We start from the raw sequence: 126,896 nt of genomic DNA on the forward strand, positions 1-126,896 counted from the left end.
TTCCACACACACGCAAACGTGTGCAGACACTTGGTGGAAGTGTCCACTGGCTTCTATCTGCAGGACACACACACAAACATATATCCACACAGAGTTGGTTGAGTACACCCCCTAACACAACACGCAGACACACACGGGCGTAGCAGCAGGGGCCTGGGCAGCCTCCCACGCCCCCAGGCATGCCTAACAGGGCGCACCCTAGAAGCGATCAGGGATTCTGCAGAGACCTCCCCCTCCCCCACATACACAGGGATACACAGCCACACTCCTAGGAGTGTGGGTCCAGGCTGCTCACACACTAGCAGGGCATGCACATCAGCTGTCCAAGGTCATTGCTGGCACAGTCTGTTCACACTTCCTTTCAGGCCACATACAAACATTCTGTAAACTCAACTTAGTCCCTCGCTTAGCCAGTGAGTAGTTGAAGGGAGGGACCCATGTGGACCGGGTTGGAGAGAACCTTGATCACAAGCTGTGTGGTCAGGAGGGGGCTGAGGGCAGGCAGGGCCCCCGCAGAGGAGCCCTTTCCAGGGAGTGATGGATCAGGCCGAGGTGGAGAGGCAGGGTGTGGTCTGCCCATCGGCTCTGGCCTCATATGGTCAGATAACTAAACAAATCCCAGACAGCCCAGCTCTGGCTGCTGTCCTGCTTTCCGGGAACAGAGCTCTGCTGCGAATGGCTGCTGCTTTTACAGGTGTGTCCCCGGAAAGCCCTGGGCAGGGCCGGGATCCTGTTTACTCGCTGGTTTCTACTGACAGATCAGAAACGCTTATCTTCTTGTCTGAATCTGAACGAGGGGCCGCGAGCCTGTGTTCTTCCCTCCACCATAACCCCTGTGGAGGGGTGGAGAGCTGAGAGAAAGGAGAGGAGGCCTTGTCTTCATCACTTCCAGCTGCAGCATTCTGGCAGATCGTTTGATCTCTGAACCTCAGTTTCCTCATCTGTGAAAATGGGCCTAATTCAAACCTCGCAGCCTTATGGTGAGGCCCCATCTATCACAGGGTGTGACAGATAAGAGGTGCTCAACAGGGTTGCTCTCTCTTCTCCCTTCCCTTGGGAGATGAGACTCACTGGTGAGAAATTATGAAGAGCCATGTTGTTTCATGGTACGTTCTGCGCCGGGTAGTGACTGTCACTATCCATGGTTGGAAACTATGGTATACAGTGTCAAGAATGTTTGAAGATGTCATCTCATTGATTCCTTATACTACCCCATGATGTAGGCAGAGGTTACTGTTCCCATTTTGCACTGAGGAAATTAAAGCCTAGACACAGTAACTTGCGCAGGGTGACTGCTGGCAGGTGGCAGAGTTGGCATTAGAATCCAGGTGTCCTGGCTTTTTGAAGCTTCCCCTCCCCCTCCCTGGCTTCTCCCTCCTCACCCCTACAGAGCTCCAGGGATCAGAGCACAGCTGGAAACACAGGTAAAACCTTGTTCCCAAGCCTTCTCCTGAGGCTTCTTGGATGGAGACAGCCCAAACTGAGGAGGAAGAAAGGGGGACGTGAGAGGGGGCCAAGAGCACTCAGGGGTTACAGTGGGACTGAACCAGCCTGAGGGCTCCTGAGGGACAATCTGGGATCCTGATGGGAGGAAAAGTCAGTCTTCCAGGAGTCAAAGGCCAAGGGAAGGGCAGGAGAGCCTGGAACTGGAAGCCAAACACAATAGGTTTCTCATTTCCAGGAATGGGGATTAGTCCTTTAATAGACACAGAATGACTTCTTGCCAGAGGTGGCTGCGGCACTAAGCAATTATGTAATGACGCGGAATTAAGATATAGATACTGAGCCACCATTTCATAAGTCTTTCACTTGGGGAATAAGAATGTTGCTGTCATCTTACAGACGGAGAAACTGAGGCTTTAGAAGGCGAAATGAGTCCCTCCGGGCGTGGCTCAGCGGTTGAACATGGACCTAGGATCCAGGAGATCGTGGTTCAATTCCTGGTCAGGGCACATGCCCGGGTTGTGGGCTCCATCCCCAGTAGGGGGCGTGCAGGAGGCAGCCGATCAATGACTCATCATTGATGTTTCCATCTCTCTCCGTCCCTCTCCTTCCTCTCTCTGAAATCAATAAAGATATATATATATTTTTAAAAAAGGTGAAGTGACTGGGAATGAGAGCATAGATATTCTGGCCTCTGGCCCTGTGTTCTGACATCAAAGCTATACCCATGTTCACTGGGGGTGGGGACAGAAGGGGGCTGACAGCTCCATCCTAGCCTCTTGTGAGTGTGGCTTTTTGGAGGATCAGTTCATGGCTCTTGGCTCTGCAGGTGCTGGCTCTGGGGAGGGAATAGAAGAAGTGAGGTAGAGGCCTGAGACTCCAAAGCACAGAACCGGGGGACCCTAGGAGGCCGACTGGAGAAACATGGGGCCCTATGTGGGGCCAGCCTCTGGTAGGTGGTGGAGTTGAGAGCCACCCTGAGGTCTGAGTTCATCTAGCTCTGAGCCCAGCTGAGATGGGGTAGGACCTCTGCAGGGGTAGAACTGGTGTTAGCTGGGCAGGTGTGCAGTTTCTAGAAAGAGTGTGGGCTGTGGAGTCAGGCAGACTTGGATTCAAAAGCCAGTGTCGCCATCCTGCTGTGTCTGACTTGGGCAAGTCGCTTAACTTAGGCCCTCAGTGTCACCTCACGAGAACTGGAGATGGGGATGGGTAGAAAGTGCATTGCGCAGTGCCTGGCATACAACAGGTGGTCAGTGAATTGCAATTCTCTTGCCTCTGTCTTCCCGATGCAAACCACCATCATATGCCTGCCTCAGTTTCTCTACCAGTGAAGTACAGTTGGCTGCCCTCTCTCTGTCTGCTGCAAGGACCAGGTGAGGACGCAGGGGGAAAGTGCATTGAGAAGCGAATGTACTTGCCAAGGTTGGGGCACCAGCTGGCATGTGTGGGGATCTTTAAGCAGCTGGACGTGTCCAGACCCCATCAATCATGCACCTCTAGTCCCCATGCTGGGTGGGCAGCTCCGTGTTTTGGACTGGCCCTTGGCAAAGTTAAATGAGTAGAGTCTGCCCTTGGTCTGAGCCCTCAGGAACGCTGTGCCCTTGTTTCCCCCCCACTTGTTTCTCTCACAGGCTTGCTAAGCTCCCACCCCCACCAACACACAAAGCCTCCTGTCAAATGAGCTAGAAGTGGGTTCTGGAAGGATGGCCCTGGCATCTGTGCCAATGGGACACCTATTCATCATGCAGATCCCAGGCCACTACCTCACATCCACTGACGCAGATATGTTGTGAACATGGGGGCATCTTATCAAGCACACCTGGATTATTTTTATGCACAATTATTTTTATGAGAATCGCTGGGCCAGAAGGTGCTAATGGTTTAATACAGTGATTCTCACCTGTTTTGCCGCCTCCACACTGTTCAACGTGTAACACCTGGGGGTATGTGTGTCAGAATCTCTAGAGCGTTTTGACAAAGTCCCAATGGGGAGTCTGTCACATCCTGCTTTGGGCATTATGACCAGTTTCCTGGCTAAGAACCACCAGTTAAAGCTCTTCCTTCCAGTAGGTGACAGGCATTTTAGAGGAAATGACCTTTGCCCTGCACTTGGCTGGATGCCCTTGGTTGGCACCTCTGGCTGGTGTCTGTGTGCTCTGGGAGGAAGGGCCCTTTCTGGCCCTGGCCTAATGTGTACCCCCGGTGTCCACCCTTCCCTGATTACTGGCGGACCTCTCGGCATGCTGTGCTGATATGATAGACCCTTCTCCATCTTAACAGCAATTTCTACCCCAAAGGCGGGGCCAATGGAGAAATTCCAAGCACTTGCTGGTTGATGGAGTGGGGCCCTTGTCCACTCATTTCTTTTTAAAAAATATGTTTTTACTGATTTTAGACAAAGAGAAAGGGAGAGAGAGAGAGAAACATCAATGTGAGAAACACCGATCAGCTGCATCCTGCACGCCCCCTACTGGGGGTCAAGCCTGAAACCTGGGTAGGTGCCCTGATTGGGAATAGAATGGGCAACCCTTTGGTGCATGGGACGGCGCTCAACCAACTGAGCCGCACTGGCCAGGGCTATCCACTGATTTCTTTATGACTCCACATTTAAACACATATTTATTGAGCGCCTCCCTGTGCCAGGCCCCGTGCTGCATTCTGCAGGGGGCCTGGTGATGAATGAAGCCCCACTTTCCTTTACATTTTGACAGCAAAGGACAAATTGGGAAGGAAAGTGGGAGCTCTCCACTCTGGCTGATCGCTGCCTCTTCCTTGGCCCAGGCTGTGGCCTTGGCGCCAGAAGCGTGGTGGAGTGCCAACGTTAGCAAGTCAGTGTAAAAGTCTGCAATATAGCCTACTGCAGCTGAGAGGCAAACTTGATGTATTAAGCGATATTACAAATGCAACTCTTTCTGATAATTTATGATGCACATTTTCATAAACACATTACACTCGTCACAGTACATTTACTAGCACTAGTCCTACCAGTGGGGAAAGGTTAACACTTACCTAATGATGCTGTTTTGCAAAGGCAAATGCTCTTGGAGTAGCTGTGATGAGCTAAATGGCTCCAAGAGATGCTTGTCCCCGCCCCACCCCCTATACCTGTCCAATGGTTTGCAGACTTACCCCTCTGGCTTGCCATGTGGGGAAACTGAGGCCTCTTGAGATGCAGGACCTGGCCCAAGGTCACATGAGGCAGACCTGGAACTCACACTCAGGGGCTGAGTACGAGGACCGCTGCTCTCCCACCACACAGGCCATGGTCTGGGCTGCTGGATTGAAAAGAGGCCAAGGTGAGAGGCTCATCTGCCAGGAGGGGCTTAGCCCAGGATCAGGCTGCCTTTGACTGGAGATCAGAGGTCAGGGAGGTTTAATGCTGAATCCTTAGGGGAAGCTCCAGAAATAACCTGGTGGAACATAAGGGGTGTAGCCTGAGGCTTAGGTGGCAGCATGGATGAGGCAGTGCCTCCCACCCCCACCCTGTAAGAGGCCTGGGGACCGCTGGAGCCCAGGGTCTTGTTCAAGCGTCTTTGGAACTGGGGCGAATATCTCAGCATTATGAACGGGTTGGGATGGGCAGGAGCTCTAACTGGCAATTTGGAAACCCAGGGCCAACAGCCACAGATGTTCCCGCAAACAGCTTTGAATTGCTGATGCAATTCAGAAGGTATTAACAATGCAAATGGTGGCTTCTAATTTTAACTCATTTTACTTTTTAAATTTATGAAACACTTCAGTCAGACAAAAAAGGCCTAGGGTATGCTGTAGACTACCCATATCCACCAGCCAGCTTAAAAGAAAATTACATGTTCCCCTAAAAGCTAAACCTAGAATTACCATGTTATCCAGCAATTCCATTCCTAAATATATACCCAAAAGAATTGAAAGCAGAGACTCAGATACTTGTACACCCATGTCCATTGCAGCATCGTTCATAATGGCCCAAAGGGAAACAAACCAAGTTCTCCAAGTGGAGAAACAAATGGGGTATATCAACATGGTGGAATATTATTCAGCCCTGAAAAGGAACGAAAGTTCTGATATGTACTACAATCTAGATGAACCTTGAAGACATGTTAAGTGAAATAAGACAGATACAAAAGCAAAAAATATTGTATTCTATGACATACCTAGAACAGGCAAATTTATAGAGATGGAAAGAGCAGATAGAGGTTGGCAGGGGCTGGGGTAGGGGGAGGAGAGAATGGGGAGTTCCTGCTTAATGGCTACAGTGTTTCTGTTTGGGGTGACGAAGAAAAAGTTTTGGAAAGAAATGGTGGTGATAGCTGCACAACATTATGTATGTAAATAATGCCACTGAATTGTATACTTAAAAATGATTAAAACAGCACATTTGTGTTATATTTCACAATTAAAACAAAGCATCACAAATGTATCTGAAATCCCCCAATATTCCTCCTCCGCCCATTGCTTTCCCCAGAGGCAATCACCATCTTGAATTTGATAATGATCACTCCAAGCATTCATTTTTGCATTTACTCCATATGCACACATCTATAAACAATATATGGTATTGTTTTGCATGTTTCAAAACTTTATATAAATGGTAGCATACTGTACACATACTCATTCGACTGATTTTTTTCACTTACCACTGTTTGTGAGATTTATTCCTGCTGATGCATGTGGCTGTAGTTTATTTCTGTTCATCACTGTATAATATTCCACTCTGAATACATCACGATTTATCTCTCCTCTCTCCTGCTGTTGCACATCGAGGTTGATTCCCACATGTTGCTATTATAAACCTGATGCAATGGATATTCCCTCCTCCTGGCCCACGTGTGGGAGTGTTTACAGCTTCGGGACAGGGACCTGCTGGGTTGAAGGACATGTGTATCTTTAGCTTGACCAGACGGTGTCAAATTGCTCTCCAAAGTGTTGTGACCATTTCCATCCCCACCAGCCATGTATGAGAGTTCTGGTTCCTCAACACTTGGTATCTATCGCAGGCTTTGAATTTTTGCTGGACTGATAGGTGTGAAAGGGCATCTCATTGTGTTTAATTTGTTCTAAAATCAATAAGCATATCCTCAGGTGAAGATTAAAAAAAAAAAAAAAGCAAGAGGCATAAGACAGTGTGTTCCCTTTGTGTATAAATAAAAGGATATACACACCCATGCATCTTTTTATATGCATAAGGTACCTCTGAAAGGATAAATAGGGAGCTGATAAAAATAGTTCATCTGGGAAAGGAACTGGGAAACAGGGAAACTTTCCTGTTCTCTGCATTCTTACCACAAACATGTGTTACCCATTTAAAAAATAAGCCCGGGATAGGCAAATTCATAGGGACAATAGGTAGAACAGAGGTACCAGGCGCTTGGGGGTGGGCGTGGGTACAGAGCATCCCTTTGGGGAGACGAAAAAGTTCTGGAGATGGATGGTGGGGACGGTTACACATTATGAACATACTTAACCCACTGAATTGTGCATTTAAAAACGGTTAAAATGGTAAATTTTATGCTACATATATTTACCACAATAATAAAGTAGGAAAGCCCTGGCAGGCGTGGCTCGGTTGGCTGGGCATTGTCCTGTGCACGGAAAGGTCACAGGTTCGATTCCCGGCCCCGGCACATGCCCGGATTTCAGGCTCGGGCCCAGGGAGCGGGCCCGCAGCAGGCAGCTGATCGATGTTTCCCCCTCTCCCTCCCTCTCCCTCTCCCTCTCCCTCTCCTCTCCCTCTCCCTCTCCTCTCCCTCTCCCTCTCCCTCTCCCTCTCCCTCTCCCTCTCCCTCTCCCTCTCCCTCTCCCTCTCCCTCTCCCTCTCCCTCTCCCTCTCCCTCTCCCTCTCCCTCCCTCTCCCTCTCCCTCTCCCTCTCCCTCTCCCTCTCCCTCTCCCTCTCCCTCTCCCTCTCCCTCTCCCTCTCCCTCTCCCTCTCCCTCTCCCTCTCCCTCCCTCTCCCTCTCCCTCTCCCTCTCCCTCTCCCTCTCCCTCTCCCTCTCCCTCTCCCTCTCCCTCTCCCTCTCCCTCTCCCTCTCCCTCTCCCTCAAAAATCAATTAAAAAAATTAAAAGTAGGAAAAAATACGCCCACAATTAAAATAAAATTTTAATTGCACCATTAAAAATACTAACTCAAAAAAAAATTACTAATTCAAAGAGATTAGATCTTAAAAGTTCTCATTGTAAGAAAAAATTTTTTGTAACTATGTACGATGACAGATGCTAGCTAGACTTATTGTGGTGATCATCACATAATATATACTAATATCAAACCATTATGTTGTACACCTGAAACTCATATATGTCAATTATACTTCAATAAAAAATTATACTCATTGAAGTCACTGTCTGAATCTCTGGCCCCCGAGACAGGTCCTAATCCTGGCTTCACGGTGAGGCTGGTGGAAGCTGGGAGCCAGGACCTGCGTCCACCGGGCAGGACTCCCCTCGGGAGGGGCGCTGTGACTTCCACAAGGCAGACATGCCAGCTCCTGAGTCCTTAAACTGGCTGAGCACTGCCTAGCTTCCCACCAGGACTTTCGTCCCCATCAATCTGGTGGCCTGGGTGCCCCACCCAGTTCTGAGCCTGCCCCCATGCTTCCTTCCACTGCCGCCCTGCTCCCAGCCCTGGCCCCGTGCCTCAGAGACGCCCTATTCTCTGTCAACAGGACCCCAGGTGACCTGGGCCTGTGCCAGCACTTTGCCCAGCCTGGCCTCCTTCCGCGCCTTGGCCGTGGAGTCCTCCCCAAGCCCTGTGGGGCTCCTGCCCACACGCTGCGCTCCAGCCCCCACAGACCCGTCCCTGTTATCCTGGTGGCTCCTCACTCCTTTGCCAGCCAACATAATGGCCCAGGCCTGGGCCTGTGGGCCACCAACCACCTTCCCGATGGCTTCATTTCAGCCACCGTCTCCCATGGCCACCCCTTGGGCCCTGCCAGGCCCTGTGGCCACACTGCTTCCTAAATCACAGCTGCAGCTCAGGCAGGTGAGGGATCAGACAGCAGAGAGCGGGCACCTTGTCCATGGGTCAGAATGTCACTCACCTTCTCCTGCTGCAGCTGACCACTCCTCACCCAGCAGGCGGGCATCTCCACCGGCCCCACACCTGCTGGGAGTCCCAGGGTCTGAGGGGCAGTTTGAATACCTTTGGCCCCCAGCAAAGGGCCCAAAGCACAGCCAAGCAGGCCCCCAAAGTGGCATTCCCTAAGCTCTGTCGCTCGTGAACCAGCTGCTCAGCAGAGACCTGCATAATTTACTTAATGTTTCTCCTTAAAAATCACATCACTTAAAAATGCTTTAATATTCAGGTTAGCTTTGTCCTAACAATAATATCTATCCTGGGAATTGATGTGCTGGATATATTTCTCTACTGCATGTTGAAACAAACATAATTATTACAACAAAATATTTTGTATTGAGTAAGTGAGGTTAAGTCACTTGCCCAAGCTCTCACAACTAGAAAGAGGCAGGTCGGCATTGGTGCGGAGGCAATCTGGCTCCAGAATCCATGCCCTTGACCATCACCAGTCCTGATGGTCTGTCACCCTGGGCTATGACACTGTTCTCCCAAGTGCTATCGGCAGGATAAGTGTGCCACACATTTATGCTGACGATGGCAGACCACAGCTCTTGGCAGGTATGTGAGGGGGGTTGAGCCTGGCTGAGGTTTGCCTAACATGCTCCATGGCATCTACCAGCTCTGGGCTAATCCTCCCCCATCACAGGACAGTGGCCCGGGACCCACACTCCTGTAGGGCCAGGCCTTCCGGCTCAGCCCCAGCCCTCCTCAGATAGCCCAGGGTCTGAGTCTGGTTAGCAGCAGCAGCCTCCCCTCCCCTGCCCCATTGCTGGGTCCCTGAGCCCCCAGCTCTAGGTCCTTAGTGGCCAGGCCAGAGCCAAGACCTCAGCCTCAGTCCTGAAACCTAGAGTGGAGTGGGAAGGTCTGGTGCCCCGGTTGAGCATCACACCCCCTCTGGGTGCTGCAGGCCCATGGGCTCCCCCTGCCTCTGGGTCAGCGTGTGGAGCTTTACTGTGTCTGTATTTAGAGCCAGAGACCCCAGGATAACGAAGCCCTCCTCCCACTGTGCAGCCCGGGGCCCAAACACACCCACAGACCTGGCCCCAGTAACCAAATAATGCAGGTCTCTGCCCGCTGCCCTCACCAGCCTGACCAACTGGCAAACTCCTGCTGCCCTGGGACCCTGCTCAGGCGTTTTCCCCCAATGGCCCCTCATGACCGTGTCTGTGCCACATCACAGGGCTTATCACACTTCTCCTGAATGTCTCCCTGCTTCATCTCTGTGGCCCTGGAGCTGTGAGGTCAACCTTGATGTGTTTCCCAAGCCCCTGGGAGATTCCCAGGATCCTCCCGGGAAGCCCAGGCTGCAAGCCCAGAGTGGGGCCCGGAATCAACCATGTTCCCAGGGCTCTGAAGCTGGGGGCAGGCAGGCCTTCCACAAGCACAGCCCGTCTTTGTTAAGATGAAAACCTAGGCCCAGAGGTGACCTGACCTGTCCAAGGTCACACAGTAACTCTGAGGAAGGGCCAGGGCTCTGGGCCCTGCGCTTCCCCCTGTCTGGGGGGCAGGGAAGGTGGTTCCACCCTTTCCTGCCATCTAGAAGTCTTAGAGCATAGCCTCTGGCTCAGGGCTTGAAGCATACCTCAGTTATGCCAGCAGGGTTTTCTTGGGGTCGCTCAGTGGGCCTTGCCTGGGTCCTGGCGGCCCTGGTGGTGACTGTACCTTGACCCCTCCCATGGGGCCTCGGCAGAGGAGACTTAGTCCTGAAGAGGAGACTGCTTCCTTCCCTTCGTGCTCCTCTCCCCTGCCCAGGCCCACTGACAGAAGCCTGGGTCTCCTCAGGGCCTTTGCACTAGCCAGCAACACCTCCAAAATATTCTTGCACCAAATCATCTTATGGGGGCTCATTCTCACCTTGTAGTGCTCAGCTCAAGGCCACCTCCTGGAGAGGCCCCACAACCCTACCAAAGCAGCTGTGTTCAGAACCTGGCCATCGTTTATGTCCTTGGGGGCAGGGCAGGGACCTAGCACAGTGCCTGGCCCACGGCTGGTGGCCCTCAATTCCCTGGGAGGAATCTGAACACAGAGGCAGCCTGGCCCAGCTGCAGCTGCAGCTGTGGGGGTGACCTCAGGGTTCCAGGTAGGGCGGCTGGGGGAAGGAGGGAGGGGAGGTCAGCAGAGGCCCCGGCAGCCACTCTTCCCTGCCTTCGCAGGCTCCTACTCCAGGCAGGCGGGTGCCCTTGGAGACAGCAGCCTTTAGAGGGAGGAGGGGAGGAGAGTGGAGGGTCATCCATCAGCCAGAGACGTGGAGAGCCTGGGAAATCAGGGACGCTGTCTGAGGCCCCTTCTCCAAGTGTCTGCCTGGTGCACTAGGCGGCTGGGAGGCTGGGAGGCAGGCTGAGGGGCTGTTTCAGCTCAGCAGCCCCCATGGGGGCTGGAGACGCCAGGGCAACCCCAGGGCTACCCTGGTGGAAGAGGGGGGACCAAGGCAGCTTCCATGCCCACAGCCTCCCTTTCCTTCAGGCACTTGGGTGTGTTATCCCAGAGATGGCCAATTACCTTATATAATCCTCACCCCATCTTGCAAGGCAGGTCATCATTTTAATTATTTTGAATTTCAATACACAACAGTATAGAGATGAACATAAAAACCCTAAAACAGACCCACCAAAATGAACATTTTCATCTTTTTTTAGAGAGGTGTTTTAGCTTTAGAAATGTGACTTATAGCATAGGAATTTGCATAAAACACAGATGCACAGTGTAATGAAGAGTTATAAAGCAAACACCAGCATAACTGCCACCATATCCTCAGAGCTCATGGAGTAGGAAGCCGCCTGCGACGCGTCTGTCCCTTTCACTCACTTCCCCTGGCCCTGCGTATCCTCATTTTCATGACACCACTGCCTAGGTTTCCCGGTCTTTTAAAAATATAAACACACACAAAAATTACAGATAAAAATTTCCCTTCCTGAGGGCTATCCCCACCCCAGGGGGAAGCGTAATTAATTTAACTAAAGTGTATCATTCCAGGCTCTGTTTGACATTTTTACTGTGCATATTTGTATTACAGAGGAATTGTTTTATATGATATAAAACTTTTCACAAATGGCATCAACACTGCACGTAGTATCCTGCAACTTGCCTTTTCACTTAACTCTAAATGCTTTATAAAAACAGCTTTATTGAGGTATAATTTATACACCATAAAACTCAACCATTGAAAGTGCATGATTTAATGATTTTTAGTCAATTTACAGAGTCGCGCAACCATCAGCACAATCCAATTTTGGAACATTTCCATCTCTCCTAAGACGTCTAAATGCTTTTTTATTTTCTCTCTTTTTCTCTAAATGCTTTTTGATACACATTTTAATAACTGCCCCTTAAAAAGTTACTACTTTGTGCCAAACACTGTTCTAAGAGCATTGCATACATCGCTCATTTAACCCACCTCTGTAAAGTGAGTATCCTTAGAGGCAATGACGGTGATGGGGGGCACAGCAGGGGTGGGGGAGCTTAGAGAGCTTGAGAAACCTCCCAAGGTCACGGTGCTAGAGACCAACAGAATAGGCTGGGACCCAGCCACCTGACCCCAGAGCCTGGAACCGAATAGTCTCACTATAGAGCTGCTCTGAGTCTGCGCACTGTTCCTGCTCTATGGTATGTCAGGCAAACCCTTCGATCCCTGAGGAGAAACCGAGGCTCAGAGAGGCCAAGTGACTTTCTCAGTGTCCCTGGGATGGGAAGTAGCAGAGCTGGGATTTGAATCCAGATCTAAGTGACTCCCAGGCCCCTGGCCCTTTCTAGTCCCCTGTGTTGCTTTCCTTTTTCATGACAGAAAAGGGAAAAAGGGAGAGACAGAAGGAGGATGGGTGGAAAGGGAGCGACGTCACAACCAACTTCTAAATCCTTTTATGTTCATCATACGAGCACGAGCACGCTGATCCCCTGCACATGCACATTCCCTGGTGCACGTCCCCGTGTAGGTGCACACGCCCGCTCAGGCGCACACGCTCACACTCATATGCATGGTGTATGTACACACAGCTATCCGCACATGCTACTGACCAGAGTGGGGGTCAGAGGTCCTTTGTTGCTCAGAGTGAAGAGACAGTCAGTGTGTGTGTGGGGGGGAGGGGGCGTTCAACCTGGTGGGATCCCCTGGTGGCCCCTCTGTTAGGGTCCAGGCCTGGGAAATGCCCTGTCATGGGCAGGACCCCTCCCTGCTGGCACAGCCCCTCGTCTGCCCAGCCACTGAGGGCCTTTGCTAAAGAAAGTTTCAGCCCCAGGGAAACAGCGGGGCCTGATCTCCCAGGACCAGCCCAATCCTGTGTTGCTGGGAGTTGAATCCACGCGTCTCTGCTCACTGGCCTGGATGCTTCCTGTCCCCAAAGATCATTCCTGTACCTGGAGTTGTTTGAACGTACACAGGCCTGTGAGGGGCAGTGGGAGCCTCATAAAAAAAGTAATAGCAGGTAAGGAGTGAGCACACACTGTGTGCCAGACACGCGCCCTCACCGCAGGTCCACAAGGTGTGCATGGTGACCACCGCTATTTTAAAGATGGGGAAACTGAGGCACAGGGGCCTTCTGCAGGATCCTACAGCTAACAAGAGGTGGACTCCAGGTTCAAACCCAGGCTGTGTGTCTGGCCACCTGGTGGGAGAAATACTCAGCCCCAGCCTGGGTATACCAGTGGCCACCTCGAACTCAGAACTCAGGAGTCTGGCATCCAGCCCTAAGCCTTGGTGGTTTGCAGAAGCCGGTAAATGGACAGGCTGGTGACGAAGCTTTTACCCAGCCATGGCAAAATGGGAAAGCAGAGGATAATGCTGTCCGTTTTTCACAAAGTTAAATTCCCTTAATTTAAAAAAGATGGCCTTTTTCTCAATTCTTTTTCTTTTTTTTCTGAAGTGAAGGTGATACTATACCATGGTCAGGATTCCATATTCCTGGCAAGATAAAAATGTGAGCATGCCAGCCCCCAAATCTGGGGGAGGTTTTCTGGTTTATGGATCCCCTAACGTTTGGGCCTCTTTGAGGTGCCCGCCACTCAGCCCAGCTCAGCCTGGAATTGGAACTTTTTTTGTATCTGTCCTCTCCAGCCTCATATGTGTATTTTCCAAAACAATGCAGTTGAGGAAAACCTAGCCAGGACTGAAAGATTAAAGTATGCCAGCAGGCTAAATACCCATCTCAGACGATGGATAAAGAAAAATTGTATTTAAGGAAAGGGGACGGGGAATGGGGATATCCAAAGGGAAGGGCTACACAGCACTGAGCCAAAGGGTATTGGGTCCCTGATGGCAGCAAAAATATACTTAGGACAGTGAAACAAGGAAGGGCATAGAAATAACAGGAGAGCCTAGGCTGGGCTGCTTTGGCTCACTGAGGAGTCAGAGAGAGAAGGGGGCCTCGGAGACAGGTTCAGGGGGTAAGCCCTGGACGAGGTGCTGCTGCCCATTGCTCCCCAGGTTGCAAGTCTCGTGGGGCCCCCTCAGAGGGAAGACGGGGAAGGAGATGGTGCTGCTGTGCTCCCCTGATGGGAAGTCCGAGCTGGGTCCTTTGTCCTGAGGGTATTTCTCTCTTTCTTGCAGGTGGAAATCTTAGGAGAGGCCTCAGGGGAGGGTCTCAATAATAGAATATTCATCAGCTTTCCAGATGTGCTCTTCAGGGTGCTGGTGTCCACTGATTGGTTGGTGCCAGGGCTGGGTGGGGTTAGGGTGGGGTGGTGGTGGTCATTAGTCAATGCAGTTGGTCCTGAGGCAGTCACTGCGTCACTTGTCTGGTTTTGTGGCTTTTCTGGGCCTGGAGCTGAAATACAACTGAGGCCTTTCTGGAGGAAACGCTCAGGGGGGTCTAAATCACATGATAAGTTACCCTAGGGAATCTACCCCAGTTTTGCCCCCTGCTAGGCATCCGGGGCTTTCTGCCCTGGTGAGTTTCTTCACCTGTTTTCTGTACCTGGCCCTGTCTAACACGGATGTTTGAAATCTTGATGCTACCAGCTCAAACTTTGGAGCGTTAACAAGGACGTAGAGGAAAACTCTTTCTTCTCAGCAGTCAAACTTCAAGGCAACTTCAACCCAGGAATTCAGCCAGTTCCCGGGAAGTGAAGGAATCAAAGGCCTTTGAACAGTAAAAAATGTCTTTAGAACCGAGCTTCGGCCTTGCCGCAAATTCAGAACAGTGACTGGGTAAAGTTTATCTCCTCCCGCCAGCCAGCGCGGTCCCGGGGCCATGGGCGCCAGAGCGAAAGGAGGCTGGGAGGGCTGGTCTGTTCACAAGAGCATTTGGGGGGAGGCAGCAGCCCCAACACTTTGGGGCTGTTTAGTGTGAACGCAAAGAGGGCTCTCACTCCTGCAGCACCCCGACTAGTGCAACCAAGTTTACAAGGCGCCTACGGGCCGATCTGAGAAAGATGGGCACTCCTACCACATTTCAGACAGATTCTCATGAAACCAAAACTAAATCCAGGCAGGCCAGGGGAAGGATACTCGTCACTCTCTGGATGCTACAGGGAGCGTGGAGAGCAGCACCGGCAGTGCCCTGGCTGGGGGGGAGGTGGGGTTCAGCCTGGGCCCCTCAGGATTGGCCCTGATGTGCACAGGCAGGAGCTTGCCTCTGGGAGCTGCCCCTTGGGATGGACCTGGCAACCCAGATGGTCCCAGGGTCACGCGTTCAGTGGCAGCTCCCATGGTCCCCTGCTGCAGCTTGCACCCAGCGCCTGGTAGCTATTCTGTGGCCCCTCTGATCATGGGGAGTGGGCACAGCTAGAGAGGGTGAGTGAGTCTGAGGATTTACTGCCCTCGTCATGAACGAGGCACCACTCGGAGCTTGTGCCATCCGTGATTTCATGTAATCCTCATGACTGTTATCTCCAGGAGTCTCAGAGAGATTAAGTTACTTGTCTAAGGTCACACAGCCAGCTGGTGCCAGAACAGGGAAGAAAACACAGCTTTGTCTGGCTCCAGGGCCTGGGCTTTCTGCCCTTGATTCCTCAGCGGCTTTAGCCAGCTGGTGGTGGGTCCTGTTGCCTGGGCCTTCCCGGGAGGACAGGTCTGCCTGGGGCCAGCTGTGTCCTGGCCTGGGATTGACCTCACAATCTCTCTCACCCCCCCCCCCCCCCCCCCGGGGCTGCACTGACAGCCGCAAGCAGAATGCTTTCATTTTTCTTTCCCCAGATACCAGCTCTGACACCTCCAATTTCTACTGCTATCACAGTGTTTTCTGAGTCAAGCAAGGTATAAGGAAAATTGCTCTTTCCCTGGAATAATTTATCATCTTGTTATTTCCATTAGCTGACGCTGTTTGAGTCTATTCCGTGCTGAGCTGTTTGAATTCCCAGCCTGGAAATCCCTGGGCTGGGCAGGAAACGCTGCTTTTGCCCTAGGAGCTAGGAGGGAGGTGCTTCCAGCCCAGGGGGGGGGCTGGGGTCAGGGGCCACAGCACGGAACCCAGTGGGGAGGGGCTGAGGTTAGAAACAAGGGCAGGAAGAGGCGACATTTTTATTCCTTTCAGACTCCAGAGATGTGTGTGTGTGGAGTTCACAGGCTCTGCTGGGCTGATGGGTGAGGGTGGCAGAGGCCCGCTGGGACCTACAGCCAGTGGTCTCAGGCCCTGGCCGGGGGTCCAGAGTGAAGCTGCTTGAGGATGCAGATTTCCATTTTCCACAAGCTGAGCCTCCTCAGGAGACCATGTGGACGAGCACACAGTTTAAGAGAAGGGGCCTCAAGTTCCAATCCTCGTTCTGCCACTTGCTAGTTGTATTATCTTGTGCAAGTTGCTTAACTTCTCCCAGCCTCAGTTTTCTCATCTGGGAAGTGGGGAGAAGGCTAACTGAGGAGAAGGGTGTGAAGAGCTTAGTCCAGCATCCAGCCGTGGCACTCATGACCCAGGTGTCAGCTGTTTGGGGTAATCAGTTCGTCCCAGTTTGCCTGGGAACTTTCCTGGTGTTGGCACTGGAAGACCTACTTCCTGGAAAACCCCTTAGTTGTGGGGAGACTGGGATGGTGGGTCCCCCTGGCTGCTATCTCCATGCTCCTCAGATCTAGGAGAGGAGCCTTCAAAGTCCACCTTGGTGTCCTGGGAGAGGCCAAAGTTTTTGCTGTGTTTCTGCAAAAGCCTAGAGCGTTTGAGTCACCTCTGGCTCTGAAGTCTGGCTTTGGTTGAGTTAACTCTAAGTTGGGGGGGTAGATCTAAGTTTCCAGATATGAGATTCTGAACTACAGAGATTCAAATGTGTAATTCGGCCCCTTTCCCCCCAAATCCACCTCCACAAGGCATCGGTGTGCAGGAGACACTGTGGATGGTCAGGGTGGGGTGAGGAGCAGCTTGTATCATTGCAGTGCGAACAGCATCACATGGAATGTGACACGCCGGTCCTTCAGGGGCTGTGGCCATTTGGGGGCTGTGGGTGCTTCACTCAGGGACCCCTTGCCTCACCGCATCTCTCTGGCTTCCCCCTCTGACTTCTCTTCCTTCCTCTAAATTCCTGTTCATTTCTAACATCTCTTGTTGACTTGGCGCCGGTTGAACTGTGTTCTCAGGATCATGCACAATCAGCCTTAAAAAGTTTTTATAAACAAAGACAGTTCCCTTCCCAAGAGGATTGTGGGGCCAACTGTTCAGATAATAGCAGGTGCGTTTCCCATGGAACTATGTTGAACAATCTGTTTAGATGTGGAAGGCCCTAAGGGTTGGTAAAGGCCACATTTGGGATGTGTCCCAGGCTGGGCAGACCACCCACCCGGGTGGCTCTGGGCTCCCGATAATTTCCCTCCTGGTGCTCCAGCCCCCAGCTGGGCTCAGCGCTCAGGTGCCGAAGCTGGAGCTGCTGGGATTGAGTGCTGGCCTCCCTCCCAGCTCACTCCTTCCAGAGGCCGGGTCTCACCCCATAGCCTAGGGCAGAGATGCTACAAAGGCACAGACCTTCAGGGCCAGGAGACCCCCGGGGTGCAGCTGGTTCAACCTTTTATTGAACAGGAGAACTGAGGCTCATGCTGGCAGGGCAGCCTGTCCACGCTCACGCACTCTGGAGGCAGCAGAGTCGAGGGGAGGCAGGAGAGAGGTGCCACAGTGCATTTCAGCGATTTATTTAAAAATACTCTGTGTGAATTAATTTAAATTCTGATCTGCATACATATTTAGGGTTGGCTAATTAACATGTGAAGTAAACCAGTTAATCCCCATCTGCAAAACCTCTCTGGGCTGCTTTATTAGCAGGAATGTTGCTGTGGTTTTGATGGGAGGATTCTGTGAGCTTTAAGGTGGGGGGCAGGGGACATTGTGTAAGCTCTGGTGGGGGGCTGCTGAAGCAGGTTGGGGCGCACTCGGAGCTGGGATCCAGCATGGGCCCTCACACCTTCCATGGCCCTCGGCAGTGGCCTGGTCCGGAGGGTGAGCCAGGCTGGATGGGCTCCGGCCCAGGTAGTGTGTGGCCAGCCCATCGGGAGGCCAGACGGGCTACTCCCTCCCCCAGGCAGCGGCTGCTTTGGAGCCTGGAGGCCTGGCCTGGTGCCCAGTCAGGGTACCAACTGAGGCCCAAAAGACTGGGTCCTCCGAAGCCAGGGCTTCCCTGTGGCCTATCAGCGGCTTTCAATGGACTGAGCCCTGGGCAGGGGACCCCACAGCTTGTGGGAAGTGTGGGCTCCAGATACGCTGCCCTTTCCCCAGGATGGAGAGCAGATGGGCCCTGGAACTAGGACTGTTTCCATCCATCCGTCCACACCCCACCCTCCCTTAGGACAGCAGTCCATCCTTCTGTCCATCCTCTCAGATGTCTTTCAATGTGCTCGTCCACACGTAACATCCATGCACCTCTCTCTACATCCATCTGCTCAACACGCTCTCAGTCCATCCATCCTTCCATCCCACCGTCTCTCCCTTCCTCCCTCCAACCCTCTATCCATCCGTTCCCCGCCCCCGTCCCCCCCATCCACCTACCCGTCTATCAATCCAGCAATATTTCTGGACAATTAACCAGGGATTCAAAGGTAAGTAAGACACAGCTCCTGCCCATAAGGAGCCAGGAGGGAAGATGGACTCTAGGGAACCCAGCTCTGCCACACCCCACCTAGAGGCAGAGCCAGGCAGCAGGTGCAGGGGACGGACCTGAGCAGGCTCCTGCCTTGGGGACAGGGATGATGCCCCCCAGCTTTAGGCTCCCATTTCCCCATTAAAGAGCCTGGTAGAAAAGTGGCATAGATGGCAGTGGGGAAGGAGGGAGGGAGGGTGGGAGAGGCTTCACTTGTCAGCAGCTCAGCAGGTACAGTCAGACTTAAAATGTCCCCAAAGAGCATCTGCTGAGAGGCAGGGGGTGAGCACGCTGAATTATTTCTCCGGTAATTGGCACTGAAGAAGCTGCAGACATCCTGGGGTCCGCATCAAAGAGCTCAGAGCTGCCGTCTGTCTCCGTGAGGACTCAGGGGCAGCTTGTCTGGGCTCCTGGCTCTTCCAGCTCTCCCCTCCCCACTGCCCGCCTTCCTCCCCCCTTCACCGCTTCCTGGCACGGATGGGGCCACGGCGCTTGCCTCGGCTTCCTGCACGAGGCAGCCTGGGGGTGGGGCTGGGCGAGTGCAGGTCAGAGCCCTGGCTGTCTGCAGGGTCCTGTGCCAGCTGCTGGGGAAGGGAGAGGCAACTGGAGCGTCAAGGCCCTTCTCTGCAGGGGCGGCCTTGGCAGGAGTTCTGCCGCTGCTCTGAGTATGGCCTAGTGGGGTCCTTCTCTGGGGGCGGTCTGGGGAAGGCCAGTGCCAGGTTTTCCTTTGGTCTCCTCCCTCCCCTGTGCCGAAGAGCCTTTTCTGGCACTTGGATGAGCAATTTGAACCGACTGATCACACACATTTTGTAAACAGTTGACTCTGTGTCTGTGTGCACTAGGGTGTGGGGTGGGGTGTGTGTGTGTGTGTGTGTGTGTGTGCGCGAGTCCATCCCCCTTCCAGTGCATTTCTGGCTAATATGGGGGCACCTCTCCCACAGCTGGGCCCACCGCCTGGTTACCTTATGTCGGAGGCTTCTTCTCCCGCCCCAGAGGCAGAGTGTAGGGGCAGGGCCTGGGGTGAAGGATCCAGACAGGCAGCATTTCCATCTGGTCTTGGCCTCCTTCCTGCTGTGGATCCCAGTAGAGAGAATGGGTCAAAGGGGAGCCCCCATGTTGGCCTTGGGAATGGGGATGGGTCCCAAACTGCCCCCCTGGGACTTCCCATCTTCCTACCCCCGCCCATAGGAGCTCTGGGGAACAGAATCAGAAAACTCTCTAGTTAGCCCAGTTCTTCCATCTTTAGATGAGGAGTGACAAACGCAGAGAGCTGGCCGCAGGGCCAGGAAGGGGGCCTGTGTCTCAGGTGCCCAGCCCAGGCTGCCGGTCAGCAGAGAGCTGGAGGACTCTGCCTGTCAGGCCTTGACTGTGGATCTGGCCACACTCACAGAACGAACAGCCAGGCCAGGCAGGACAGCTACCTAATTTGCGGGGCCCCGTGCGAAATGAAAATGCGGAGCTCTTGTTCAAAATGATTAAGAATTTCAAGAGAGTGACAGCAGAGCATTACGCTGAGCTTTTGCCCGTGGCCTTGCATGTGCCCATGAGGCCAGCACCTAGGCCAGCGTGATTCCAGCCATCGAGGGAGCAGCTGACGTTCTCATGTCATGAGCCACAGGGGGCAAAGAGACACAGAAGGACAGCCTCCTGCTGTAGAAGGAAGGCAGGCAGACCCTCATGCTCTGCTGGCAGGAAGGAAAAATGCTGCCACTGTGGGAACAGAACGAAACAGAACTGCTGTTTCTTAGAAAGTTAATCGTTGAACTGCCACATAACCCAGCAACCCCACTTCCAGCAGAATGGGGCTGCCAGGGGCTGGGGAGGGGGAAGTGGGGAGTTACGTTCAATGGGGACAGAGTTCAGTTTGGGGAGATGAAACAGTTCTGGAGATGGATGGTGGCGATGGTTGTACAAAAATGTGAATGTACTTAATGCCACTAAAATGTACACTTAAAATAGGTAAAGTTGTAGATTTACATATATTTTGACAATAGAAAAATTAAAAGGTAGGGTGTGTGGGGTGCGATGTACCGGGGGCTATGGAATTGCAGCTCCTCCTCCTGGAATCCAGGTACAGCTCCCACAGTCCTGGGAGGAGATTCGGGGTCAGGCCAGAGCCAGGCCCTGGCTGCAAAGGCCCTGAGAGGCTACTGGAATGATGGAAGCTCCTGGAAACTCTCTAAGCCAAATCCACTCCTGCACCTGCCTACATGTGGCCGGAAAAAGACAGTCGCTCGGCTGAACCCACTCGGAGTCCTGATGAGGAAAGATTCATAACACATGGTGTTCAGACACACTGGGCCGGGGTGCCAGACAGTAGCCAAAATGGGGTACAATCTCTGCAGCGACTGAGCTTTATTCTCATGTTACATTAGCAGTGGGAACATGCCCCAGTGGGACAGGACTGACTACCCTATTCATGCAGAAGTTTCCATCTGTGCTGCCAACACAGCCCACCTGCCCTTCTGTCTGTCTGCTCCTCGCTCCCTCCACCCTCGGGATCCTCACTTGTTCTCACCAGCAAACCCCCATCCTCCGCTGAGCACAGTCTTTGGCATCCAACTGCCTTGCATTCAAATACAGGCTCTCTTGATCTCTCCAGGCCTCAGTTTCCTCTTCCATAAAATGGGAACAATAGGAGTATCTGTCTCATAGGTGGGTGAGAACCCCTCAAGCTTGCAGCAGGTGCCTGACTCAACAAATGGTGGCCGTGATGGTTATTATGCAGCAAAAGGCTGGGTGCTGCATCTCTCGCTGGCCTGGCTCCGTGGCGTTAAGGGCGCTGTTTGTTAGCACACAAAGTGGTGTGAGGAGGCGGGGCGGCCAGGCGGCCAGGGAGGGCGCTGCCTGGAGGCTTGGTGGGCCTCCCTCCAGGCGGCAGCTTCCCTCTCCACCGCCCGCTGCCCCTCGCACTCCCGGAGAGGCAGGAACAGCAGAACCAGAGACTGCAGGCTTCCGGGGACCTTGAGAAGCAACGCCCGAGAGTGGGCGTTTTTTCCACTGGGAAAGATGCCAGCCCCCACCTTTGTGGGGGGAAGTGGCTCTCGCCTGCTGGGCCTGTGGATGCTCTTTGTTCCAGGGCTGGGGAACAGCTGGGGCAACACATCTGTCCAGGGGTAAGACACAGCAGCAGGGCTCTGTCAGAGGTCAGTTCCCTCAGCCTGTGGGGGCTGCGTTTTCTCTGCCAGCCGGGCTGCTCCCCTGCCTGGGTCGGTTTAGGGAGGACAGTCCAAGGAAATGCAGGTAGACGCTTCCAGTAGATCAGAGGCTCTCATGTGGTCTCCCCAACAGGAACATCAGCATCCCCTGGGAACTCAGAAATGCACAACCTACGCCCCACCCTGATCTCTGAGCCAGAAGCACTTGGGTGGGGTGACCTGTGCCTTAACACCTGGTGAGGGCAGGGGCCACGTCTTGTCCACTTCTGAACCTCGGCCTCTGAGACTGCACTTGGCACCTGGGAGCTGCCCATTACATACTGAATGGATTGAGCACCGTCATCCCCAAGGGGAGGAGAGAACACTTGCTGTGCCCCAGGCTCCACGCAGCCATCGCACGCCCGTGCCCACATCATCTAACAACTCCAGAGACGAGACCGCTCTGAATCCCACGGGAACAGTAATAGTAGCGGGAGGAGTTCCATGTGCACTTTCAGGGTTTTGATTTCCACACTAATCCTGTGAAGGAATGTTATCCCCATTTTATAGATGAGGAAACCGAGGCACAGAGAAGTACTCATAAATCAGGCACTACTTAGTGGAGCTGGGATCTGAAACCAGCTGCCCCAAGTTCGTGAGCTTTCCACCTGCTGCCTCTTTCAGGGACTACTTATTCGGCTTATCTGGTACTTGGGACAGATGAATTCATTTCTGTACTCCCTGATTTTTACAGATGACACAGAACACCCCCACCCCCACGAAAGGCTGAGTTCCAAAAGTTAATTGGTAACTTGGTTGCTTGAGAGCCAGCATTCTTGTGAAGAAAGGATTTCTTGGTTCCCAGCCCAGCCCACAAAGAGCTCTTGACTCCTGGCAGCTCCCAGACCCCTGTGGGGGAATATGCATTCCCTCTGTCCCCCTAAAGCCCAGGGCTTCCTGGACTAGCTCTCAGTGAAACTACTTCAGAGGCCATCAGCCCTCAGACACATCCCTAGGAAAGGCATTTGGGTTCTGGTGGGAGCTGAATGCGGGGGCTTGTGCTGCAGCGGGTCTGAGAGGTCTAAGGGGCTTTGGTCCCAGCACAGAGGTAGCTTTGAGCTGAGAGGCAGGGGCACCAGCTCCTTACAGGCCACATATTTGGATATAGGGACCTCCGGGGCTATATTTTCTCTGCCAGGCAGGTCCTCATAGCCTCCCTACCTCACTCACCTGCTATAGACTCGGCTCTCACCTCCACCCCAGGGGTTTATCTCCGGAGGTTGATATGTATTTTCCATGAAAAAAATCTCATTGTTAGAAATGTAATGTAGTATATAGTTTTAAAGGGGCAAATGTCCTACAAAGTTTATAATAACATAGGGTGGCAATCCCCTGTCCCCCCTCAAGTCCCTCTCTAGGCACCCTTGGAACTCTCAGCCACTTCTGCTGGTGTTTACCTTCATAGCGAAACCTCATGCCGATTCTATTTCTTCCTTTTTCAGTTTTATATATTATATACCATGATATATGATAAAAGATCATGGTATCACATACAATCTCCCCAACGCACACGTTTCTTAGCCTTTTGGATATCTTGTATATCAACTCTGTTCTCCTGCTCCAATCTGGGCTGGCTGGCCTTGGCCTGTAGCCCAGCAACACAGCCACTGCCATCCTCCTGGGGACTCTCTGTGCCCCCCTCTGTGTCAGATCTCCAGTATCCCATGTCCCTGGCATTCTCTTTCTTGGGTTTCTCCCTTGTTTGGTTGGAGCATATCCTCTAGTACCTGCCTGAGAAGAATGTATGGGAGGTAAATTAAAAAACAACACACATGAAATATCTTTATTCTATTGTCATTGAGATTGGGCTGGATATAAATCTAGGTTAGAAATCATTCCCTGTCAGAATTCAGAAGATGCTGCTTCCCTGTGTTCTAGCTTCAAAATCTGCTTCGAGAATTTCAATGCCATTTTAATCTCTGATCCTTGGTATGTGACCTGTTTTTTCCTCTTTGGAAGGTTTGTGGACTTTTTTTTTCTTTAGGATTTTTATCCTGGTGTCCTGAAATTTTATGTTAAGAAGTCTTGCTGTAATGCTTAAATTTTTTATTTTGAAAGATTTCATACATATAAAAATAATACAAATATAATAAATACAGGAGTTGACAAAAGTAGGTTGACAGTTGTGAGTACGTGAAACAGAGTTTATTCTTTTTAAAAAATTCATTTTGAGGGGGGAGAGAGAAGCATCGATTTGTTGTTTCACTTATTTATGCATTCATTGGTTGATTCCTGTATGCACCCTGGCCTGGGATTGAACCTGCAACCTTGGCGTACCAGGGTGACGCTCTAACCAACTGAGCTACCCGGCCAGGGCCAAACAGAGTTTATTCTTATATTATTATTATTGTTTCATTTTCCATACAAACAACTGTAAACTTGCTTTTGCCCAGCCCTGTATAATATATAAAATATAATATATACATTACAAGCCTATCTATCTGTCACTGAGATTACTAAAACATTACTAATAAAGTTGAAACCCCTCCTTAATCGCATGTCTTCTACTCAAGATGTATCTTGAAATCTGTTGTTTATCCTTCCTATGTATTTCTTTATTCTTTCACTGCATAAAATATATGTTAATTTACAACGCTGTGTGTTTAAAAACCTCTACATAGATGGCATCATTATTTATTTTTCTGCCGTCTGTTTCTTTGCTCAGTGTTGTGAGTCATCTGTGCTGAGTGTGGCCCCTCATTTTCATCACTGCACGACAGTCCATTGCTTGGCTATATCACAATTATGAGTCTATTCTTCTGTCCATAGTATTTAGGTTGTTTCCAATTTGTTGCTAAAAAGTTATTGCTCCAAACATTCTAGGCACGTCTGGAGCCCATGCAGCAGAGCTTCTATAGGGAGATGGTTCTGGTTCTGCCAGCCCACTGGAGTCACCTGGGGAGCTTTAAAAATCTTGATGTCAAGGCTGTGCCTCAAATTGATTAAACCAGAATCTCTGCGGATGAGTCGGGCAGGAGGCTTGTATAGCTCCCCAGGTGACTCCAATGAGCAGCCAGTGGTGACAACCGCTGCCCCAGACCAGCGCTACTGGAAGGGTGGCCCTCCAGCCAGCAGCATGGGCATCCCTGGGAGTTTGTGAGACGTGCACTCTCAGGCCCAGGCCTTGGGAGTGAGTGAGAATCTGTTTCGGCAGGACCTTGGGTGATGGATTATCTGTGGCTGCAGGCCACGTGCATCTTCATCGACAGGGACTGCCACAGGGCTGCTCACGGTGGCATCCACGTGGCTGTGGTTTTATGTTACTGTGCCGGGCGCTTGGCGAGTTCCTTCTCTAGGGAGCGTGTTTCCTTCAGTCCTAGGGAATATTCTTGAATCATTTCTTTGACAATTTTTTCTCCTGTATTTTTTTTTCTTGGTTTGAAATTTCTATTAGTTGGACATTAGACTTCTGCATTGCATGGCTCTTATCTTTTGATTCTCCAATTCTCTTGACTTTTTTCCTCCTACTTTTACATCTTTGTTTTTGTGTTTCACATTCTGGGAGATTTTGTCTCACCTTCCATTCTTTCTAATGCTTTTTGAAATTTCTGCTATTATATTTTAATATGTTGAAGAGCTTTAACACTTCCTTTTAAAAAATAACATTGTTTTTCCTGTTTCATGGGTGAATATCTTTAGAGGGTTGTGCTCTGACCCCTTCCTTCTGTGTAGTGGTCTCTGCATTTTGGTTGTTGGTCTTGGTCAACTGTTGGTGCCCTTGGCTGTTCCCACTGTGAGTGCAACTCAGCAGACAATCGGAAGCTCTGTATCCATGGGCAGGGCTGGGGAGCTGGGGGCCTCACAGTGGTGACTGGGCAGACTGGGGACTCACCAAGGTCAGGCTCTGTTCATCTCTTCTCTTTGGTCAGTTTCCCAGAGAGACATTCAGTAATGTCCTGCCTTGGGGAAGAATGGATGTGGAACAGGCCCAGCTGTTAGCAGGGGAAGGGCGCTGAGAGTCTTCCCATAACCATTGCCTTACCTCAGCCTTTGGCTGACTTAGGGTCCCAATCCAGAATCTTTCTAGTTCAACCTTGGCCAGCAGTAAACCAATCTTCTACCAGGGTTAGGGAAGGGCAGGGCAGTCACAGGCCATGAGTGCTGGGAGAAGGGACTTGGGGGGGTGTTTAACCACTTCTTCTACGCAATACTATTTTCATACCCATCCTGAACTTCCACCTTAGGGATACCTGGCCCCTCCAAACTCTAGGCATTTGGGGGCTTCTGCAGAGCAAATGGGCTTGTTCACAGCTGGCTTTCTCTCTTATAGACATTTTGGGGAGTAGTGAAAGCTGGCCCTAAAGCTATACTCTCTGTCTCCCGAAATTTTCAGAGCTTTCTTATTTGCTGCCATCTCCTTGCCTATCTTTTGTCTTTGTGGTCGATGCCATTTTCATTCCTTTGTGCCATTTTAGCGGGGGTTTGGGGGGGGGGGGGCAGGGGAAATATGGTTCAGCCCACTATATTTAACCAGAAGGCCTCTTTCATTCGATAAACATTTTTACATATGTACACGTAAGTCTGTATAACTCATTCTGTGTCCCAGCAATCAATCATCTCAGAAGCACAGCAACTGTGGTCTTTTGATCAACACACTGGCTCAATGCAAATCCTAATCTTTATTTTTATTCTGAAGCATAACTCGTACAGGGAAGCAATGAGTTTTTTACCATCTGCCAGCTGCAGTGGCAAAAAAGCTAATGGTGGGGGCCTGAGAGCCTGGAGAGGAGGCCCTTCGAGGATGGGGTGTGGGGGAGGGAGGCCCTGGGGGTAGGGGGAAGATGGGAGGGTACATACAACAATGCACACACACAAACGCACACTCTCTCTCTCTTCAGGGAAGGATTTTCCAGAAGCATCTGCCTGTGCTTTGAATTAAGTATTTTTCATGCCAAACTGAACCTACTGAAGAGAAGTGAATTAATGGCTTAGGGGAGCCTTAGGCCCCAGCTGGGGACACGGCTGAAGGCTGCTCTTTAGTGAGTGAATTCTCAGCCTTCACCAGAACCCTTCTCAGCTCCACAGCTGGGGAGAGGCCAAGAGAACCCAGGGAGGCCAACGGAGGGTTCCAGGAAGCCAGAGAGAGCCAGGTGCCAGCAGCAGCTCCTGGGCCCCCCGAGCAAGGGGAGGGTGCTGCTCCCACCTCCCGGAGCTACAGCAGAGGGGAAGGGTGGGCGAGCCTGCTCTGGGCCAAGCTCAGCTCTGAAGGGCAATGCTCAGGCTGCACCTCTCCCATTAATACAAACACGAGAAACCCTCCGGGTGCCCTCGGAAACTGCAGTGCATGTGGGGGGCCCCCACAAGGTGGGTCTGAAGGCTCTTCAGCCCAACCCAAGATGAGAGCCAACTTGAAATAAACATGGGGTAGAACGAGAGGGGTCAGGGGTGGACAATAAATAAAGGTCGGGGCTGGGTGGAATGGCTGGGGGCGGGTGTGAGAGGGGGGCCCCCAGAAGAGAAGGGGTGCAGAAAGGCACTGAGTCGGGGGAAGCAGACTCCGCCCCCCCCAAACACTGGTTTGCTGAGTCAGCAGTCACATCCGGCAGGGTGGGATGTGAGGCCTCCAGGGCTGGTCAAGAAGGAGCCAGGAAGGAGCCAGGGAGGGTCTGGCCCATCGTGGGTGCGCATGCGCTCTCTCAGTCTCTTCCAACTGGAAAGCCTGCTCCATGCACCAGAGAGGCCGCTGCCTAGGGCAGGCAGAGGGGCTCATCGGGGCCACATCAACAGCGGGGACTCGCCCAGGTGTGCCTTTTGCCTTTGGGGGAGAGAAAAAAAGGCCACTATAGGGTGAGCAGAGGCGGGGCACCTTCCTGGTGACAGCTTGACCTTTGGGAATGAAATGGAGGTGACAGCAGGGAAGGAGAGCTCCTTGCCAGAATACTAACGGGGTGGGGGGTTGGGGGGTGCAGGGGAGGACTGAGTGGGAGAGGAGGAGGGCCCTGGGGGAGGGGGAGCTGAAGAGGAAGAGGTGGTGGTGGGGTTAGAGGAAGTGGCTGGGTACTCACTGAGGCCCTTTGGGTCCGGCAAGGGTGGGGTGCCCCTCTGTGGGTCTGCAGAGCCTGTCCCGGTCTCACTGGCCAGGCTGCTCTGGCTCCCCGACAGGTGGCTGGGTGGGTGGGCGAGCTCCATCTTGGGGGACTCCATGATGCCACCTGCAAGAGACCATATGTGAGCTCAGATAGTTCTGGGCCCTTTGGACCTTAAACTGAGACACAGGGATGATTTCAGCCTGACAACGAGCTGATGGAGAGCCTTCTAATTCAGATCTGTGATGGGCGGCTATGGGACTGCCTGCTCAGAGCCCCTTACCCTGGGAACCACCCCCTGCCCCCACATGGCTGCCATGGTCTAGTGTGACCCCACCCTCTGGCACTGCTGATTGGTCCACGATATATAAAGGCCATCAAATGGGCCCTTGGATCGATGCACTAAGGAACAAATAAAGTCACCAACATGACAATTGACAGCAAGCCCAGCCGGGCATGGCTCAGCGGTTGAGCATCGACCTAGGATCCAGGCGATCAGGGTTCGATTCCCGGTCAGGGCACATGCCCGGGTTGCGGGCTCGATCCCCAGTCGGGGGCGTGCAGGAGGCAGCCGATCAATGACTCTCTCATCATTGATGTTTCTCTCTCTCCCTCTCTCCCTCTTCTTTCCTCTCTCTGAAATCAATAAAGATATATTTAAAAAAAAGAAAAAAAGAGAAAATTGACAGCAAGGAGGAATTTTTCCTGCCTTCAAAGAATGAGGGTGCGGGTGGGGGAAGGGTTTATATTTCAGGGAACTCAATGCGTATTCATTGCTGCCTTTACTAACTCAAGGACCCTCACTCAGATATGTGTGTTGGTCCTTGCCCGGCCAAGAGAGCAGAACTGGGGCCTGTGATACTGAAATCCGTCTTTTCCTACCCACGAGACCCACTTGGTCATAGCTGAGAGCTGGTGGGAAGGGAGGGGACAAGAGCTCCGGTGGGAGAGGCGAGGGGAGCGTAGAACTTGCTCTGGAAACCAAGGCTGGTGTAAGTTTCCTTTACACTTTCCTAAGATAGGACCTTTGGCCCGAGAGGCCTAGGAGATCACCTAGTCCAGGGACAGTTTCATCTCTTGCATCATTTCGTATTGATACTGACCACTTGGAAAACTGCGCCGAGAAGGATTCTGAGGCCACATCAGGCTCTGCGGGAAAGTGCATCACGATCAACTAGTGATGCCTGCCACGGCACAGGAGTGGAAGTACAAGCACGTGTGCCAGGCACTTGCCATCTCTGATCTAGCCCAAACTGTCATCCCCAGCAGGACTCTTTCCAATCAGCTCTGGCTGATCATCCAGCCTTCTCCCGGAACAGCATCCTGAGAAATTTTGTTCCAGTTTGGAGCAGTTACCAAGCTTTCTCATGTATTGAAATCAGCCTCCTGAACAGACTTTCAGATATCCTAGTTCTAACCTCTGGAATAGCCCTAAATGAAGCTGGTCCTTTTCTGAGGAAGGACCTTTGGGTATTTAAAAGAGAGGAAAACGTATCCCGCAGGCCTTGTCTGCACCAGCCTCAAGGCCCCAGTTAATTGTCTTTCAAATGGCAGGGTCACAGAGGAGAGCTCAGAGATGGTAAATTCAGAAGGAGCTTTGGAGATCACCTGCTCCATCCCTTTTGTGCTACCAGAAAACAGAGGCCCAAGAGGTCATAGTACTTATTGGGGTCCCACTGCAGTCTTATGGCAGAGCTGAGCTGGTCCAGAGAATTCTGTACCTGACTTCCACAGTCTCATCGTTCACAGGGCAGAATCTCATTTGGGATGGTCACAGGGAGCGGGGCGAGGAAGCCCAGGTGCGCAGGCCGAGGGCCAGGGAGGCCCCTGAGCCTGCCCCCCGACCCCACTGAATATACCCCTGAGCCTCCTTTCCGCCCTGCTCTTCGGTGGTGCTAAGACTTTAACTCCTAGTCGTCCCAGCCCCAGGCCCACTTCTCCTTCCTGATCCAGGGCAACCCCGCAGACACCTGGGGAGCAGAGGCCCAAGGAGGCAGCAAAGCCACCTGCACCTGGAGCTTCAGAAGCCAGCAGTGTGCTTACCCGATTCCCCGCAGGATTTGTCGCCTTTCAGGTCTCTGACTCTAGTGGGCGGGAATCTGTCCTCCAGGCTGGAGGAGCTGAGATCCGAGTCGCTGTCACTGTCACTGGAAACCACTGAAAGGACAGACACCAGCACAGAAGGTCACCCCTACTGGTCACCACCAGCAGGCATGTTGGACAGAGGGGGCCAGGCTTCCCTTCTGCCAGACAAGGTGGCACAGAACCTCAGCTGGCCCATGTGTTTGGGGCATGGAAACAATGGCCTGGGGATGGGGACAGAAGGCTACTCCTTTCTGACAAAGAAGTGAGTCCTGGTGTGAGGGGGCTGGCACTCAGGCCCAGTGTGACCAGTACCAGCAGGGAGGGCTCACCCCCTGGCCAGCCATCTCCACAAGTCACCGGTTCCCTGTGTTAGGAGCCGATTATGCCCCCTGGTGAAGGCACCACTGCTCTGAGCCTGCACCTGGCCATGCCGAAAGCCACAATGCTCTGTAGTCACAGCAATTCCAGTCCTCCCTGACCCTTATGGAATGCTCCAGGCACTTTATATTATATGTGCTAACTCACTGAAATTTAGGAACGGCCCTGTCAGGTGGGAAACAGCATTATCCCCATTTTACAGGTGAGGAAACTGAGGCACTTGCACAAGGTAGTAAGTGGAGGAGCCAGGATTTTAACCCTGGCAGTCTGGCTCCACAGCCTGTGTTCCTAACCACTCTGATTCCACGGGAAGAACTGACCTGGGAGCCAGCCGGCCTGGGCTCTCATCCCAGTTCATCCAGTGATTCCCAGTGGGGTCTGTGAATGCAGAAGGGAGCCGGGCGGATGGGTCTGGAATCCCAGGAGAGAGGAGAGGAGGAAAGCCCTCACAGTGAACACCCACCGAGGTAGAAAGCCTCTTTTCTGGACTAAATGGGACCATATTTGGCTGGTTTGTCACCGGTGGGAGCATAATACAGAATATATTTACGTTAAATATTCTGTTTTAATTTTAAGCATAAAAATGTACATCCATTCACCAATCCTTTGATGTAGAGTTTGGGTGCTTCTTCGGAATTGGGTCCACATGGTCTTTTCAAAAATATGTTTTTATTGATTTTTTTAGAGAGAAAGAGAGAGGAGAGATAGAAATATAGATATGAGAGGAGCATCAACCGGCTGCCTCCTGCATGCCCCCTACTGGGGACCAAGCTCACAACCCAGGCACGTGCCCTGAGAATTGGACCGGTGACCTGCTGGTGCACAGGTCGGCGCTCAATCCACTGAGCCACACCGCTGGGCCACATGGTCTTTCCTATCTCAACTGCATGCGTGTTTGGCTGTGATTCCCATATTGGAGCTTAAAGACGGGCGAAGCAAGATGAGGGCAGAATCTTCTACTTTTCTGTTTCTTTCTCCTGTCTGTTACAGTTGTCCTGCCCACATCTAATTCAATAGCTATTTTAAGCAAGTGGCTTCTATCAAAACTTCCCAAAGTCCTGGTTTTAATGAGACAACTTTTTCTCTTTTCTGACTCTTTTCATCAATTTACATGACATTTAATTAAATGATGTAGTTATAACAAGTACAACTGTACAGAAAGATCTGGGATTACAAGGAGGCGGCTCCCACGGGGAAGCAGCCCTCATAGGTGACTAACTTAGCGGATGGGGTAAGAGCCAGTGTGTTCGATGCCGGGAATGCAACGTGTTAATTCTGGACGGAGGTTAGGAGGGGCTGAGCTCTTTCTACCAGGCACTGTGCTAGGTACCTAGTGACCACTGTCTTAGTCAATCTGCCAAACAACCCTGAGCCACAGGGACCCATTTGGTGGGAAGTGAGAGTAGAAACAAAATTGATCTACACCAAGGGTGGCTAAGAGGTTTCATGTGAGCGGCGTGCAGAGAAGCCCGAGGCTGCATTAACACCCAGCAGGAAGAAGAGCCCGGTCAGTTAGGGAAGAAAGGCACTGCTATGGGCACTGGGGGGGGGGGGGGGGGGGGCAATGGCAGGACCTCTGCCACGTAGCTTCCACTTGGATCTAGAGAGCCTTCTGAAAAGCCTTCATGACTTCAGCCTGTGTCACCTGCCAGCTAAAGGCAGTCACAGGTCACAGACCAAGCAACCAGAGGATTGGAGCTGACCAACCATTTCAGCTCTAAGGGATTCTCAATCTTGTGCTTCCATTGCACAGTGGCTGGCACATAGTAGGTGCTTTGTGAAGCTCTCATGACTAATTGGTTCTTCTCTCTCAGACAGTTTCACCTCCTAAACGGTCCTTGAATCAGTGCTGAGCTCAAAGCCTCACTGTCTCCAGCCTGGATTCCTGTGATAACCTCCCACCTGGCCCCACCTGTAGGCATCTCTCCCCTTCCCCCCTGCACAGCCCGGGATGCTCCAGCTAAGACACGAGTCCTAGTTACCCCTCTTCAAAGGCCCCTCATAATCTCCAGGGTCAAGCCCAAGCTCCTGACCCTTCCTTGTCTACTTGTTCAACCCCATCCCACACAACTTGCTCTCCTACCCCAGGGTCCTAAAGCCCCAGTGGCTTGGAGCTCCTGCCAAACTGCCAGTTAGCATCTCCGGCAGTGGCTCACTCCCCTCTGCCCAGAATGCCCTACCCATTGCTTTTCTCCTGGTTCAGGCAGATACCACCTCCTCCAGGAAGCCCTACCCATCACCCGTGCAAGGCTGGCGGAATGCCCTGTGCATTCTGCTACAACTGCACCAACCACTTTCTGCTGTACATGTTTGTGTGTGTGTTTCCCCCTGCAGAACCGAGGGGCCCTCGTGGGCAGGAGCCAAACTGCACCCCGAATCAGGCTGGTGTGAGTCTCCTTTCACAGAGCCTGATCCACGTGGGTGGCGCAAGAGCGACGCTAACCTGATTGTCGCCAGCTATTCTTTTGTCTGCTCAAGGATTTGGCCTTTTCTGCCCCTGCCCTCAAGGAAGGCTTCTTGGACTTTTGTGATATAGAATCAAGGGGAGACAGGGACTGGGAGGGGTGGTGGTCCCTATGCTCCCTTTCACAGTATTTGAGAAATGCAAGGAAAGGCCTGACTTACTTTGCAATTGCTTGTCTTTGATCATGATTCCACTGAGACAGGACTTAATTGGTGTCGGTTCTATAAGCATTTACGTATTTTTGACTCACTGACTGACTAAACACCAACCCCACGGGTCTGCAGAGAGAGGGAGTGGGAGGTGGGCAGGAGGCAGGCGCGCAGGCTTCAGGGAGGATTCTGCCCGCTGCCTCCCGCAGCAGCAGGGGTGGGGGCCAGCAGCCTGCTAAGCAGCGGGAGTCCCTTGGGAGAGCACGGTGACTGTGACTGATCTCACACTAGTCTCCCCATCGCTCTGGCAGAGATGCTTAAGGATAATCTAGTCACCCCTTCTGACCTGCAGTATTCCGTCTCTTCCCTGCTTGATATGCGGGATCTTCACAAACCTGGGGCAGGGGGGACATGGGGCTCCATGGTGTTAAAATAATGCCAGGATCCTTTGGTGCTAATGGGCAGATGCCCCAAAGCACAAAATACCCACAACTCAAAGGAGACCTGGGGAAGGATGTCCCAGGACCGGGGTTACAGTGGCAAGCTCATTCATCACATTTCTTCCCCTTCCTCCCCTTCTGTCATCTGCCCTCCCTGGTCACAGTGTATGACTGGGAGCGGGCACGGGTTTGAATTACTGGGAGCGTCGTTTTTGTTGTGAGGGGTATGCCTTGTCCAAAGCATCCACCCTGGAGGTGGGTTCGGCTGCCCCGTTGCCTAGATCCCATGTGGCGCCTATGTGCACAAGGTTTCAAAAAAAATAAGACCTTCTCAAGTGACAGTCCCTCGGCTCGTTCTCTGTCTCCTTTTATAGACCCCAAAGGGCTGCAGGCACGGAAGGGGCAGATGACCCCAGATGACAATGAGCTCACTAAGGCATCACAGAGCAGAGAAGCAGCCAGTTGACAAGACTCATTTCCTTCGGAGGCACCCCCTTGGCTTGAGCATCCGTGCCCATTGTCTGGGATTTCGAGCCAGGGGGCCAGGCCTCTGCTGGGAGGGCTTTGTGAAACCCAAACCTTGGCTAATTTGCCATTCGGTTGCTGTCGCCACCTTTCTCCCTGCACAGCAGCTGCTATCGTAAATCTTCCAGGTCTATTAACAAAGCGTTTAGGCTCATAAATCTTCTGGCCCTTGCTCTTCCATCCTCAACGAAACACTGTGTGTCTGAAGGCTGATTTTTTTCCCCCTCTAATTCCCCAAAGGTTGAGTCTAGGATGGCTCGGGGGTGAATGCTTGTATTTCTGTCCACGTCTGACTTTTCAAATTGGAGATGGGAAAACACCAGGAGGGAGACTGTCCCGAGAGCTTCCCCCAGGAGGCATCACCAAATGGATCCAGCTGGGCTTTGCCAGGAGGCGGGGAAGACGGAGGGCCTTCCCCTCCAGTGGCGTGAGCCCCTGGACCACTTGGTTGGGGACCTGGCATTCTCATCATGCCCCAGAAGAGCTGTCCGCTGCAGAGAATGAAAACCAGCACCAGCCATGCCCACTTCTCTGGGGAGAGGCCAGCTTTCCCCCCCACCCCGGCTCACTCTTGGATGGATCTGCAATTTGACTGTCACCATGGAAACTCAGAGTTTTGGCACATGAAGGTGGGGGGAAGCCTTCCCTTTTGGAAAGTCTTTCCAGACTGCCTGAAAGGACAGGGGTGGCAGCTGCAGTCCTGTGGAGACACCTTGCCTGGGACAGTCCAGAGGACAGGCAGGATACTGGCTACTGGACCTTATAGCCCTGCACTGGGATTTGGGGGACCTGCTTCCTGGCTCTGCTCTGCCTACACCTCTCTTTGTGAACCTGGGCACCTCTCAGGGTTTCATCACACACAAAAGGAGGCCAACCCAGGATTCTAGGATTCATCTCAGGTCAGCTTTGTTCCACCACTGGAGAGACCCCAAAGCCCATGTAGTTGTGAGGTGGGGAGATGTGACTTTTGGGCCACACAACATCCACCTGCCTGGCACAGGGACAATCGGCAGCCTGTGAGCTCGGGAAGCACTTGGGAGCTGCTGCTGCTCTGCTTGGAGGCTCCCAAAGCCCCCAGAAATTATGAGAATTAGAGAGGAAGAGAGATATTTTCAGCAAACATTCTGCCATGGCAAAGCAGATGGTGGAAAATTTTGCATACTAAAAACAACAAAATTTTTTTTAATGTATAGGAAAGATAATAAGGCAGGGAATGCATAGACATCCCCAATTAGCCTTACCCAGCCCACCAGGCTGGCATGGCTCTGGAGAAGGGCCCCAGAGTTGTCTCCACTGAGACTGGTGAGGGCTGGGCCTGCAGCCTGAAATCCTACTGCCTGGTGGCAAGTCTGGACTCTATTTGGTGGCAGCAAAAGGGAAGTGTAGGGTGGTGAAGAGGCACCAGTTCTGAGTCAGACAGACCCAAGTCATGTCCTGGCTCTGCTACTTCCCAGCTGTGTGATTTGGGGCCAGTTTCTCCACCTCTCTGTGTTCAGCAGGTCCACCCATGAAATGGGGGGTGACGGGTCCCTTTCTGTGCTGTGAGCATTAAAAGAGGTAACACAGGCAGTGCCTGGCACATGATAGATGCCTGATAAACGGGATCTGTTTTACTTGAGGGGGCATCCTGAGCTCATGGTCCGCACCCCTTGGCACAGGGCTTGCCTCTGGGGTCACGGTGTTCGGTGCCCAGGCCAACCTCATAGGGGTGGACTCACTTTCTCCGAGGGAGCTTATTTTCCCAACTTGTGCCTCCGAGGATGCTGAGGGCACCAGATGCCTTCCAAGGCTGTTTGGAGGCCGATCTGGGATCTGAACCCAGGCCTGTCTCTCACTGGAATCCCTGCTCTTTCCTCCTCAGCTGGTATGCAGGGCACCCACCGCCCAGCCTCACCTTAGTGGCTCCGCTCCCGCCCAAGTCCTCCCCTCCAGGCAGACTGGTTTACTCTGTTTCCCCTAAACGCCCTTTCTGGGTTTCTCTCTGGGCCCCTTTCCCATCGGAGCAGGGGCCTCAATGCAGGAGAGAAAGACTTCTGTTCACTCCCAACATCTAGGGTTGAGTTCTGGCCCTGTCCTGAATGCTCCTGGGCAAATACTTTCATCTCTCTGAACCTCAATCTTCTCATCTGAAAAATGGACAATAGTAACTACCAATAAAGTAAGCTCAAGGAGGACAGAGGGCACTGCAAGTTTAAAAAGCTATACAAGCCTATAAAGGTATATATATTTTAATCCTCACCTGAGCATGTTTTTATTGGTTTTAGAGAGAGAGGAAGGGAGAGAGAAAGAGAGACAGAAACATCTATGTGAGAGAGACATCAATTGGTTGCCTCCTGTACTCACCCTGACCAGGGTTCGAACTTGCAACCTGAGCATGTGCCCTGACCGGGAACTAAACCCACAGCCTTTTTGGTGCATGGACGATGCTCCAACCAGCTGAGCCACCCGGCCAGGGCAAGCCTATAAATATTTTTAAAAATCTGACTCCGATTCATCTTCCAGGGACCCCCTCGAATTGTGCCTCTACTGAAAAGTCTCTCCAGCCTGGGGAGGAAGGCGGGCGACAGGCCCTCACTCGCTCTCCCCATTACTGCTGGGCAGCTCTTCTGGCCCCTCTCAGGCCGCATCTGGCACTGAATCTCTTCCTACAAATGCCTGCCTTGACGTCCCCAACTGGTCCTGGAACCACTCAAGGTTGGGGCCGCATCCTAATGCGCATCTGGCTCCTTCCCTCAGCCCCCGAGGCCGGGCCTTGGGCCAGGCGGGCACTCAGGACCCGCGCCAGGAAAGGGCAGGGCCCTGTGCAGAGACAGGAGGACTGGACGGTGGCGAGCCAGCTCTGTCTCCAGAAGGGCTGGCCTTTCCACCAGGCAGGCGCCTCCTCCAGCCTCCCTCTGAAGGACACTCCAATGGGCCGAGCCAGGCAGCTGGTGGCCTCAGCCTGAGCCAGCGACAGGCTGCTGGGGGGAGGGGCGGTCTGAGGCCAGTTGCCATGGACACAGGCTGAGTGGGCCCTGGGGCAGCAGGGAGAGCACTGTTCACGCAGAGCCTGCTCTTCTTCCAAACCCGAGCTGAGGCCCAGCCAGAGGAACAGGTCCTTCCTTTGTTTTGGAAACACTCTTCCAGGCTCTGGAGAGTCAGGGTCTGCACAAAGAAAGGTGGCCCCAAAGCCAGGGAAACTGTCCTCAAAGGGATGGCCAGGTGGCAGCCAGAGAGGCTTACAGCCTCCCTCTCTGCCTGACCACCCTGAGTCTCATTTCTTTATCTTTGAGGTGGGAGGGTCACTTCCTTGGTCCCCCTTTCAGGCTGCCAAAGGGGACATTGGCAGGGACAGCCCAGACCAGGCTGGGAATGAAGAGCTGGAGAATGGAGGGTTTTCTGTGCTCATTTATTCATTCACCATTGATTTTAATTAACTCCCTCCTTCAGGCTCACAGACAGGAGGCACCGGATAATGAAGACAGATCCTCAAATCAATAGTGATGTGGTCTCCAGCACCAAACCCTGTGGTCCTGTCCTTGCTCGAGGTGCTCCAGATAGAACAGGAGATGGATGGATGGAAGATAAGAATAGTTCCCCTCAGAGAGAACACGATGCTCTGGAGAGCCAGCGAGTGTTCAGGAAGAGGGGAAGTCAGGGAAGCCTTCCTGGAAGGGATGGAATTTAAAGATGGGCTTGATTTACAGGTAGAAATGCTGGGGCCGGTGTGGGCCCCGGCATCCCTGACAGAGCATAGGAAAGTCAAAGGCCAGAGGTGGGCTGCTCTGGGGTCAGGACAGCCCTGCTGGCTCAAAAGAGAGGCTCTGGGCTCAGGGACTTAAGGGATAGGGGCCAGTTTGGTTTAGGTGTGCTCTGCACAGTTTCTCTCTGGCAGGTTATTGCTTCTGACTTAACGGGGGAAATGAAACCAAGCAAGGGCACACCTCCTGCCTACTCCTTTGCTGGGATGCAAACTGTGCCTCCGTTAGTTAGTTCCTTCTCTCTCCTTTCTGTTTCTGTGCCTTTGTTTCTTCCTTTGTTGCTTCGTGTTTCTCTTGCCGATGGTTTTTAAAAAAAAAATTCTCTGCCTTTGCGTGTCTGTCTTACTTTCCCTCTCTCGTGTGTCTCTGTGTCTCTGTGTTCTGAGTCTTCTTGGGTTTGTCTCTTGGTTCCTCTTTCTCTGTTTTTGTCAGTTTCTCACTCTCCAGTCTCATCTCTCTGCATCTCTGTCTCTCTTCCCCCAGGCCTCTCTGTCACATGACTTTAGGGTCTGGCTTTCTGGGCCTCTGGGTTTGTCCCTCAGGTTCCCTCATCTGGGGTGGAATAGCAGCCCCTGCTCAGGCCTGTGGGGTCTGTGCTCAGAGCTGGGGTGTGGGGATGGGCTGTGGGGTTTGACTGGACCCAGGGCAACCGAGGCAGGGGAGGCGCAGCCCCTCCTGGCTATGTGGAGATCGGTGGACACAGAGCCTCCCAGCCTCTGCGCTGCCCTGGACCAGCAGTGGGAAGCCAGCCTGGCCCCATCTGTGCGGCGCCTTCGCCCTGTGATTGACAGGAGCCCCAGGAGGGAGTCGCTGAGTGGAGTGGAGCTAGCACTGCTATCTCCTAAGGCTTTATTGGAGTCAGACAGACAGGGCAGGCGGGTCCAGGTTTATTCACTTCACCCAGGTCCCCAAAGGCTGAAAAGCCTACAGTGGGCAGAATTAAGTTGTAGGCTTACCTGGTGAGACAGGTGAGTGGCTGGGGAGGGTAAAGGCAGAGCCTAGCACAAGCCTGGCACACGTGAGCTGAACCGAAGCCAGAGGCTGACTGCGGGGAGGGGGGCTGGGCCCTGCTTTCCTATTTCAGCTCAGATCTGGGGCATGGAGCCCCCAGACCTCATTTTGCAGTTGGAATCGACCAATCAACTGAGGCTGTCATTAGGTTTAGACAAATTCAAAGCGACAGCCATGCCCCTGACCTCGGTGGTGTAGCTAACCAGGGCCTTCTGCTGCTCTTGGGAAATGAATTCCCAAGCAGCCAAGATAGGCAGGGGGCTGCTGGGGGCGGGGGCGGGGGCAGGGGCAGGAGGCTGCTGGGGGCGGGGGCGGGGGCAGGGGCAGGGGCAGGAGGCTGCTGGGGGCGGGGACAGGGGCAGGGGCAGGAGGCTGCTGGGGGCGGGGGCGGGGGCAGGGGCAGGACAAAGGCAGTTTCTTGAAGCCAGGGCTTCTGGCCTGGGGGAGGCCCCTCCATTCCCACCCACCGGCACTGGGTTGGTGTGTAGCTTCACCAAGGGCTCCGAAGGTCAAGACAAAATAGTATGATGGGTTTCTCCTTCAAAACACAGCCACACAGGATGTGGCCAGGCCGCCATTTCCCTGGGACTTAGAGGGGAAGGACTTCAAAAAATGAAAGTTTTCATCCTAGCCGGTTTGGCTCAGTGGTTAGAACATTGGCCCATGGACTGAAGGGTCTGGGGTTCGATTTTGGCCAAGGGCTTGTACCTTGGTTGCAGGCTCCATCCCTGGCCCAGGTCAGGGCACATGCAGGAGGCAACCAGTTGATGTGTCTCTCTCACATCGCTGTTTCTCTCTCTCTTCCTCTCCCTTCCATGCTCTCTGAAAAGCAATGAAAAAAATATCCTAAGGTGAGGATTAAAAAAAAAGAAAGTTTTCCTGCCTCCCCTGTAAAACACATCAGCTCTGCAAATCCTAACTTCTTAAGCTCTTATTGGAGAGGCCCTGGGGGTGATGGCTCAGAAGGAGCAAAGTCACTAAGGGCAGGGTTTGTGGGGTTAGGGTCAGGAGTAGGGACACGGATGTGACATGGTCAGCTCCTGCCTTCCACTGGTCAGGTGGGAAGGCCAGTGAGTGAAGTGGGCTGGCTAGGAGAATCCTTCACTTCCACAGGGAAGTGTGCCTACTTTTCTTGCAACAGGTGTCCCTGTTGGTCTAACTTCCATTCTCTCTCTTTTCATGGGGATATGGAAATGAGAACTATTTTGCTTTCTTTTTAATAACCCCAGATGATGAGCAAAGAGTGTCAGAAACAATAGGGAGGGGTGGGGACTATGGCAAACCAGAGACGGCAAGCCCTGTGTGAAACAGGGAAGCTGCTACTTAGCCCGTCCCTTTTTTCCAGGGAGAGGCAGTATTGGCAGACCTTCTGACTTCAAAAAAGAAGCCAGAATGACTCCATATTCTTTTAAATGAGAATCCTCCACATTTTAAAAAGTTGTCAATGGATTTAAAGCAGCAAGCCAGATCGAATCACTGCGGCGCCAGTTTGCAACCTAGAACAGTGGCAAAGATCCAATCAACCCACCTCCCAACACGGAAGGCCTCCTGCTCTGCTCTGCCTCCCTCCCCAAGCCTCAGCCAGCCTGGCCCCCGGCACATGACGCACCCACCCAGCAGCTCCTAAGGCTGCAGGAAGTGCACGTACCACGTCCAGGCTGATGTGACAGAAATGGAAAGTCCAGGGCCTGCTGGGGAAACACTGGGGCTGAATGGAGGTGGGTGGGAGAGGGCTGCCGAGTGCTCAGAGGAACTTCGGAAATGCTAATTTCTCAGAAACGGAGAAAGAAGGAAAGTGGCATAGCAACAGCTGTCTCTGGGCAGTGAGCAATCCTGTCTGAAAATAAAACATTTTACAATCCACAACTGTGGCTCATTAAGAATGAATGGATCTACTGGTATAAATAGCATGCTGCGTTAAGAAGTCAGGAAACGGCATATGCGTTTGATGGAAAAACGGCTGCCACGGAACTGCTTATTAGCTCCGTCGGCTGCAGTTCTGTGCTAAATAGACAGAGGCCTTGGGGTCAAAGCTTTTGTGGGCCACGTGGCCTCCTCCATCTTGGATGATAGAAGGTATCCCCATCCCCCAAGCCCTGGTTACAACATGGAGGCATAACTCTGGATACACACTAACAGGCCCATAGTGCGTTTCTCAACCCAGTATATGTAGCCTCTGCTTGAATGCTCCCAGTGACAGGGAGCTCACTACTCTGTCAGATACGAAGCACCCAATTCTGTGGTTCAGTGGCTATTGAGCAAGAGACGCAAATTTTCCCCTGCTCTGTCCCAGCTCTGCTTTTGGGGAAAGCAGCCCTAACTGGCCATGCCACCTGATATGTCTGACGGAATACAGGCTGGATGCAAAAAAGGGCAGCATAAGCAGAAGTGAGTCAGGCCAATCTGCTCCCCCCTCAGTGGGGTCCTGGGAGTGGGGCAGATGCTGAGATGGAAGGGCATGCGGACTTGCTGAGTACAAGCTGCTGAGCAGGCAGAGGCTGGGAATGGAGCTGATCCAAGAGTTCCTTGAGAAGCAAAAGAAACTGCTGCCACCCTCCTATCCCCACAGGCCTCGCAAGCCTTTGTCTCTGTCCCTGCTTCTGGGAGACCTTTCAGCAGCCTGGCAGCAACCCCCTTACTTGAGCTGGCCTCGGTGGCTCTGTTCCTGGCAACCAAAAATCCTCCCACCAAGTCCGAAAGAAGGAAGGCAGCAATGTGTAGCGGTGTGGGCAATAAATAGCTTTACTCTAACTACACTCAGAGGGGAGGAGTGTGGGCCAGGATGCAGAAGCCTGGTGCCAGGCCCTCTTGGCCGCAGCCTACGTGACCTTGGGCAGGCTTCCCCCTCCTCATTCATCACTAAGAGGCAGTCTTGCCATCATAGCTGCCCCTAGGGCTGTTCTGAGCGTCAGATGAGATAATGACCGTGAGTCATGGAGCTCTGGCTGAGGCCAGCGCAGCACCCAGTGACTCGGCTTCTCCAGGGGGCAGGAGACGGTGGCATCTGAGTGGGAAGGTTAGCCCAGGGGTCATTCAGGAAGGGCGACCCCAGGTACACATTTGTAGGTGGAGCGGAGCAAGACTGCTCCATCTGAACAGCCCTGAAGCTCGCTTTCACTGGTCTGCAAGCAGAACCACGGTTTAGAATTTTAAAAGAATTGTTTAAAATCTATCAGACAAATGAAGTGATGACAAAACTCCTATTTTTCTTAAAACTACTCAACTGGAACAGATCTGAGACTTAAGGACTTTTCCAGAACAGATCTTGAAGTGAAGCAGCGTGTAATTCTGTCCGATCCGTCCAGGAAGCCTGTGCTCTGCTCGGGCGGGTGGCTGGGGCTGGGGCCGGAGGATTCCTGCAGAGGGTCCTGGGGAGGGACGGCGCGGCCCGGGCCTCAGGGGAGATGGGAGAGCGGATTTGCCTCATGGTTACGGGGAGCTCAGGGCACTTGCTGCTGCTCAGCCGGGGGCTTTCGGGGTCTAGGGTAGAGGGCAGAGTGGAAAGGACTTCCCAATCCGCCAGGCACGGGGCAGTGATGAAGGCTGTAGATGTGGGCCCCGGCCTCAGGCTCCCTGGGAGGGGTGGACACAGCAAAGCCTCACTAACCCACGGTCAGTGTCCTAGGAACCCCAGCTCTGCTCCCATCAGAGAAGAGGACACATGTCCTAAAAGCACTCTGAGCACTGTATGGACCTAGACTTGGGGCTTCAGTCCCAGTCCCCTGCCCATTCAGATGCTCAGCCACAGCTGGGAAAGGTGGGGCAGACCAGCCACAGGGCACACCCAGGCAGTGTTGCCTCCTGTCACAGCACTGGGGCTGAAGAAAATAAGAAGCCCCATCATATTAAGCATCCCTGGCACTGGAGGCAGAGGAGCACAAAGTCCTATCTGAGACTAATGTCCACATGCAATGACTTCAGTTGGATAAATTCAACTCTCCAGCTCTCACAGGCAATCAGGCTCCTCCAGTACTAGTACCAGCCCCCCCTGCCCCCCCCCCCCGCCCCCTGCCTGCTTCTATTATAATGAAAGGCTGCAGAAACTAAAGGCTTGATTTGCCAGCCTCCCCTTTAATCTTTCTTCCTTTCTTTATGGTGATGGCTGGAACTGCAGCAACCATCATGGGACCATGAGGGAAAGGGCAAGACTTGTAAAGACACCTGTCCTGATGTCACTGAGCTACTGAACCAACGCTGCAGTTGCCTTCCTCTAAGCTTTCTAGTATATGAGAAAAAATGTAATCTCTTATTACCCACATAGACAAGACTAAGATGGTATCCCCCACCCCTACTCCTAACAAATATCTATATACAGCTCAAGGGTGGGAATCTAGATCAAAGGAAAGCAGCCTGCAGAAGAGGTGGGCCCAGCTCTAAAGGGACTAAGACCCACCAGCCTAAAGTACTGGTTCCACCATTTCTACCCTCTATTTCACAGGGGAACAAAGATACCTGTGAGTGTTCGAGAGCCGACTTTATTTTCTGTGGCCATAAACCTGGAGCAATGATCTGCCAGGAAAAAGTAGCACAGAGCACACACCCCATGGGACTGATTGGGTGGGAGGCTGCAGGCCTCTCTCCAGAGCCCAGGTCCAGTCACCAGGAGAAACTCAGGTCACACTGTTCCCTACCTGATCCTGAAGAAAGAATGAATGTCCTGCTATGCGAAAACTTGTATCGGGCTCACCAAAGGGGCCTGCAGGCAAATCCTTGGCCAAAATCAACACCCAGTGTCCAAAGGAGGGAGGAGCAAATTCAGGTGGTCAGCCCACCTGTCCTACAGGTGCCAGAGTGTCACCAGCTGTCTGAGATAACACAGAGGGAAAAACCACAGCTAATCTTTCTCTAATATGTTCATGGTGTTATTTCTAACCTTTAGAAATTTGATCTTTCTGCAATGTGTTTCTGGATGCACATGGAATGGGATGGGAATCTAATTATGCCAGCTCCAGTTGTTAAATAAAACCTGTTCTTTTCCCCATTGAATTGAAAATCTACCAATGTTCTGAGGTCTGTTATTTCACTATTTAGTTCCACTTATCTATTTATTTATTCGATTTATCCTGGTGTCCATACTCTACTGTTTCTATTGATTAAAGTAACTTTATAGTAAGCTTTAACATTTGGCCAGGCAACTCCTCCCATTACCCTTGCTATTCTTTTGAAAAAAGATTTTGTTAAACTATTCTTTAACTTCCTTATGAAATTTTTTAAAATTAAAATGTAATTCATGTACCATAAAATTCACCACTTGAAAGTACACAATTCAGTGGTTTTTAATATATTCATAAGGTTGTGTAGTCACCACCGCTGTATAATTTCAGAACATTTCTATCGCTTTTAAAAGAGAAACCCTGCACCCATTAGCAGCTCCTCCCCATTTCCCCACATCCTCCCCAGCCCCAGGCAATCACTAGTTTCCTTTCTGTCTCCACGGATTTGCCTGTTCTGGACATTTCATATAAATGGAATTATACACTCCATGGCCTTTTGTCACTGGCTTCTTCATTTAGCATAATGTCTGCAAGGTTCATCCATGTTCTAGCATGCGTCAGTACTTCATTCTTTTTATTTTAAATTTTTATTGATTTGAGAGGGGGAGAGAGGGAGAGAAAGAGAGGGAGAGGGGGAGAGGGAGGGAGATTCGTTGTTCCACCTGTTTATGCATCATTGGCTGATTCCTGCATGCTCCCTGACTGGAGACTGAACCTGCAACCCTGGGGTATCAGGATGACTCTCTAACCAACTGAGCTACTTCCCAGGACTTAGTACTTCATTCTTTTTAAGGCTGAATATATTCCATTGTATGTCACTTTTTGTTTATCCAATGGATAATGAAAGCATTTGAATTCACTCCTCTCTATAAAAACTCCACTGGGAATCAGATAGTTGTTACACTTACTAATTTGGAGGGATCAAGATTTTTATCTGCCTCTCTGTTCCTGCCCTGTGATAAGAGTCTATAATTTTCTTCATGTTGGACTTATAATGAATTCTCTTTAAAAATTTGTTTCTAGGCATTTTATAATTTTTGTTGCAATTATGAATGGATTTTCCCATTTCTACTTCTAATTAGTATAGAGTAAAACTAGTGATTGTTTTTTTGTGTGTAAAGTATTGATTTACTTTGTGTCCCATCACTTCTCAAATTCTCTTGTTAATCCTAGTGGGTTGTTTTAGTGGACTCTCTTGGGCTTTCTTGGTATACCATCACATCATCTGCAAATAAGAGAATTTTTTCTCTTTTCCAAATAGTAAGAGATTATTTTATTTTCTTGCCTTATTACATTAGTTAATACTATACAATACTATGAATGATGGTGATGATGGGGTATTATTCTTGGTTTGCATTTGGACAGAAGATGGCTTCAGTACTTTATCAGTTAATATGATAGTTGGTGTTAGATTTTTCTCTTTTTGGTAATTTTTTCATTTTAAGATAATTGCCTTTTATTCTTATATTACTTAAACTTTTTATTTAGCAGATATTTTTAACCTTGGAGAGGAAGACATTTCAAAGCAAAATAGGAAACCTAAAAACCACAAGGCAAAAAGAAAGACATGCTTGACTTCACAAAAATTAAGAAAAAAATTGTTTCTGAATGGCAAAACCGATTTTTGAGTGGCAAAATACTATACAAAATGTAAAGTCAAGGAGAAAAATATTTGCAACCCATTTAGTGTCCCTATCATATCAATAATAAAAAATAATAAAAAATGACTGATGGATTTGAACAGGTAATTTTTAAAAGAGAAGATCTAAATAATAAATAACCAAGATATGAAGAGATACTCAAATATGCAAATTAAAACAATAAAATATCATTTTCCATCTAGTGTACTTGCCAAGATAATAAATACCAGCACTGTTCATGGCAGGCAAGGATGCAGAAATAAATAAGTATAAAAGACTGCAGCATTTTTGGAATATAGTTTGGCAATGCCTACTGAAATTTAAAACACACAACCTCATTTTTGGAAATTTACTCCATGGAAATAAAAGCATCACATCTATAGAAGGGTGTCTCAGTATTGCTTGCATTATGAAAAGCCAGGAACAATTGGAATGTCCATCAGTAGGTGAATAATTAAATAACAATACAGGATATAATGAGAATTTATTCAGCCATTAAAAACAATAAAGTAAAATCTATATATATTGATCTGGAGGAATAGTCTTTAAGTGAAAAAAGCAACATGCGGAGTTATGGGGAAGAGCCTATTTTTGTTACTAAAACAAAACAAAGCAAAACAAAAACTAACCCAATGTCAAGTATATGTTTGCAGGAACAGAGAGAAAGAGAAAGGGGTTTGCTTGGAGATGACAGCGAGCGAGAGAAAAGATTTAAATTTTTCATATACTTCCGAATTAACTTGTTAAAATATATTATGCATGCCTGTGGAATTAAATATTAACAAAGAAAATTTAAAGAAGGAAGAAAAGGAATCTGCCTTAGAAACATCAATACATTTCATTTGATGTTTTGTGAACTGAAAAGTTCATGGCTTGTATCTATTGATTACCTTTCCTCCTTCTAAAGGGCAGGAGAAAGAAGGTAGGGTGGGCTGGAGCGGGGGAAGCTGGGAGCCACAGGTGTGTACCCCAAGGGCTGGGAGAGGGAGGGGGAGAGGTAGGGGGAGGGAGAGGGAGAGGGAGAAGGGAGGACCAGGGGGTGGGTGGGGGAAGAGAGCCAGAGAGAATGTGCTGGTAGCAGGAGCAGCTTCTACGCTGGGGAGCAGGGACTTGGAGGCAGAAGAGAGATGCTGGTCCTGGGTCCCCACAGGCAGAGGCTTGGGATGAGACACTCCTCATGAGAGTGGGGTGATTTTAACATCCTCCGAGTGTTTCCTGGGGCTGTCCAACAGACCCGTGACCCGGAGGAGCCTGCAGGCCCTAGTGAAACCCCTCCATAAATATGCTGGAGCAGGTGGGGTGCATTCATTCACTAATAAGCATCTATGCTGGGCCTCTCCCACCCTACATGCTGAGAAGCTGGCCTGTTCGGGGTAGCCATGGCCCTGCTCACACGCGGCTTTCAGTGTGGTGGGGGAGACCACGCCCCAGTGCCAGGCACTGTTTCCACCTGGCCTCAAGTTCAGTTTTGACTAAATGGGGTGCTGCGAGGACTGGGCTTGCCTGGCAGGCTTGGACCTGGGTCACACATTGTAGCTCTGACCCCAGCCAGCTGCCTGACCCCTGGGCACTGCTGATGGAGGGCCAGGGATGGAGAGAGAAACCCCTTTCAAAGGTAGAAAAATATCAGCTGGTTTCCCAGTTGGCAGCCGTCTGGAAAGGCCTGGTGATGTCCCTGCACCACACTCCCAAGGTTGCTCCCTGGGCGCTGTCTGCTGCCAGGGGCCCGACAGCTCAGGGAAACCAGCCTGAGGGGGAATCCAGACAGAAGCAGCAGCCCTGGCAGCTTGGGGGGCTTCCTAGAGGCAGGCATGGCCAAGTCTTCCCAGGGGCTGTCATAGACTTGACCTTGAAGCCACATGAACCAGGAAGCCGCAGAAGGGCTAGCATGGGGCTGACCTCCTAGAGGGTTTCCCCCTCCCCCCAGACTCAGAACCAGCTATAAAGGTGCTTCCAGCTGGCGCAGGCCTATGGCCTCCCATAAGTATCTGGGAGCCACCCTCAAGCCTCTGTGAGCGCACGGCCAGGTCTGGGATGGCCAGGGGACCCAAACTCAATCAGAAAGCGCAGATCCTGGCTCTGCACAGGCCCATCACAGAGGGCAGGCACAGCCTCCCAGCGTGGGGCTTAGAAGCTGGCCAGGAACAGTTGGCCTGCTGCTGGCTCTCTGGCGCCCTTCCTTGCAAACCCCTGACATGTTGGCTTCGATGGCGCTGAACCGCTCTGCTGTCCTCCTTTGCCTTTTCCACCAGCTCCTATTCCTCCCTCTCCCCGACTCTGGGTTTCCCCAAGTTCAGCCCTGCCCACCGCATGCACCCCACACATTTCTGGTGCACCCCTCTCTTGGGGGGTGCAGATAGCTCCTGGGCCTCTATGACCTGCCCAGGGCCATCAGCCCTCACAGTCCTGCTGCCCCTGGGTGAGACACTAGGTCACCTGTCGAGCAGAAGGGTGACTTCCTTCCGCTCAGCACTAAAAGGATTATCACAGGGCTGCGATGTGCCCTGCACGGGGCCTGGCCTGCGGAAGCGCCGCCTTGTGCTCTGGGGGGCCGGGGGGGCTTCCAGCCTGGCCTGCAGAGGGAGACCAAGTTCACAGAGGGGCGTCCACATGGCCTGGCCTCACTCTGAGTATATGGGTCGCTGGCTTCCTCACCCACGTAATTAAAAGGCCATCTGCGTCTGTGTGGCTGAGGAGTGTGAGTGTGTGTGTGAGTGTGTGTGAGTGTGTGTGTGTACCACGCTGATGCTGGAGCACACACGGCAGTGAGGGCCTCTCTGGATGGGGGCCTCAGGGCCTCCCCTCAACCCACTGGAAGCAACATTCTAAAGCCAGTGGTGTCCATCAGCCCTGTTTCCACGGCTGCGTCTCTACCCTCAGCCTGAGGGACACTGACACCCTGACAGGGCTGGAGCTGGAGAAAGCCCCAGTTCTGAGGGTGGAGACTGGAAAAGAAGGGAAGAGGGAGCTATTTCTCCAACAAATTCCCCCAGGCTCCCTTCAAGGCTGGACAGCTACAGCGCCCCCCTCAGGCCAGTCCCAGTAGGGGCTGGCTCTCCTCACTCCACCTGCCATCTCCACCTGCAAGGGGCCCCTGCGAGGGGCTTGTCTGTGGCAGTGATGGCAGGGACAGTGACCTCATGGGAATGAGAAGTGAAACAGAGTCCAGCAGAATGTGTAAGGAAGGCCTGCTGCAGAGAGCAAGTGATGGTGAGGAAAAGACGTCTAGAGAACAGATGCCAAGCTCTTAATTGCCGGTTCTGTTTGGAAGGGGCGACCTATGGGAAATTTTTACCTGCTAGATTATATCTTTTGATAACCTTTACAATTTTATAATAAACACATCGTACTTTTGTAACAAGAAAAAAAAACCCCAAATGGTATAAAGATAGCTGCCAGGTCATAACCCGAAGACAGATGCTCGAGGGCCCCTCAGAAGCAGCTGTGTGTCTATTTTATTGGGTCTAGAAACCCAAGTAAACCCTGGGCATCAGATGAGCCCCTCATCTCTCTAGCCTTATCTCATTTAGGACCCTCAGTGCCTGAGTCTTGGGCCGAAACTCAGGCACTTCGGGGCAGAAGGAGCCAGACCCTACAGGGCAGCACCCTGCCTTTGGGTCCCAGCTCTGCCACACATCATCATTAAGTCCTTCCTTTCCTCTGGGCCTCAGGCTACTCATCTCTAAAATGGGGCTACTGCCCTGTCCCCTGTTGGAGCCTGTTGCGAGACCAGGAACTTTGAAGATAAAATCATGACATTAAAGCATCTTGCAAGCTGTGTAGACATCTGCCATGCCAGGTACTGTTCTAATTACCAGCCTCTGATGGTGGCCACCTAGAAGGCACCCACATCAGTGAGGCCACTGCAAATACCAAGGGGCCCTGGGCATGAGGTCACTTTCCCCATTAGGACCAGAGAAGCCAAGAGCCCCTTCTTGTTGAGACACAACACAAGAGCTGAGAAGAGATGGTACAGGCCTGCCTTGGAAAGAAAACCTCAACTGACATTACATTTCTGCAAAGACCCACAGTGCTCTTCTTGGCATCCCCACCCCTAAATTAGCGCTTGTTTGTGAAATGGCCCCCTCAGGCCGCAAGCAATCACTGTACCGAGGTCCAGCCACCCATGTGGGTGCAGGCAGGGAGTCCAGGGCACAGAGAGGGATTAAACACCACTGTGAGCTGCATGAAGTGTGGCGGGCATTGGCCTGGTGCCATGGCACTGGCTGGCTGGTGGCCCACACATCTGTTGCTATCCCAGGACAGGGGGCAAAGGGGACTTACCTCTCCCACGAGCCCATGTGTAGACTCGACTGGTCTCAGTGCTTCGGGGCTCTTGCTCAGCCGGCTCCACAGGCAAAGGTCGCAAGTGGGGGTCATCAGCACGGCCGGGGGTCTTCAGGGGCAGGATGTATTTGGGGAGCCCTTTGTAGAACCAGGCCCCAGACCTCTTCCAGACCTGAGGGAGAGGAGACGCCTGCTTAGAGCACAGGATGCAGAGTAGCCCCCCTGTACCAGGCTCTCACACGAGCCAACCCCCGCTCCTGGTGCAAAGCTGGAAAGTGCTCAGTAGATGCCCCCTGCACTTCTCCTGCCTGACCCTTCCCCTGGCGACTCTGGAGGCTGAAGGAAGAGGCGGGCTGGGCCATGGATGGTAATGTACGGAGAGCTGTGTGGAGAGCGATTCGGGATGAGACAATCCATGGCAGGCAGAGAGAGGGCCCGAATCTCCGAGAGAGCCACAGAGTAGAATTCAGAGCAGCAACTGAGATAGGCCCCTGAACTCAATGCCTACTTCAAACAACACCCAGTGCTTCCTAATTTCTTTTCTTAAAAATGTTTTTATTGATTTAGAGAGAGAGGAAGGGAGAAGGAGAGAGACAGAGAAATATTGATGTGAGAGAGAAACGTCGATCAGCTGCCTCCTGCATTCGCCCTGACCAGGGCTTGAGCCCACGTGGGCATGTGCCCTGACTGGGATTCAAACCGGCGACACTTCAGTGCATGGGACAACACCCAACCAACTGAGCCACACCAACCAGGGCCTAATCTCTTTTCTGATGAAGGAAATACACTTGTGTGGGTGTTTTTTCAGTAGGAGTGAGAGTGTGTGAAGGAACGCTGTGACCTTTTCAAGCAAGAGGAAGCCTTGGCAGTTTGAATCCTGGATCTGTCCCTAAGCAGCTGTGAGATTTGGACACATCCTGACCCTCAGTTCCATCACCTGGAGGCAGATGTTGGAACAGTGCCCATCTCACAGGGTGGCCATGAGGATCAGTCTCGCAAATGAATGTAGGCCCACGGCCCAGTGCCGGGCACAGAGCAGGCACTCGACAGATGGGATGCTCATGACTGTCACTGTCCCCCTCCTCCTATCATCTGACAAACGTGGGTATCTTTACAACCAGTGGACCAAGTCCCCTAACCAAAAGAGAGAATTTAAAGTCAGAAGGCCAGAGCCTCCCCAAACTTCCTCTGCACCACATTAATTCTGTGGGCTATTAACAGGGGTTACTCAAAAATAAAACAAAAAAGAAATAAAGGGGTTCCTGATGATGTACACAGGGAAGCACTACATTAAACCAAGGTCTGCTACTGCAGGAATCCTCAGAGCCTTTAATATGCCCGTGTGCACAGGGTTCTCCAACAGGGAGAAAACACACAGCGCTTCCCACTTGGAACCGACCCAGCAATTTTCCTAGAGAAACTCAACCCTAGTCACGGGTCTGCGTAAACTCAGCATTTAGCTGTACAGCACTGACTGTTCACTTGTTGAGTGATGGCATCTATTTCTCCAAGTGGCCAGCAGACACCTCTTTATGTTCCAGAGTACTGGGCACAGGACCAGAGTTGAAACCTTGCCCCTGGCATGAATCACTTATCCCGCCTTCGCTGCTACCCTCTGCAGAAGGGCCTGCTTTTGTGGGGCTCTTGGGTAACAGAACCCGCCTGGTGGGATGAATGTTTCAGGGAGCCCCTTTCGGAACACCCTTTCTGTTCCTCTCGCAGCCCTCATACAACACATAACTATGTATTTGAGTTGGTAACACATGCACACGATCTAAAATTCACAGGGTGCACCATTAAAAAATCTCCTCCCCATTCCCAGAGGCATCTGGTGATAAGCCTTTGAGGAAGCTCTATGGCTATCCCCACCTTCCAGATGGAAAAACTGAGGTTCTGATAAGTTAAGCAACTTGCCCAAGGCCAACCTACCACTCTAGTGGCCTCTACACCACACTGGAGGCCATAGAGTCTCATCCCAAAGGTTTACAGACACAAAGCAGATGCTCACTGAGTTGTGGCTGAGTGTCCTGCAGACTGGATGCCTGGGGGGGAGGGAAGTACCACACAGGGAGAGAAAGCTAACATAAGTAGCAGCTGCCAAGGCCACCCTGTCCCCGAGGAGCTGCTGGTGAGTGACTCACTCGGCCTCCCTCTGCTAAGCCAAGGCCTGCCCATCCATCAGCGCTGGCTTTGCCAGCCTCCTGCCCTGCAACATGAGCTGGGCCTCCTGGGGTACCAATTAAAAGCAGCCTTGAGAGCCATGTGTGACCTGTGGGTACTGGTTGGCTTACAACCCACACCACACTGCCTCCCCATCCCTGCCATGGAAACTTTGTCTCCCCGCCCCTGGGAAGAGAAATACATACACAGATTACAAAATTAGGACAATAACAAAAGAGTAAACTGAATAAACTTCAGGTCACTCATAACATTGCCACACGGAGGGAGCCCTGTTTAACACTGTGCTCTGAATTCCTTAAACCCTTTTCTGGGCATATACACATTTTTTGTTTTGTTTTAAAAGAACATCATCATGTAGTTTGTTTTTGCCCCCAGTTAACTATATGTCATAGCAACTATTCTGTGTTAATAAGTAATGGTCTTGCCCTGGCCCGTGTGTCTCAGTGGTTAGAGCATCGGCCTGCTCACTAAAGGGTCACAGGTTCAATTCCTGTCAAGGGCATGCACTTGGGTCCCAGGTTCAGAGAGTGTGCGGGAGGCAACCAATCAATCTCTCTCACATCGATGTTTCTCTCTCTCTCTCCCCCTCCCTTCCTCCCCTCTACTTTCTCCAAAAATCAGTGGACAAAATATCCTCAGATGAGGATTGGAAAAAAACGGAATGGTCTCCACCCTCATGTTTTAATGGCTCCACAGTTTGGACCTGTTAAACTTAAACTAGCCCCCCACTGATGGACAGTTAAACTGTTGCCAATTTCCCACTCTCATGAGCAGTGCTGCTGCAACCATCACCGGGCACACGTGCCTTGGGGACATTCCGAGGAGCGGAACTGCCAGGTCAAGGAGTGTGTGTACATTTAGATGATGACACATGTTTTTTCCTCCAGGAAGCAAAGTCGAGTCCCCACTGGGGCCCTCAGCGTCTCCCACACTACACTTCCAGGTGGGATCGTGATCTGGTCTGGGACCCTGCTCAGGAGCAGTGCCCATGGGGTGATGAGTGTGGGAAAGGCCTTGTCAGATCCTGAGGTCACCAGAGTTAGGTGCTGCAGGGGGACGGACGATGAGGACCCTGCTGCCACCCCTGGGACACACCATCCCGGGGGGAGGGCACACTCCCCTTGTGCCTGGCCAGCCAAGATCCTGTTTGAAGGGGGGGTGGCTGGGACAACCTTGAGGGTGACTCAGAGATGTGGCTCACTCCTCATTCCTGTGTGACTTTCATCAGGAGAGACCAAGAAAGGCCACAAAGCAGTGTGTGGGGACGCCACGGGACCAGGCGCATCATTAACACAGCGAGCCTCACCGCCTCATGCCTTTCCTGCAGGGCTGGGGCTGTCGGGCCAGCTCATGGGTGTGCATGCTTCTTTCTTTCTTTTTTAATTAAAAAATGTCCCACTGTGTTAAAACACAGATAGCATGAAATTTATCATCTTAACCATTTCTAAGCATACAGTTCAATAGTGTTAAATACATTCACATTGTTGGGGAGCCAATCTGTAGGAGTCTTTTTATCTTATAAAACTTAAATTTCTACCCATTAAACAACTTCCCATTCCCCTCTCTGCGCACCCCCTGGTCACCACTGTTCTACTTTCTGTCTCTATGAATTTGACTACTCTAGGTACCTCATATAAGTAAAATCATATAGTATTTGTCTTCTTGACATATACAGAATATGTATATATGTCCTCAAAGTTCATTCATGTTGCAGCATGTGTCAGAATTCCCTTCCTTTTTCAGGCTGAATAATATTCCATTGTATGGACATACCACATTTGGTTTATCCATTCATCCATCATTGGACGCCTGAGTTGCTTCCACTTTCTGTCTGGTCCTTTCAATTTTATCTGTCTCTCTCGCTAGGATCTACCATCCAGGAGGGAGAGCCAGGGTGCTTTTGCTCACCACGGTATCTTCAAGCTCCTAGCACACTCCTGACATAGCAGGTGCTCTATAAACACGGCTGAATGGCTGAACTGGCAGTGTGGGTTGTTTCCATAAAGTCTGCCGCCTTCCTGGGGAAGTGGCCTGAGGGTTTCATCCAAGTTCTTGTAATGAATCAAATGGATTTACTGTTTCAGATGAAGAGAGGGACAGGGAAGAAGTGCCTGGCAGGGTATGCGGGTGCAGAACAAGCTCCAGTGAGCCTCCCTGACCATGAACTCGAGCACAGGGCAGCCGCATGCTCCCAGTCCCTCCTCCAGCACCAGTGAGACCCACGGCCCCGGCTGCCCCTGCCCAACCCGGTATATCACAGTCAGGGGCGCCACGCCATCCACCTCACCTCCTGTTGCAATAATCTATGTCCATCCCTACCCCTCAACTTAAAAAACACCGACCAGCCAAGTGCTTTTGGAAAGCAGGATCAAAAGCACAGTATTTAAACTATTAGGCTGAACTGCATGAAACTGCTGACAGTCAACCTTTTTAATGGCATTCAACCACTTTTGACCTATAAACCAAGTGTCAATTTCATACAATTCACCCCGATATTTATGCTCAGCAGAGGCAGTGACCCCACAGATCTGCCAGGCCTGTCAGTGCCTCCCCAGGGCCCAGGGGGCAGGTCAGTTATTCCGAGTCCACTGCAGCAGGGCCTGGTCTGACTGCTTCCCTCGTGCTAGCACTGTAGTCTAGGTGAAGGCCTGATGCCATCACGGAGGACAGAGACCTGACCACACCAGACTGGCCGGTGGTCCTGGACCAGCTCAGGGAGCCGTGCTTTTTGAGTTCTTTCGGCAGAGGCCACAGGTGCAACGTCCAGTACACCTGGAGGGCACACCTGGGTGGAGGTGCGTGAGCACACTGGTGGTATTTTAGGAAATGCCTTCCACATGGGAGAGCAGGACTGGAGAGGCGAGGCGTGAGGGATCCCAGCTGGCTGAGTTCTGAGCAGCCACCCACGCCCACGCTCTATTGCAAATCCATGCATATCCTCAGGCCTTCTCTTGCCTTGATGCCCACCCTCACCCTGCAAAACGCAGTAGCTTTTAATCACGTGGATTCTGCTCCCTGTATCCAGGCCCATCCCTCGCTGCCTGGCATTATGCCTGGTCCCCTCCCCCAGCACAGTGGCAGGAAAAGCCTTCTGTGGGAATTAACCCCCAGCCCACCCAGTCTAGGGCCACAGATCAAAAAAGGTTCACTATCGGAAGAAGCTGTGCGATTCTGCAAAGCCCCACTCTGCTCCCCACGCGTGGTTTGCTGTGATAAGGCCAGAGGAGCAGCCAGCTTTGGAAATGCTACTTAATGAGCAAAGACCCCCATGGCCGCCATGGCACTTGCCTAGGGTGGCCGATGGCATTAAATCTTTCCTGTAGCACCGCTTTGTGCTCTGCTTCCAGGTTTTGATTCCAATTTCAGCTCACTGCCAATCTGACTGAAGAAACGGATTGATATTAGCCAAGCTGTTCCCAGGGAATTTTAATTACTACGATAACAATCACTAATCACTGGCATTTCCTAAATGGCTGTGGCTGGAGAAGGTGGTAATTGCCAGGCCCCACTGGAAAGAAGGGGAGGCCTAGGGGACCAGTCATTGGGGAGGACTGGGAGGGGGCAGTGGACCTCTGTCCCTGTCCAATGCCCCGCCCCTTACGTGTGTTACCATCTCTCCCCACCTCCCATGCAGTTAGGACTGCACCTGAATGAGCTCAGGCGGGGTCCAGGCTCTCCACCCCTCACCCCACAGGCTGGAGCAGGGGGACAGTCTGTGGCCTTTGCACATGCTGTTCCTTCCACCTGGAGTGCCCTCCATTCTCGTCTCCATCAAGCAGTGACACTTCCCCTAGGAAGCCTTCCGTGCCACCTGGTGCAGAATCAGAGCGCCTTGTGCTCCCGGAGGCCACGCGGTACTGCTGGTATGGCGCGTCACCCAGCCAGGGAGCTGCGAGCTCTTCAAGGACAGGGCGGCGCCTGAGCCATCCCCGTATTCCCAGGACCCGGCAAGGAGCCTGTATGTGGCAGGAATGTTACTGACTGACTGAATGAACAAATGAAGGAGGCAACGCAAAGGAACTGTACCCAGGGGACAGAACGTGACACTCTGTCTTCAGGGAGACCAAGTTCTCTCTGCCTAACAAGCTCTGGACTGGCCCAGTCTTGAAATGCCAGGGGAAATGGCCTGTTATAAGGGGGTCTTCTCGCTTAGACTCTGGTCACTTTAAAAAAGAGTCTCTTAACGGGTCAACCCACCTTGGCAGAGGGCAGCATGGCCCTCCCCGCCCCACCGTTACCTGTGCGCGCACACACGCACACATATGTAAAGAGAGATGGACAGAGAGAATGAATGTGTGCTGGCTTCCCAGGGACTCCAACAGCAAGCTAAACTCTGAAGCATGGCCCAAAAGACCCCAGAACTCCACCAGGCCCCGCCTCCCTCCCCAGCCTCGCCTCTCCCCTCCTCCCGCCCCCACACTCTCATTCCCTGACCGTGCTAAGCTTTCTCTTTCCTCCAGGACTTTGTACGTGCTGTTCTTTCTCTCTTCCCTGGGCTGAGATAGGGAAATCCAGCCTTAAGGAAATTACCTTAATCCAGAAGCTTCCACTGCAACTCACACACTCTTATGATTGCCTGCTGGCATGTCTGTGTCCTGCACCTTATCAAAAGCTCCACGATGGCAGCTCCCAGGGCGCCCAGCACATGCCAGCATGTGCTGGATGCCCGACAAACATCTGTCAGCTCAGACGGCTGAACACACGTCCAAATTTCAAGGCTTTAAGTAACTCAGGTTACCTAAGAGTAGCACTGGCTCTTAGAGGGGGCTATGCATGAAATTGTGCCCCACCCCAAATTCATATGTTGATGTCCTAACTCCTAGGGTGATGGTGTTTGGAAACGAAGCCTTTGGGAGGTAATCAGGTTCAGATGAGGTCATGAGGGTGGGGCTCCATGATGGGATTAATGTTCTTAGAAGAAGAGACACCAGAGAGCTTGCTTCTCTCTCCTGGATGAGTACACAAGAAGAGAGTGGCCGCAAGGCAGGAAGAGAGCTCTCGCCAGGAACCAAATCTGCTGGTTCCTTGACCTTGAACTTCCAGACTCCAGAACTATGAGAAATAAACTCCTGTTGTTTAAGTCCCCTCCCTCCAGGGGTATTTTGTTATGGCAGCCCGAGGTGCCTAAGACAATGGGAAAAGCTACCTGGGAAGTTATGGTAGATTAAACATGGCCCCAAATTATTTTCCTCTCCTCCCTTCAAGAGGTGGAATCTATTGAATCTGGTCTAGGCTTGTGACTTGCTTTGGCTAACAGAATGTGGCAGACTTAACATGTGACTTCTGACCAGGCCTCAGGAGGTCGGGTGGTTTCCTTTCTCACTACTTGGAAAATTGCTGCCATCATGTGAGAGCCCAGTTCGGTGTCCTGGAGGACGAGATGACACATGGAAGAAAATGAAGACACCAGAGCCAACAGCCAGCACCGACTGCAGGGGAGTGAGCCTTCCTGGGCCTCCACCCCAGTCGAACTGTCAGATGACTGCAGCCCATGAAGTGACCCCAGGAGAGACCAGGGAAACAACCGTCCTCTGGAGTCCAGCCCACACTGCAGAATTGTGAGCACATAAAGGATTGGTGTTTAAAGTCATTTAAGCCTCCACACGTCTGGCAGGGCATCTGCCCTCCGTTTAGACACTTCTAGAAAAAGAAACAATCAGATTTGCTGCTAACTTAGTAAAGTAGGCAAGTTAAATCCAGGGACTTAAAATATATAGCTTCATTCCTCAAGTAAGAACATGCTAAGAAAAAGGAACAATTGGAGAACAGCAAAAGGCTCCTAGAAATTAAATATAAAAATATGAATTAAGGCTGGAAGATAAAAATGAGGAAATGTGGAATGTAGAACATACAGATGAAGAAATGGTAAAATGTGAATGAAATGATAAGACACACAAATACTCAACCTGAGGGGTCAAATTCCTAATAATAGACATCTCAGAAAGAGAGAACAGCAGAACAAAAAATTCCTATAGCTGAAGGACATGAATCTTCAGATTAAAAGGTTTTTATTGAATATAAGGCAGGAAAAATGAAAAGTAAAAAAACAATAGATATATATTTATAAAATTAGTTAAAAATATAAATAGAAGCACCCAGAAAGAAAAAATAGGTCTCGTATAAGGAGATCAGAATCAGAATGGCATCAGACTTATCGTCCGCAACATTGGATACTAAAAAACTCTGCGTCTGGAATCTACCAGTCAAACTATCAATCACGCGCGAGGGCAGAATAGAGGCATTCTTAGACTTGCAAGGACTCCTGGTTTCCCTTACACATTCCCTTTTTAAGAAGTTACTTAAGGGTGGGCTCCAGCAAAACCAAGGTGAAAAATAAGAAAGAGGATCTTTCTCCAGCTCAGCAGGTGAGCCAAACGGAAATCCCATGAAGACAGCTTTTAGGAATTAATTAGGCTAGAGCTGGAAAAGGGTCTGACAGAAAAAGAGAAGGCTCCGTGCAACAGAAGGCAGAATTAAGAAGCTGCATACGATGACATCAGGTTTCACTGTTCTCTTGTCAATGAGAAAAAAAAGGACAGCTGGGCAGGTGTGGCTCAGCAGAAGGCATGCAGGAGGCAGCCAATCAACGACTCTCTCATCATTGATGTTTTTCTCTCCCTCTCCCTTCCTCTCTCTGAAATCAATAAAAATATACTTAAAAAAGAAAAAAGGACAATAAAATACTCCAGGGAAAACTAAAAAATCACACTAGAAAGTCATGGTCCAAATATAGGGTAAATTAAAATGTGACACGGTTTTAAGAAATGAAGAGTTAAAAAGGAATCCATTTGCCCTGGCCAGTTTGGCTCAATGGTTAGAGCATTGGCCCTCAGACTGAAGGCTCTCGGGTTCGATTCCCTGTCAAGGGCATGTACCTCGGTTGTAGGCTTGATCCCAGTCCTGGTTGGGGCGTGTGTGGGAAGCAACCAATTGACGTGTCTCTCTCACATCGATCTTTCTCTGTCTCTCTCCCTCTCTCCCTTCCCTTTCATTCTCTAGAAAGCAATGGAAAAATATCCTTGGTTGAGAATTCAAAAAAGAAAATAAAGGAAAAAAAGGAAAAGGAATCTGATCATGATACTGGGGCATTTTCCTTTGTGTGGTCCAGGGGTCAAGGAGGTTATCAAAATGTGATCCTCACATACCAGATGACCTGGAAGTGTTTAAGGTTTACAAAATAATAAAACATTTAATCCCTAAAAATATTGACCACTTTGTATACATCAAGCACTATTTCAAAAATTTTATATATAATAACTTATTTAACTCTCACAAAAATCCTTCGAGGTATGTACTATTATTGGCTCAGGAATGAGGAAACTGGATAGAGAAAACAAATGACACACTCAGGGACGAACAAAATGTTGGAACTCAGGCAGTTTGGCTCCAGAACCTGCCCTCTTAACACTCGTACAAAATCATACATAGGTTTGCTAAATTAAGTGTTATTTATTGATATTCAATTCTTAGAACTGACCTAGAGATCAAGTGCTCTGTGTTTTCTTAGATTCAGTATTTGTCTATTTGGCATCTATTCATCACAGGGTCAAACTAATGGCCAAAGTTGTTCACATCTGTCCTGTGATGTAGCTTTTTTAAGCATGTGAAAGACGTATTACAAACCCCCCAACCACCAATCCTGAGTCCATACCCCCAACCACCTTCTTTAACTCTTGGACACAAAGCCAATATTCCTCTGCCCTAAATCAACCCAGGTACTAGACAACTTAGGGACAGTCCCTATGTCCCAAAGCCTGCTGGAATTACTCAAGCTAGCCGATCCAAGATCTTTACCCTGCCCTGCTTTGCCTTTCCCGTAGAAACCCCGATAAAGGCTGTGCCCACACTTTCCCTTCACTTTCTTCTGCCTCCCGACTGAATCTGGTTCTTCCCCACATGGCCCTGCGTGGCATGACATGCCCCCTTCTCTTGGGAACTAGAAGCAATAAATTCTTTCAACGCCATTAGCCTCCCCGTGTTGTCACTCAGTTCACCTTGGAAAATTAAGACCCAGGCGCAAATCGCAAAGCAGGAAGGATTAATTATAACTAATGAATAATCTAAATGTACAGTTCTGGCAATCTATTAGTAACGGTATAAACTAGAACAGGAGGGAGGTGAGAGTAGGGGAGGGAAGAAGAGAGGCATTCAGACCCACAGCTCGGGGAAGGTATCGAGGTGTGGGTGTGGCTGTTAAATCTGATGGGAGAAGAAACGGGCAAAGGTGATAAAAAGTTACACATTTAATCAAAGAGCTAAAAAGAATAAAAGTATAAAAATTAGGAGAGCAGGGAAGCAGAGAAGTCCAAGCTAGCCAGCTCCTTGCCTTTTGGAGCATAGAGTCAACAGAGAGCATCTAAAGTTGATAAATCAGGACAGTCACGGCTGGGAGCTTGTGAGCTACAGCATGTGGTCTGCGCGTGACCGGCTGGGCGAGGGAGGGGCCAGGCAGGCGGATGCCACCGTCCAGCATAAGCTCTTCAGAACAACTGGATCTTTTTAAACCCCATGCATGTACTACTTCGATGAAAATTAAAGTATAACAGATTGGTAGGTGGACGTCAATGTTATTAAATCCCTGGGCCGCATGGGAGGCCGGCGCATGGGGGGTCAGGACAGTCTGTGGCTGGTATATTGAATCTGGATGTGACTTAAGGGAGAAAAGCTGTCTGGACGAAAGAACGTCCAAACCTACGGAAAAGTTTTATAAGAGTTTATTTGAGCGGAATTTTTGAGGACATGCCCAGAAGCAAGAGCTTGAAGGATTGAGCAAACGCTCCGTGAATGGCGGTTTTGCAGGCCCTTGTATGTATTTAGAAGCAGAGGAGAAAACGTAAGGAGGTTACACAAAGTCCACTGGTGGCAGGTTAAGGAGACGGCAGAAGGCAAAGCAGGGAGATCTCTAGGGTTGAATAAAAAGCAAACTGGAGAAACACATACTTTTATCTTGGTGGGTACAAGGTAGTTAATAATTAACATTGACAATGCCCAGAGGTGGTATTCGGGGAACAAGACGACATTGTAGGGTTCTGGGGTCTCCTGCTCTGGTGTGATGAGGATGCCCTGAGAGGTCTGGAAAAGGAGATTACTCTGACATTTCCAAGGTATGTTATCCTAGATGCTGGTAGCTTGTCAGGTTTAGTATATGGCGCCTTTTCTGTTCATAGCTGGTAGCTCAGGGGAGGAAAAGAAATCAGTCATGAAAATGTTTTGTAGTGGGGCAAGATAGGAAAAGACTTAGTCAAATTACGGTCAGCTTGAAAACACCAGTACGAGTTCATAACCCTGCAATTTCTGTCCCTGAAGAAAAATAAGCTCCTGTCAGCCCCTCCCAAGCGTCAGGACTGGGCGAGGGGAAGGAAAGATCAGATGTTCTTGTAGATGGGTGGCCCCGTGGCATAAATCCACGAAGGGCTGGAGTCTGTGGCTCTTTTTCTCTACCCCGCTCCCCCCGCCCCAGCTCTGCTTCCAGAAGCTGCTCTTTTCTGGGGTGGTTTCCCTGTCTGCGGTGTCGAGCGCCAGGGGCCATCCGGAGTCTGCCAGGGCCAGTGGGCCACAGCTCCCCTCCCACCCCATCGGGTTCAGACTTTCCATTAATCCCTCCTAACGTGCTCACTCAGGATCCAGGTGTTATCGAAAAGCGATGTGAGACCCCTCCCAGAAGCATTTATGTATTTGCATTTTAATGGCTATCACTTTAGAACCTCAGGCCTGTGTGTGTGTGTGTGTGTGTGTGTGTGTGTGTGTGTGTGTGTCCATGTCCGAGCCAGGAGATGGGCTGGAAATGAAACCCCAGCAAAGACAGAGTGCACCTCTGCCCCTTCTTCCAACCCCCCAGGGCAGCTCCTTGCTCAGCCCAAGAGCAGGAGCCCTCGCCAGGGCCTGAGCGAATTTCCTCTTCATTTCAAGCGGGTTTTCGAGCAGGCAGGTCAGTCTGGGAGGCAGGCAATTGCCAGCACAGTGGAAAGAAAAAAAAAATGCAGTGAGAAAAAGTACTCTGCGGGTGCTGCTTTCTTGACAGATAGTTTAAACACTTTGGCTAGATTGTTTTAGAACCAGAGGAAAAGCTCTGGCTTCCATTAACCCCTGTGGAGGGGCTGGATCCTGCAAGGCTTCTGCACAATTACCACCGAGCAGCATTTGCCGGCTTCAGAGGGAGGTGGCGGTCAGCGATGGCTCTCTACGGCTGCGGGGCTGTGTGCCCAGGGTCAGGGCGGACCTCTGGGGTGGCAGGCCAGCCTCCAACTCTGGCCTCACCCCCTCATTGCCCGTGCTCAGGGTCTGTGCCAAGGGGCACCCCCCACCTCCTTGAATTACCTACAAGCCTCTGCCCACGTCATCGTCTCCCTTTGTCCAGAATGATCTTGAAAGTTCCACAGATCCGCGCAGGCTAAATACGCTTCACCACTGCTCTTAATTACTTGCTTTGTCGACATTGCGTGCACGCCTCCTCTCACTCCTCATCTGCATGCAGCATGAAATCCCTCTGAATCCCAAATATTTAACGATCTTCCCTGTTCTGACACATGTCTGAGAGGGCAGACGTGTCCCGGCGGTGTCTGGCTGCGAGGCCAGCCTCTGCTCCCAGATGGAGTGGGCCGCACACGGGAAATGAATTGGGCTGGATCAGAAAACTGGACGGGCCAATTAGACCCGGCCAGGTCTTTTCAGAAGAGCTCTGTGATTTTGAGTCAATTCCCAGAACAACAAACATCCTATGTTTAAACACAGTCTCAGACCCGTGTTCCAAAGCCAACGTGCAAGCATCTGGGGGCTGACCTAGCGGGTGGAGCCAGGACAGCCTCTTGTGCTCAGTTTTGGATTTGATGATTGCGTCAGTCCCAATTGCTCTTGTTCCTTCTTGGGGAAAACCTACAATTCTGAGGTTCCATTGCTTTCTCTCTCTTCTGGATTCATCACTGTCTCCCTTATTGTTTTCAGCTCTTTGGGGCCCCCTGCATTCTGGGGGTTTTTAAAGGTTTTTCTCCATTTCACTGATTCAAGCTTTTTTGGGGCCCAGATTTTTGTGATCTCCTGTTATTTTCTGGGTGTGTGCCTGTGAAACCTAACATACACATGAAAAGAGAGTACATTTCAAAGAACCATACTCAAGTCAACACCTGGGAACTCATTGAGAAATTATATATCACCAAATCTGAGAAGTCCCTGAAAGCTGAGGGGGCTACCATCTGGAATCTTTTTTTTTCTTTCTGGAATTTTGTATAAAGCAATCTCATGCTTTTCTTTCTATTTTAAAAGGCCACTTCTGTGTGCATTTCTAAATAAACTATTGCTACCTGTTTGCAAACATTACATTTTTGAATCACTGTGTACTCCTTGGTGACTTGCTTTTTTTTTCTTATGTTATTGTATTTTTAATCCATCCTTTGATGAATTTAATGGCAGTTCCCTTTTCACTGCTGTATATTATTCCATAGCCACGATTCATCTATCCATTCCACCATGCAAGGACACTGGGCTGTTTCCAGGTTTTTGCTGTTATAAAAACTGCTGCCACGTGCACTCTTGGTCACGCTTCCTGGAGAGGATGTGAGGGTTTCTCTAGGATGCAGTTAGGCGTGGGATGGGAGGACAAGTGTCATGCACAGGGGGTGACGCTCTTGAGGTGCCGGGTGCAATGTGGAGATGACCCAGCTGGGACCCCTACTGAACGGGCTTCTCTGATTTAGTTTGCAAACAGGGAGCAATAGGAGCTGGCCCATGACCATAACACAGCCCTCAAGTCAAAGCAGGGTTGGGAGCAGCAGGCAAAGTTCAAGGGTCATACCTTGTTATTCTCAAGGTTGGTCACATAGACCACAGGGTTCCCAGCCCCACGAACCGCTGCACACAGGGATGGCTGAGTAAGTTGCGGGGGGAGGGAGCAGTGGGGTGACAGAGCAAACACTAGGAGCTGTGAGCCGTGCTGCTGAGGGGACGAGGGGTTTCGTTCATGTCAGAACACCTCACCCCACATCCCTTTTCCCCATGGCCAAAGAACCCCCTGGGACCAACCCACCCTTCCCATGCCCACTCAGGGGAACCCAGGAACCCCACATGTGGAAGGTGGGGAGCCTCGCATGGCGTGGTGTGTCCCCATCCTGGGCCGCTCCATCCCCAGAGAGCCACTGGCCTCCCCACTCCTCCTCCATCAGGGCACATCTCACCTCACAGAGACCCACCTGGCCAAAACACATAGCACAAAATTGAGCCTTCTAACTATTTTTAGTACACAGTCTAGGGGCACTAAATACATTCACACTGATGTGCTACTGTCCCCACCGTCCGTCTCCAGATCTTCATCTTCCCAAACCGAAACTCTGTGCCCATCAAACAGTGACTCTTGACTCTTTCCCCCGCCCCTGGCCACCACCATTCTACTTGCTGTCTCTAGGAACGGGGCTACTCTAGGGACCTCACTACGTGGGGTCACACAGGGCATGTCCTTTCTGCGGCTGGCTTATTTCACTGGGCATACTGTCCTCAAGGTTCTTCCATGGTGTGGCATGTGTCAGCGCTTCCTTCCTTTTCAAGGCTGAGCGATATAATAGGTAAGTACTACACTTTGTGCATCCAGTCACCCCAACAGGAGATGCTTGGGGTGCTTCCGCCTTTTGGCGATTGTGAATAATGCTGCAATGAAACGGGGCTGCAAATATCTGTGTCAGTCCCTATTTTTAACTCTTCAGGGCATTTACCCAGAAGCAGAATTGCTCGATCGTTCTGCTTCCCACGGTGGCCGCACTAGTTTACATTCCCGCCAGCAGGGCACAAGAGTTCAGATTCCTCCACATCCTCGCCAGTACTTGTTATTTTCTGCTTTTTAAATATCAGCCAGCCTCGTGGGCGTGGCTCGGTAGCTGGTTTATGTGTAACTGCAGCCTCCCTCCTCACCCTGCCTCACCCAACACTCCTGATCCCTCCGGCCTGTTCTTTCTTTCTTCCCATTCAGCACCTAACATACCATATACTTTGCCCATCTGGTGGTTTGGTTATGTTTATTGTCTGTTCTTCCCCAGATCCTGCTAGAACATAAACTCAGGGCAGAGATATTTGGCTGTTTTGTTCACTGCAGTTTTCCAAGGGCCCGAACAGCGCCCAGCACACAGTAAATACGCAATGACCATTATATGAAGGAATGACTAGGAAGAGTTGTTAGGAGGAGTTTTGGAGGCAAATACACCTAACATCAACCTTCGGTTCCATCAATTATTGCCTGGTGGCTTTGGGCGAGTAACCTTTTTCGAAGCCTCAGTTTCCCCATCTGTCACACGGGGGTCATTCTGAGAACCTCACCGGGCTCCTGTGAGGGTGAAGCCAGATTTCCCTGCCTGGCCCACAGTGGGTGCTCAGTCAATGTCCGCTAGTCAGTGCCAGGCTGGGCGGGTCCTTCTGGCCTGCATGGGTAGGACAGCTGGCTCAGTGGACTGGAGCACAGTGGTGAGAAAGTCAGGTCCCTCTGGGATTGGACAGCATCTCAGAGAGGACAGTTCTTTCTCCAATGCACACAGGCTCAAGCTGGCACCCAAACAAGGGGCAGGGAGGGGGTGGGAGACTGCTCTGCCCTCCCATGGGAGGAAGGGGCACTGGGCAGCACTGGGAGCTTACTCCTCCTGCCACTTCCACATGTGTGGGGGGCCAGGGGCCTGCCCTGATAGTGGGTCTACGTGGTAGAGCCATGGTGCGTGGGAGGCGACCAACACACTGAGGAGGTGTGACCATCCGGGTCCCCCAGGGATGCCACAACAGCAGCCCAGAATGAGCTAGAGGCAGATGGCAAGGAGCTCGGGCAGCCACCCGCCCACCCGCCACCCCTCCTGCCTGTGCTCAGAGGCCTCTGGAGGGGGCCCTCTGGCAAAACTGTCTGCAGCAAAAATCCAAACTGCAAGTAACAGCAAGACCAGGAGAAAACCAGTGTGGAGAAGCAGATGGCAGCCTGCGATGAGCCCAGGCTGCCCGCTGGGGGCAGGTGCCACAAGGATGCTGGGCTGGGCGGGCACGGCTGCTTCCCACTGTGCTGGTTGGGAGTGTGGGTGCCCCTGCTTCTCCCTCGGGCTTCCTGCAGGCCTCAGCCAAGGCAGACTCTCCCCCAGGGGCCCTAACTGTGCTACTGGTCACCCTCCGGGCTGGGCAGGTTGGAGATGATTTCAAGACTCCACATGAAGCCACTTCCCTAGTTCACAAATTCCTCTCACAGTCAATCAACAGGCAGGAGAGAGGGGCCAGGAGGCAGGAATACAGGCCTAGCATCAATGGGCACTGTGGGACCCCAGCCACAGCTGGCTGTGAGGAGCCCGCAAGGAAATCAAAAGCACCCCGCTGGGAAAAGATTCTAAAGTGATCTGAATAAGGAACCAGCTTTTCTTTTTTGCAGAAGTCTCTCTCCATCAACAAACATTTCCTCAGCACCTTTTATATGCAAAGCACTGCAGGAAACACTGTCACTGTTGGTGCAACTCCCTGGATGAGTATATCTGGACGCCTGTGAACCTGGGAAAGCTGAGCCAATGCTGAACAGAGAAGAGTTAATCAGCTTTCAATTACTCACCAATTAGCCTTCACCCCTTCCTAGCTCACCCCCCCTCAGAGAACGCCTTCTTACTTCAAAGACACCTTTTAGAGGCTGGAGGAATGCTTTCTGGAATCCTGCGGAACCTAGAGTCCAATTAACTTTCCCACTGATTACACTATAACTTTGAATAAGTCACTTTGTTGTTTTAAATGAGTGGGGTTAAAGGCTAAACAGCAAATGAAATGCGTTTCCGGCTTGCAAGGCCCTGTGTTTAGCAAGCCCCCGATGCAGCCCCTCCCAGCTTCGTGAACACAGCCCTGAACGCCGAGGAAAAGGGCACGGGAACGCGGGCACAGGGGGGATCTGATGTCAACCTACAGCCAGCCTCGCCTCCGACACAGGCAAGGGGGCTGGATGGCAAGTGTCACTGCCCACCTGGGTCTTGCCTGCCCGGCAGGGGTCAGGGTGCAGGGTCTGAGCCCCCTCCTGGCCAGCCTAACTGGAAGGGCGCGCCTGCAGGTTTCTGGTGCCACACAGGAGCCTGTCCTTCCTCCGCCAACCCTGTCTTTGTGCTTGGGATAAATGAGGGTCAAGAAAGTAAGGGGACAGGCGTGGGAAGGAGCCGGACAGAGGAGCTGCATCTGGGAAGGTATGGAACCTTCAGGAAAGCTCAGTGGTGGGAGAGCAGGGAGGGGCAGGAAGGACCAAGGAAACAGCACCAACCAGGGGCTGCAGGCTCCCATGGCCCCCCTAGTTGCAAGGCCAGGGGGCCAGGCCATGGGACAGTCACACGTAAAACCCTAGGCATGGGAAGGGGCGGCGAGGGGCGTGTGGGCTGCCTCTGGTCCCCCCAGGGTCTGTGGCGCTCACGGCACCTAAAGACACACAAATAAATGCGCAAGACAACACACAGGAAGCCCCCGAAGGCAGGGGGAGACACCAAAACGGAATCAGTAATGTGGAGAAAAGCTTTAAGGTTTTTCAGAATGGGGGGGAAATGAAAGGAGTTGAAACTGACTGGGCAGAAGACGATGGGTACAGAATCCAGACAGGAAATGCGATCTTCAAAAGTGCTCCCGAGAGAAGAAATGAGAAGAGCTGGGAACGAAGTAATAAGCAAAATCATAACGGAAAAGCTCTCCTGAATCAAAGATCCTAATATGTTTGTTCTACCCAAAAAATCAATGAAAACGACCCGGGCGTATCCAGGCAAAAATGTTCATTTCCATAGATATGCGTATGGGCAAAAGTAGGTTTACAGTCGTTTGTATGGAAAATAATACAATAATTAATAAATAAGAATATAAGAGTAAACTCTGTGTTTCTTTTCCAATGTGCTCATCTTTTTTTCGAAGGTCTAGTTTGTTGATTCGGTTTCTATTCCTTCTCTTATCTCCTTTGATTAGTTTAAAAACCTTGTTTGTCTCTCTCCGTTCCACCGTCTCTAGCTCCCTGGGCACCAGTTCGCCCCGTTGGCCCTGTTGCTGCCCCTCCCTCACGGGACATCTTCCCACATGGCGCTGGCAGACGACAGACGCGAATCCGCAGAGTCCCGAGTGGGACAGGTTAGGATCAGTTGCCTGATCAGTCAAGTTATCTTCTTTGTATAAAGGCAACAGCAATTATCATATAGCAGAAGACTCAGAGAATATACATTGGTGTGCTCTTATTTAAAAAGATTAAAATTACAAACCAGCTAACTGTGGGACGGATCAACAGTAGTGACTCGAGGGTCTATGAGAAAAGAGAGGCTACAGACACTGGTGTTCACTTCTCCCTTCTAAGAATCCACTCTGAGGATAAAACCTAAAATGTGGTCAAGAAGCTATGCACACGGATATATATTGCAGTTGTTAATAAGAGGGGAGAAAGGGAAATACTTAGATGTCTTAAGTTAGCGGAATATCCACATGACAGAGTGTTTACAAGGAGTTATTGATTACACTGAGAACTACTGATAATACATGTTAATTTTAAAACACGGCTTCAACAATATAAAGAAAAAAACACACAGAAGATCAAAAGTCAATATGCCAAAATGTTAACAGTGATTAGATGGTAAGATTAGGGATATTTCGGGTGTGTATTACTTTATGTTTTTTACACAACGGAAATGTCAATGATCCATATTAACTTTATAATCAGAAAAGAGTAAAATTTATATAGAGTATTTTTAAAAATCAAAACTTCTAAGGGTCACAACAGTCAAGAGCTTAAATATCTGGGCTAATATTGAATATGAAAGATAAAAAGTCACAATATGACTCTGACAGTATAGTCTACAATTTATTCTCAACACAGCAGCCAGAGTATAAGTTAAAAAGAAGGGGAGGATTCAGGTGATGTCTCTCTTCCACTCCAGACCCTCAAAGGCTCCCCATTTCACTCAGAGTAAAAGCCAGAGTCCTTACAATGGTCAACAAGGACCAACATGATCCGAGCCCCTGCCACGTCTCCGACCTCCTCTCCCAACCCTGACTAAAGCCAGTCACTCTGGTCTCCTCGCTAGTCTTCAAAAAGACCAAGCACACACCTGCCTCAGGGCCTCTGCACTCGCTATCCCTCTATTTGGAACGCTTTCCATCCCTACAGCCACACAGTGTGTTCAGAGCTCTGCTCAAATGTCATTTTATCAGGACACCCTTCCCCGACTCCCCCATATAAAAGAACAGCTGCCCTCACTGTTCCCAGCCCCCTTTGCCCCCTTTCCCCTGAGCACTTTATCACCACCTGCGACACGGCAGCATTTACTTCACTGTGTTTGTGGCCTCCCTCCCATGAGAAGGGCAGTTTTGCCCGGCACATAGAAGATGCTCAATAAACATGTGCTGAGTGCCTGAATGAATACACGTGTTAAATCGTTAACCCCTCAGGGGCAGAGGGGCTGAAGCACACACTGCTACACCGCAGATGTGCACAAAACAGGCAGCAACGTCAATCTGACAGCCCAGGGATGCTTAACCAGCATTCATCTCACCCCAGAAAAAAGTTCTTAAAAGCACAGCCAGAGATGATGGAAGTGAAGCATCCAAAAGAAAGAAAGATAAGAGTGTTTGGGCAGAGCGGTGTAAGAATCTCTATCAGGAAATTCAAGATCTCCCATCAGGATGTGGCTTCTGCAGGACACAGAACTCATTTTTATCACAGATTCAGAACCTGCTATATGTGGCACTTAAAATTACATTTTAAATGCTCTTTCTATTTAGCTATCTCTTTGTTGTGATTAGCTCTCTTTCTAAGAAAAAAAAAAAAAAAAAGGCATTCAGAAACCAATTACCCCGTCACTCTCCCACTCCAAAGCAGGCAGGAAAGCGCAGCACCTGGGTAGGGCACCCACGGGCACCCAGACTCATAGACACCCACACTTTTACAGCCCGGCCGCGCCCACTGAGTGTCCACGGTTTGCCTGGCACTGCGGAGACAGAATGTAGCATTCTTCATCTTGCTAAGTTTAATTGGCCTCTGGAAATTCAAGGACAGAGTGATAGCATAATGCACAGCCTCGGATTCGTTGCCTTTGGAAAGATAAGAAAATTCATCCTAAAGTATTTCAGATTTTCTGGGCACTGCCGCACTCTGGAGATTAGGGCGGCCGGTGGGCCCTCCACGTGCTATCTCAGGGCTCTCAAGGCTGTGAGGGTAACTCGTGGTGGGGATGGGCAGGGACGGCGGCCTCCGCATCCCTCCACTAAGTGATTATGCTGGCTACATCCGTCTTTCCTTTCATCCATCATCTTTTTCCTGACAGCTCCCTCATCTCTGTCCTCTAACGGCTCAGCTGTGACTGTCATTTCACCCTGCTAAGGTGTCTCCCACAAGATACTGTTCTCAGGAATTTCCTCACCCACAGATAGCTGCATCTTAAATGGGCCCCCCTGAAGACCAGAAGGACATCAAGTTCAAAGGGGGCATTCTCGCTGGGGAGAGAGGGGGGCCCCTGATGTTTCCAGAGTACCTGTGCTCTGCCAGACACGCACACTTTCTACATAACTTTGCACATCTAATGACTTTGCTGAGTTCTTACAGCATCCTCTAAGAAACAGAGATTATCATCTCCATTTAGAGGTGAAAAATCTGGGACCTCCAGGCAAGACGGAAGGTTAGTTCACGTCCTGGGTACCTTCTGTGTTCCAAAGACACGACAGTGACATATGAGAATGTTCTAAAGACAAGTAAACCTATTTGTGTTCAAAAACGAGATATTTATCTAGATGGAGGAGAAACTCCAAAGATTTACTATTTTGAGGAGCTGAAGGCACAGCCTGTAGAGCTCTGGGACCTGAAGCAGGTGGAGGCAACTTGGGAGCTTTGTCTTCTAGGGCACAGGGACTAAAAGTGTCCCACAACAGGTGGCCAGAGCCAGAATCACTGGAAACTGGAGGTGGTGAAGGGATTTCCCACCTGGGAAAAGAAGCTGAAAAAGTAGAGCTCCTCCTATCCCCAAACTAGAGCTACCTATGAATATGAACACTGAGGGGAGCTGGAAGCAGCACCCACACAGCCAGGGCCTGGTCAGGCTGCCCGAGGCTTTGATGATTGGCTCTGGGAATAATCCCATTATTACCATGGACATGGCTCATCACTAGTCCAAGACACCTGGCTCTACACTTGGGCCCCCAGAACCCGGGTGGAGGTGACGAGCAGGGAGAGAAAGAGGGAGAAACTGATTCCCATTCAAGATGAGCACACAAACCCAAATTCCAAGACACCCGAGGAAAGCTGATGCTAAGAGAGAAAATCAACACCACCAACAGCTGGGAGATAGTCCCAAAGATTTAGTGAACTGGAAGATAGTACTAAACAATTTACCAAGAAAGTGTCCCGGAAAGATAGATAAATAAACAAGAGCAGTTGGGAGCCATGAAGGATGGATTGAGAGGCTCTACAAAGTAGACAATAGGATTTTTAGAAGTGGAGGCATGGAATGACAGGGGCAGCAATATTCAATTTTCCATAACTGAATTTTCCATAACTGAAGACATTTTATGGATCCTCAGCACAGATCAAGTGCCAAGCAAGGTAAGTAAAAAAAACACACAAACCCGCATCTGGAAAACCAGGGGCATGTTCCTCTGCTGAGCTCATTGTGTTCCCACCACCCTGTCCCATGACCCATGTCCCATGAACTGCCTGCCAATGCCCTGCTCTGGTCTGGCCCCACTGCTGATCCTGGTATGGCGAGGAAAGCCCTGGATGTGGGGCTAGGAGATGCAGGTCTGAGCCACCATCAAACCTTCTGGTGACTGCCTAGTGAGCCTCAGTTTCTTCCCCTAAAATGGGGTCAGAACTACAATGATCGAACCTCAGCACCAGAAGGGACCCCGGGTGGCATCATCCCAGCAGACCGTGGCTGCATTTCCTTCCGGCCCCCACATGAACTACCTCGGTGCCCACGAGTTAGTTAACCTCCCGAGTCTCCATTTCCTCATCAGTGAAAAGGGACACTGAGAGCCCCCTCAGAGGGGGCAGGGAACGGATGAAATGAATTCATACATGTGAATAACTGAGCCCAGCCCCAGGCTCATAATAACCCGCAAACCTGGGGCAGACGTTACCGTTGCTATAATAACCCCCTGCCTGCCATGCCACACCACCTACGCTTAGTGTGAGAGGCTTTCCACTGAAGCCACGGACCCCAGGACAGAACCAGGGCCCACCACTGCTTGCGCTGTGAAAATGGGCAGGCAAGCAGGTGACTCCTCCGCCCTTTTCCCTGGTCACCCCCGAGTAGGTCCCCCTTGACCTCCAGAGAAGCCCCTCCCAGGGACCAACCATGAACTTCCCCCACCTGGAATGGGCTCAGCCCCAGCCCCAGTGCCCCCCACCCCATCACCCTGGGCCCCCTACCTCTCTCTGCTCACTGCAGATCTTACACAGCCACAGGGGCCGCTTCTGGCCAGGGCAGGCCTCGATCCCACACTTGGTGCAGACTTTCTATAAGAGAGAGGACACGGGAAGGTCAACACTGCAGCTGCTTCTTCCCTAGCTGAGGGGTTGGGAAAGCTGTAACCGGGGAACCCTCGGCCATATCCCGAGGGAATGGTGTTTGCTTCAGGTCAGAAGGTAGCTTACCCAAAGAGCACAGGGCATCTAAAACCTGTGGGTGGCTCTGGGGCACAGTGGATGGGCCCATCCATGGATCTCTATGATACAGTTTCACCCCCACAATGACATTCTGTTGGGAGCACGTGGAAAATAAGCTGGCTGATAGTCACAGCTGCATCATGTTCAATAGAGAACTGGAAGCAACCCAATCGCCCAGCACCAGCAGAAGATGCAAATACACACAACAGAATATATGGCCTGTACACAGCAGATTGCGTCCATCCCTGGAAATGTGGGCAGCAAACGATGTTATGCAACAAAGAAAACATACATTTGTGCATAACCATGCATAAAAGTCACGGATGTGCCTGAGTAGTAAGAAGATGTAGTGTGAAGTACCAGTGATGGGTTGAGCATGTACTTTATGCCAAGTCTCTTCACTGAATGATCCCAGGAACCCTATCACCTAAGCATTAGACCCGAATTACAGGTGAGGAATCTGGGGCTCGCAGTAGGTTGAGAGTTTGCCAAGTTCACCCAGCAGGTAACAAACTCAGGTCTGACTCTAGAGCTGTTACGTAATTTCTCCAGACACACAGTACCTAGAACCTAGTTTCTGCAATGTTTCACCTTCCAAAGTGTTGCTTAAGCTCATAATTTCTAAACACATATTTTGCTTCCCTGAAATGTACAGCAATACACGCTGGTGGCAAAGGCCAGACAAAAGGCGCCGGAAGGCAGTGGGACTTGGTGGGGCTGAGACATGTTCCCGGCTAACAGGGTAGAGTCTGACCCGGTGACAGCAGGTCCTCCTCTGAGAACTGTCGCATAGGGCTAATGGATGTTTCTGCCACGTGGAAGCTGCCGGTCCCTGCATGCTGGGGGTTCTCTCCTGCCCCCCTAGCAGCCCCCACCACCAAGGGAAGGCTGGATCTATTGCTTGGCCTTTTCTGCAGGCTGCCAACTGAGCAAGAAGCACACCTCTCCACGGAGAGGAAAATGTCACCAACTTGGCTTCCCAGAGCATGTCGTCACTGCCTGATTGGGCAGCTGAGCCCAGCACTGCAGGAGGCAGGAGGCAGGAGGCAGGAGGCAGGAGCCAGCTCTTGGCAGAAGGGAAGCTCTCATACATTCTTGGGGTGTATGCATTTGCTATCATCCAATACTCAGGTATGAGAAATGTCACTTTTCTTCTGTTTCTCCAAATAAAATATGATCTTCTCCAAGCTCCCAGTTCTCTAGGCTGGCAAGAAAGTCCAGCCCAGTCACAACTGGGGCCCCTTCCCAGCTCTCATGAAGGTCCTGGGTTGGGGTCTTCAGAGGTGCAGCACATCTGGGGAGCGTGCCCTGTCTGGGTGCTCACTGCTATGCTGCTGTCCCTCTGAGCTCCCATGGTCCCTCGGAGTGGGAAGGGGCCCAGCCACTTCTGTGCCAGGCCTGGGTTTGGGATCTGTGCCAAGCTGGGGCTCTGCCTCTCCAGGGGTATAGTACCCAGCCCCCTGGATCCCTGAGCTGCTACCCGTGACCTGGTCTGGAGATTCCCGCTTCTCCACTAGAGCTGCCTCCCGATACCCCTCCCAATGCTCACCCCCAGCCTCTCTACCTCTAGGACAGGGGCCCCCATAAGCCCATAAGGTGGGTTTCTCCTCCCAGGGGTAAAGAGAGAGCAAGGAGGTGCTGAAGCCAGCTGGTGTTTTCCTTGCTAATTCCCACTATCAGGTATAAATAAATGGTGCACGGGGGAAAATAAGTGTGGCCCTTCAAGAGGTGAGATTTTCCTGCTGAGTTTTCTACATGCTTATAGGGTTCGATGACAGCTTGCCCTCCAAGCACACAGTGTGCTCCAGCCCCTCCCAGGGGGACGATGGTGTCGGGGATAGAGAGAGAACAGAAGAGCCGGGGCTACCATTTCCTGAGCAATTGTGTGTGCCTGGCAACAAAGCATGCAGGGGGTGGGAGTTAGGATCTCCACTATACCGCTGAGGAAACCGAGGCTCAGAGATGTGGAAGACTGCCTGAGGTCCCACAGCTGGATAGCGGCAACTGGGATTTGGGAGGCTCCCTTCTTCCAGACCTCAGGAGAGCTGATAATGCCCCTCCCCTGCCCAGTGCCACGCTGGTGCCCACACTCTCCAAGGCGCTGTTTCATGTGCTGGAGTGTGGCTGATGATTAGCAAACGAGTGGGCAGAGGAGTGAAAGGGAAAGACCTGGGCCAAGGCTTTGCTGGCGATGGGTGTGCAGCCGTATGTGCTCATCAGCTCCATGACATTGGTTCTTGGAGCAAAGACTGGGACTGGGGAGTCCAGCTCTGCCCTTCTCAATATTTCTCAGGAGGGAAGGGTGGCTGCTCTTCACGGGAGAGAGGTTTCCAGCCGCAGGCAGAGAGCCCAGGCCCAGTGGCCTCCCCAACAATACTCCTTGGGCTTCCCTACGGCTTCCCTCCTGCTCTGTGGCCACCCTGCCCCACACATTCAACAAAAGTGGGGGGAAGGGGGCCTCTGCCCCGGTCTCGGTCAGCTTGGCAGTTATAACAAAAAATCCCTAGACTGGGTGGCTTAAACAACAGACACTCATTTCATAGTTCCCGAGGCTGGAACTCCCAGATGCGGTGCCAGCATGGTCAGGGTCTTGGTGAGGGCCCTTTACATGTGCCCTCCTCTTGCTGTGTCCTCACATGGTGAAGAGAGAGCTCTGATCTCTTCCTCTTCTTATTAGGGCACTAATCCCATCATGGGTACCCACCCTCATGGCCTCAACTCAACCTAATCCCCTTCCCAAAGGCCTCACCTCCAAATACCATCACCTTGGAGTTAGGGCTTCGACATAGGGATTTTGGGAGTGCATAGGCCCTGACCAGGACTGTGACACTTCTTTTGCTTCTGTATGTTAGGAGCCCTAGAAATGGGATCATCATCATCTATCTCAACCCTGGATCACTTAGAGCCCCCAGTCCTCCTGGGGGCTCACCTCATGCTATCCTGCACTGTCACCTATTTTACTTTCCAGAAACACTGCTCTGAGCCTACTCAGAAGCACTGCAGCTTGGTGTTCTGGGCACAGGCTTTGGAGAGAGGCAGGCCTGGGTGGACCCTTGGGCGTGCTATGCAAAAGCTTCTCTAAGCCTCAGATGTTCTCATCTATAAAATGGGATAATATTCATCCCCTAGGGTTGTCTTGAGGGTTAACTGAGAAACACATGAAGAGTGACCAGCACATAGTAAGCATTCAATAAATGACAGTCATTATTATCAGTGACACCCCTCCTGCCCTGTTCTAACCCTGCATGATTCTCCTCCATCTCATATGGTGGCCACCAGCCACATGTGGCTATTTAAATAAAAATTAATTAAAATTAAATAAAAGGAAAAACTCAGTTCCCTGGTCACACTAATAATTTTAAGCGCTCAATAGCCACATGTAGTTGGTGGCTATCATATCAAATGGCACAGAAATAGAACGTTTCCATCAGCACAGGAAGTTCTGCTGAATGTCACTGGGCCCGAGGACCCAGACCTCAGTCTTGGTGACTCCACACTCACCATCACCCTCAATGCCTGTTCCCGCTGCTGCCCCACAAGGCCTCACTTCCCATCAGACTAATGTGCTCCAGTGCTTGCCACCGTCAGGCTGTGTTTTGTTTCCACCCCACCCCACTCCACCCTACTCCACCCATCCCCATCTGACTCCTGCCCACCTTCCAATTTACTGATTCCTATAACCGTCACCTGCCGTGTGCCCATGTGGAGCTTGGCACTGGGTGGGGAAGGCAGGGCCCAGGCTTCATGTGCTCCCAGTGAAGCACCCGACGCTGGGTTCCGATCCAGCCTGCCGAGGCTGAGGGGCTGCCTGGCTGTACTGCAGGAGTAATATTTAAGCAGGGTTCGAAGGATAGGCATGCACATGCCCTTAATAAATATCATCTGATTGACTAAACATCTATACTATTGGGGAATAAGAGAGAAACTAGGAAAGAGTGCCTAAGAGCTGGGTCCTGTTTTCTACCCAGACCACAGCACACAGAACCACCTGACCTGGGGACAGAAATGGTGTGCGCCAGTTGCCCCCCAGAGACTGAGCCAAAGGCTGATCGTCAGCTCCCGTGCTGGGGGTGGTACGCATGGGTGGCATGTCCCAAATGTTCCCTCGTCCCTTTGCCCTGTGGGATGCTTGGGGGGTCCTTCTCGCCCATGCACAGCCCCGTTTCAGGCTGTCAGCCATCACTGGTGGAACCCACAGTCAGATCCTGCGATCTCTCGGTTGTGCAGTCTCTGGCTGGGGAATCCAGGCCAGCAAAAAGATAACATGCTCCAGTTCAAGTAATACATAATTGCTACTCTACTACATCTCGAATCAGTAAGAGAATAATGAGCCTTTCCCCCTAAGGGCTTGGTTTTTATTCCCAGGTTCCAAAAAAGAAAATTAAACAGGTAGTATTTGAAAAAGCCAGTGAGAGAGGGTGTGAGCCAGCTGCCACATTAAGTGGGTACAAAGGGAACACTGCAAAGCCGAGTTAAGGACAGCCCTGGGGACTGGGGGCAATCACTTACTTCCTTGCCTGAGATGGGCTTCCATTGAGCGGAATTGCCCTGGGCAAGTGAGCACTGGTTTCCCTGGTGTGGCTGCCTGGTGCTTCCCAGCATCTGGAACTGTGTCTGAGTGTTAAACAAACCAAGTCTAGCTTGTGGTCCTCACTCAGAGCAGAAGTGACAAAAGTCCAGGCCTTCAGTTGGCACATGCAATCTCTTCAATCCTGTCTCAGGCACTCCATGAATTCCTTTTACAAACATATCCCAGCATAGAGTACACACGGGGAAGGGGACGGCTCAGGGCATAGCCCACAAGACACAGGCTTTGGGGCAGGACAGCACAGAGTCTGCCATGTAGATATAACCTTGGGCTTGTTACTAACCTCTGAGACTCATTTCCTCATCTGTAAAACAGTGGCAACAGGCAGACTCATGCCACCGTAGGGAGGATCAGGGCGATGATTCATGAAAGTGTTTAGCACAGTACATTGCAAGGAGCAGGCAGTAACCACAGTCCTTTCCCACATGTCTGGATCAGTAAAGGGTGCCAGCACCCATCAGTCATACAAGCCAAAACCCAGAATCATCCTCCATCCTCACTCTCCCTCATTGCCCACCCAAATAATCCATCTCCAAAAACTTTAAATCTCTGTCGACTCCCCTCCGTCACGCCCCCCCCCCCCCCCCCAATCTATGCTGCTATCCCCAGGGCCTGGCCCGCACTGAGGTCTCCCAGCAGGTCTCACCCCCACGTTGGCCAGTCTCCAGTTGGTTCCTGATACAGCAGCCAGTGATCTTTTCAAGATGTAAATCTAATCATGTTATTTCTCCATCCCCGCCAGCTTAAAAGCTTTCAAAGACTTCCTATTGCTCTCTGGATAAGACAACCCTTTCACATGGTGCACGAGGCCTGCTCAGGCTAGACTACCTCCTTGCCAGCCCCTCCCCCTGCCCTACTGCTCTGAGCCCCAGCCATGCGGGCCTGCCTTCAGTCCCCAGTCCTCATATGCTTTTCCTGCTACAGGACCTTGGCACATGCTGCTCCCTCTGTCTGGGATGCACTTGGTCACACTTGTGTCATTAACCTGTGCAGCCTTCAGACCTCAGCAAAGCACCGCTCCTTCAAGGAAGCCTTCTCTGACTTCTTACCTGGTTGGAGCTTCCACAATAAGCTCTTGCCTCTTGTCCTCAACTGTCAGGAGCTTTACCCTCACTCATGTAGCTCGATGACTACCACCACTTCCCCTACCAGGCTATCGGCTCCCGAGGGCAGAAGTCAGGTCTGTTCTGTTCACCTTCCTATTTCCAGTGCCTGGCATAATGAATATTTGCAGAATAAATGAATGAACAAACAGGAGCTACTTTTAGAATTACAGTTAAGAAGGCAAGATGTGGTCCCTCCTGGAATGTGCCAGTTACTGGGGAGACGAGACACACAGACACATGGAACACTCACTTGGCAAGCACGGGGCAGGGTGACGGGAGAGCCTGCACACGGGGCAGAGTGTCAGGGCTGGTGGGGCTGCTTGCCAGGCGGGCCTCACTCTCAGGGTATGTTGTGTGAACCCAGGCTGGCCCAAGCACAAGGGAAAGGACACTGAAAATCCCTTGTTGAGGGCCGCACCCCACATGACCCCTTCTGTCTGCCCCCCACCCTGGGGTGCACCCTGCAGGCCGCCTGTGTGTGCAGACTCATTCCAAGGTCTGATGGGGCACCCTCCTTGACACCCTCACAGTCCTGGCCACTTCAGTTACCCCTGGACTCCCTGGAGCGCCTCCACTGCAGTCTGGCACCTTCCCCTCCCCGCACCGCAGCCAAGAGGCAGAGAGCACAAGTGCACTTCTGCTGCGAGGTGCATCGCCGCTCAGGCCCCTTGCTCCCAAGCTGGGCCTTCACATCCTCACTGTGAGGCCCCCCCATCTCGTGCAGAGCCCCCAGCTCCACAGGGGGTTCCCCAACTGACTGATCAGAAGAAGGGAGGAGGTGCGGCGCTAGGGCAGGGCTGGGAACCCAGCTGCTCGGCACGCAGACCCCAGCGCCTCTCAGGAACAGCGGCCCGGGAACATTCAGTAACCGGGGAACAGCCGCGCACCCTCGACAGGCCCCGAGGGCGCCGCGGGATTACCATCCATCACACAGACAGAGATGTTCGTGACGCTCAGTCAGCCAAAAACGGAGGAAATTGTGCTCAAATGTTCCGTACGAGGCGGCCAGGAAAATGTATGCCACGCTGCAGAAATGAATATCGAAGACGGTTAATTTGAAGGTATCTGATGCTTCAATTTAACAAACGTTTTGTCGATACTGGGTGCAAAGCATTGTTCTAGGTGTGACAAAGATGAATGAGGCACGACCCGTTGTCCTCGAGTGTCCCATCAAACGGAGGAGTTTATGAACTAGCAAGACTCACTTAGAAAAGGACTTTCCCAGGATTGCCAACCAACCGACACTTACAGGGCGCCAGTCTCTCTGTGCCCTATGCTGCCAATGATGCTCAAGGCGGGGTCGCCCCCCACCCCCCCAAAGTGGGGCAGAAATGGCTACGTGCATCTCACATCACACGATGTGTTCTCGGTACCAGAAATCAAATCTTCAACAAGGAAAAACCCAACTGTGTTTCTGGGAAAGCTAGGCAGCAATAAAAACTATGAGGATATAAACTAAAAAGTGAAAACAATCACGACTAGGCGGGCTAGGTCCTGAAATGGAGCAATACTCACAATAGACTAAGTAAAAAAAGCATGTTATAAACACTACGTACAGGGTAATTCTCCACTATATAAGTATGTGTATGTGCCTGGAACTATTTAGAAGTTGGTACATGCACAGATAGATATCTGGAGGGATATTGGCCAAAACGTAAACCGAACGGTGTTAAATCAAAATGTTTTAAATGGATAAGCAGAATTCCTATTTAAAGGAAGCTTATGCTAAATGTTTTGGGAAATTACTCGACCCCAACTTCATTTTGTGACCAGATCTGTATTTTTGTGTGACAGGATGGATTAAAGAAGCTGAAACATATGCACAGATAGGCGGGAGATAGAACTTCTCAGCTGACTGTGGCTCAACAGTAGATAGTCAGCGCCTCCCCTCCCCCATGGTGTTGCCGGGTCACTGACCCCCTGGTTGGGACTCAGCCCTATTCACTATCCAGGCTTGGAGGTGCCTCACCAGCCCGGGGGCCAGGGAGCTAGAAATGGCCTTGGCATAGGTTCTGTACCTGGAACCCAAGTCCTGCTGCCAAATGACTTTAAATAGTTTAGATACTGATGTACAGATTATAGTTATACACTTTATTGAGCACTTTACACTACGTCAGGCACCAAGCTAGGTGTTTTATGTAGAATCTCATTTAATCTTCATAATCACCCCAGGAGGTGGGTATTACTGTCCCTGTCTTATAAATAAGGTAACCTGAGGCCTCACGTTAAGTCACTTGACCACAGGGAGGTGGGATGTGAACCCCATTTGAGCGCCACATGGCTGCCCAGACAAGAGACTTTTCCAAGCGTTCACTCTCCCCCACACCCCAAATGAAGGCGAGGCTGGCTCCCTGGGCCTTGGCGCCTCCTCCAGAACTACAGACCAGGTCAAGCCTCAGTTGGGAGAGAGCACAGCCAGGCCCTTCCTTCATTAGGATACAGTCTGGGGGCCAACAGGGCTCAGGGCACATTGACCTTAGCCTTGACCACTGCAAATACCGAGTGACCAGGGCCCAAAGACACCCAGCCTTAATGCCATTCACCTGCTGCTTGGTCTGAGCAGGAAGACAAGAGGCTACCAGAGAAGAATTTCAGACGAAGACAAGTCTCTCTGTGCTTCCTACTCTAATGTCCCACCAGAGAGATGCCAGCTTCCTCCATCCAGGCTGAGGTGGCAGGTGTATTACTCAGTCAGCACCAGGCCTCTTTAATTCAATCGGGCTTCTAGAAGCAGCATGGCCCCTTCAGCAGGCCCTTTTCCTCCCTCAGATGCTGCTGCTCCAGGACCACCTGCAAACCCAGGCCTTTGAAGTCCCCGGCCCCTTGCCGCCTCTCCCAGAGGAAAGGAAACAGATTTCAGGACTAGCTTCCAAAACACCTCCTCCCTCCACCTGCCGCTCACTAGTCAGCCAGCACCGCATCCTGGGTGGAGGGGAGGCTACAAAGGGAGCAGAAGCAGCTCTTGATTATGACCATTCACAAGCGCATAATAAGAAATCATGCCTTGCATTGGCTCTGGATCATCTCTACCTCGTGCCCTGCTGCACGTGTCTGACGGGGGAATGGCGGACTTAAGGGGGGTGGGGACGGCTGCCCACCTGCCCCCTCCCCTGGGCCCACCTGCCGGCGCCGTTAACTCCTTCTGGCCCTGGTTATCCTCAGCATCACCTCTGAGACCAGAGGCTGTGTGCCCGGTTTTTGCCTCTTTTCCACAGAACATGGGAAACAAAGGAGGCTTGAGCTGTCTCGGGGCCCAAGGGAGTGCATGTGGGTGACGGGGGCACAGGTGGAGGCAGTCATGGTTTCAGACAAGAGCTGGGCAAAGGAGTAGAGAGGGGTTATTCAATCCGAAGTGGAGAGGATGGTTTTTAAAAACCAGCCAATCTAATAATGTATGATCAGAGGGGGACCACATGAGCCATGGCACTCGGTCCAGGCAAATTCATTCATTCATTCATTCATTCGTTCATTCATTCATTCAACAGGTGCCAGGTATGTGCTCAGTGTGAGGTGTCAGGAAGTGCCCACGACACAGCCCTCCCGGGGGAGAGGCACACAACACTGGCCAGCGAGTACAGAGCGTTAAGCGTGACTAAGGCTGCAGAGCGCTGACGCAGGACCCTGTGCGCACAAGGGAATTATGCACATAAACATAAGCATGGAAGGGACAAAGGGCTGTAGGAGACAGCCAGGGACAGTTCTTGGAGCCAGCCCTGTCTCAGGCAAGGGCCAGATGTCCCCCCAGAGGCTGGGGTGAGCCCCTAGCGTGCGTGTTTCTCTGAACGTTGCAACAAGGCCAGCAGCCTGCGACTCCATCTGGGGTCCTTCTCCTCTGAGGGGGTGACAGAGCCTCCGGGGCCTGAGGAGGGGACACGTGTAGTGGGAAAGCACATTCACTATTATATTCGCTTTTTTCAAACACATATTATTATTTTGAAATTTTAAATAGTGTTATAAAAAATGTGGAAAGTTTCCTTATTTATCCAAAGGGAGCCTGGGTTTGGAAAGGTGAAGTCCTGACAGAGGAGGAGCCCCACCAGCTCCTGGTCAGGAAGCCTCATGGGGACTCTACACTTGTTCTCGTAAACACCTAAGGGGACCTTTAGGGACGCATGGGGCCTGTGTGGGGATGGGAGACTCTCTCCAGGGTTACGTGAGGAGTAGAAACCAACTGCATGAGAAATGGCCACTCCTCTGAGAAGGGTTCTATCAGGGGTTCAGGAACACACCCTCCTAACATCTCCTGGCCTGGCGTGCACCTCAGGGCGCACCCCTGGCCCTGAGCCAGCCTGCCAAGGGTGGAAGAATATGTGGTAGGTGGAGCTCCACCACCCTCGTCAAGCTTCCATAAGCCCTGAGCAAGGCCTGCCCCACCCTGCTGGGCTCCAACAAATCCTGGGACTAGGCTCCTGGAGCCCTCAGCTCCTTCCAGCCCTAAAGGAAGAAACCCCTTGCTTCTGTGGAAGTGACGGAGCCTGAGCTCATCATGTCCCCCAGACTCCCAGCTGCAGGTCCACGTCGCTCCATCAGAGCCACTGAGGGATGACACTCAGACCCGCAGTCTCCCAGGACAGCTGTGTCCCACAGCCGCTGCAGCTCTCCCTCTCTGCTCTGGCTGGGTGGGAGTCAGGACAGGGGAAAGCCCCGGTGGTGAAGGAAGCGGCTTACATCCATCTTGCTCCTTGCTGCATGGTTAGGTTACTTAGAGATACGACTCATAATAATGATAACAGCCACCATTTATTGAGCACTTACTCCATGCCTGGCACCAGGCTCAGCGCCCACACACATCATCATCACATTTTAATCTCATTTACGTTCACAGTGGCCCCGAGGAAGGGTTTATGATCTGAATGCTGTGGATGTGGACATTGGGGGCCCAGAGATGTCGGGTAGCTTGGCTAAGTTCACGTAACAGGGAGGTGGCAGAGCCAAGTCCATAGTAACAAAAGCAAGAGCTTATATAACACGCACCGTGTGCTGCATACAGCAGGAGTGCACGACACGGATTATTCACTTAACAAGGGCGGGCCTGGGGCGGGCAGCTTAGATCATTTGTCCAGGGTCACACAAGGGCAGTCAGCGGAGGGCAGACTGGGGTCCAAATCCCGATCTCACCTCTCACCCACGCTATGACCCCCGCACTGGCCGAGAAGGATGCTAACGGGGCCCAGGAAACAGATGTCACTGGAGCAAGTTGTCCTACAGACAGTGTTGGTCTGAAGATAAGCGGCAGCCCGCTTCCCGAGATATTCGACACTGGTCATGCCAGGAACTTGGACACAGGGAACCGATGGCCAGACACAGCCAGCGTCCGCCTCCCGCAGCCCAGCCCCGGTTGTATAACCTACCTCTCTTTTCCGGAAGCCCTGGGGCCGGGCCTCCTACAGAGAACTGTCACCCAGAGGAGTGCCTGCCACCTGGCAGTCGCCTGGTCCAGCCTCTGTTAAAGGAGCCTGCTTCTGGGAGTAACAGCCAAAGAAGAGGCTGGATCATTTTATTCTTTGTTTTGTCCTTTTGTCCAGCATCCTGAAAATGCCCTGCCCCTCTTGGTCGTCCCTGAGCTAAGTCTACAAGTGAGCCTGGCTCCTCGGGGACTGCCATAAAGCCCCCCTTTGGAGGGGGGACATTGGCTGTGGTCAGCACTGGCCATGCGAGGAGCCTCTGGCCAGGTCTGCTGAGAAGATCCTAGCTCTGGAAGTCTACAGTCCTAGGGCCTGTGACCAGTCTCGGCCTGACCTCAAAGACACAAATCACAGCCCTGCTTGTTAGAAGGCGAGGCAGGAGCCTCTGGCTAACTTCCACCATCCCTTCCCCCTAGAATCTGGTGGGCAGCAACTTTAGCTGCAGGGTGGGGCCAATGATGTCAAGAGCATTCAGCAAACACTTTCTAAGGCCCTGGACTGGGCGGAGAACATGGCCAGGCTCACAGCCTGAGGGGCACAGAGGCAAGGACACGGGTGCACACAGATGTCCTTGGCCCCCAGCTCCCTCTGTAGCCTCACCAAGCCCATCATGCCCGCCAACCACGCTTCACTGTCTGCTCTCAACACTCTAGATATTTCCATGCCTCCAGCTTTCCCTCGGGCTGTGCCTCATGGTCAGTGAAAGTCCATGTATCCTTCAGGTATAATTCAAATGTATTCTCCTCTGCGACTCCTTTCTTGACCCCCACCCCCACTCCAAGCACCAGTTACTCCCTCCTGTGTGCTCCCACAGTGAGACGGCTAGAGAGGAGTGCTGACTGCAATGTACTGAAATGGTCTCTCCAGTGACTGCACAGACCCTGCTGGCTAAGGTCAGGAGACCCTCCCACCCCCCAGCTCTGCCCCTACCAACTCAGCAGGGGACATTTCCGCCCCTGGGCAGCCCTGGCAGTTGCAGAGATCAGCACTGTCTTCTCTGACTTCCAGGATCATCGTAACTCTCAAAAGTTTATGTGAAAATACCCTCTCCCTTCTCCACGCCCCCTCCAGGGCCTGGGACACAGTCAATATCCTTGGAGCCAGTAAATACCTGTCGTTGGAACTGATTTTTTTATTTGAAAAATACGGCAGACTAGACAAACACCCTTGGGCTTCTGAACATTCCAGTAGCAGCAGCACTAATGATTAATTAGGGACCCTGGTGAGAAACAGAACTCCAAGGAGAGCGGTGACAGGTGGGGGCCAGGTGCAGTCAGGCCCGACCCTCAGGCCTCAGAACTGCCAGCCAGGGTGTTTCATTGATGCTGCTAAAATCAGCAGCTTGTGCCTAGGGAATGGACTGAGGGCCCCAGACAGGTGTGGAGGTGGTTAGACTTCATTCCGCAGGCATTAAGGAGCCACGGAAGACGTCAGGGGGTGGGCAGAGCACACTGATCAGAGCCACACTTGAGCGAGATGAGTAAGCAGAGGGGCAGAGAATGAGCTGGAAGGCTAACGAGACTCCCCCGCAGGCAGCAGGGAGCCTGGTGGCGAGGCCGTGCAGTGGCATTAGGTGCTCAGGTCTCGCTCCCGGGAGGGCCCAAAGTCCACGGCTGCCTGCGCCTGGAAACTCATCATGGCCAAGGAGGCTCTTGGGCAGAGGGGTCTGGCAGATCATAATCCCTCCCAGCCTGTTTCTCCATCTGTAACCTGGGAGAGTCCCCCCTCCCACAGAAGGTGGGATGACAAGGGTGAGGAAAGAGCTTGTAAGGGAGAGAGTAAAGATCCTTCAAGCTGCCTCTGAGAATGGCCTGATTCTTTCTTGGTTTGGAGGCTGGGGCTAAAGGCAGCCTCTGAAGAGAATCTGGCTTTCCCTTCCCTGCCCCCTACCAGGTGCCCCATCAGCAGGAGAGGCACCCTGATGCCCACCCTCTGGGGAACAGAGGACAGGCTCAATCCACCCCGAGTTAAGGTCAGTGAACAGCCCACAGCCCTGCGGGAAAGGCTGTGGCAGGAAAAACAGGGGCGATTTGAGAGCAATGAAGAATTGCAGGCCTTCCGAAGTGTGGCAGCTTGCAGGGCGCAGCGGTGAGCCGAGGCCCGCGTGTGTAGCACCCGGCCATGCCACGGACTGGAAATGTCATTATCTGTTATTTACCACAACAGAGGACAAGAGGCTGCACAAAATTACCGTTCCTGGTAACAGCTGCTAAACAGATTTGCCAACACTGCTTCCTGCTGCCTGCGTTCTCTCGAATCTAAAATGACCAGACCCAGGGAAGAGAGCCACTGAGCTCTGGTGGCAAGGGGCCCAAGGGGGTGCCGACAGCTGTCTCAGGGAAGGAGCCCAACTCCAACACCAGCCCCAACTGAAGCCTACAGAGGGTTTTGCCTAGTCAATGAGAGGCTGGCCTCACAATGACTCTCACCCATGACTCAGCAAACACAAACCCCTGCAGACCCCAGATGTGTCCAGGCCCTGCTCAGCCATCCCCAGAGGAGTACAAACTCATGCAAAGCTCCGGGTCCACTGTGTGTGTGTATGGGGGGGTTGCTTAAGGAGGGGCCAGGGGTCACACCCTGCTGTGGATGGTCGGCACTAGGGACTACGATCGCTTCCCCAGTGTTGGGGGCACTTAGTCAATGGCCTTGGCACCCAACTGGCAAGCTGGCACCAAATATTATCTTCTTGTGGGGGGTCTCCTATAAGTCTTCAGCTCTTTTTACTCCCTAAAGAGTATGTGAGCAAAGTTCTGAAATGAGCTGTAAGGCTCTGGCTATGTCACTAGGAGCAAGTCATCTCCCAGAGCCTCAGTTTCTCCATCTGCAAAATGGGTATATCACTGTCTTTTGCCTTTCTCCCTCTGGAGGGCTGTGAAGGGTAAATGGCATCACAGACATCAGAGACAGAGGTGGTCTCAGAAGCACATGCCAATCCCCACACTGGCTTTCCCCTGCTAAGAGGACACGGATTCAATCACAGCCTGAGACAAAGAGATTTGGAAAGCAAATCTATCATTGCTTTAGAACAACAATAAACGGAGCTCAGTCTAACCCTTGCAGCATCACTGCCCCAGAATCTGCTCCTCAGGCCTGCACTGGCCTCTACAGCTCAGGGAGTGGGAGCGGCCGCAGCCACAGTTGTGAGCTAAAGCTTATTTTTCTGTGCCTTTGGAACACAACTTGTTTTATTGTTTTAAAGCATCCAACAGGCTCTCTCAACCCACCACACAGTCCCCCCTCCAAATCTGCCTTTGGATGTGACCTCCCCAGAGATCCACTTGATTCCTGCACAGAACCCTTTCCTTCTATGCCTCTGCTGCATAGAGGAAACTCCTCAGCTTGGCACACAGGGCCCTTCACACTCCTCACTTCATTCTCTCCACCCTCTTGGGCCTGCCTCCCTCTCCCTGATGACTTCCCCATATCCCCAAACCACTAGCTATGCCAAATGCCCCCCAGTCCCTGCACTTCATTGTCACCCTGCCTCTATAGAGCTGTGCCTCCTCCTGAAATGCCCTCTCCGGGCACCTTGGTCTCCTCCCTTCCAGGTGTGGCTCAGACAGCAACCCAGGTGCCAGCTAAGCCACCCTCTCCTCCAGATCGCTCCACGCCTTTTGCTCCTGCAGCACTTCTCACGCTGCGCTGCAGTGTCTATCTCAGAGATGAGTTGCTGGAGGGCAGGGCTTGGCATGCAGGTGAGCTAAGTGGACAGGGTCTCTAGAGGGCTGCAGGTGATACCATTGCAATTAACCGCGTTATTAATAACAGGAAGGGAACAAAGGGAAGGCCAGAAATTATGGGCATGTCATTTGGGCAGCTTTGCCAGGACGCTGTAGCTTTACACTCCCCAGGGAACCACAGGTCTATTCCCTTCAGATCACTGGGGGAAGGGACTGGATGGGGGGGGGAGATACATGCCCAGTAAAGTTGGGGTAACATAGGGAAGGTGCTTTCTCTTAGTCACACCTGAGCACAGAGGTCATTGGCCAGAGTGGGCGTGGTCACTACAAGGGCGGAAAATTTTGGAATATTTAATTCCCTAAACAAAGGAGTTCGCTCCCTTGCGCTCTTGGTTCTCTTGGCTCTTGATTCCTCTTGGTGGACTCCTGGCTTATGGGGCTCACGCTCCTGCTCCCCTGCATTTGCCTATAGAGCCCACAGACATGTGGACCCCACACACAATGGACTAATGGACTGTAACTAGCCTGATGCTGAACTGGACCTGGCTGCAACATGGGACAGAAACTCTGGACACTGCTTTGTTTCTAACTATACTGAAGGGATGTAATTCCATGGAAATAAAGCTTTCGACCATATCTCACCCTCCCGTGGGGCCTCTGGAAATGCTTATTCCTGCGGTACCCCAAGAATCCCACTCCCACTCGCAATGGAGAAAGACCACCCACACATTTCTGAATGACCGTAAGGCTGGTCTCCAAGGAGCTCTGGCTCTTGCCACCAGAGGGCCTCAAGGTTCCCCAAGACCACCCTGGCTCTTGGCAGCTCTTTGGCTGCCTTTGACCTTGAGCTAAAGATCAGAGGCATGACAAGGGGAACAGAATGGTCTCTGGACTGCACAAGTGCAAGAAAGAAGCTACTTTGGGGGGGGGGGGATCATGCCGCAGGCACCAGGGCAGCAAGAAAGAAGTGTGCCTTAATGGAGATGTTCTGACAGTCAGACTCCTGAGCAGGCAGATGTTTGAAGATGCTGCGTGGTGTCTGGTCCAATCCTCTGGATCCAGCAAGAGCAGCCAAGTCAATTCCTGCCAAACAGCCTGGGTGACAGCAGCCAGAGGAGGCCCTCAGGGTAGGCGAATTAAGTGACTTTTCCGGGAATTTGGGAAACATCAGTAGCCGAATGAAAAAATCCATCTTCGTAATGAAGCAAAGCACACGTCTCCTACATCTGAATTAGGTTGAGGAGGAGAAAGGACACAGTGAGGCCACTTTGGAGGCAGCGCAGATGAAATGACTATTGCTCAAGGATGCTGCTGCTTTTGCAGCTGCACCCAAGGGACGGGGGCACTGAGAGCTGGGTCTGGAAAGGGAGTGGGGACATGGGTGAGTTTCGTCACGCCTCCATCCAGGAGGGAGACCCTGCAAAAAGCTACACCCTTGTGCACGGTTGATGGGAATGTAAAACGGTGCAGCCGTTGTGGAAAGAGGGTGACAGCTCCTCCAAAAATTACACACAACGACTACACGATCCACTTCTGGGAATCGTCCAAAAGGAGCGAAAGCGGCAACTCAAAGAGATACCTGCACACCCATATTCACAGGGGTACTGCGCACACGAGCTAAGATGTAGAGGCGACTCCAGTGTCCACTGACAGGTGAATGGGCCAACGGAACGTGATACCTACAGACGGTGGATACTAGCCTTAAAAAGGAAGGAAATCCCCACACATGCTATCACATGGACGAGCCTTGAAGATGGCATGCTAAGTGAAATAAGCCAGTCACAAAAAGACCAATACGGTATGATTCCACTTTATATGAGGTGCCTAAAGCAGGCAAAGTCATAGAAACAGAAAGCAGAACGGCAGGTGCCAGGGCTGGGGAGGGTGGGAAGGGGAGTTAATGTTTAATGGGTACAGGGTTTCGGTTTTGCAAGACGAGGAAGTTCTGGCTATGATGGTGGTGGTGATAGCACAACATGAACATACTTAATGCCCCTGAAATGTATGCTTAAAAATGGTTAAAATGGCAAATTTTATGTTGTGTATATTTTACCACAAATTAAAAATAATTTTTAAACTTGCCTCCTCCTATTTTGGGGGACTCAAGTTAATCCAAGGAGCAGGTGGGGCAGTCCCCATTCCACAGGCTTGGCAAGGGCCAGGCCGCAAGCTTTGAAGGGTCACTTGTGGGGCCCTCTCCCTTTCTCACTTAGGCCGCATTCTCCCAACCTCGTACCTCGTCCATGCTGCTCCCTCTGCTTGGGACGCTTTCTGCCAGATCTGGCTTTTTCTCATCATGGTCTCAGCTCAAATGTCACCTCCTCATAGAGGTCCTTGCTGTACATCCAAAATAAAATAGCTGCCTTCCCACTCCCTCCCCATTGGCTCTTAACAGTGCCCTCCCGCCCTCCCTGCTTGTGTTTTTGCCTCTTTCTGGGATGACTGCATTTATTTATTCTTGTCTGTATCGACCTTCTTAGCTCATAACTCTGTTGGGTTGATGTAGCATAGCAGTTAATGGCAACGGTGTGCAGAACCAGGCTGCTTGGGTTCAAATACTGGCTCCACGACTACCTAGCTGAGTGACCTTGGGCAAGATGCTTAACCACTGTGTGCCTCAGTTTACCCATCTGTAAAAGGGGAATGATAATAGTGCCAACCACATAGGGTCCTTAGGGGAACTAAATGAGTTGACATGTGACAGACCCTTAGAACAGTGTCTAGCAGAGTAAATAAGAGCCCGAAACCTGGGCATGTGCCCTGACTGGGAACTGAACTATGACCTCTTGGTTCATAGGTCGATGCTCAATCACTGAGCCATGCCAGCCAGGCAAGCCATTTGTATTTAGATTCTTTCAGATTTCCTAGTTACATAATTATGCTATATTCATGGATAATGACAGTTTTAGCTATTCTTTTCCAATCCTCATGCCATGTATTTCTTTTTCTTGCCTGATTGCATTGGCTAGGCCTCCAGTACAACACTGGGTAGAAGTGGTGATAAAAATAACACAAAGAACTTGTCTTATTCCCTTTTTATGAGAAAAGTTTTCAATATTTCACCATTGAGTATGATGTTTCTTCTCCTGTGGTCTGTAGGAAGATATCCCTGCTTCTCCGGTGTGAATGCTTTGGCCTGAAGGAACAGAGGGGCAGCATGGCACAGCAAATGCCCCTGGGGGACCCAGCTACCCACTACCCAGCCAGGTGACCCTAGAAGGCCACATAGCCTCCACTGAGGCCCTGTTCTCCATCTGTGACTAGGAAATAGCCTCAGCTCCTGTTTCCCTTACAGCTTTGTCCTGAGGACCAAACAGGATGACTTTTGTAAAAGCACTTTATAAACTCTACAGGATATAACAAGGTGAGACAGTGGCCTTAGTGTTCATTGTTGGCAAGAGCCAGAATGGCCTGGGGGAGGGTGCAGGAGCCCCTGACCTGGGGGGTATGTGTGGGGTAGGGGTGGGGGGGTGTGGGGTTATGTGCTTGGGTGTGTGGGGGTGTATATGGGAGGTGTAGGTGTGTGGGGGGTGTGGTATGAGGGGAGTAGGGGTTGTGTGGTGCAGGGGAGGGTGGGGAGGGTAAGGGGAGCAAGAGAAGCAGAGGGAAAACCTGGCACTCAAAGTCTTTCACCACCACTCTCAGCCAGGCCTGGGACTGGGACCTTAGAGCAGGAGTTTTCAAACCTAAAGATAATCAGAATCCCCCAGAGGGCTTGTTAAACACAGATCCTGCCCCACACCCAGAGTTTTTGCTCAGCAGGTGCAATGGACTGAATGTTTGTGTTCCTTCAAATTCATATGGTGAAACCATAACCACCAACGTGATGGTGTTTGGAGGTGGGGCATTTGGGAGGTGATTAGAGTTTGATAAGCTCATGAGGGTGGGGCCCCATGATGGGATTAGTGGCCCCCAGGTTACTGCCAGCTTTCCTGCTGGGGGTCTGGGCTGAGCCCCCTTACATACCTCTTCAGAGCCTGGAGCAGGCTGTGGGGCACGGGTCAGGCTCTGGCCTAGCCCCAGCCTGGCCCCTTCCATCCATCACTTCCCCATCCTGAGCAGGGGAGCCCTGACCCCTCACAGAGCTGGGCTTCCCTAAAGCTTTGAGCAGTGTAATGGGGCCTTGTCCTCTCCCATGGGGACTCGGCACACATCACTGAGACCACTGTTTCATGGGCAGCTTCCTCGGCACCCACACCGTGAAACACACTTTGGCTGAAACCAGAAAAAATCCTACTGCTTCTCTTGCACAGTGATAGCATCATCCTGGGCTCAGGCAGGTCCTCCTGCAGCCCTGCCCAGCCTCCCATCGCTGGTGAAACCCGACTCTCAATTGAACTGAAAGCTGGCTGACTCAGAGCCTAAGCAATTAGGAGTGCCAGGCCTCTCTAATTAACCAGCCTGCCCCTCTCCCTTCCCACCACAGCCCTCCCCTAATGAGGGCAGGCAGCCTGGGCGTGTGGGCCCAATTACCGAAGGGTAGCTGCCGCTAGGGCCAGCATCATGGGTTCCACCCACATACTCAGCTTGTGGCTGCTGAACCCTGCCAGGGCCCGTGCAGGAGACAGCTCCACGTGGCCAGGAGCAGCAGAGGATCCCCCCCCCCCCCCCCCCCGAGGCCTGGATCTGGATACTTCCCACGTTGGAGATCTCCCCAGCAGCCTGCCCATGGCCACAGACCTCCTGGACCCAGGGCTGCCTGCCATTGCAAAAGGTGAGGAGGTAGAAAGTGGAGTTGGAAATAAACAGAAGGTCCTCAGTAAATGGTGAACCTAGAGTGGAGGACTCCTGAGGCTCCCAGTCAGGCTAGTACCCTGTTAGAGCTCTCTCAGGCCTCTGGGGCTGTCTCTGTAATCCAACCACGTCTATAATCAATTAACCCATCACCGAGGAGGGCAGGGATCTGTGTGTCCCTACACCACATCCCCCATGTCTGCACCAGCAGTACACTACATATTTGTTGGATGAGTGAATAGATGACATTGTCCTCCCCTCCCAGACACCAGAGGGCTCCTGCAAGAGCTAAAGCCTTGCTAGGGGCTCTGAAGCTAAGTCTGGGCCTCTCCTGATTCTCCTAGGTGATCAATGCCTGGCAGAGTGGCTGCAGGGTGTCTGTGTGATATCTTTGACCATCTCCCACAGGCCCTGGGGCCTGGCGGACCTGCCCACCCTGCTCAAACGTGGCTTGGCTCTCAGAGAACTCTTCCTTCTAACAAGGCCCATCTCCTACACAAAGATCTCAGCTCTGCCCGTGTCTTCAAGTCCGCATGATCTCACCTTTGTCCCTCCTCCAAGGTCCCCCTGTTCCTAAGTCAAATCAGATGTCATCTCCTATGTTTCTTCTTCTTTCAGTACACTTCTCCCTGCCCTCAGGGGTGCATCTTCATGGTCAGGGGCTCGCCCAGCCCATATCCAGCTCCATGTCTTTGCTTTGCTGTTCCCCCCTGCCTGGAATGCCCTTCACTCTACTCTCCACCTTTCAGTAGGCTTCCAGAGCCAGCTCCTCCAGGCAGCTCTCCTGATTGCTCTTAGTCCTGGAAACCTTGATCAGTATCACTCTAGAGAGTCTTCCCACTTTGACCATCAGGCTCTAAGGGAAGTGACTGTTTTGGACACTTGTCCTTTTGGACTCCCCTAACCCAGAATTAGCCTACAACAGGCTGAAAAAGTGGTTGAGTATTAAGTTTATATGAGGGACTTGCGCAGAAATGGAGGAGTTTGGTTTCACTGCTGGCTCAAGATTAATGCTGGAGAGCTACAAAGGCCTCCAGCGGCTTTCATATAAATTACAAAAAACATGAAACTAACTGTAGGAACTCCAATTTAAGTTCAAGAAAACATGAATTCTAACAAGAAGAATGTGGGGTGCTATGGGTTGAATTGTGTCCCCTGGAAATCCAAATGTTGAAGCCCTAATCCCCAATATGACTGTCAGAGACAGGGTCTTTCAGAGGTAATCAGGGTTAAATGAGGTCATAAGGGTGGGGCCCTGATCCGACAGGACCGGTGTCCTTATGAGAAGTGGAAGACAGACCAGAGTTTTCTCTCCACCATGTGAGGACACAGTGAGAAGGGGGCCATCTGCAAGCCAAGGCTCACACCAGAACCTGAACTGACGAGCACATTGATCTTGGACTTCTCAGTCTCCACAACTATGAGCAATAAATTTCTGTTGTTGAAGCTGCCCAGTCTCTGATATTTTGTTACGGTGGCCCAAGCTGACTAATACATGGGATGTCACTAACCTTCTTCTGAGATATATGGGAAATAAGTTTCATTCTTTATAACACATGGGCAGTTTGAACAGCTGGGACCTTGAAGTAGATTAATAGTAACATCAATAACAACAGGTCTCCTTTACTGAGTGTTCAAAATGGACCAGACACTCTGTGAGGGGCTTCTCTGCATTAGCTCATTTACTCCTCACACCCAGCCAATGAGGACATAAGCTTTAGTATCCCGTTTACAAATAGAGAAACAGGGGCCGAGACAACAGAGGTTAAGTAACTTGTACAAGGTCACCGCACTGTGGTTAAGCTGGGACCACATCTGCATGGGAAGAGCAACTACTGGCAAGCCCAGGAGGAACACCACCCATGCACACTGCAGGGTGGACCATGTGACCTCTCACCCTGGCCCAATTGCAGTCTCGGGCCCTCTTTCCTTCCCAGGGCCCTCGAATCCTTCCCCATCTGCTTAGAATACACTGAAGAGACTGATGCTCTTGGCATATGGCCCCCGTCCACATGCTGCCTTGTCCCCAACCCCATCATCTCCCAATGATGGCCATTGCTACCTAACTCGTCTCCAGCTTTCACTCGATGTCCCCTTGCAATGTACTTACCAGACAGCAGCTAGGCTCATGTCTTAAAAACAAATCTGATCACATCATACCCCTGCTTAAAATGCTCCACTGGCATCCCATTAAACTTAGAATCAAATCTCAACTCCTGACCTTGACTGATGAAGCTCTGTGTGATAGGCTGTGCCCACCTCTCCCTCCCTCTGCCCCCCCAGACGCCCTCATTAGTTCCTCGAACATGCCCAGCTGCTTTCTGCCTCAGGGGTCTGCATGCTTGCCATTCCCTCTGCGTGGAACTCTTTTCCACCCAGATCTTCCGGGGGCTGGCTGTTGCTTGTGTTCAGGTCTGCACTAAGAGAGCCCCCCCAGTCATACTCTATCCCGTTGCCCTGTTTTAATTCACTACAGAGCCCTCGGGCTACTTGACCAATAAAATAGGAAGTGCAATCCTAGCATACGATTTGGCTCTGAAGGGAATTGTATTTACTTAATAACAACTAATAACATTTATTGAGTACTTAATGTACCAGACAAGGTCTTAAGAGCTTTGCATATAATATTTAATCATCATAATTCTCTAAGGTACATATTATGATTATCTCTATTTCACAGGTAAGGACGGTGATAAAACATATTAAACAAGTTTTCTGAGGTCAAATGGCTAGTGCAAGAGCCGAACTCACACCTGGGCCTGTGAGACCCAGAGGTCCACTCCCCAGGGCTGGCCCTAGAAGCCAGGCCGTTTGGCCTTCAGGCTGCAATCCTCTGGCAAGCAGCAAAGGAAACCATGTGCTATCCACGTACATACAAACACACACGCATTCCTGGGAGCCAGGGTGCAGAGCCACAGAGCAGCAGCCGAGCTGGTCCAGGCCTGGTAGCCAGTGTGGCAGGGCCAGAGCAGGGCCTTACCTTCCTGCAGTCTTTGCAGAACACCGACGAGCTGCCCAGGTAGCCCAGCACCTCTCCGCAGAGCAGACACTGGGAGAGGCCGTTCCCCAGCACGTTGCGCCTCATGGTGTCCAGCCGCTCCACCAGCCGCCTGCAGCACAGGGCACAGGGTCAGAGGAACGCGCGGCCGGGCTCCGACCCGCCCACTGCCCGGGCACCGCTGCCACAAGGCGGCCCTACACCCAGCCCCATGTGCTGTTCCCTTGCCTAGGATGCTGTTCCCTGCCTCGCCTCTTTGCCTGGCTTTCACTCCTAATCATTCATTTACTCACCAATATGAATTAAGCATCTATGATGTACATTTCCAGACATGGGAATTCTGTAGCAAAAAAGCCAGAGACAGACGTGGTCCCTGCTCTCACTGAACTTATGTTCAGTAAAGGGAGAAAGTCCAGACACAAGTAAACAAACAAACTGGCTTTAGAGGGGAAAGCGTTGTGAAATAAAATAAGTGGGCAGGGAGGAAGACACTGCGGGAGGCAGGGGCATGTTAGATGGTGATCAGTGAAGGCCTCTCTAAGGACGTTTGAGCTGAGAGCTAAGGATGACAAGGACCGAACCATGTGAAGAGCTAGGGGAGGAAGCATTCCAGGCAGGGGGAACAGCCTGGAATGTTCTGAGTGAGAAAGGGCCTGTTGCATTAGGATGCTAAGAAGGCCGGTGTGCCTACTGCCTCCTGCGCACGCGGGAGGGGATGTGGGATGAAAGCAGGCTGGAGGGGTGGGGAGGGCGGATTACATGGGCTTTGCAGGTCACAAAATGGAATTCGGATTATTCTCGAAGATCAACGTGAAGCTACTGAGGAGTTTTAAGCAGAGGAGTGATTTGATCTGAGTGACATTTTTAAAAGTTCACTCAGGATGACAGCGGGGCTTGGAGGTGAGGAAGACTGCAGGAGGTGGTGGGAGGCCCAGGGGGATGGAGACTGGCATGGGCTGTATTTCAGAGGCAGCCTCGATGGATGTGGGGTGAGGGAAGGTAAGAGAGACCCAGGATGACGCAGAAGCCTTTGGTTTGAGCCACGGGGAAGAGGAAGACGTGGGAGAAAGAAAGAAAAAGCCTGTCTTTGAACCTCTGCTGCTGTGTCCAGGAGCCTTCCCTGAACCTCACTGAGCCTGGGGTAGGTGCCTCTTCTGGGGGTCCCACGGCCCCTCAGCCCACTGTGCCCCCTGCTTCATGACAACGTATAATGCAATACTCGAAACTGGCAGCGACTTGTTCTGTTGGCAGCAGTATCTCCAGTGAAAATTCTTGAGTGAATGGACAGACACATTATCTCCTCTAATTGTCACAACCCCCTCCCATGGGGTTTTTGCATTTAAGGGGACACAAATGTAAAAAACCCATGTAATCCACCCTCCTCGCCCCTCACTGTGCCCCAGTGAGAAAGATGCTATTTCTCCCCATTTTAAAGATGAGAAGATTGAGGCTCAGAGATGTGAAGTCACTTGTCAAGGTCACACAGCTCTTAAGAGGTGGAGCCTGTGTTCACACCCAGGCCCCACTCTCATGGCAACCCCACTCTCTCCCCTGAGGTGATGACTCTGCCTGGGTGCCGAGAAAGAGCAGACTGAGCAGGAGGCTGCTTCTACCCCCCTTGCCCTCTAGCAAGCACCCCTGACTTCCACAGGGGTATCCTCCCTTACCTGGGGACCTACAGGGCCTCTGGAGCAAAGCCAGTTTCAGCTCTGTCTTGCCTGTTCTTGGGGACCCCCTGTCAGTACCAGCCTGTGCCTCCTAACTCATGAAACACTGGATGTACCTGCCTCCTCCTTCTGAGATGATTAACCGGAGGCACTGCCTTCTGGGTCATTCTGTGCCCCTGCTAAACCCAGTGCTCCCAGAGCGGGCCGGACAATGTGAGCAGCACAGGAAAGGCAAACGCTGTAGCCCAGATGGATGAGGGGACGCATATGCTTCCCACTAGATGGGGGAGCTGACATAACCACTGCCCACTGAGCCCTGCACACCCTCCTGGGTATCGATCATCAGCTGGGGGGTGAGGGGGAGGGTGGTCCTGCACAGCGCCTTGCAGGGCCTTGGGCAGGATAGGGCCAGAGCCAGGTCAGGTGGGGAAAAAGGGAGATGAGTTGGTCTGATCTAAACCCTCTTTGTAACACAATGATAGTAAAAGGTCAGAATTACTGAGGCATATACACTAAACTGCTGGGACAGCAGTGATCTTTGTAGTGGTGCTTTCACTTTCTACAATGTCTGGCTTCTTTAAATGATCACATACTTACTAGAAAAGATAAATAGAAGAAGCACAGGGAGATCAGAATCAAATGAACTGCCCAAGGCAGTGCACTGCCATTTGTGTTTTCCTGCTTGTGCTTTTCTGTGTTTTTCAGATTTTCAAGGAACTGTAAATTGCTTTTGTAATTAAACAAACAAAAAAAGACCCAACAAAGCTGTTTGGAGACTGTGTTGAGTCAGCTCTGGATGTGGGAGGCCAGGAGAGAAGCTCAGAACAAGCTGGAGAGCATCTCCTGTTGGTCTCAGGTGGGACAATCCGGGGTCAGCCTCAACTTAAATCCCTCGCTGCTGGACCGCAGCTGACCCTTAAGTGTGCAGAGCTGAACAGCCCAAACACGTTTCACCACACTCACTCACCCCCCACACTCGGGGCCCACACAGGAGCCGCTATCCCCATCTTACAGGTGGGCATACTGAGTCTTTGATGGGCTGGGTTAGTGTCTGCACTCCAGGGGTGTTCAGGCAGAGCAGACTCACTCTCAGGGGTGAAAAGCCAGCCGTAGGATGAAGGCGAAGACGCCCAGCCCACTGGCCTGGCACTAAGTGCCCTGCCTTCCTCTCGCCGGTGGTCTGCTCCTGACCCGGCCCAGAGCAGCCCTTACCCGATCCTCTGCTGCTCCAGGACGTCCAGCCGCTCGGCCCTCTGGATGACCTGCAGGATGGCCTCCACCTCGGCCGGGCTGAGGCACTGGCTCTTCCTCTGCTTCTCTGTCTGGTAGGTGTGCACAGACCAGCCTGTCTGCAGCCTCGAGAGAGAACACAGGCCCTGAGGTCACCCCCGTGCAAACCCCAACACCCCTGCCATACCCATGAAGGCCCCCTGAGGACAGTCCAGAGAAGGCCCAGCTGCTGTGTCAGGGGAAAGGAGTTCAGGGAACAGGGAGGTGCCAGGCTCCAAGTGCCGGCTCTGCCACATGCCAGCTACAGCCTGCAAAGATGGCAGCACCATCTCAACTCCTCAGGAGGCGGGAACAGGGAATGCGCCCGCTGTACAAATGGAGAAGGTCAAGGCCACAGCCATGGCACGTGAGGTTTTCAGGGAGAAGCGCAGGAGATGGGCAAGAAAAGAATGAAAACCTAGATCTGAGTCACAGAAGAGAGTGACATGGAGTTTACTACGGAACAGGAAAGAACAAGTAATTAGGTTTAAAATAATCCTTGAGGATAAAAGGAGATTAACAGCATTTTGAAAACAGAGGGTTCAAGGGCAGGAGGGTAATGGAGCTGGATGAGAGGAGAGGTGGCCGGGGCAGGCAAGAAGGAGAGGTGGGCTGGCCTCCCCCGGGGCGCAGCTGTCTCCACTCCCCTGGGCTGCAGGACACCTGTGGCTGGGACCCGGGGCGGAGGGGAAGGACACACACCCTTTCTAGTTTTCTGGATGGGGAGGGAGTGCCAACACCAGACCAAGGCCCACGCTTCCTGCCCTGGGCCTCAGCTTCTCCTAGACATTCTGTGCCAGGTGCTGGGAACAGAAATGCACAAGATGGCAGTCACTGCCTTGGAGAACTACAATATGCTGGGGGAGACAGGTGCCCAATCAATTTCACAAATATTTATTTAATGAAAAGTTATACGGGCTATTCATTCAATGCACATTTTTGAGCATCCACTGTGATGCCAGGCTCAGAAGGTGCTGGGGAAAGGCTGCTGGAGGGGACATGCAGGTGGGTGGGCATAGCACCAGCACTGCCACCTGTTCCAGTGGGCACAGCTCCTACCCAGCTCTCTTTGGACCCAGTGCCAGCCTGAGGCTCGTAGACCCCTTCCACTGGACCTCATGTCATTCTGCAAGGCAGGCCTCCCATTCCTCAGAGAAGAGAGGCAGGGCACAGTTAGATGGTTTTCTAAAGGCAAGCCAGGAGGACGCCTGCCGACTCCCGTCTTGGCCAGGGGAGCTCCTGTCTAGCGTCTAGCAGCTGCCAACAGCCCTGCCAGGCTCCCCCAGGGCATCCTCCGAGCCTCCTTTCCTGCCTCCATCTGATCACCCACTGAGCCCTGACAATTTATGTTTTCATTTGATTCCTCCCCCAGCTCCCTATCCCTGTCCCATCATGCCCATGGCTGCCACTGAGCATCGTGTTCCCTGCGGTGCCCCTCCACTCAGCCAAAGGAGGCCCACTCAAGCTTCTAGATGCAGATGGGCTACAACCCCTGGGGAAGAACCTTCAGGGGTGCTCAGCACCCATCTGTATGTCCCCAGTAGGGCGCCCTTGTTCCTTGGTTCCCCTGGCCTCACACGGTGTGCATGACCAACAAATGCTCCTAGTGCCCTGAGTTCTTCTTGGCTGCATGCTGTCTCCCGGCCTTTGCTCACCCTGTGCCCTCCACCTGGGGAGCACGCCCCTCTCCCTAAACCCCCTTTCCACTGGCTCACTCCTATTCTATTATTATTATAATATATTTTTTAAATCCTCACCTGAGGATATTTTTTCCATTGCTTTTCAGAGAGGGTGGAAGGGGGGAGAGAGAGAGAGGAAGAAACATCAGTGTGAGAGAGACACACCAATTGGCTGCCTCCAGCGCACACCCTGACCAGGGCCAGGATCGAGCCTGCAACCAAGGTACGTGCCCTTGGCTGGAATTGAACCTGGGACCCTTCAGTTCACAGGCTGATGCTCTAACCAGTAAGCCACACCGGCCAGGGCTCACTCCTACTCTTTTAGACATGATCTTCACCAGGAGGCTTTTCTTGATCACCTCCAAAATGCGTTGAGTCCATTCTCCGTTTTCATAACGCCCAGGCATAGCTCCATCACTGGGCTCAAACATTATTTTGAGGCAAGCTGGGACCCTCTACCGCCCCTCCAGAATGTGGGACCAGGCTCTGCCCCGCCTGGCTCCTGCCCACCTCTCCACCTTCCTTGTAGCCCATTCACTGCCTCACTTACTCTCTGCACTCAAGTCAACACTGGCTTCCTCTTCATGCCATGTTCCTTCTACCTCAGGGCCTCTGCACATGCTGTTCCGTCTTCTAGAAGCCCCTCCCCCATATTTCCACCTAACATTTACCCCTCCTCCAGGACTCAACATAAGCATCACACTCTCAGTGAAGCCTCTCTCAATTCTCAGATCGAGTTAGCACCCCTTTCACCCCCATTGCCGGTGTCCACTGTTAAAGCACATGGGTAATTATGTGTATAATGCTCATTCCTACCCACAGTGCCTTAAGACAAGAGATCATGGTGGTCTGGTTCACTGCTGTGCAACCAGTGCCAGGCACATGGTAGCGGTTTGGAAAATGTTTGATGGTGGCTGGAGGACAGAAGGACAGACTTGAGCTAGAGCCAGGGAGGGTAATTTCCCCAGGCTTCCCAGAGGGACCCTCAGCGCAGTGCCTAGATGTGGGGATTTGTAGTACTCGCCTTCACGGAGCCTGGCATCACAAGGAGCCTGGCATCACAAGGCAGCACACCCCGGGGAGAAGATAAAAGCATTTGCTTCTCTAAAAAGTGTTACAACAGCTTCTGGCTGCTGCTGAGTGTAAGACAAGGTCAGGGAGAACTGAAGGAAATGATGGAGGGGTGGACAGGGGTCACACAGAGCCCTGGTACCAGAGCACAGCTTTCCCCCGCTCCTCGTATCCAGCCAGGCATCATCTTGCCTGGCATCAGAGCAGGGAGGGAGAGGGGCTGCTTTCCTCCCTGGTCTCTTCCCCTGCGGGGGCTGAGCCACCCTGGTGAGAGGGACAAATTAACTGTTGTGCAAAGATTCCTGCAAATCACTCAGGACTCCACTCTTCTTGGGCATTTCAGATTAATTTTTCTCTCCCCCTTTGATGTTTCTGCCCTGTGTCCCTGCAGGCGCATAACATCTAATTGCAATTTTTTTTTAACTCTGTCCCATTTGGGAAATGCTGGTTCTGCTAATTGACACAGTTTGACAGATGAAGGGGATGCTTAGGCTTATCTGACACCAGGGACCCCCAACTCCCTGGAGAGACAGGGAAACAGAAAGGCAGGAGAGGCATCTGAGAGCCCTTGGCCTTCAGCCATCGGGGGACACTAGGCAGAGGCAGCCTGAGAAAAATGGAGCTGAGGGGTCACCAGGATGAGAGACAATAGAAAAACCAGGACCCCAAGGGGACAAGCCAGAACCAGAGAGACCCTGAGAGGAGCGCGGAGGAGCCCTGGGACGCCCGCGGCTGGCTGTGCGCGTGTGACAGCCGGGATGCAGCTCTGCATTCATCTGGCTTCATTCATCGGCCTTCACTCTGTTCCTGTCAACGCCGGGCACTCAGCTATGAAGTGGGCCTCCGGAGACCCAAGGCTCCCCGCCTCCAGGGGCTCAGGGCCTGAAGACTCAGCGACAGGGGGTTTATGCTCTTCCCAGAGAAGGCAAAGGAAGTGCTCTGGCTCCCTGCAGCCTGTTGTGATAGAAAGAACACAGGTGCGGGAGTCAGAAGGATCCCAGACTGGGTCCTGGCCCTGGGTAAGTGACTTGGGCAAGGAGCCCAGCCTCACTTTCCTCACCTGAGACATGGACATAAATTCCATGTGGCGTTCAAATGAGTGAATGGCTGTTCAGGGTGTGGAGTATGGTGTTTATGAGATAGGCACCTGTCTCCAAACTTCTCTCTCCGGGTCCCTGGGACTGAATCTTGCCAAAGAAAGGAGGGGAACAGGAACAGGGAAGGAAGGGAAGGGCTGCCTCGGCCTTGGGGGTACTCACTTGGCTCGCAGGGCAAGCTGGCGGTCATTGGGACAAACCCACTGATGGCTCCCGCTGCCGAAGATGGTGTCGGCCATGCTTGGAGTGCCCGGCCCGCGTGGGGAGTCACATCTGAGCGGAGAGGCGGAAAAAGAAAGAGCATGTCATTGGCTGGGGTGCAGATGGCAGACAGGTCCTTCAGGCTCCACACACTGGCACTGCCAACCTATCCCCATACGTCGCCCCCTGACGCCTGGAGTCTCACCACCGGAATCACTCCTGCAGCTAAATACTGTTCCCTCCAAACTCCTTTCAAAAGGCTCCTAATTCTGGGAGGGCAACTGCATTTTCAACTTAGCTGGCAAGCCTCTGGGGGTCTGGGGGTCTGTCCCCACTCCCTCCAAGTACGGTGCCTGCTGTGCTTAGCACATCGCCTAGCGGGGGGGGGGGGGGGGGCCCTGATCAGCTGCCCAGGCACATGGGTGTGCTGAAGCCAGTGCCTTCCCTCAGCTCTGCTAACAAGGCCTGCCCGGACTCTGCTCCCCAAGAGATTCTGCCACAGCCAACGCTCGCGGTGCCAGGGCAGGAAGGAGGGCAGAGAGACAGCTGCAGCCAGCACTGGCACCCTGCACAACTGCGGGGACACAGTGCAAACGGCACCCTGGGAAATCCTGCAGAGAGGTGACCCTGCTCCAGACTTCCTGGTGGTTTGACTTCTACAGTCTGGCATACCGGCTTTCTCTCTGCCACCGACCACATGCGTTAGCGGGACAAAAAGGAGCATGAAAGGGAGAGATGGTTTTGAGGGTATCAACCCCAGAGTACAGACGAGGGTGTGAACTGAGTTATCCACACTCCCCTGGTTTAAGCCCCTCTAGCCCAGCGGTTCTCAAACACAGGACTTCTTTCTTTACACTCTTAAAAATTACTGAGGTTGGAAATGAGCGTTGGCAGTTCCCCAAATGTTAAACAGAGCTACCATATGACCCAGAAACTACTTCTAGGTATATATATATATACCCAAGAGAACTGAAAACACGCATCCACACAAAACCGTGTGCGTGGATGTTCACAGCAGCATTATTTACAACAGACAAAAAGGGGCAACAATTCAAACGTCCATCAACCGATGAATGGATAAAATGTGGCTTATCATACAAAGGAATGTTATTTGGCCATAAACCTAGATGCACTGTGCAAGCATTATGCTGAGTGAAAGAAGCCAGACACAAAAGACTGCATATTGTATGGTTCCGTTTATATGAAACATTCAGAACAAGCAAATCTATACAGACAGAAAATAGATTAGTAGTTGCCAGGGCTGGGGTGGGGGGAAGGGAGGAATGGGGAATGACTGCTAACGGGTTCAGGGTTTCTTTTTGATGAAAATGTTCTGGAATCAGATAGTGGTGATGGCTGCACAAGCTTGTGAATACACTAAAACCACTGAACTGTATACACTTTAAAAGTGTGAATTTTAGCTTGGCCGGGCATGGCTCAGCGGTTGAGCGTCGACCTAGGATCCAGGAGACTGGGGTTCGATTCCCTGGTCAGGACACATGCCCGGGTTGCGGGCTCGATCCCCAGTCGGGGGCGTGCAGGAGGCAGCCGATCAATGACTCTCATCATTGATGTTTCTCTCTCTCCCTCTCCCTTCCTCTCTCTGAAATCAATAAAGATATATTAAAAAAAATAAAAGTGTGAATTTTATGGTATGAGAATTATATCTCATAAAATTGTTATAAAAATTCTTGAGGCCTTGGCCAGTGTGGCTTAGTTGTTGGACCATTGTCCCATGCATGGAAGGGTCATGGTTAGATTCCTGGTCAGGGCACATACCCAGGTTTTGGGTTCAATCCCTGGTCGGGCACTTACAGGTTGATGTTTTTCTTTCTCTCTCTCTCTCCCCTCCCTTTCTCTCTCTCTCAATAAAAAAAATTCTTGAGGATTCCAAGTGATATCGGCTATATCTATTGATATTTGTAATATTAGATATTAAAACAGAGAAAAAATTTAAAATTCATAAAAAATAATAAATCCATTAGATGTTCACCTATTTTACCAAAAAAACCACCCCTATATTCTCAAAACAAAACCCACAGTGAGAATAATAGTATTGTTTTACATTTTCACAACTCTATGTAACGGTTGGCTTAACAAAAACCAGTTGGATGCTCATATCTGATTTTCCATTCAATCTTTTGTGATATGTGGTTTTGTGAAAGTGCATGAAGGACATCCAGACTCTCACAGATATGTACTAAAGTGGGGAAAGGGAGGAGTACTTTAATAGCCTTTCCAGATAACTGTGGCTAGTCTTTCACACTGCACTAAAACTCAACAGTTGGTTGTTTCTTAAAAACTAGTTCTAATGTGGCATCTGAAACCATATCAATAAACTTTTCACATTTGTGAGATAATGAGACCAAATACCTCATTATTATTATGAAAATAATTTTGATCTTGTAGACTCCCTGCCCTGTTGGGGACTCCCAGCCCATGGTTTGAGAAAGGCAGTTCCAGGCCAATGTCACTCACTTCTGTGATGACCAGCAGGGAGCAGCAAGCAGCCTGCAGCTAACTGACCCACACAGAGACCACGCCCATGACCTTGACCTAACGGGTCTCAGGCACCTGCTTTCTACTGTGACTGCCTCGGGAGAGACACACGTGGAGACCCCACAGCCAGGCCCACACTGGGGTGCCGCCATCATCAAAGGCCTCCTCAGACGGAAAGTCCTGATCTTCTCTCAAATGAGACTAACTAACATACAGTCCAGGAAAACACAGGTGGGGTAAAAAATGAGACTCATCAACCAACTTTAAACGGGCGTCCCATTTCTAGCCTTTGGTGCACTGCGGTTTGTTTTGGTTTGTTTTTTTAACTTCTGTTATCTTGGGAATAGCACAGTCACACTGCTGTGTGGGTGTGAAAAGCGTTACTCTGTTCCAAGTAAACTTTTAAAATATACTAAAACTTGGTAGCCCTGCTTCTTTATTATTATTACAGTATTTTAAAAATATCCACCAGGCATATGTTTGTTCCAAGACCTCCAGTGGATGCATGTACATTGTTTTTTTCCTATACATACATACATATGATACAGTTAAATTTACAAATTAGGCACAGTAAGAGATTAACAATAATAACTAATGATAAAGTGGAACAATGATAACAATATACTGTAATAAAAGTTATGTGAACGTAGCCAATCTCTCTCTCTCAATGTATCTTTTGTACTGAACTCCATTTTCACTTAAAAGGAGCACTTTATGGCTTCTCTTTGGCATATCCGAATTGCTAGCATCCCTACTTTTGCCCTTTGGGGTCATTATTACGTAAAACGAGTGTTACTTGAACAGAAGCACAGAGATGCTGCAGTCAGTCTGCTAACCGAGACCGTTACTAAGTGACTAACAGCGTGGATGCACTGGACAGAGGGATGCTTCACATCCCGGGCAGGACGGCAGGAGATGTCGTCCCACTACTCAGCATGGTGCATCATTTAAAACTTGTGCATTGCTTATCTCAGGAATTTCCCATTCAATATTTTCAGACCACAGTTGACTACAGGTAACTGAAACCATAGAAAGTAAAACCGTGGAGAAGGGGGAACTACTGCATTCTGGAAGCTTCAAGAAATGGAAGTGATGGGCTCTCCGGCTGGGAGAGCCTGTGCCCTGGGTAAACCGGGTGCCCCCGCAGCCACCAGCCATTGCCTCACTGATGCCACCGCTCCTGCTTCGGCCTGCAGGGGCCGCCACATCTCATGCCACTGCTCCCAGCCCTGGAAGGCCCTGAGCCTTCCTGCCCATCCTGGGGCAGCTGGGCGCCATGAGTTGGGAGTGGCCCCTTCTCTCTGCCAGGCATCCCCACAGAAGTAGGGGGGCACCGGAGCAGGGGGTGACCACGGAGGGAGGGGACCACGGAGGGAGGAGCAAGCCAGGGAACCTCAGGGTGGGAAATCCATTTTCTGCAGAAGCTTCTGAACAAAAGGGAATGGAGCTGGGCAGGGGGAGGAGGTGGGAAGAAAGCAGGGGTCCTGGGCGCTCATGCTCAAACCTGCACCTCCTTTACAGCGGGACGGTTGGGGACATCTAGGAGGAGACAGCGGCAAACACAGGTAGAGACACAGCAACTCCTCACAGCCCCAAACAGGTCACCCCAACTGAATCTCAAGGGAATGAACCCCATTTTAAGCCCTTGAGTCACTTCCTAGTGGGGCCAGAGTTTGGGGACCACTGGCAAGGGAGCCCCCAAACTAACATTTATCTGTCCTCTGACCCATTTGAGGGCAATTTCTTTTCTTTGTTTTTTAACTTTAGCCAGAGCAACTCTGTGGTGACCACCCACAGGCTATTCTGTTCTGTTCTTCCTAAATCTAATCACTGTTTTTTCTGTTCGACAGAAAAGAGAGGTTAAGACGTTGAGCAAAGGTCACAGAGCTAACTACGCCAGTCTGCTAACCCTTCACCAGTGCTCCTGCAGGGGGAAGGGTTTGGAACAGTGAGGAAGGCGGAGAGAAGACTCAATTAGTAAAGAAAACCCCACGAAAGTGTGGCTTTTATGCAAACTTACTGGAAGACCAGGGACAAGTCAGTTAGCTTTCTGGGCCTTAGTTTCCTCCTTGGCACCCAACGCTGGAGGGACTGCCCTGTGCAATTCCAGTGCCTGGTTCCTCCCAGTCAAGTTGCAGGAGGGAGGCACCGGTGGCAGGCAGGGGACCGATGAAGGGCCCTGGCGTGGGTGGCTGGTGGCTGCTCTAACCTGGGAGGTGGGCTCTGAGCCCTCAACCCAGCGCCGTGGCCGGGTGGGGGGAGTGCATCCCCGTAGCCCCACCCCTCCCATTCATGCAGCTTCAGGGAAGATGAGCTGATGGTGTCCATGCTACAGGTCTAGGCAGATGAGAGGATGTCACCTCCCGGGGCCTGGGGCCATGGTCTTCGCCAATGCTAAGTCTGTGGCTGAGCACGTTCACAGAGGGGCTCCCAGTGAGAACTCAGGCCCCACCTCAGAAGGCACAGTTGTCCTTTGCCCACACAAAGCAACCTCAGGACAGATGGTGGGAGAGGAAGGGCAGCTTGAGGAGCCATATTTTAGGAAACTGCCAACAAAGCCAGCTTAGGTTCTCCAAACCTCTTCAATCTGAGCTGGCTGCCAGCTCCCTGACTTGCCAGCCAACCCCTGTCCCCGGCTTCTCACACCCCCTTGACCAGGGGGCTCCTCTGGCAAACTGTGTGCTCACCGCCACCCAACACCCCCCCGCCCCAGGTGCGCCACCCACCTGGTGGGGTCTCGAGGAGGAAGGTCAGGGAGGGCCCCTGCCCAAGGCCCTGCCACATCAGCCCAGACCCTCTTAAGAGCTGGGTCCTTAAAACTTCCAAAGAGCAGTGTCATGTGAGTTGAATATGGATGTGCCCTTGTATTAATAAATGCCAATCTGTCCTGGACAGAAATCAAATGATGAGGGAACAAAACAGAGGCTTAAAGAAGCCAAGTGAAAATCAGGGCGGGAGAACCCACACACTCTCGGGGGGGATGGAAATGGCCCAGGGCCTGGAGGGAGCAGAGGGAGCGGGCTTCGTGGACAGGAGGGGGGGGGGTGCCCAGAGCTGCTCTTCCTTTGTAAGCGCGGGAGGGGCACACGCCGGCGCCTCTGAGGCCTTCCAGCCTGAGAACAGAGGCTGAAGGGGGTGTGGGGGGTGGGGGGTGTATGTATGTGTGGTGTGTATGGTGTGTGTGACTGATTTACGGTGTGTGTGTGCTATGTGTGGGGGTGGGAGTGTGGTGTATGTGTTGTGTGTGTGATATATGGGGTGTGTGATGTGCATGGTGGGTGTGTGGTATGTGTGCACGGTGTGTGTTTTGTGTGTATGGTATGCGTGTTGTGTGTGGTGTGTGGTGTACGGAGTGTGTGGTGTGTGGTATGTGTGGGGTGGTCTCGTGTGCTGTGTGTGCTGTGTGTGTGTGTGCTGTGTGTGTGCTGTGTGCTGTGTGTGTGCTGTGTGCTGTGTGTGTGTGTGCTGTGTGTGTGTGTGTGCTGTGTGTGTGCTGTGTGTGTGTGCTGTGTGTGTGCTGTGTGCTGTGTGTGTGCTGTGTGTGTGTGTGCTGTGTGTGTGTGTGCTGTGTGTGTGCTGTGTGCTGTGTGTGTGTGTGCTGTGTGTGTGCTGTGTGTGTGCTGTGTGCTGTGTGTGTGTGTGCTGTGTGTGTGCTGTGTGTGTGTGTGCTGTGTGTGTGCTGTGTGTGTGTGTGCTGTGTGTGTGCTGTGTGCTGTGTGTGTGTGTGCTGTGTGTGTGCTGTGTGCTGTGTGTGTGTGTGCTGTGTGCTGTGTGTGTGTGTGCTGTGTGTGTGCTGTGTGTGTGCTGTGTGCTGTGTGTGTGTGTGCTGTGTGTGTGCTGTGTGTGTGTGTGCTGTGTGTGTGCTGTGTGCTGTGTGTGTGTGTGCTGTGTGTGTGCTGTGTGCTGTGTGTGCTGTGTGCGTGTGTGCTGTGTGTGTGCTGTGTGTGTGCTGTGTGCTGTGTGTGTGTGTGCTGTGTGTGTGCTGTGTGTGTGTGTGCTGTGTATGTGCTGTGTGTGTGCTGTGTGTGTGCTGTGTGCTGTGTGTGTGTGCTGTGTGTGTGCTGTGTGTGTGCTGTGTATGTGCTGTGTGTGTGCTGTGTGTGTGCTGTGTGCTGTGTGTGTGTGTGCTGTGTGTGTGCTGTGTGCTGTGTGTGTGTGTGCTGTGTGTGTGCTGTGTGTGTGCTGTGTGCTGTGTGTGTGTGTGCTGTGTGTGTGCTGTGTGTGTGCTGTGTGTGTGCTGTGTGTGTGCTGTGTGTGTTCTGCTGGGGAAGGAGGCCGCCCTGGGGGAGGTGGACCTGCTCCCCGAGTGCCGGCCCCAGAGGTCTTCCTATTGGTGTTTCCATCTCTCCCTCCCAGCTGGGCAGCGGCTCCCTGGGGGCCCCGTGCCTTCCCCTCTCTCCACCCTGGCACAGGGCGGCCACAAGGCAGGTGCACAGTCGGGCGGGTTTCGGCAGAGGTGGCCCTTCCCAGGCACGGCGGAATTCAGACAACCAGCCGGGCGTGCCCAGAGCAGAGCTGGGCTGTACCCACCCTCGGCGCCCTGTTCACGCACAGGCAGCTTGTTCCTCAGGCTCCCCGGGGGGCAGCCAGTGCCCACGGGCTCGATCTGACAGCTGAGCAGCCTCCCTGGGCTGGTGTGTCCCCGAGGCCGCCGGGTGCCGCCCTGCCTGCTGGGCGACACAAGCCCACGAGGCGGCATCCTCTGGAGTGCGTCTCAACCCTGCAGCTTGGGGGCTCAGGGGACCGTACTGGGGGCAGGGGAGCGGGGACAGGAACAGGAGCTGCCTGGTGATGATTTCCTGAGAAAATTCCTGGGGAGATAGAGGTTCATGAGCCCAGGGAACTTTCAGAGGCAGATCTGTGAAAACAAACATATGTTTCCGGGGAGATCCGATTCCCGTCTCCCTAAAGTCAAAAGCTCATCACCCTGAGTATTAGTCACCGCAGGCGGACGCTGCAGTCGTAGCCGGCTGTCCATGGAGCAACAGTCACAACACAGCCTCACATGCAGTCTCCCGGGCGCTGCAGAATATTAGGAAGAAAACACACCCTAAACTCACTCATCGCCCCCCCCCCCAGATGGAGACGCTAAACATCTAGTGTAAGATCTTCCCATTTTTTTCTAGGTATTTGTGTACAGCTTTTAAATAAAACTTGGTTCTATTATACACACCGGTTGCTCAGCTTTCTTATCACACTGTACTCTCTCACATTATTAAAATCCTCAAAAACATGATTCTCAACTGTAACCCAGCGTCCTGGATATATTTTATCATTTTCCTGTTTGGAGGCACATTATTACCAGTTTTGTTCTGTTATAGTCAACGAAAATGGATGTCCCGGGAGATAAGTCTTTGTGCCCATCTCTGGTTATTTCCTTAGGATGAATTCCCCAAAGGGAAAGGAAGTGTATTTTTTTCATGCATTTCTGAGACTCTGACTGCAGTAACGCTCACGGCCACTCAAAGCTCTCAGTTGCGGGCTCCTCCAAAGTGTGTCTACAGTTGTTCACGACAAAAGATCTGCTTTGTATTTTCCTGGTCAGAGCTCAAAGACGGAAGAACCTATCTGTAAATCTCAAATAAGCTGGTTTTAATAAAAAACGCCTCCTCTCTCCACAAACACCTGAGTCTACTTAAAAGAAGGCTCCTTCCCCGTAATAGACTTGTGGGCTCAGCGTCTGGTACAGGGAGAACCGGCCTCAGGTGACCCGCCGGGCAGTCAGCTAACACCTGTAGGGTTCAGTGTTCTTCCCTATAAAGGGTGGGGGTCTCCGCCTCCCCCACAGGCTCGTGGTCAGGATGAAACAAGAGCAGACTCCACATCCAGGAACACGCCGCTGTTGGACACCCAACCCTCACAACCCTCACAACCCTCACAACCACTTTAACAGTGAGGGAAACACTGCCAGCCGGCAGCAGTCTCTGAGATGTACCAGGCTTTAAAAAAAGATACCCAGCGGGCAACATCCCCTGCCCTTAGGAAAGGGTTACACACACCACGGGGTCTCTGCCCACCTGCCAGGGCTGGAGCAGGGACAAAGGCAATGTCCCAGCCAGACAGCTCCTTTCACCCACACCTGCTCCTCAGTGCGGTTCCCTCTCCCACCTTTAGGCCCTGGCATTTTCTGCCTCCTTGATTTTATTTCGGGGAAACTTTCACTGATACACTGAGCCAACAGATCCACTGCACCCAGAGTGGGGAGTGGATGGACTACCTGGTGCGAAGTGAAGAAATGATACAGGGAGAAGGGCAGGAAAGAGGCGGTTGGAATGTAAAGGCTGGAGGAAACCGCAGGGTCTAGGAGGGGACACCATGTGCAGAGGCAAACACAGTCACCAGCAAGTGCTGGACACCGAGAGAACGAGAGTGCATCCTTCCACCCGAAACCTCAGTGGCCGCTGAGCCCTGATGAAAGAAATGTGTGGCCCACCCAAGAGCAGTGGCTGACCCATAGCCTCGGCAGCAATAAGCAGATGTTGTAAACCACCGGGTTCGGGGGTGGTTGTTATGCAGCATTATCATGGCAACGTGTAACTCCTACAAATGGAATCTGGTAAATAAAATCCCAGCCCTGACCTCCGTATTTGGCCGAACCCCTTCCCAAAGCTGTTCCGAGTTTGATTTTCAGACTTGTGAGCAGTGGAAAGGCCAACCAGATGGGGAAGCAAACCAGAGATCCAAGAAGCGACCAAAACCCACTCCGCTGTCCAGCCAGTGTGGCTCAGTTGGTTGAGTGTCATCCCATATACCAAGAGGTCACCCATTTTTTTCCTGGTCAGGGCACACGCCCCAGGTTGTAGGCTTGATCCCCAGAAGGGAGCATGCAGGAAGCGGTGGATCGATGTTTCTCTCTCACTGATGTTTCTCTCTCTCCCTCTTTCTTCCTCTCTCTCTAAAAAAAAAACAACAATAAAATAAAATAATAAAATAAAAATAACAAAACCTACTCCGCTTCCCACCCATAAGCCAGAGCGAGAGCCCTGAGGAGAGGCGTCTGGGGAAGGGCTGGCAGCCTTCTCAGGTGGCCTGTGCAGGGCTGGAAGAGGCTTCAGGCCAGTGTCAGTCCTGAGCTGAGGCCTGCAGAGCTGCATTGGAGAGGACTCGGAGCTGCACTGGGGCTCTGCAGGGGAGACTGCGGCCCTTTAGTCAGGCCTGCCTTGGGCATGGGAGGGGAGAGTGGCTGAGCTTGCCAGCCCGAGCACTAGCTGTGCAAGGGCCCAGGAGCGGGGGAGGAGTTGAGGTCTAAAGGAGGGAGGAAAAGCAGGGACAAAATAGAAAAGAATACTTGCCGCCAAGCTGGTGCTTCCCCGGGCCTCAGGGACACCTGTAAGCGCCGAGAGTTCTACACCCAGGTATTAATATTCCAGGGAACCCTTAGCAACAGCCCTGACATCTGCTCTGTTACTATGATACGGGGAACATGACAACAGCAGCAAGACAAGGTGAGCGGACACATCAACATTTCCTCCGCCTGTCGCCCGCGCAGGGAGGATGAATGATCCAGACAGGGAGCCTGGCGGCCTGTCTGAAACCGGAGGGAGCCTCTCAGCAAGTGGGGCTCACTATGCACCAGGCGAGGCGGGCCTCCGGGGGATGCAGGAGATGAGAGGAGCCCCAGGGAAGCTGCTGCCTCACAAAGATCCCTGCTAGACAGGCTTCTTCAGGTGGCTCTTCCCTCCCTCTCCCAGTTTCATTCTCACCCATTCTTGCCCAGACTGTGGCAAAAGCTTCCCAATGGGCCTATGAACTCCCTTTACTTGCAGCCAGAGAGGTCGTCCTTAAAGCCCAGGTCAGGCCATGCTTAAAGACGCTTGCTTTAAAACCTTCAGTGGCTCCCCACTGCCAAAGGACAAAACCCGGGCCGCACTCTAGGCCATCCATGAGCAGGCCCAAGCTACCCTTCCAGTCTCCCCTGCCACCACATCCCTCCACAGAACTCATGCTGCAGTCACTAGGAACCCGGATACTCTGGGGACTCAGCCTTGTCCCAGAACATCTTATGTGAATCGCCTTTCTTGCACACAGTCTCCCTACAGAGGCCCAGCACCTCTCCTCTGGGAACGCTCCTGCCCCCCCCCCCAACTCCCATTCTAAATCAACCCCGCTGCCTCCCTCCAGCGTTTCACTCTGCTTTGCATTGTAGGGGGACTTTCCCTCTGTTACCCCTAAGAAGACTGCAGCTCTCAGGATGCATCTTGGTGTCCCCAGGCTAGCACAGTGCCCAAAGCATGGCAGGTGTCCAGTACACATTTTCTAACCTTCAAGAGTCCACTGCAGCCCATGGAATAATGCCCAGCCTCCCTGGCTGGGAATTTAAGGCCCTGCAGTGTGACCCCCCCCCTTAACCTGACTTTCTCCCAGCCACACGCAGGGCTGTGCCCTGAACAGGTCTCACCTGTGACACCTGCCTCTGCAAAGTGGTTTATACCAACTAGAACCATGGAAAATCTAGAAAGGACTCCAACTGGAGGAATGGTCAACAATGGCACCACCGGGCACAGTCAATGTCAAAATGACGACTGTCCTGGAAAGGGTTCCAGCAAGATTAGGGGCACAAAGTGGAAGCAAACGGTAGGCGCTCTAACAGCACGTACGCCTGCGTGGAAAATGCAGCGTTCACGCGTTAGAGGAGCAGGGCTCGGGCCTGCGGGTGAAGTGATTCCAGCGAACCTTTTCTAAGCAGGATGTAGGAAGAGTTAGACAAAAGAGGGCACCCTACCTGTCCGTGGCCCCCTGCTCAGATTCCTCCCCTTGGGTGGGGCTCTCTAAAACCCCACAGCCCCTGCTCAGATGCCTGCAGCCTTTCTGACTGTGCCCTTGGAGGAGCAGTCAATCCTGGATGCCCCATGGCCCGTTTTGTGGCACATCCCTGCTGAGTCACAGAGCTAAGCATCTGCTGCTGTCCTCAGAAGGACATGCAGCAGCCACTTTTGGCTTCGTTACCATCATCATTCATTCAACAAACATGCACTGAGACCGACTATGCACCAGGCACGTGCTGCACCTCAGCTCGCTGTCAGGGGAGCAAGGGTCGTTTTCGGTACCCTCAGGTGACCTCCCGTGGTGCACAGCTAGGAGGCCTCACTTATCACTGGGTCTTCTCCCCAGGAAAGTAACTCCTCACCTAGCACACCCATTCCGGTGGACCCAGATCCCGGCCTGTCTTTTTGTGAAACTGAAACCGTTTTCTTATACCCAGGCGGAAATGCTAACGCCGGCAATGCTCGGCCATCCTCGGCTTGCAGCTGCATCACTCCAACCCCAGTCCTCACGCTCACAGGCCTGCTCCCCTCTGCATCTCCACATGGCCACCTCCCTGTGTCTCTTGTCTTCACATGGCCGTCTTCCCTCTGTGTCTCTCTTCTTATAAAGACACTTGTCATATTGGATTAAGACTAAAGGAGACGCCAGTATGACCTCATCTAAACTAATTACATCTTCAATACCGCTATCTCCAAATGAGGCCACATTCTGAGGTTCTGGGGGTTAGGATTTCAACCTATCCTTTTGGGCGACAAAATTCACCCCATTCCACATGGGGAAAACAGAAACCAGAGCCTTACTTTGGGGGTGGGGACAGCAGACACAGTGGACCCCTCAGTATGTGTGCATGGACCTTTAGCTGTTCTGAAGTGGCCCCCTGGAGCTCGTAGGTGCTGAGGACCAGGACAGAGTCTACACCCAAGACAGGGAGCTACCATGATGGATGCAAGTCAAGGATACAGAAAAATGACCTCTTTTGGTCACCGTTTGTCTTGGGAGTTCTTAACAGGCGGGCAGTGAACTTGGATGGGAACAAATTATCTCTTTATTTTCATTAACCTACAACTCAAAATTTCTATTTCCTTATTTATGAATATTAGCAACACATCACAGCATTATTAGCATCTGCGCCTGGATCATCAACAGAATCTCAGCTATTTTTATATCACAATGCAGAGTTGTAGGTATGTAAAAATATTATTTATATTCATCACTACTTTTAAATTGTAATAGTTATTAGACCTACCACAAGGCTGTTTACATAATGCTTTAATGAAGAAGCACTCAGATTGCTATATCAAAAGGCTGCTTTTAAAAAACATATTCTGATAACTATAAGGCAATATAATTGGTTTCTTCTGGTGCCAGATTGTGCATTTTAAACCATTATTTTGAGAAAGGTTCTATAGGATTCACCAGACTGTCAAACAAGGGGTTGATAGCACAAAAAGGAACAGGAGAAGGAATTAGAACCTGACAGAGAGGTTATCAGAATGAAATCAAGCCTGCAGGGTGAGCAGGTATCCAGGCCACAGGGAGTCTCTGCTCAGAAAATGTCCAAGTCCTCCCAGGGGCTGCCAGGCACCTGGCTTGGGCATGCGGTGAGGGGAGTTAATGCTGTTTGCATTTGAGTGCAGAAATACAAGCCTGCTCCCATGTATGCAATTTGTGTGCATCTGGAAAGTCCCAGGCAAACAGGATTTTTGCAAAGAAAATCAGATTTTAGATCACACCTGTGAGCTGCTTGTTGGAGGGGCTCAAGAGAAACCTCTGTGAAGCCGAGAAGCCTCTGGAAGGAAAAACAGATCCACCCCTCTCACCTGCTTGGTAAAGTCCCAATCCTCAGGTGTGCTGACAGGGGCAGTCCTCCAGGTCCCCAGGAGCGGCTCCCCACACTGCTGGCTTCCCAGTGGTCCCTGCACAGCCCCACCAGGCTACCAGCTCTCAGGTGGCTCTGTGGGGCTCTTCCAGGGACTTCACCCTCTTTCTGCCAGCTTCAGCGGAGCTGGGGCAGGGACCCTGGCCCTGGATGTTTGCTCAAAGCCAGTAGCCAAGGCAACCCCCAGCTGACCTAGCCTGCTATCTGAGGGCCAGCTGTCCCCGCTAGTTCATGGAAACACAAACAGACGTTTCTCTGTTCCAACTCCAAGGTTAAGTACCGTGCTGCCTGGAGACCAGCTGTCAACTTCTCCGCACACTCCCCGTTCTGCTAGCACAGGCTGAGACCCCAAACAAGTGGGGGTGCCTGTCATGAACCACCATAGTGAGGACAGCTAAGGACTCAGGCAACAGCTGGAGGGTCACCTGAGAGAGGGGGGGGGACCACCCCCAGAACATGGCATGGTGCAGAGATGAACAGGGGAAAGGTCAAACAGAACCACTAGCATTTTGCAGTCATCATCAAAGCTTTTGGGAGGAGCCCACAAATTAAAAATGCGTTACCTGCATATGCTCAGCCTGCCCCTGAACTACCAAACAGGGAAGGGCCAGCAGCCAGCTTTACAGGAAACTGCCTACTTGCCCGGGGCATGCCTTGGGCTGACCACCTGAAATTTATCACCATGGCATGTGGGATGGCATGACCACCCTCTCTCCAAGAGAAGGGGCTCAGACTCAACTTTTGGGAGGCAAAGCCTCTCTCTCAAGGCCACCCAGCTGGCCCCTGGCACTGAGTTTGGCTCAACTGGGTGGGCTGAGCATAGGCGCTTTCTATCACCCTCTGCCTCCAAGCAGCCCTGGCTGCAGCACTTGAAGCCCAATGGAAACAACAGGCCAGGGAGTATCCTCCAAGCATCTACCATGTTCCCAGAACTCCGGAGTGTGCCAGGAGTTCCCAGAAACCGAGACATGCAGGAACTGGCCCACCAGGAGTTCTCAGAAGGCTCGGGGTCACCTGGGCTGGAGGAGCCTGGGGGTAACGCAGAGGGGGCAGCCTGGCGTGGGTTTCCCGGAGCGGGCGGTGGCTGGGAGTGGAGGTGGGAGGCCAATGATATGGGCACAGAGGCCTCCGCTACCCTGCCTCCTGCGCTGCTGTGGTCCCACCCTGTGCCCACAGAGGGGAGAGGCACAAAGGCACAGGTCTCTGGCAGCCCCTGCTCCCCACCATTCCCACTGCCTGAGCCAAGCGCTCCCCCCGACCTCAGGCACCCTACGATCCTAAGAGGTCCCCTGCCCCTAGGCCCCCCGTCCAGACTGTCTATCCAGCCACCACATGGGCACTCCAAAGGCCCAGCTCTGCTCAGACACTCCAATCAAGCCCAACGTCCTCACCCGGGAGTTCATGGCCATCCACAGGCTCTGTCCCACCTTTGTCTCCAGATAAACAGAAACACTTGGCATCATCCTCCGTGTCCAAGCCCATGCCTCCCCCAGGCAGCCCCCCTACCTCGCCACATCCCCACTCCGCACCCTCTGCCCCAGCCTGAAGCACTGCTCCCTCCCCGGCATTTGCATAAACATTTTCTCTTTACTCCACCCAGCACCTCCAAGTTCCCCGCGGCTTATGAATGTGTCTGACCTTCCCACTGGACCAAATGCTCCCTGAGAGCAGGACAAACCTTATGCCTGGATGACACTCAGGACATGTGCCCTGGAACAGAATTAAGAGTCCAGAAAGAAACCCACACATCTAGGATTAACTGCTTTGCAATGAGGGTTCAAGACCATTCCATGGGGAAAGAAGAGTCTTTTCAACAAATGGTGCTGTGACAACTGGGTAGCCACATGCAAAAGAATGAAGTTGACCAATAAATCAACAAACAACAAGTGCTGGCGAGGGTGTGGAGAAAGGGCGCCCTGGCGCACTGCTGGTGGAAGGCAGACTGGGGCCGCCACTGTGGAAAACAGTGTGGCGTTTCCTCAAAAAATTAAAAATGGAACCGTCGCTTGACCCAGTGAGCACACTTCTGGGAATATATCCTAAGAATCCTGACACACTAATCAGAAAGAATATATGCAGCCCTATGTTCATAGCAGCGTTATTTACAACAGCTAAGATCTTGAAACAGCCCAAGTGCCCATCGGTAGATGAGTGGATAAAAAGCTGTGGCACATTCACACCACGGAATACTATGCGGCTGTAAAAAGAAGGATCTCGTACCCTTTGGGACGGCATGGAGGGAACTGGAGAGTATTATGCTAAACGAAATAAGCAAGTTAGAGAAAGACAAATATCACATGATCTCACTTATATGTGGAATATAATGAATAAAATAAACTGACAAACAAAATAGGTCCAGAGACATGGATGCATGGAACAGACTGAGAGATCTCAGGGAGAAGGGGGAGGAGGAGTTGGAAGAGATTAACCAAAGAACTTACATGTGTATATGCATAGCCCGTGGACACAGACACTAGTTTGGCCAAGGCCTGGGGTGGGGCCAGGTGGAGGGGGGCAAACAGGGGAAATGGGGGACATCTGCAATACTGTCAACAATAAAAACAAATGGATAAAAACAAACAAAAGAATGAAGCTGGACCCTTATATCACCCCATCTGAAAAATTTAATTCTAAATGGATCAAAACCCTAAATGTAAGAGCTAAAACAATAAAATTCTTAGAAGAAAGTACAGGGGTAAAATCTTCATGAACTCAGATTTGAAAGTGGTTATTAGATTATAACAACAAAAGCACAAGCAACAGAAGAAAAAAAGAGATAAACTGGATGTCACCCACATTTAAATTGCACCAGATGATACTATCAAGAAGGTGGAAAGACAAGCCACAGAGATGGGAAATGAGAAAAACATTTGCAAATCCTATGTCTGATAAGAACCTAGAATATATATACATATACATATATATATACACTTATATACATAAAAACTCTTACAACTCAACAATAACAAGACAACACAATTAAAAAATGGGCAAAGGACACGAGTAGACATTTCTCTAAAGAGGACATACACATGCCCAAAAGCACATGAGAAGACGCTCAACATCATTAGCCACCAGGAAAATGCAAGGGAAAACCATAATGATGGCATGAGAATCACAAGGGGGTGCAGATTTTCCAGGAATTTCCTTTGTGGGGAGCTCCCCAGCATCAGCCTTAGAACAAGAACGCTGTCAGGGAGCAGGTGGTGACCTCTGAAGGACGGAACTTCGAGAGAGCAACTATTTCACGTCCCGAGGGAGCCACGGCACTGGGAAGAGTTAATACTGAAATGACAGAGCATAAGGAAATATTCTGTCCAGCCTATGAGTTTCCACGGCTATTTCGGGCTTGGCATGTTAAGAGGAGCCAAAAGGAGACAAGGTGTGGAGAAAAAACTGGATCCTAGAAAATATCCTGAGCCAAACAGAGTGTTTTCAAGGGACAAATCAAGACTTTGTCCAGACCTGTCTGTGCTCTTCTTTAAGCCAATGAGCCCCTAATACTGTTCAATGAGCCCCTAATACTGGCCAGGGAGCCCCTAATACTGGCCAATGAGCCCCTAATACTGGCCAATGAGTGCCTAATACTGGCCAGGGAGCCCCTAATACTGGCCAATGAGCCCTGAATACTGGCCAGGGAGCCCCTAATACTGGTCAATGAGCCCCGAATACTGGCCAGGGAGCACCTAATACTGGCCAATGAGCCCCGAATACTGGCCAGGGAGCCCCTAATACTGGCCAATGAGCCCTGAATACTGGCCAGGGAGCCCCTAATACTGGCAGTGTGCAAGAAGCCTCTAAATGCTATGAGCAATCTAAATATCAGGCAATGGATGGCTTTCCAAATAGAATGATTTACTCTGAGGAAACAAAAAAATGGTATGCAAAAAATCCATAACCTAAAGCTCAATCTTCAAAACCGATGTTGGGCACCAATTTATTCTCTTATCCTTACCGTGATATTTACTGAGTGCCCAGTGAGATGGTGCCCCAGCGCTGAGTGCCCGGGGGCTAGTGGAAACAGATTTGCGTTCACCAAGCTTTCACTCTACAGCCCATTAATTTACCCGAACGGAGTTTGCGTTCTGTGAGATGCCTCGCCACGGTGCGTGGCATGCTTCTTTGTCTGTACTTAACTCTTTTCACGCGAGGCTCACTGCCACACAGCAGCTACCCACACGATGCGCGGGTGAGCGAGGGGTGCCTGCGCCCTGACTCGTGCAGTCCCACCGAGGGCAACGCGCCATCGTTACCCTGGCTCCTCAGCGAGGAATCGCAAGGCGCTCACGGCCATGGCTCATACATTAGCAGTTTATTTAAGTGACATTTTAAGAGACAGAGATGTTCATTTGGCATGCATTTTAATAATTAGAAACGGCTCTTGTAAATGGGACATTTATCAAAGAAGGACCTTATATATGCAGATGGAGAATTTTATCTGGCTGGAAAGGAATGCATTTTGTAGCAAAAAGAAAAACAAACCATAATGAGTCCTGGCCAGTGTGGCTCAGTTGGTGGAGCATTGTCCTGTGCACCGGAAGGTTGTGGGTTTGACTCCCAGTCAGGACACATACCTAGGTTGCAGGTTCAATCCCCAGTCAAGGTATGTACAGGAGGCAACTGATCGATGTATCTCTCTCACACCGATGTCTCTCTCTCTCTCTCTCTCTCCCCACCCCTTCCTCTCTCTCTAAAAAAGTCAATTAAAAAAACACACACAATAAGATATCACTTCACACCCACTAGAATAGCTATAATATAAAAAATGGAAACTAATAAGCATTGGTAAGGATATGAAGAAAATGGAACCCTTTGTATATTGCTGGTATGAATGTTAAAACGGTGCAGCCCCTGTGGAAAACAGTTTGGCAGTTCCTCAGAATGTTAAATATAAAATTACCATATGACCCAACAATTCCACTCCTGGGTATATACCCAAAATAATTGAAAACAAGTGTTCAAACAAAAGCTTGCACACAAATGTTCATAACAGCACTACTCGCAACAGCCAAAAGGTGGAAACAACCCAAATATCCATCAACTGATGAACGGATAAACAAAATACAGTAAAATCATACCGTGGAATATTATTCAGCCATAAAAAAGAAGGAAACACCGATGAATGCTACAACCTGGAAGAACCTTGAAAACCTTTGCTAAAAGAAGTCAGTAACAAAAGACCACATAGCATAGGATTCCACTTATGTGAAATGTCCAGAATAGGCAAATCTATAGAGACAGAAAGTAGATTAGTGGTTGTTTGGGGCTTATTGGGAAGGAGGGCAGGTAATAAATAGCTAAAGAATATGGGCTTTCTCTTTGTGGCGATGAGAATATTCTAAAACTGGCTGTGGTGATGGCTGTTCCTATCAATACTAAAAACCACTGAATTATATATTTTAAATGCAGAGTATGTGAATTGTATCTCAATAAGTTGTTCAAAAAGTCATGGTGCACAGTGAAGAATGAACCTGGGGTCTGAACAGGGCAGCCAGGTACAGTCTCCAGGGGACAAAAAGCTGGCCACTTACATTCTGCCATCAACCCGATGACAGGGAAAGATTAACTGCAAATTAACCTCAATAAAAAAACAACAACAGATGGTGCATTTGTGAAAACACTGTAGGAGAGGGGCAGGGGAAAGAGAGGGAGAAAGAAAGCAATTATGGTCAAATGCTAAGAACTGCTGAATCTAGGTGAAGGAACGACAGGCTTTCTTTGCACTGCCTATCTGTCCAGCTTTTCTGTAACAGTTAAAAACTTTCACAGTAAAAACTTTCCTAATGAACTCTCAATGGCTGAAGCTTGAACAATCTGAGCAACAAAAGAAATAACTATTATACTGGATTATAACCCGTAATAAGATAAATAAATATCTATAAGTCTTTATGATATAAATAACTGAATAAATAAGTAAATGGGGGAGAGGGAAGCTCTCTCTTATGGAAGAGTCTGATTAATAAATGCAAAAGGAACGAAGGAACAGAAGAATCACCATTAAAACACCACTGTAGCCCGGCTGGCGTGACTCAGAGGTTAAGCATCGACCTATGATCCAGGAGATGAAGGTTCGATTCCCCGGCAGGGCTCATTCCCGGGTTGCAGGCTCGATCCCCAGTTGGGGGTGTGCAGGAGGCAGCCAATCAATGACTCTCTCTCATCATTGGTATTTCTATCTCTCCCTCTCCCTCCCTCTCTCTGAAATCAATAAAAACACATTTTTAAAAAAGCACAAACAAACAAAAAACACCACTGTAATGACTATCGCAGGCAAGATCCGTGGATGGACACTAAAAGCAGCAGGCAAAAGTTTGAGGAGGAACAGGATATTTGCACAGTCTCAAGGTATCTTCCCCAAGATATTTACTAATTACAAAAGAAAAAAAAAAACATTACAGGAGAAAACCGGGTACACATTCCCTTAACCAACTGATCAAGACTAATATCAATCCCCAGCGGTCCGACATGGACACAGTGTACCTCCTGATAGGCTAATGCACTGAGAAGGACACAGCGGCAACCCCCAGGGATTCTTACCGAAAATGCCCAACCGCAATCTAACCACAGAAAATATCAGACGAACCCAAACGGAGGGACAGTCTATAAAATAAATGGCCAGTGCTCTTCAAAAAAGTTAAGGTCATGAAAGATGAGAAAGAAATGAGGAGCAGCGTATTGTTATTTAAGATGTTAATGTGGTAAACGGGGAGGGGTAGATAGGAACTCTGTACCACATAGGCGACTTTCATGTAAACCTAAAATTGTTTCAAGATCGCCCTGGCCGGTGTCGCTCAGTTGGTTGGGTGTCATCCCATGCACCGAAATGTTGCAGGTTCGATTCCCGGCCAGGACACAAGCTCGGGTTGCGGGCTCGATCCCCAGTAGGGGGTGTGCAAGAGGCAGCTGAGGGATGTTTCACTTTCACATCGATGTTTCTCTCTCTCCCTCTCCCTTCCTCTGCCCTTAAAAATCAATTTTAAAATATCTTTAAACAATTATTTCAAGATAAAAGGCTTTTTTGCCCAGCCAGGCGTGGCTCAGGGGTTGAGCATCAACCTAGGATCCAGGCGATCGGGGTTCGATTCCCGGTCAGGGCACATGCCCGGGTTGGGGGCTTGATCCCCAGTCAGGGGCGTGCAGGAGGTGGCCGACCAATGGCTCTCTCATCATTGATGTTTCTCTCTCTCTCCCTCTCCCTTCCTCTCTCTGAAATCAATAAAGATATATTTAAAAAAAAAAGATAAAAGGCTTTTAAAATTCTCATAATTAAAAACAACAACTTTGTATTAAAGGTGTCAATTATTTGGAATCACTTCTACCAAGGGATATGTGATGTGACGTGGCTTGATAGGACAGTGCCTGCCGGGGGAGCATCCTCTCCCTGCCAGAAGCAGTAGCTGATGCCCACCTGGGAAAGGTGAGGAGGGACTCACGATGTGACTGTGGGTTCCCCCACTCATGGCATCTGGGCTGGAGGGAACAGGCATGCTGAGAAAGGCGTGAGAGTGTCTGTCAGGGTGTTTGTTTATTTCTGAAACAAAGGAAGCCTCCACAAAATGGAAAAAAAAAAAGAACAACAATTTAGAATTTCACAAATGTGGCCTTCTTTGTGTCAAGCAATTTCTATGACTTATTGTTTGAAACTACTGCATTTGTATTGCTTCTATACTTTAAGATGGCATGGGTGAAATATTGGATGGCATTTTAAATAACTTTCCAATCTGCTTAGTAACTTACTTTAACTAGTTTTGCTTTACCAGTGAGTAGGATCATTCATGATCCTTGTTCTCTCCCATGAGCCTGGTGATGAAGACCATCATTGTCTCATTACCGCTCGACAGCGGTTATTAATTCATTCTCTCAGGGAGAACTTGTGGTGTGCTCACTGACCCACCAGCCAGAGGCGACGCTGACCTGGGTTCCAGGAAAGAGAAACAGGAGTGTAGGAAAAGGCTACTAACAGGACCTAAGTGGTGGGCACGTAGATGTTTACTGTGAAAGTCTTTCGACTTTATATTTAATTTTTTTGGTAATAAATTATTGTTTAAAAAAAGTCAAATTACAAATGTGTATTTTGGGCATTTACCCCGCAAACCCAGATTCACAGCGTCAGTGGGAGAAAACAGGCAATGAGCCCAGGAGGCCCCATTTGCAGAAAAACACACCCACGCCTGTTCCCTCTCCCCATAGGTGTCTGCGAGCGACAGGGCTGCCTGAAGGCAGGAGAAGCAGTGGGACTTCCCGTTGTGGCAAAGGCCTGGGGCCTGTGGAGACAGTCTCCACATAAATACATTCGGTTCTTCCAGTTCAAACCAAGTCAGAAAACAGGCAGCAGCCACTGTTTTCATTAGCTCCAAATGAATTCAGCAGTGGATGCCAGGGCTGACCAAGCAGGCTCCAGCCCTGTCGTGTACCCCAGGTGGCCCTACCAAGGGGTTGATGAATTCTCTTCTTCTGCCAAGTAATAAGCAGTGGATTCAAGTCTGTTCTTTGGGTCACGTATCTGGGGTTTACATTCTAGCTCTGTGAATTACTAGTTCAGTGGCCTTGGGCAGCTTCATTTATTTCTCTAAGCTTTAGTTGCTACATCTGTAAAATGAGTAACTGACTCCTGGGGCTATTGGGAAGAATAAATTAGATCCATGGTTCTGAGTTGGGGTGATTTTTGTCCCCCAAGAGACATTTGGGGGTGTGTGTGTGTGACTGGCTACAACCCAGTAGGTAGAGGCCACGATGCTGTTAAACATTCTACAATGCACAGTACAGCCCCCCACAACATAAAATTATCCAGCTGAAAGGTCAAAGTGCCAAGCCTGAAAGCCCTGATTTAGATGATACAAGTAAAACACCCAGCACAGGACCTGTAACACTATACGGTGCAGGCCTGCCACCACCACCACCATTGTCATCACCATCACCACCACCACCATCACTGTCAGTGTCATCGTCAGGAGTATCAGCCTTGGAATTCCCAATACCCAGGAGAGCACAGGTAGGAGGCCCTCCCGGGACACAGCCTAGTGCAGGAGACTGGAAGGTCCACAACAAATACTGGCCCTCGATTCTTTTTCTTCATCGAATGTATCGTGACTGGAATGTGTGCATTTATTTCCTTGATGACCTGTTAACCTCTCTAAGGTCCACGGGGACAGAGGCCACCTTTGTTTTCTTTGCTGTAAACAGTGCAGGTTTGAATGAATCAGACACTGGCGCTAATACATGCTGGGACTACAAAGAACAGAGAGAACAAAGTGAAGGAAGACGGAGTTAGGCTTTCTCTCTGCAGCAATCCAAGAGGGCTTCAAAGAGGAAAAGCGTCTGGTGGAGGGCTAAAAGGAAAAAAGTAGGGACTTGGCAGGCATGAGACAGGCATTCCAGGAAGGGAGCCATCCTGGTAGAACTGCCAGAAAGGAAGAGGCCTCTCGGAATTTTAGAACTGGAAAATAACTCCGAGAACAGCTAGCTAAGGTCACAGGCAATTAGGACACAAAGCTCCAGGCACTAACTTGGTCCAGTGAGATCAGATACCTGGCAACTCCTGGGAGCCCATGAAAACAGCAAAGTGCACCTTGATTCTCAAGTTTTCATCTAAGTAAGGCTAATGACAGAGGACCGTGAACAGTGACACTCCTCACTCCTACGCACACATCCCCCAACATCAAGGGCCAGGAGTGTGGCCACAGCCAGCCAGCCCAGAGGCGAACTGTCTCTAATGTCATTCTATGCCATATATATTATTTTAAAACGATGCTCCTCTCCCACCCTAAGTGATACCCTCCCAAAAGTGTCTTCCAATAAAATTATGTTCAGAATTAGGCAAACTCTAGTTTTAAGTAATAATGGCAGTAACAGCAGCTAACACTTATACAACACCCTGCCTGCACCATAACTCACGTAACCCCACCACAATGTTGCTAGGTATTGTCAGTACCCCCATTTTACAGAGGCGCCCCAGTACACTGCACGGTATAGCCCCACACCCAGAGGGGAAAACTGACAGTGAGTTACTTTCCCAAGCTACATATTTTGTCCACAGTCGCTCCTACAGACAACACCAGTGTGTGAGATTGGAATCCGGCTCTGCTCATTCCAGCTGTACAGCTTCGGGACTAAATTCCCCCACACCCTGTTTCCTCTTGTGTACAATGGAAGTAAGAACACCTCCCTCACACGTCTCATCCAAGGTGAACTCTGATAACAGAGTAAAAGTACCAAACACAGTGCCCAGCACACAGTAGGCCCTCAAAGGAAAACGAACATGAAAAATACCCACACCTGTTTTTTAAACGAAGCCCATCTCTGAACCCCTGGTAAACTTTTCTGCACTAGAAGGAAGAAAGGGGAGAGTTAAACAAAAATATCTGTGACCCAGATGACCTCAGGCCCCACTGAGGGGTGAAAGCTTGGCCTGGAGCCCTCAGCCCGGCTGCCTGGGTCAGACCGTAGGGCAGGAAACGGCGCGCTTCCTCCTGCAGGAACTCGGTGCTCTGACCCTTACAGGAGCTTCTTCCAGCTGACCCCCTCCACTTCCCCCAGAACATTCCACACTTGGCCAGGAAACACCAGGAAGAGGCCAATGGGCCCAGCTGGGAAAGATGGGCACCTCCCTTCCAGGCCACTCTGACCTGTACCGTTGCCCAGCTCCCATTGCCTCCCCACAGAGAGCAAGGTTTGGCTCATTCATCCACCCCAGGCCTGCCTTTCTCCAATGTCTCTAGGCTGCCCGCCAGAGCCAGTGGGAGGCAGGCTGGGTAGCTGGGCCGCTGGTCCTCAGCCACGGCCCTAGTTTAGCCTCTTAGACTCTTTCCTTAGGCCCCTGACTGGTCATCCTGCCTCTAGTCTGGGTACCTACTACAAATAAATGAGTCTATTCAAGACATATAGCACTCCCCCTCCTTAAGCGCCTTCAATGGCTCCCACTGCCCCCTGAATTAAGTTCAGAATTCATACCCTGGGATTCACAATCTTCCACAAGAGAGTCCAAACCCACCCTCCAGTCCCCACAGGACTCACTCATTGGAACCAAAAGGAAGTATGCCAAAATTTGCACATACATTTCTGGATCTGGAAAATACGAATTCACCTCCCCCATCTCCACCTAGCCGGATCCTATTTCTCCCCCAGCTCCACCTGACTCTTCCATGAGCTCTTTCCTTTCCTCATCTCTGAATTCCTCCACCACCCTGTTCCCACACTTCAGGTGACTCCATGCCACCTGCCACCCCCGTGACCTCCGTGCTGTTCTTTACTTACCATTTTCCTTCAGATCAACTTCCTCTTTTACTTAAATTTGTTCTCAAGGAAAATCTGTATCTCCACCATAAACAGAAAACCGTATCATCTGCCATAAACAAAAGGCAAATGAAGAGACAGTTATGTTCCAATACACATGAAAATAAACACATAATCATTAAAATGTTTCCAATGCTTATATTTATAATATACTTAATATTACTGTATAATATACCTCAAATCCTCTCACACTCTAAGCGATGCTGCCTTGGCACTTTATTTTCCCCCTCCTGGCCCTTGTTTTTTCTGTCCCTGCCTCACTGTTACCTGGGGACTTGTCATAGTCTTGTCTGGCTGACCCCAAACAGCACTTGGGGACACAGACCCTGCAGCCCCTTTTCTGGTGCCTCCACATAGCATGACATGCATTAGAAGTATTTCTGGAACAGAATGTTCCAATTTGCTCCATCATATTAACAAGGTCCCCTTCTCTGCCTGGCCCTAAGCCATCTGCTGTCCAACTTTCTACCAAAATACCCATGCCCTCGGTGCTATCCCCAGATCAATCCCTGACCACTGGGGTCTCAGGGCATGGCACAGAAAGTGTAGCGACAATCAAGGAGGTGTCGGGACGCTCCCAGACCTTCTCGGGCTCCGGCTGCTCCTTCCTCTGAAGCAGCAGGTCCCAGGCAACAGGGAAAAGTCTCCGGTCAACCATTAACCAACACTTCCCCAGCAGACACACGCCCTTCCCCGGGAGCTAACAAAGTTCTGGGAAAGCCCTGCCTGTGTGAACTGGGCCCCTGGCTCTAGGAAATACAAAAGTCACCTTCCTGTG

The 126,896-nt window shown here is 51.3% G+C and overlaps 1 protein-coding gene across 1 annotated transcript; it reads right to left on the reverse strand.

The window, feature by feature from the left end:
- Positions 1 to 27,669: 27,669 nt before the first annotated feature.
- Positions 27,670 to 101,749, reverse strand: RPH3AL (rabphilin 3A like (without C2 domains)). The gene is given in 8 exon segments (XM_016201892.2): positions 27,670 to 27,701; positions 27,704 to 27,820; positions 29,738 to 29,851; positions 49,405 to 49,579; positions 71,948 to 72,034; positions 94,681 to 94,810; positions 97,578 to 97,721; positions 101,644 to 101,749. Coding segments are annotated over 8 exon segments (876 nt in total). The 5' UTR covers positions 101,721 to 101,749.
- Between the last annotated feature and the right edge of the window lie 25,147 nt (positions 101,750 to 126,896).

This window comes from Miniopterus natalensis, chromosome 17 (assembly GCF_054644295.1).
Source record: "Miniopterus natalensis isolate mMinNat1 chromosome 17, mMinNat1.hap1, whole genome shotgun sequence".
NCBI classification, from domain to species: Eukaryota; Metazoa; Chordata; class Mammalia; order Chiroptera; family Miniopteridae; genus Miniopterus; species Miniopterus natalensis.